Source organism: Suncus etruscus, chromosome 12 (assembly GCF_024139225.1).
Source record: "Suncus etruscus isolate mSunEtr1 chromosome 12, mSunEtr1.pri.cur, whole genome shotgun sequence".
In the NCBI taxonomy this organism is placed as follows: Eukaryota; Metazoa; Chordata; class Mammalia; order Eulipotyphla; family Soricidae; genus Suncus; species Suncus etruscus.
This window is the reverse complement of record NC_064859.1, coordinates 34,361,057-34,505,235: the sequence shown is the minus strand read 5'-3', so window position 1 is coordinate 34,505,235 and position 144,179 is coordinate 34,361,057. Positions and strand designations below refer to the sequence as shown.

Genomic DNA, 144,179 nt, shown 5'->3' with positions numbered 1-144,179 from the left:
TCACAGTATCACATCCCCAAAACACAAGCCCCCCCATAAATCATACAGAAGAGCCTGTTTTGTTTTCCGGTTCTGAAAGTGACCTGCGAAGCAAGGGTGGTAGGGAGGGGGGTCTAGGCCACAAGCGCTGCCACCCTTGAGTGACTGTGCACTTCCCCATGGCTTACTGTAGAAGTGCTGACCACAACCTCGGTGCCTCCCAAGCTTCCGCCACCCCTCTGCCTCGGAAAAGCTGGGGTCCCCCAGGCTGTCATACACTGCTAAGCTCCTGCCCTTCCCTTCCTCCTGTGCCAAACTGACCTGTGCTACTGACTCAGTTCTCCCCACCTGCCCTGGGCCAAACCACAGGAAGTCTGGGAACATGGTCTCTCCTTGATGCTCCCTCTGGGCACTGTCCCTTCCTCTAGCAGACTTCTTTCTTGCCAACATGTTTTCTCTGCCCACCACCCCCATCTGAGATGTCCTTTAGTCAACTTTCTTGAGGAGCAATTTTCCTAAATTAAGCTCACCAGTGAGTTCTAGCAAATGTACAGCAAACCCTATAATCTTGTCACTTCTTTTCAACACGGTTTCCTTATAAAGTTATGAGAGGGAAACTAATCAGGAGCAACACCAATCATCAGCATGGAATCTTTGGGAGATCTGGTTTTGTTATTGGTAGTTTCCTTCAAGTCAGAGTTTAAAAAAAACGGTGTTCACCTTGAAGAAAAGGCTTAGTGTGTAGTCATGTAAGCACCAGCACCACCATCGTGTACATAATAATTGTCTTCTCTCTCACTCCTTTACAGTCATCCGCTCACGCAGGCTCTCTGGCTCTTGGCAACCACTGACCATTGATCTCACAATTATTTGCCTTTTCTAGAATTTGAAATAAGTGAAATCATCCCTATTGGCTCTGTTTCTGGCTTCCTTCACTTAGCAAAATGTTCCTGGGCTTCATCCATATTGTTGCATGCATCCGTACTTGGGCACTTTTTATTAGTGAGTAGTATTTCACTGTGACAGATAAGACTACTTTACAATTTATTTGTCCTTTCACCTTTTTTTATGGCTATCCCAGTTGTATCCAGTTTTTCACTCTAACAAATAATGCTGCCATAAATATTTGAATGCAAGGCTTTGTGTAGACATATCTTTTCATTTCTCTCATTAACGGAGGAATTGCTGGGAGTAGTCAATGTAAATTTAACCTTAGGAGAAACTGCCAAACTCTTTTCCAAAGGGACTGTATCATCTTACATCCCTATAAATGAACATTCCTATTGCTTCCCATATTTGCCAATGCTTGTTACTGTCTGTCTTTTCTTCTAAGTAAAATGAAATTGTAATATCTTGTGGTTTTAATTTGCTTTTCTTTAAATACTATTAAGTATTGTTCTGTGTGCTTATTTGCTATTCATACATCTTCTTTGGTAAAAAGTCTGTTATTTCTCTTTTACCCACTATTTGTTTTCTTGTTGTTGGATTATAAGACTCCGTTCTTCAGAAAAAAAATTGTTTATTAGATATGGTTTTTGCAAATATTTTTTCTAAATATTATGTCTTGCTTTTTATATTTTGTTAATAGAGTTTTGGGGAAGCTAGAAACAGCACAGGAGATAAGGCAATTGCCACTGCATGTACTATGATTTCTAGCACAAATATGGTCCCCTGAGCACCACCTGAAGGCCCTCCTGAAAACAGAGCCAGGAATAGTCCTTGAACACTGCCAGGTGTGGCCCAAACTTTCAGTCCCTCAGAAAAAAAGTGTCTTTTAAAGGGCAAAAGGTTTTTTTTTTAAATTTATCTTTATTTTTATATTGTTTTTATTAATTTTTTATTTTAAATTATGAGAACAAAGATGCAAAGAAAGAGGACAAGGTAAAATTACAGTGGAAGGACAATCACCCATAAACAGAATTCTCAGTAGTCCCATTGCTGATATCTTAACTTTGAACTTTCAGCCAAAGAACATTAAGAAATATAAAACAGAACCCATGTACAATTACTTTGTCCCTCAAGCCCCCAGATTGTAGTACATAATATTTCTTAGCAGCACACAAAGCAATCTAAAGACACAAAACTTATGTAACTCCTTAAACATTGAAGGCAAAATACTTTTTTACATTTCCACGCACATGCATATTAGTTTAAGTTAACCTCAAAAGTTTAAGTGGGTTGTTTTTCTTAAGGATTAGAGTCCAAGGAGCACAGTAAAAACGGTGTTAGAGTGGCAATTATTGTTTGCATAGGCCCACTAAAATATGAGGGACATGGAAAGGAAAAGCCTTGGCCTAAATACACAGAGACCCTACCCCTGAAGTTTCCTGGCATAAGACCAACTCTAGGCTCCAGGCAAACTAGGTTGTCCAATCCAGGTCATTGTCTGTAGTGCCAATACACTTTTATTTTTCACACAGTCTTTGTTGTTGGTATCATGTTTCTGTATTAAAAGATCCTGGAATCTGCATATCCTATATTGCAGTCAGAATGCTGCAGAGTGTTCTCTCATTTCGCCTCACAATTAAAGGGCAATGCAGAGAACCCTGTCCTGTAAGCAGGTCGTTGTTGTTGTCAAGTCTTCTTAGTGTTAAGGGAAGTCTCTTTTGAGCAGGTCGGTGTCAGAGCCATGGTAGGGTCTTCCCTGGTAGAGGATTGCTTCCAGGTGTTGTTATAAAAAACCTTGAATGTTTCGTAGATAGCTTCCCTGGTTCAGGGGTGAATGGAGGATGCTAAAGGGCAAAAGTTTTAAATTTGGATAATGTCTGATTTACTTATAGTAAATGGTGATTATGTGTATTACCTATAATGGAACTTTTGTTTAAATCAAAGTCACACAGATTTTTGTCATAGTAAGTATTCTTGCATAGTTGTAGTTACTACATTTGGCCTATAGTTCATTTTTAGCTAATTTTATTATTTCATTTCATAGTATGCCTAGGGATTGAAGCTTATTTGGTTTGCTTTACATATGGATTCCAATGCTCCTATTTATTTCATAAAAGATTTACCTATTCCCCATTGGACTACGATAACACTTCATCAAAATTCAAATGAAATTCTATCTGCTCACCAGCACCATATTGTCTTGACTTTTTAACTTAGCGTTAAGTTTTGAGATCAGGTTGTTTAAGTCCTCCAATTTTGTTTATGTGTTTCAAAACTGTTTTGACTATTCTAGGTATTTTCATTTCTATATACATTTCAAAAACAATTTGTCAATTCCAAAAAATTCTAGCTAGGATTTGTAGTATGTTTGAGTCTATTGATTAGTTTCTTTCCCTGCAGAGTTTAATCCCTTGTGAGAACAAATAACCTCCCTTCCTTCCCTCTTTATTTTCCCTTAATTTCTAAATACTAACTTTATTAGGAAAATGTGGCTATGGGTAAAAGCAGATAAGGTTGAAGATAAAGTGAGAGAAGGCAAGGAATGTTGTCGTTGTATGTATAGGATAATAAATTGTAACTATTTGGTGATATTATGTATCTTTGGATATGTATCTATGATACATATCTCCTATATATCATAGGAGAGTAGTGACTAAGGAGAAGGCAGTGGCTCGCATAGTCAAGGCCACTGAGTGAACATCAGGGAATGTTCCAAAATGTTCAGTGCATGGACATTCTAGAGAAAGAAGTTAGGATTTGTGGAGGCTAAGATCTATTAATCCATTGCCAGAAAATGAAGTCTAAACTTATTTTATTTCTGCTGCCCTTAACTTCTTTCTAGAAAGTTCTTAGAGATCATCTAGTCCCTATTACAAGTGAGCAAACCAAGAATTAGAGATACTGAGGTCATGGAATTAAATAGTGAGTTAGCAAGTAGCACAATTGGGTGCAGAAAACAATATTAAGCTTCTGTCCCTCTAAGTCAATGATATTTCCTCTATATGCCAGCTTCTCTTCTTGGCAATGACTGTCCTTGCCTGACTGTCAATAGACACAAAGGCATTTACTAAATAGAACTGGAACTCTAAGAAGTTAATCAGATGGTTGTTCCAGAAAGTCAGAGCTAGTCTAATAGTCTCTCTGACTATTTCCCCATTTCCACTAGCAGAAAACATTTTCAAGAAACCTTAGTGACTTCTCCTCAAAAACTTCTATGGCTATACCTCTGCCTTGCATACTAACCAGCTCTGGCATTCCCCAATATTTACTTGAAACTATAAAGGCTCTAAACTAAAATTCAGGAAAGCTGTTCTCTACTCTCCACACCACAGATGCACACCCACTAGGCATATCACTATACTTCTCCAAATCTGCCATTTTGTCTCAGTCAAATTAAAATAATGACACAAGTCTTATTTGCTTGAGGTTTACAATAAAAAAAAATAGAACAGAATTGTCCTCAAATGCCAATAAAATTGCATAAATTGAAAAGGGTAGGTAGGGGTAGAGAAAACATATCCTTAAAACATGTTTTTGCTGAAACATTGGAGCAGATATAGGAATTCCAAAAGAAGGTTAGGGGCATAGTTTTATGTACACTGTTGTCTGTGAACCCCTTTCTTAACTATAGGAATACCTGTTTAGCTCCTTGTTTGTGTGTGTGTGTGTGTGTGTGTGTGTGTGTGTGTGTGTGTGTGTGTGTGCAAGCGCTAAATGTGCTCTGTAGAGGTGAGTACAAATCCCAGCTATCTTCCTATCTCTCCATCACACAGTATCCTTTTAGAAATAGAACCTTTTTTGAGTGATTTCCCCTCATCTTTGTTTTGGTCTTCAAAACCCCTTTGGGGAATGGAGGTAAAAAAAAAAAACCCTTTGGTACCAAGGTGTTGCTCAAATACACAACTTGCAGGATTCCTTACTCCACCATTTGAGTTGCTCATGCAACCCGGACATTATTTGAGAGACTTCTACTAGTACTTCTAATTTGCCTCTTCAACAGCTATTGACCCCCTCCCCACGCCCATACTAAAGTTTTTGTCCATTGAATATGCCTTTTTTTTTTCTTTTTTTTTTTTTTGGTTTTTGAGCCACACCGGGCGTTGCTCAGGGGTTACTCCTGGCTATCTGCTCAGAAATAGCTCCTGGCAGGCACGGGGGACCATATGGAACACTGGGATTCGAACCAACCACTTTGGCCTTGGATCGGCTGCTTGCAAGGCAAATGCCGCTGTGCTATCTCTCCGGGCCCGAATATGCCTAATTATTAAGTGGAATTTATAAGAAAGAATCCATAAGTGAGGATCATAGAAATAGTATGGCCTAAGGTATCCACTTTGAATGTAGCTAAACTGAACTGATCAGCAACACCAAACACCTTCAAGGATGACCCTAAAGCTGAAGAAAAATAAAAGGAATGCATTTGTGATAATTACCTTTATACTAAGCATGGAATCTTCTTTAAAAAATAGGTCCTTGCTAAGGGTCCAGAGCAATAGAACATCAGGTAAGGTACTTGCCATACATGTCCCTTGCCAGTTAAATCTTTGGCACCTCCAAGCCCACCAGGAGTAATCCCTGAGTGCAGAATTAGCAGGTAGCCCCAGCACATCTGCATGTGGTCAAAAGAAAAAAAAAAAGAAAAGAAAAGAAAACTACTTAAATTTAAAAATCCCAAATAGTGGGTAGTGACCCTGACTTGCTTACAGACCAACCCAAGTTCAATCTCCAACATCTCATATGCTCCCAGAGCCAATAATAAACCCTGAGTACATCTGGGTGTGGACCCCAAACCAACAAAAAAGTCCCAGATAAAACTCCATCTGGTTCCCAGAGATGCACATCTTTTGTTTGCCTCTCTCTCCCCCAAAAAGGAGGGCCTCTGCACTCATACATCTTTACTAAGACTGGCACTTCTCAGAGAGAATAAAACCTCCTTCCTGGTAATGCAAGACTTAACTCCCATTCCAGGAAAGCCTAAAGCTCTGTGCGTCTAAAGTTGACCTTAGGCTTTGCTTATCTCTCCTGTCTCCCGCTTAGAGCAATTTAATTACTAAATTAAGGTACCATCATTGTTTTCCTAATAACAAATGGCATTAAAATGATCCATGTCACTAATGGGTAGCTGGATCTTTCCCCAGCCACCTCTCCACCCACATCCACTCTTCGCTCCCCCACCCCCCAAGGAGAACCAAACCGTTTCCTCTCCTAGAGAGAGGGCTACATTTCCATGCAAATTGAGTGTCCAGAGTGAATGGGGTGGAGGCGGGGCCAGACTTTCTCCATGGCTGAGTTGCTGGAGTATTTGCATAATAAAATGCGTTAACAGCTTGGAATTAATCATCACTGTTACCCTGGATGGCCTAAAGAACTATTTTCCAGGTCCTCTTCTGTGAAATTCTGAATGGCATTCGTGGATAATGTAAGGCTCTCTATATTTTTCTAATTATCACTACATTTTTCTATCTCTCTCCAAAATGTGCCCCCATCCTAGAATATTGTAAGATGTTGTAGATTTATTAGGATTTTTTTATTGTATAAAAAACCTTTAAGCACTCAACAAATTATATCATGCACGCCTTTATGTATGCGGATTACGCTGGAATTGGATGAGTAGAGGTTCACATGGTACAACGGACTGAGTACAAGCTTTGGAAACCAAGTGATGGCAGTTTGGGTCTTCCTCCAAGAATGATTTAAGGGAAGTCATGCATCCTTGCTAAACTTTGGCTACCTCTGCTATAATAAGAAAGTGGTAGTAGGCAGCCTTCTAATATGGCCCAAATGTCCTGGCCTACTGGTTTTTATGTCCTTTTGTAACCAACTCTTCTTGATTGTGGGTTAAACCTAAGATCTTCCAATGCAAAAAATTGCACAAAAGTGATAGGATGTCAGTTCAAAGATTGGGTTATAAAATTCCTTTATTATCTCTAATTGTGTCTCCCTCTGTCCATCTTTATCTCCCTCTCTCTCTCCTCTTTTTTTCAACTAGCTCTCTCGAGTGAAGCCAGCTGTCATGTTGTGAGCTATCTTTAGAGGACCATGAACAAGGAACCTAAAATGGCATCTAGCCAATACCCAGTGTGAAAAGAGACCCTCGGTCCAAAAACCCACAAGGAACTGAATCCCACTAACAACCTCCAAGAGAGCTGGATCCAAAGAGTGAATCCTGGGGAAGTTGACCATTATTGTATGACTTATTTGACCTCTACCTTGATTGCAGCGTCTTCTCAGATCCTAACCTTGCTAAGTAGCACTTACAATTCTGACCCATAGAAACTGTGTGATAACGTGTTTGTTGAAGTAAGTGCTAAACTTGGGAGTGATCAGTTATGGAGAGATAGATAACACACAGGGTGGGTCCACAGAAGATGAGATCATAGTAGTTGAGTAATGAAGCAGCTGCCAGGAGGTGTCCAGCAGGAGTGCATCTGCCTTATAGGTACGAGACCCTGGGTTGGATGGATGGATAGATAGATAGATAGATAGATAGATAGATAGATAGATAGATAGATAGATAGATAGATAGATAGATAGAGAGAGAGAGAGAGAGAGAGAAAGAGAGAGAGATGGATGGATGGATGGATGGATGGATGGATGGATGGATGGATGGATGGATGGATGGATGGATGGATGGATAGACGGATGGATGGACAGACAGATATGAGGCAACCTATGATGCATGATCCCATTTGTTTTCCAGACAGTAAATAAGTCACTTCCCTAAGCATGCCCCTAGCTTTATTTGAGCAACCACAGGATATTCTCCTCTAAATGCCCATCCATGTTTTTTCCAGGAAATTATATACCTGCTGTAATCTTTGGGTCTAAGGTTTGTTTTTCCTGGATTGTAAAGAGATGAGAGTAGGCTGACAACTGTGGGAACTGAGTTGAGAAGAACTATCCTCGCAACATCATTCCTACTTGAGCCTTGTTACTAACAGATTCTCACTGATAGTGATATGAATCATAATAACACCTACTGCCATTGATTGAGCAATCCTTGTGAGTAGGAAAGTTTGTAAATCTTTTAGGTACTTGCAGACACCCTGAATAAAATTTCTGAGGGTTCAAATCGCTTGATCAAATCACTTGAAATATGTCAGAGCTACAGTTATTGTTTGTCTTTTATGTATGAATATGCCGAAATAAATCATCATTTAATAAAGACAGACTTGTTTTTGTTTCCCTTCTTTGCACTTATCACTTAATCATGAGCATTTTCCATTGTCCTCAACTTGTAGTCCTGCAGTCACTACTTTTTTCTCCCTTCCCTTAGTGGTTGAGAGTGCAGGAGTCATATATTAATTGGCCATGGGTGCTTGCACACTGAATTGCTCTGCTCATGAAAAGTCACACACTCAGCTGTGGGATACTGCATCCTTAGGGACCGGGGATCTCAAGGTAGTGCTGCCCCATCATGTCAAAGTGTAGAGCAATGCTGGAAATAGAACTTGGGCCCTCACATCTACCAGGCAGCTGCTCTCTCTTTGGGATGTATCCCTGAGCTCTGAAATCACTATTTTTAAAGGCAACATAATATTCTGCGAGGGATCTGATTTGCCCTCCTCTCATTATTCAGCAGGAAGACCTTTTCCAGGTGTTTGGCACCCATCAAGCATGCTGTACATACATCTGAGATCACATCATCAGGTCAATGATTATTTCCTTAGGATCAAGCCATAGAAGTAGGACTGCCAGGTCGAGTTTTTTAAAACTCCTGAGGTGCGCTGCCAAATTGCTTTCCCCGAAAGGTTGCAATTCACAGTCCCAAGAAGAGAAACACTTAACTTTGAAAGCAAAGGGAGGTTTAAAATGTGAGCTAAGCCTGCACCTTGTTTAAAGAAACAACTCCTTAAGTTCCCCACACTGGCCCTCTGAGGCCCCGTGAGGCCCTGTGAACCACAGGCTGAGGAAACATTGTTCGGCCTTCCTGACTGGCTCATTAAATTCCCAACGTCCCAGATGTCATTTTAGTCACAGTGATAGGAGGGGATAGGGTGGGGTAAGAGGGGAAATAGAAGCATTTGCATGATAATAAACCTGAAACTTAATAATCAAGCTTTTACAAAAAAACCTGTATATGGTCCTTTCTTGAGGCAGCTTTTCCAGAATTGGATGACCTTCTCCAAGGGGATAAGGATATTTTTCTCTGCCAGATCTTAAGCAGGGGCATTGAAATTATTTCTATACACATACACAAAGAGAAAGAGGGAGCCAAGGTGCAAATATTTAGTCACCCAACAAGAGGAGAAGAGATACCACAGTGGCATTAATTATCTAGATGGTACTTAAGGCCAAAGGAAGAAGCAAAAAGAATTTTTTTAATTGTTAAAATTCTCCACCCCAATTTGTTATGCATTGACATAGCCAAAGAATCATTGGCCTATTTTAACCTTTGCGCAGCTCCATTTTATTTCTATAAATTGGAAGCAAGAAAAAAAAGAGTATTTACAAAGACAATAGGAAAAGGATGGTATGGGAGGGAGAGAGAAGCAGAGGAGGGGGAAAGACTCGTTTGATTTACTGCACTTAGTTGGATTTTAAAACAATTGGCTCAGTCTTTGGAAAGTGAAGTTAATTCTGGTTAAGCCTGGTAGGATGGGGTTTGAGTGGCATGGTGTCAAGAGAAGAAAATTTTATTCTTCTGTTGTTATTTTGAATGCCCTAGAATGGTGAGGATAGGACTGCTGTAATAAGTAACTCTGTGTTAACTCAATAAATCTATTTCTTACTTATACCACAATCTGTTGCAGCGTATTGGGGAAATGGGGGCTAAAGGGATCTATTGCACATAGGAGACCACAGAAATACAAATTAAACCATGACTGGGAAAGGTGTGTGAGTGGTAAAACACAAGCCTTGCAGGCTCTGGGTTTGATTTTTAGCACCATGTGGTCCCTCTGAGCATCCCTGAATATTTCCAGCACCCCATTATATTTCTCACCAATCATACAAACCAAATTTGAATTTTCAAAAGTTATGTATATGAATTCTGTATTTAAATGCTATGACAATGTATATCTATCAATTCTTTTGTGTTGTTGTTTGTTTTGGGGCCACACCCAGCAGCGCTCAGGAGTTCTTCCTGGCTCTGCTCTCAGAAATCACTCCTGGCAGACTGAAGCAACCATATGGTATGCCAAAAATGAAACCTGGGTTGCTTCAGGGTCAGCCACGTGCAAAGCAAATGCCATACCACTGTGCTATTGTTCCAGCCCATGTGAATTCTGATTCAAGTTTATTTTAGAAATTCTAAGTTGCTGTTCTTAGAAATTTAGAAATTCTCAGAGCTGGAGAGATAGCATGGAGGTAGGGCATTTGCCTCGCATGCAGAAGGACAGTGGTTCGAATCCCGGCATCCCATATGGTCCCCATGCCTGCCAGGAGCGATTTCTGAGCATAGAGCCAGGAGGAACCTCTGAGCGCTGTCGGGTGTGACCCCACTCCCCCCAAAAAAAAGAAAAAATGAAAAAAACAAAATTTAGAAATTCTAAGTTGTTTTCTGTGACCTCAGAACATAAACAGTGGACCCTTGAAAGTAAAGTTGAGAATTAAATAAAATAAATAACAAAACTAGATGAAAGGGAAAAGACTCTTGCCTGGTTCTTCCACTCAAAAGAGGAGGAGAAAAAGGGGCAAATGAAGTTCAACCACAGAACAAAGTCCAAAGGATCCTACAAAGTACTACTAGTGACATGGAACAATCTGAGCCAACATTGGTCATTTCAGACTTTACGATCATTCTCAGAACCTCCTTCTAAGAAAGAACTACTTTAATCATGGCATCTTAGATCCTGGACATGAAGCATCCATACAAACCACTGCTCTCCTGTGGTCTCACATTTCACCCTTAGCAAACCAGCCAGAAAATTCCAAAACTTTGAAAGACAGGTTGCTCAGTCTCAAGTGCAGGAAGAGGGCCCGGAGAGATAGCACAGTGGCGTTTGCCTTGCAAGCAGCCGATCCAGGACCAAAGGTGATTGGTTCGAATCCCGGTGTCCCATATGGTCCCCTGTGCCTGCCAGGAGCTATTTCTGAGCAGACAGCCAGGAGTAATGCCTGAGCACCGCCGGGTGTGACCCAAAAACCAAAAAAACAAACAAACAAACAAACAAAAAAACAAATCAAGTGCAGGAAGAGGGATATGAACTAGCAGGGCACTATTAGACCCAACTAGACTGTTTCTCTGTTCTAATCATGTGAGGCTGCAAGAAAAGGCTAGACAGTGAAAGAAAAGGTGGTTTCATGGACATGCATTGCAAGCATGTTAGACCAGTAGTAGTAGCCTCTGAAATAGAGGTTGTCCTATTGTCATAGTCCTGGGAAAAGAGATACAGAGGGAATGAGGAAAAGTTCATCATATATATTACAATATTTGCCAACAGAGTTAAAGGGACTACTAGGAAATATACCAGAGAATGTTTAGAAAAATTGGAGTTTTCCGGGCCGGTGAGGTGGCGCTAGAGGTAAGGTGTCTGTCTACCTTGCAAGCGCTAGCCAAGGAAGGACCACGGTTCGACCCCCAGGCGTCCCATATGGTCCCCCCAAGCCAGGGGCAATTTCTGAGTGCTTAGCCAGGAGTAACCTCTGAGCATCAAACGGGTGTGGCCCAAAATACAAAAAGAAAAAAAAAAAAAGAAAAAGAAAGAAAGAAAAAAAGAAAAATTAGAGTTTTCTAGAAGTTTCTATATTTTAGTAATACCTTCTCTGGCCCATATTGAGCAATATCTTATAGTTTAATGGGCAGTCGTTGTCCTTCCTGGGGTGACCACTTCACCCTAGATTGCCAGAAGTTTGGTGATTTTAAAAACAAAAGCAAACCCCTCTGTTTCAAGCAATCTTGCACGGCAAGTTATCTTGGTCCTGCTACACAATTCTGCTACACAATCAAATGGGAGTGATTTTTACCCAATATGACAAGGGCTAAACTACTGGCTCTCTCTGCTAAAGAAGTCAACATGGGGACAGATGATGCTGGCACAAGGCACATTATTTCTTCCCCATGAAAAGACAGAATTTACAACTTTGGCCTCTAGTCACAGACTCTGGGGAGATAGGTCTGAAGGTTATCTAGTGCAATCATCTAGATGAAAAATAAGCAAACAGACCTGGAAAGATCTAAAGATAACTACATAAGACTGCCTGGCAGATGTGGCCAAGGCCAAGGCTACTACTCTTCAGGGGCCACCAGTCCACCATGGAACTTCCATCCAAGCTTTCCTAACCTGGGGCTCTTTTCACCTCCCTACATAAATCCGTCACCAAAACATCCAAGCAACCGATTTAATGGGCCCCATGAGATGAACCTGGTCATTCTTCCCAAATCCTAGGAGAAATGTTCCCAACAGTCATCAGTGGTGGTGAAAGAGGGGGAGTGAAGGCGACAGCTTGTCCTTGGGAAAGATCAGAGTGGCAGAGGTTGCACCATACCTCAAAGCCACCATGTTTTTCTGTAGAAAAACATTCCATCCTCCAGCCTTCCCCGACCCATCATCCTACATGCTTCTCTCATACCAATTCCTCATGGTTCTATGAGGCTAAAAAATAGGAAAAGGGGAGCATGGATCGCAGTATGTAAGAGTCATCATGACAGATTCTTAATAATCTCTATTATTTTTGTTTTTTAATTAATCAATTTTAAATCTTTACCCATGCATGACAAGCAGTTCACCACTGAGAAATGACCAGCCCTCCCCAAGAATTTCTTTAAGTAAACATCAGCAATTTTTGAGATATTCAATGAAATATCCTGCTCAAGCTGCTTCTACAGCAATGTCAATCTTGTTTTCAAAAACAAAAACAGCACCCCTGTAACTTATTTCTTCAATTAATGATGTGTCTACCAACATATCTTATTTCTAAGAGGAACAGAAAAGATTCACACTTCATTCGTACCCAGAATGGAGTGCTATGAAGCTAGCATATGCCTCTTGGGACCATGGGGCTTTTAAAATCATCACTGTTATGACTTCTACATTTATTATTTCAGATTTATTAAGCCTCATCAGCATAGATGTACCTGTTACAAGGTAATTCAAGTTGGGCATTGTTTTAGGAAGCAGGTGGAAATTGTCATAAAAGAGTAATTATCTTATATTCTCATCCCTTCCTTCTTTCCTTCTGGACTTAGAGACAGTCACTATTAAAGCAGATGGTGTAAGACAATGCAGGTCACTCAAACTCTTTCTAATTGTTGAAGAATGGAAAGGTCACTCATATTGGGGCCAGAGAGCCATACAGTGGATTTAGACTCAGTTCAACTCCCAAACCTTACCAGAAGTGATCCTTGGGCACAGAGCCAGGAGTAAGTACAGAATATCACCTTCATATTGGCGCCTCAAAAAAAATAAATAAATAAAAATAAAAATCATTCATAATATTTGAAACCAAAACAGACTGTTACTTTGTAAAGTTAAGCCACTTGATCTGGTTTGTCTCTGCACTTTACCCCCTTCCTTGCCCCTACCCAATTACTCCATGTTCTTCCTCAGTGCTGGTCACAAAACTGTTCTATGTTCTGACACTCAAATGGAAATCCCCTGTAAGACACCTCATCAAGCCTCTACATCCCATCTCCTTCTTCCTTCTCTTAAGGTACCACTTACTGAAGGAGAGAAATGGGGGAAGGGATATGAAGTGGCCTAGACAACAGGATTAGGGTCAGAAGACTTAGACATGTCAGTGGTGTAAAGATGAGGTATCTGCGTACATCAAACCACTAGAGCCAATACTATGTAATCATAGGATTCAAACCATAATAACTGAACTTAAAAATGCATATGTTAAAACAGGAGGCTGGGCGTTGGAAGGGAACCAGGGGACATTGGTGAAGGATGCTGACACTGATGGTAGGATCAGAAGTAGAATATTGTATACCTGAAATTTAATAATTAAAAGTTTGTAAATCATGGTAACTAAAAGTTTTTTTTTAAGTAGCACTTACTTTCAAACTATGCTGCATTGTGTTTTTCTTCATGAATATAAGCTCTGTCTTGGGAAGCCACAGAATTCCCCACATAGAGTCAGCATGTTTGATGAGCAATGCTCAATTCTTACTTGAGCAACTAATGAATGAATAAGAGTACAAGTCAGTCAGACTAACATTGCCTCTTGCTAGCAAGATGACCTTTATCAAAGCACTTAATAAGGTTAAGCCTCGGTTTAAATGGAAAATAACAATATTTCACAGCCCCAAGGAGTAAACAAAATACAGCTGCTGCTCAAGAACGCAGAGCTCATTTCCTTTGCCAAGTGCCTAGTAAGTCAACTTTCACTTATTGTCTACTCTAGTTTTTAATCCCGAATCTGCTTCTCCGCCTCCTTCCCCTCTTCCCTTTGCTGTTGCTGTGATGTGCGGTGGTAGCATATTTGGTTGTGAAGCATGCCATCAAGGATCAGACTTGTTGTGATGCCAATGATCAAACAAAAGAATGTGAAGAGATACCTTAGATCAAGCAGGTAACCTCACACATGCAAGGCATTGTGATAGCAGGGCATCTGAGTGACCACTGGGTCACATCCATGAGCCTGAGAATCTTTTTGTTTTAGTGTTCATGCTCTGACATGTCTACCCTATCTACTGTGAGAAAGTTTTCAGAAACCCAGACCAAGTTTTATAGCAACAGACACACGGGAATCACCAAGGACAAGTGTGTTGTGGAGCCTTCTTCTCTAAGAAGGAACATTCGAAATGTTCACAAGGTTGTTTTGAGTCACCTGCTGTGGCCTTAATGCCATTCATTGTTTTTCCTTCAAAATAAACTCATACTGTACCCTGGTAAGACACTGCACCATTTGTGCTTATAAACTTGAATCATAAGTGTGATTTGACCATGTTGGGGATTTCACTAGTTGGGCTGGGAGGGAAAATGTTTACAAAAGGCATTTGCTTCTTTGTGCTCTCAACTATATTTCAACAAAACGGAACTCCAAAAGCTTACCCAAAGCTGCAGCCAAAACAGCCCTGGGCCAAGAATTGTTGAATGGTGCCCTTTAAACCCTGCCTCATAAACACTCCCAGTCTAATGAGTCCGTGCCCCCAAACAGCCCCTCAACTGATCTACTAACCTCAATACATGTTAAATTTATGATTTCTAAACAAGATAAAAGACCCAGTTGGATTTATTTTCTTAAAAAAAAAAAGGCATTTCTTTCCTAACCAAGTTGAGACTTTGAGCTGATTTGTTTGCTGCTAACATAGCACCTACATCACTAGAGAAAAAAAACTTCCTTATCTAGACCCCTGATGCCCCTCTCTGATGGGTCTTTGCTTCTCTCCATTGACTGAGAATTGTTCTGCCCCTGATAACTTAGACTCCCTGATATCACCTGCAGCTGGACTGCATACCTTACTACCTAGTCACCACCAAATAGTGGTTTCCCAAGCTTTCCTCCAGGGTTCTCCCTCCCAGCATTGATGAAGAAATTGAAATCATTTGTCTCTTTTATTTTTACATTTTTCCTTTGCAGCAAAGCTCAAGCCACAGGGTGACTTGCCAGGATCATCACCTGGGCACATAGGCAGCACCAAGCACTGAACTTTTGTCTCTGGAGTGTTTGCACCAGATACCTCCTGAGTCAATAATCAACTTCTGGGTCCCCCCATTACTCTTAACAGACAGGGAAGAAAAAGAATAGAAAATGTAAAAACTAGACCCCAAGTGTGCACCAGGGCAGGTGGCTGGAATCCATTTTTAGCAGCCCCAACCAGGCAAACCTGGGAAAGCAGGGAATGTTATGAGTGTCTTAGGTTGATCTTCAACTATCTGCAGCCACCGCCCATGGCCCTGCCAACTTGATCTCATCTTAGAGAACTCCCCTGCCTCCTTGCTTTCTAGAATGGTTAAAGAAAGGAGGAAATCTAACAAAGGGATCTCTGTAAATGAAGGAAAGGGAAGACCCTATCCAGGTCAAGTGAAGCACTTAGGCAATGGCTTTCTCAAGAGGTTTGCATGCAGGTTTGCATGAAGAAGAGAGGACTCCCAGAAGGCCCAGGGCACACTGCCCTTTGGGGTAAGCCCTCCTGGCAGGCCCACTTCAGAAGTGTCTCAGAGGAAGTGGTTGAAAATTTACCTGCTTCACCAGCCTGAATGGAATCATTGAGACCTCTGATCTATATATAGCTGGAAATCACAGCCCTTCCAAACAAGGTTCTGCCATCATTCCCATCACTTCACCATGGCAGTGTGAGGACTCCTGTCCCTACAGGCCTTCAAGAGTCCCACTCGCTCCACACATTCATTCGCATTATATCTAGCACTAACTAAGCATAAGTCTGAGTCTTGAAGTGGTAGGTTCACAAAGAACAAATTTAAAATCCCAAGAGATAGCTCTTGGGGGTAAATCATTTGCCATGCACAGAGCTAACACAAGTTTGATCCCCCGCCCTGCACATTCCTTCCTCTAAGACCCAGTGCTGCCAAGAGGAATTCCCTGAGCACAGAGCCAAGCATAGCCCCTGAGCAAAGTCACCCACCCCCAAAATAAATTAATTAAACTAAGTAACATTGGTCACAGCCTGGGTCCTAGTTCCTATTTCATCCCCTAAGAAGTCTGTGGTCTCCACCATCCCTAAGTTGCCCCATGCCAGAGTTATTCATGAGTAAAAATGAGGCTAATACCTGGGTAGCATGAAGACCCAATGAAAAAATAAAAACTCTTTGAGAAAGGGCTGATTTCAAAGGTCTGATTATCTCATTATGTTATTAGTAATAATACAATCACTTCCTTGCCCTCCTCCCAGACATAGACTCACAAGGTTTCTTTGTAATCCTTTCAGGGAATTCCCAGATTTACCAGGGAGTTTGTAAGAATTAGCCTCTCCTCGTGCTTAAATTCTCTTGCAATGAAATCTAGCCCTTACTAACTGATTGTTTTTAATAGGATAGAAAAGGAAAGTTTTTGGCCAGAGTTCAGGACTCGGGAGACAAAATTATTTGGAGGAAAATAAATTGCAATCATCTTCTCCATCATCAACAAAATCTTGCTAAAATTTATCTGAAAGCAAATCAGAGATGGAAGCGATGGAGAGGGAGGCTTGCCCTGGACTCAGAATTTAATTTCAAGTCCCTCAAGCACCTTTGCTGATCTAACTCATACTTGACCTTCCAATTCATAAAGACTGTACTTTTTCCCACTTACATTTTAGTTCAGTGTGTACAATTGGCATCCAGTCACTTTCTGACAGACATGAGTCTTCAGTGTGAAAGGTGGAAAATTCTATTGAAAAAGGCTGTGATCAAACCCACCTTGTCCCTTCTGGATGAAAAAAAAAGGAAGAAAACTCTCAATAATCATGGGCTCTCCATACAAATTAAAAGACCAGCTACAATATACAATCTAACACATCAAGTATGATTTTGAATGTCAGATCTTCCACATTTCCTCTAAAAAAAATATGGACAACATGAACCTTCCAGAATGATAAAAGACCCATCACACATCAAAGACCCCACCCTGACAGAAAGCATGTTCCCTGTCTTTGAATGCACCCCACTTCTTACACTTATGTGCTTAGAAATTAATTTTTTTGTGGTTTTTGGGTCACACCCGACAGTGCTCAGGGGTTTTTCCTGGCTCCATGCTCAGAAATCGCTCCTGGCAGGCACAAGGGACCATATGGGATGCTGGGATACGAACCAATGACCTTCTGCATAAAAGGTAAACACCTTACCTCCGTGCTATCTCTCCGGCCCCAGAAATTAATTTTAAATGAAGCTATAATTAGGGGAAACACAGGATGACTTTTCCCATTTTCCTCCCCAAAAGAAAACTTCCAATAAAGGGACTAGGCTTTGGGGGTGCACTTCATCTAAAAACCTTTACAATGACCATTGGCCTTCAAATGGACCAACATATCAGGTCAGTTTCACAGTTGTTTATCCCACTCTGGAGATAAAACAGATAAATAAACTAGAAGTGGGTTTCTCTTTAGCCCTGAGCTCCAGGAATGTTTTGTAGTCAAGAGTTGGCCCTTCCTTGGGGATTTTGGGGGCATAGAGGGCCAGTTTCCCAGAAAGAAGATCAGACCCCCCCCGAAAAGAACCCCACTCCAAACAACTATGCAGACTCCTTGGCAGAGACTATTCTCTTTACCAAGTCGTTATACATATACTTCTCTCTTACCCTGTGCTTTTTCTTTCTTTGCTTCTGCTTTTACTTACTCAGCTTGTTCCGTTTTTTTTGTTTGTTTGTTTGTTTTTTGAGCCACACACGGTGATGCTCAGGGGTTACTCCTGGCTATGCGCTCAGAAATCGCTCCTGGCTTGGGGGACCACATGAGAAACCGAGGATTGAACCAAGTTCCGTCCTGGGTCAGCCGCGTGCCAGGCAACTGCGTTATCGCTCTGGTCCCTGCTTGTTTCGTTCATTTTAACTAGTGTAAGTTTACAATTTTGGATACATGAAATACTTTTTACATTGCAGTCTACCTACTGCCACCATCCATTTCCACAACTATTTTTTCCATCTCCAACACAAAGTCTGTACCCACTGAATAACTCCCCATTCCATTCTTTCTTCTAGCTCCTTATATCTCTAATCTACTTTTTTTGCCTTGTGATTTTACCTGTCCTGGGTGCCTCATATTAATAAAATGCATTATGTTCTCTGTCTGGTTTTATTTCATGAAGCTGTGTTCAAAATCCATTTATATTGTAGCATATGCCAAATTTGCATTTCTTTCTATGGCTTACACATATACCATGATGTGTTATCACTTTTTCCGGAAGGAAGTAGATGGCACACTCAACTCTACTCAGAGTTTGCTCCAGGATCTATATTCAGGGTTCACTCCTTGTGGTACTCAAGGTACCATATGAGATATTGTGGGTCAAACCAGAATAGTCCACATTCAGGGCAAATGCTGTAATCCTTGTACTTTCTCTCTGGCCCCTATCTGTTCATTGTTGATTAATACCTTTCCACTGTTATGAATATTGCTTCTAGGAGCATAGATAATCAGTTCTCAGCTTTTCAATCTTTGGGAATATACTTCAGAGCAGAATTGCTGGAATATAGAGCAGAATGGCTCTATGTTTAGCTTGTCAAGGAACTGTCACACTTTATGAAAGTTGATTCATTTTCTATTCCTATTATCATTGCATAGGGGTTCAATTTCTCCACATCCTGGACAACACTTGTTATTGGAACATTTCTTTTGATGTTCATAAATGGTTCCTTTTGGTTACACACACAGAAGAGTCAAAGGCAAATAAAGCACCACATGTGAAGGTAAGGGAGGCTCATCCATTCAAAGGAAGCTGTTGGAGATAGATCTTCTCAAAGGTCATATAGGAAGTAGAAGTTAGGACCTAGATCTGAGCTTAGAGGCCAGCAGAGACACCCTGTGGTACTGGGTGGGAAACTGAGAAATCAAACCCAAAGTATTACTCATGGGAGACCCTACATCTGTCTTTTTGGGTCTGAAGGTATAATTGTAACTTGGATAGGACAAAACTATAGTTCAGGGATGAATTCATATGCCTTGCATGTGGCCAAATCTGTAATTCCCAGCACAGTGTGGTCCCTTAAAAATCAACCAGTAGTAGTGGGCCCGGAGAGATAGCACAGCAGCCAATCCAGGACCAAAGGTGGTTGGTTCGAATCCCGGTGTCCCTTATGGTCCCCCGTGCCTGCCAGGAGCTATTTCTGAGCAGACAGCCAGGAGTAACCCTGAGCAATGCCGGGTGTGGCCCAAAAACTAAAAAAAAAAAAATCAATCAGTAGTAACCCCTCCAAACATAGAGCTGGGGTTATTCTGAGCACCACTGGGTGTGACCCAAATTCCACCTCCTCAAATGAAAAATGGAGAACCTAATGAAAAGTATTATCTTCATATTTATATGATATGTAACATGATATCATAATAGCATAATATGTTATCATAATATGATAACATACTGATCCAACACATCCTAGAAAAGTCTTTGGTTCTTTCATGAGGCTACCTAGAACCAGCATCTTATCAATTTGCCTTTCACTAAGAAATTAAGTGCAGGGACAGTCATAAAATGTGGGCAGGGAGTTGCCATGTTCAAAGAGGGCCAGCTTAATAGACTCATTCTTTTCTGAAGAGATGTAAATCAAGCCATGAAAGATCCTGGGTACAACAGCCTCCCAGCAAAAAGATAGCTATCTTGGGAAGAAAGGGCACCAAGCCCCAGCCCTGTCGAAGCTATGTCTACTGCCTCCATCACCCAGAATCACTGTTTTCTCAATGGCCCACTTCATCACCTCTCTATGGGACACCAGTCTGACCAAATTTCAGGTACTTGGGCTAATATAACCAGGGCTTTTTTGGAGCAAGTAGTGCCACTCTCCCCTCATATCTTTCTTCCTCTAGGATGTATGGCAGCTGAGAACACACCTCTAAAATCCATAGTATCTGTAATAGTGCTTTGAATTTCTGGAAAACTTCATTTGTGTGATGCTGGCATCCCTATAGGAACACACCAACTTAACAGAATGGACAGCTAACAAGAGCTTACTAAACCTTTGCCATTGTACTAATTAATGACTTCATTGGAGATACAATAATTTTTGCAAATGTGTTTGCTACTGTACTTTTCTTTTTTTTCTAAAATCCTTTTTTCCATTTTATTTTTTTCTTTCTATATTTTTGATAACTTTGTTTTCACTTATCTGGAAATAAACATTGACTATATGATGCATTTTCTTTACATATATTTTTGCAAAATGCTTCAATCAATAAAGCCCAAAAAGACAAGTTCCTGCATATGAAATAACCTGGGCTCTAAAACAGAAAACCACCTTCACTGAATAAAGCAAACTTGAACTTAAGCTTTTGCTGCTGCATAATAGAAATATTTCTAGATGATTCCACACCTTTTGCTCAGTGTAAAGAAAGCTAGACCCTACTCCTAGAAAAGAGTAGTCTTCAAAATTTGTACTCTGCAACTAAACCCTCCTCCAGTATTGGCAAAATTTACTAGCCCTGAAAAATAGGAGAGCGACAACTCTGTAGCCCATTCAGAAGAAGTGCTAACTTCATCAAGCCTACCCAGTTTGTGTTTATATTCATTTCCTGCCTATGCTCAAAGAGTTTTGCATCGTTGTAGGAATTTCAGACATTGGTTAAGTTAGTCCAAATAGCTCATGAAGTCACTGCAGGCATTCCAAATCTGCCTCAGGTCAGCCAAGTTTTGACCAAGGAAGTCTCTCCCTCTGCCCCTTTCCTCTCTTCCCTGTCTTCCTTAGGACATGACTGAAGTGACTTTGAGGGAGAATCGAGGGGGGTCAATGATAGTTATGTATGTCACTGCTCCTGGGACTTCAGCCAATGCAGTTGGGCAAACATATGCCCTCAGCTGATCCTCTGTGCTCCTAAGGTTCAGATACCCTTTTCCTGTAGAGTTAGCATAAAGGTGACCCCCGTGACACCCCAGATAACATATATAGTACCTATGTGGTGCTTGTGCCCTGAGAACCCCAATGCATTGGTACTTTCTATGATAGTTTCCCCCTCATCACAAAGATGTGACTTCTCCTTCCCCTATAATAATAAATGCATGGAGAGTCCTCTCCTCATGCCACACATGCTATAATAAATACCATATTAGAGACTCGGGCACTAGGCCAGAGGGTGGGGTTGGACATACTTCTCAAAAAGTGCTGTGGGTAATAAGTTTCTAGCAGGCTCTCAGGTGGTGCCCTCACTCTGTAGCCCACTGGTGGCACATGGGGTCTTGCAGGGAGAAATTTCTGTCCTAGATATGACCAATCAGGAACATGAGAAGAGTTTGGAGCTGGGAAATGCCATCCACCCATTTCCCTCCCCCTCCCCTAGATAGACAGACACCTGGAGTTTTGTGGGGTACAACCTCTGGTGTCAGCCAGAGGGGAAACATAATTCACTGCTGGGGATGGAAGTGGTGACAGGAAGTCCAAGGACATGGGCAAGCTGTTCGTGCCAGCCAAGAAAAGAGGAACTGACCATATTCTCATGGGGAACTGCATCTTCTTTGAACCACAGGCTCAAAGTCATGTTAGCTTGGTGAAGTTCCTGCAGTGACCATTGGTCCTGGATACCTTCTCAACACCAGGAAGACTCCTCCCAATTCCCCTTCTACCTCCACCCCAACCCCAGTCCTGGACCAGACAATCAGGCAGGGATTCCTTCACCCTGCCAGTCTCCCCTTGTCTCCAGGAGCAAAGCTCTGCTGGCCTTCCCACCCCAATGCAGGGCCTCTAAGCCGAAGCCAGGAAAGAAAGCAGTGTACACTGACACTTAAATTAGATCCTTGCAATTATCTCTCAATCCTGACTTGCCCTGTGCTGCTTTATCACTTTTTTTTTTATAGCTAAAGTTACTCACCCTCGTTTTAAGTACATTGTGCAAAAGTCATAGGCCAACTTCTGATATATTCCCAAAAGCAAAATTAAATACCAGTAACATGTGTTTTAGTGAATTGGGTCCCTCAATTTGCATCTTATAATAAGGATGTTATCATACTGGTTTATGGCGCAGCTCTTTAGTTTTTATCTCTCTAGGGCTAGATTCCCTCTCATGAGTTCAATATAAGTCTGTGGACTAATGCAATTTTTTTTAAATGCTCTCCTTCTATGTTAGCATTAGCACCCTTATGAGTAAAAAAGCTTTAGTCACAAAGTGTACAGTATGTTTGCATTCATTGGAGGATGGGATGGATATTAGCCCTTAGTGATAGCCAAAGCTGCTTTTAAGTGAGAGCAATTGAGGCAAGAATCTGGTCTGTCCCCGTGAAGAAAACGCCTTTCACCTTTTTGCACTGAGACATGATCTCTGGTGTGTTCATTCTCTTACATTTAGATTAATTATAAAACACAGTCACCAGAATATTAAAGTAATGTTTAATACACAGAAGGGAATAAGGTATTCTGGAAAATGCATAATTTCCCTATGATGATTTTGCCAGTTGCATGCAATATGATCTTTTGATTGCCAGCTATAGAAATATTGTGACTAAGCTTTCACTAGCTTTTTATTTTTGCAACCATCCTGTCATAGCACTTTGAAAACTGTAAGCTTTGCCCATCAAAAAAAAAAAAAAAAAACAATACAACCCCTCAGGGTGCCCATGCTGGAGCGTGTTCTTGCTTGGTTCCCAAGAGGGGGTGCAGGGTACAGCAGCCCCTTCCACTTCATCTGTTCTCTCACACAGCTGAGGGGTACGGGGGAGAGAGACTGACCACACACACACACACACACACACACACACACACACACACACACACAGAAATTCTCTCTGCCTTTCTCTGTGTCTTTGTCTCTGTCTCTCTGCCTCTGTCTCTCTCTGTCTTTCTGTCTAGCTGTCTGTCTGTGTGTCTCTCTCTGTCTGTCTGTCTCTGTCTGTCTCTGTCTCTCTCTGTCTCTCCTCTCTCTCTCTCTCTCTGTCCCTTGAATAGGGGAAGGTGTCAACATTCCTCAATGGAAATCTCAAATTCTCCCCCATGCTTTAGATTTTCCAGACTCTGCTGCAGCCACACACCCAAGAGGGATGGTCTAACTCTAAACCAACACACAGCCACTGCAAGTAGAATGTTCCTTGCCGGTGATGGCTGAAGTGGGACCAACACTCCTCGGGGGACTGCTCCTGGGGATTGGTTACCTCAGCCATCTCCCTCTAGGTCACTGGGCTCGGGCCTTGGCTGTGTTGGTTAACAACCAAGTGTCGTTACCAGCATCCTGTCCTTCGAGGTCTCACTCCAGGTCTCTGCAGCTGAAACTTTTCCACTTCAATAGTCATTTTCTTAAATAATAATATGGATCCCAGAAGGCACTTTTCAGTCCATATGCCCTCTTCATAGGGCAACTTGCTCTGTCCCAACACTCACAATGCTGGCAGAATTTTTAACATTGTTGAAAACTAGAAGGAATTGTTCAGTATACTCTATTCCTGCCTGCCCCAGCATGGCAGTGTACCCAGCACTTGCCATCTTGCTTCTGTTCTCTTCAAGATCTTTCTTCTACGCCTGTCTGATTCCAACTATGCTCTAAAAAAATACAAAAACAAAAGAAAATACACTGAATATATGAAAACCAAACCTTCTCATCCCAAAAGGCTCAGAGTCTGGGGCCTTAATTACCTCTCCATTTGCGACATAGAGGTCCCATGGGTCAGAGTTAAAATGTAATTTCCAGTAGGTTTACTTGGCTGCTACCTATCCTTCATCTGCTTTATAGACACAATGGCTCCTTAGGCCAGATACCATGAACTTCCTCTTACCTTGCTTCTGGCCTTGTCCTTAACACCTTGAGAAGAATGGGGGTTCAGAACCCAATGAGTTTTTGAAAAGAGGTCTCTAGAAACTAGGGCATGAGGAGCCTCAAAGGTCCAACTCTGTTAGGCTGGCATCATCCAGTCATGACCAAGGAGATGAATTTCCTTGCTGGATTCTTCAAGAGCATTCATGAAATATTAACAGGTAGGTGCTTTAAGGAATATACCTACAAGGAAATGGAAGTATAACTGTATAGAAGGCCTTACAATGCAGACAGGTTCTCCCCACTATTTGAAAACAGATCTTGCCTGTGCTACCTTTCATAAGACAGATCAATTGAAGACAAAATTATCTCAAATTTATATGAGGCCGGAGAGGTAGCACAGCAGTGTTTGCCTTGCAAGCAGCCGATCCAGGACCTAAGGTGGTTGGTTCGAATCCCAGCGTCCCATATGGTCCTCCATGCCTGCCAGGAGCGATTTCTGATAGCAGGTAGCCAGGAGTAACCCTTGAGCACTGCTGGGTGTGGCCCCAAAACCAAAAAAAAAAAAAAAAACAACAAACAAACAAACAAAAAAAACACAAACAAAAAAAACCAAATTTATATGAAAAGATTTTGAAAATGTTCAGACCCTAAGAATAAATAACCTATCAGATTTTTATCAAACACCAAGTTACACCAATCTATAGTCAAAGCAGGGATTATCTTCACACCCAGGCCTGTGTACAAAGTAGAATAATGTCAATATGTTGTGTTTTTCTTACAGACTCAGGAAGCTGAGAGGTAGTGGTGGAGTGGTGGATGAATTGTAGAGGATGGAATAGTAGGAGATACAGGCCACATACAAGGAGGTGTGAAGAAAAGGGTCATCTATAATGACTCATGACCATCTGAACCCAACAGGGCAGGCAGGTCACTCACAATCAATCCCCATCTTCCTTTCTGCCTACCTCAATGTTGAAAATCAAAGCTCATTGTTTACTGTGACTGATGTGAAAGTCTTGAAATATGAAAGCAGGCTTGACTATTTAGCCACATGCAATTTTCTATCATACAATTCTTGGCAGACACTCAAAATATCCTGCAAACCTGACCTAAACCTGCATGCCCTTTCAAAATTAAAGTCATTCTTTTCTGCGATCGCTGCAATCTTGTCCATTGTGACAAAATTCTCAGGCAAGTGTTCTAGTTATTCTCCTATATGACTTTACTTTTCTAACCCATAGCTCTTGACTGGTTTCCTTTCTTATTGCCATTGCATACACGAGTTCTTCATCTGAAAGTTCTTGATCAGGGTGTGCCAAGATCTCTTCAGCATCATCCTTGCCAACTTCCAACTACTGCAGACATGCTGAGTAGGGTTCTGGAGATGGAGCACATTGGTCGGAAATGGGAAGGCGTTTCTGAGAAACTCAGGATGAAATGCTATTTACAATCCAGTGTCAAGCAAGAATTCTGGATGCACTTGAATGTCCTGACTATAGAACTGATATGGGATAAGTCACCTTGATTCTGAAGGAAGAGGGTAGGAGGCAGTGGGAAGGAGTGAGAAAAGGAGTGATATAATAAGGCTATGATTAAGAAATATGAAGATCTATGCCCTTCAACAGACGAATGGCTAAAGAAACTGTGGTACACATACACAATGGGATATTATGCAGCAGTCAGGAGAGATGAAGTCATGAAATTTTCTTATACATGGTTGTACATGGAATCTATTATGCTGAGTGAAATAAGTCAGAGGGAGAGAGATAGATGCAGAATAGCCTCACTCATCTATGGGTTTTAAGAAAAATAAAAGACATTTTTGTAATATTCTCAGAGACAAAAGAGAGGAAGGCTGGAAGGTCCAGTTCACGACATGAAGTTTACCACAGAGAGTGATGAGTGAAGTTAGAGAAATAACTACATTGAGAACTATCTTAACAATGTGAATAAATGAAGTAGAAAATAAATAAAGGAACTAGAAAGTCTGTCTAGAGCACAGGCAGGGTGGGGTGGGGAGGAGGGAGATTTGAGATATTGCTGATGGGAATATTCTACTGATGAGGGGGGGTGTTCTTTACATGACTGAAACCCAACCACAATCATGTTTGTAATCAAGGTGTTTAAATAAAGATATTGAAAATTATATACAATTACAAAAAATATGAAGATCTCTATTTTTGAAATCCAAATTTCAAGAGAATAAAGCCACAACCTGCTCAGCCTTACTTTGTGAAGAGAATCTTTTTTTCTGATTCCCCCAAAATACGCTTGCTTATTTTTAATCCATGTCTTCAGTAGGAAATTTATTTAGTACTATAATCAAATAAAAAACATATAAATACATGTGGAAACAAGCATATGGTAATGAAAAATCAACATATAAACCAGAGAGATAGCAGAAAGAGTAAGGTGCATGTCTTAAATGAGTCTGACTCTAGTTTAACCCTCAGTAGGATAGGCAGTAATCTCTGAACAGAGTTGAGTAACTTCCAACAACCACAGAGTGTGGCTTAAAAGACCCCCAAATAGAAAGGGAAAAAAATCAATATAATATGACTATTACATATAACCTGGAAAATAAAAATATTCTTCTCTAAATCTTCTCTACCCTCCACTCAGTCCCCCACTAAAATCCTTAAAAATATCAACCTACTATGATTTTCCTATTCATATCCTAGTTAAAATCTCATTTTGCTTCAGACTTGATGCTAAGGTCTTCAATATTTTCTGTTAAAAAATTTTTTTAATTATCTCTAGGAAAAATAATGACAAGTTTCGGATTCCAGGTCTTTATCTTTATTTATATTCTTCATTATATGGCTGCCTAACAACTATACCCTATAAGAAAATCTCTCGTTGACTTCTCTAGACAGACTGAGATGAATCAAAACCAGAACAGATGGGGAATTTGTATGTACCACTGAACAATGGAGTCATTGTTTGAGTGACTATGGTGAGGATTGTTATGACAAAGCTTGACCCAATGCACACCCATAGCCAAGTCTTTTCTCTAGGAAATTCCAACACCTTCTAACATCAGCCTCCTACTTATCTCTTGACCTTCTTTGACTTTCCTTTCCATTTATTCCAGAGCCTGCTATAATCTGCCTAAAACTTTGCTTTAGACATGATTTTGAAAAACTACTGATATCTACTTAGCCTATCATTTTCAGGCTCCTGCAATACAGCTGCAAATTAATTCCAATTTTGTCTTTCCATTATTTTTATAGACAAACCACTTTTTTTCTGGCCACACTGGTCTAATTATGGCCCTCTAAACACCATAACACTGCATTGTGCTGAGTTACTCTTACCTTTTTTCTTTTTATCTAAATTTTCAGTGTTTTTTGGTGACCAACTAAAAACCCAACATCTCTTTGTGCCCCAGAAAAATTATCTTTACTAAACTGACACTTCTCACTTATGAATTAATCATATTGGGTCATTGCATCTTTAGTTGTCTGATTTTATGTCCACTATATTATTCTCTCCCCGACTGATGACAAGCTTTTATTCTTTTGAGGAGAAGGGTTGGGCTTTTTTTTCTGCTTTACAGTCATTTGTGGTGCTTGGATTACCACTTTGCACACTGTAAGTGTGAGAAAACTAACTTGGCTTATGCAGATATTCTAGGAGACCTCATAGGAATTATACAAAGGAGAAATGAAGAAGCAAAGATTTCTTGGTCAGGTTCCATTTAGAATGAATTAGCAGCAGGTAATCAGTTCCAGGTCAGCTCAGGTGATTGGAATACATAAGTTTACCCTCAATAGATCATTTAACTTGATTAGGACAAAAAACAGCACAACAAAACTAGTTTCTATTACGTCTCTCCTAATTCATCTAGTGTTCATTTTTTAATGAGAAGCCAGATACATGAAGAATTGTTCAATTTATATACTTCTTTCCACTATTTGTGAAGCTATATATAATAATATGTATTATATATTATGTATATATGTATATATAAAGTATTTAAGGTATATATTATGCTGATAGAGTACAAAGAATAAGGGTATAAGAGTATTCCAGGAGTTACATTACTTGCCTTACATCTCACTGGTCCTAATTTGAATCCTCAGCACCGCAGATGATCCTCAATGCACAGCCAGTAGTCATGCCTGATCATAGAGCAGGCACTAGTCGCTGAGCATCCCTGGTGTGGGGCACTTCCCCCCCAAATGAAAAGAAAAAATATCCCTATTCAGTAAAGGCTGCTATCACTTTTTGCCTGGTTCTGCTATCTACACTGAATTATATATTAGCATTTGTAAAGCCCATTCTTCTCACCACATCAGCTTAACTGAGGCTAGTTATTTAGTAGGCTTGTAATTAATTTAATTCTCCACTGGTGGTAACTTCTGATGGGAAATGACTATGCTTCTTACCTCTTTACATCCCTTTCCTAGCACTTCACTCAGTGGGTTGCATAGAGCAAGACATAATAAATATTTGTTGATTGAACAGATGACTATGCCTTACTGTAGTCAGAGAATATTTACTAGAGAATTCCCCAAACATGTTTCTTAGAATTAAGCTGGTCTCCCAGCACTAGAGACAGACAGTAATGCAAGCCCCATAAGAAATCCTTACACTAGCCTGGCTCAGTTGTCAAGATCTGAAAGCAAAGTTACTCTGAGTATACTATTCAGATGAATTAGTACCATTATCTCTTTTTTCCTATGGTGTTTCAAACTTGCATACATAAGGTGCCAATCTACTTCAGAAAGTGATAGATCCTGGAGGTCAGTATGTAGAGGTTAGGAATAAGGACCCTGAAAACTCTATAATTGTGAAATATCAATTGTACCACCTTGGACATGCCACCTATTTTCTCTAAGTGTCCATTCAATGGGAAAAATAATATCTATCCTGCAAGATTTTACTGAAGATATCAGAACATAAATATAAAACTCTTGTCTGTGCTTAAAGCCTAGTAAATTATCAGTAAATATAAGTTGCTATTTATATTAAAACTTTTACTTATATGTTGCTCTTTCCTAGGTTTCAGGCAGTCTAGAGCTGAGGATAAAAAGTGTGGGATAGAGAGACACTACAGGTGATAGGGCACATGCCTTGCATGTGGCAGATCCATATTCATCGCCAGCAGCACCACCTGATCTCCTACGCATTGCAGAGTGCAGCTCTGTATTCTTCAGGGCTATTTCTTATCCTTCATCCTGGGGTGGCTTTATATTCATCCAGACATCATATTTCAGACAAGTTCTACACCACCTTCTCCAGGTAGCAAAAGCTATGTGATGCTTAGGAACCCTAGTGACATGCCCCAATAAGAAAAGTGTTTGGTCCTCAGTCCTTCCCTCCAGCAAAGAGAGGCAGAAAGGGAGACCTCCAACATGAGATCCAAGCTTGAGAGAAATTAACTGTAGCCTGATCACTGCAAATAAAGCCTTTCAAAAAATGAGAGCCTCTTTTAAATATGACAGTTTAAAGACCAAACAAAAATTACTATAGATTTTTCTTTCTGTGCCACGAATGTATAAATAAAGTTGGTTAATTTGATAGAAAGCAAAAAGAAAACCCATGTTCAAAATAAAGCACAGCCCATATCTCCATCATTTTTACTGTTTTATGTTAACACCACCTCTCCTAGGCCAAGTCCAGAGAGGCTGAAGGGTTCACACTGTGAATAAATAGGGTATTTTCTTCCATTTGGGTGGTTGTGGTATGGGGAACTCTGGAATGAGTCTTGGATGAGGTCAATTATATAGACAGGAAGGCTGAGTGATAGTACAGCAGATAGGGCATTTGCCTTGCACATAGAATCACATAAGGTCCCCTGAGCCCACTGAGTAATTTTGGAGTGCAGAGCCAGGAATGACTTCTGAGCAATGCCAAGTGTGATCCAAAAGAAAAATGAAACGGTATATAGAGACGTGGTCAAACAAAGGCAAGAGAACACCCTGGTTACAGCTCCCAGCAAATAACACCATCTCCAGTTTGACCTAAAAGAGCCTAGAAATGAATTTAGGCAAATCCATACCAAGTAGATCATATTAAAGGGAAATATCTCTTGCTACTGAGTTCTGAGATTTGGGTGAGTTTCTGAAAACAGCATACTTACATTAGGGGTGTTTTCCCATTGTGATTTTTTCCCCCTTCTGTGGATAAAAGAAAAAGGTAGCATTGTTGCTCAGGAAAGGAAGTACAGTAACAACATTGCAAACAACTATGTCTAAAAAGAAAAAAGGAAGAGAAGTTGAGAGAGAAGAAAAATGTCTGCCACAGAGGCAGGCAAGAGGTCAAGGGGAGAGGTGGGCAGGAGTGAAACTGAGGTGAGATAAGAACACTGGTGAAGGGAGTTCTACACTTATGACTGAAACTCATCATGAACAACTTTGTAACTGTGAAAAAAAACTGTATTATAAACAAGCTTGTAAATCATGGTGTTTAAATAAAGTAGTTTTAAAAAAAAAAAAAAAAAACAGGGGAAAAATGGGGGGAGACAAATGTAGTCACCATGTTTGCACCCTACCAGATCCATTGACTCACTTTGTTCTCCAAAGAGATGCAAACCAAACAGTGAAAATTATGGGCACACTGGACATGCAGCTGAAAGCTGGCAATTTCAAGAGGAGAAGGCAGGCCAAGCCTGTGCCCTGCAGAAGCCATATCTGCTGCACCCTTCGCTGCTTCCCCAATGACCCAGTTACACCACGGTTTTACTGGTCCTCGCAGTTCTCTGCAAGAACACCAATCTAACCAAAACTCCAAGCATACCAGTATTTGGGCTAATATTATCAGGATTTTTTTCAGTTATTGCAGTCACCCACTCTCCCCCACCCACCTTCTTAGACTTCCAAGAAGCCCTACCAGCCAAAAACACACCCCACAAAAGCCTCATTATAAGCAATAATGCAAATGTGGCCACGCAACTCCATTTTTGTTTAATGATGCCATCCCAATAGAAACACACCAATCTAGATGCCAAAGTGTATCTGAAACAAAAATAAAGTAACAGATGAATAATTAGTAACCAAAGCTTACTAAGCCTTTCTGACAATAACTTAAAGACCTTATTGTGAGATGCAATAATTTTCACAAATCTCCTTGTTCACCATACTCTCTATTTTCTTTTTTTTATCTTTCTTTTTCTTTTCTTTTTTGTTTGTTTGTTTGTTTGGCTCTGGGGACATATGCGACTCTGTGTATCAAACTGAGGTTCATCTTGGGTTAGCCTCATGCAAGGCAAATGCCCCACCACTGCACATCTTTCTTCTTTTTAAATAATTTTCTTGGGGCTAGCGAGGTGGTGCTAAAGGTAAGGTGTCTGCCTTGCAAGCGCTAGCCAAGGAAGGACCGCAGTTCTATCCCCCCGCATCCCATATGGTCCCCACATGCCAGGGGCAATTTCTGAGCACTTAGCCAGGAGTAACCCCTGAGCATCAAACAGGTGTAGCCCGAAAAACCAAAAAAATTTTTTTCTTTATTTATTTAAATTGTTTAATAATTTTTCTCTCACCTGGAAGCGAATGTATTATTATTAAAAATTTCAACTATGTGATACATGGTCTATAAATAAAGTAAATCATAAAAAAATAAAAAGGAAAAGGGGTGATTGTGCAAATCTTGGAGAAGAAAGGAAAGGGGGCTTACTGTGCCTTTCCCCTGGCTTTCTGTGTAGCTAAGAGAGAGTCAGTCAGAAGGTATTCAGAGTAGTATGGCCAGTGAGAGCAGATAACGGGGCCTGATTGCCTACAGTCTCAAAAAATTCAGCAATAGAAGGTGGGGGCGAGGCCACCATAGATCAGACAAATGATTTCTTCTCAAAGCATCTTTAAGAGGGACATTTGACTCGACAGTTCTTTATTTGACTTCCCCTGTCCTGGTCCTCTTTCAGGGATGATTTGGCCCATGAAGGCTCCAAGCAGCTGCCATAATAGCTGCTGCAGTCTTTCTACACCCCCAAGACACTCAGTGTCAAACCAAGATCATTTAGACAAGTAAATGTGAATATAGTTTGGCTGGGAAGAGAAGCAATGGCTGCAGAATTGCTGAATGCAGCAGATCTAATAAAGGGTAAGGCAGAATTTGTACATCTCTAAATAGAGCCAGGAATCCTTGATCATAACGAAAAATTAAAAAGACTTCATTTTGCTCAGAAATAGAATGTGCAGCATAAACAGCATATTAAGTGGAATACTCCTCATAGCCCAAAATTGTATCAAGTTTCAGTCCTTGCTCCCTTTCCTGCAATGTTTTTTCTCCACCTTTGAACTCAAAATTCAAAGAGCCCAGTAACAAGATTCAGGTCATGCTGTTGGCTATCTGGGTTCTCTAATGGAATGGGATGTGGCCTCAAAATTCAAATGATGTGGGTGTTTCTCTTAACTCCTGTCTAGAGAATGGAACAGATTGTGGGTTCTATTTAAATCATTTAAGATGAATTTGATTTGATAAGTAGCTCTTTTTTATGCCCTTTTAACTTTAAAAGCTGCCTCCTAGCCATTCTGGTCTCTGCATATTATTTCTACCATCACAGAGGGGTGACGTAAAGGAAGAATCCTTCCAGGTAGTGACCTAAATGTTCTCTGTCATCGGGATGCTGCTTAGAAACCCTTGAAATATAGGACATGCTTACATGTTCCCACTAGGACTGGCACCAAAGCAAGCTTTGATTTCATTCTCAAATCCTTCTGCCATGCACACTTTTCTGCTATCCCGCTTCTGAATTTAGTAGATCACAAAGGAGTGATTTACTGTTTGAATTCCTGTGCTTGGGACCTGGAGGAGTGGATTCCAATTCAGTGTTAACCCCTAATTAGGCGATTGCAGGCCTGCTTCTCACTTTCTTCTCCAACTATGTTATCCTTGGTCTTTCATTTACTCTTTGGGCATCTGTTGCCTTGAGTAAAACAAATGAGTACTACAGTTCCTTTTAGCATTTTCATTGTTTTGTTTTTGGGGCCACACCTGGCAGCACTCTCAGGTCCTATCTCTGTGTTCAGGGATCACTCCTGGAAGGACTCAAGGGACCGTATGTGGTGCATAGGATTAAATATGATCAGCCTCATGTAGTAGCAAGTGTTCTTCTCAAACTCAGCATTCATTTATCTTTTCCTACCTCATTTCTAGAATCTCTAGGGAGACTGACTCTATCATGAGTTTTTAAATGTCATATAAACTTTAAGCATTCACTGAGAGCATTTTTTAAAGCATAAAACCAGAAGAATAGTAATGTCATGGGCCATAAGGTAACTTAATTTATGCTGAGATAGGAAGAAAAGCTACTCATTTCTGTGTTTTGCTAGAGCTGGAAGTCCGGAGGAGTGAGCGCTCTCTCTGAAGGTTGGTGTTTCTTCTGGTGTCAGAGCTAAGAAAACACACACACTCTGCCCCTGCTATGAGTAAGAATTCAGCAGGCCGTGTCCTCCACATTGCAATCTGTCCTTGCAACACTCATTGTTTCCCAAGTTCCAACAGATTGAAATTTCCTCAGATCCCTTCTCTCACACTCTAGCCTAAAGGAGTCCAAGTTTTGTGGTATGTATGAGAGTCAACAGCTGACAAAATGCTTTAGTTCTGGTTTCTCCCTACTGTTACTGTCTGGAGACAGATTAATAAAATCAGAATTCTAGATAGGCAAAAACACTAATATGAAGAAAAACATTGGTAAATATTAACTATCTCCTTCAACTTTAACTCTCCAGTCCTCAAAATGAGAAAATAATATCACATATGAAATCTGAAAGATGCGATTCTGCTGTTGAGAAGCTTGACTCCAATATAAATACCCTGGAACATGCCAAGCAAAATTTCTGAGGAAACGTTCTACCTAGCTTTGAAGCACTCAATTAGGTCTCATCAGGATCCAAGTTTGTTCTCTCTCCCTGAGGTTTTCCTTTAGGGGTCTGGCATATGACTCGGTGATAGAGGACTTGCTTTGCATGTGGAAATCCCTGGGTTTGATTCTTGGAACTGTACATTTTAATTTGCTTTGTTTTTTTTTTTCTTTGGAGGCCGCACTCAGTGGTGCTCAGGTGTTACCCTTGGCTCTGCACTTAGGAATTATATCTGGTGTGCTTGCAGAACTATATGGGATACCGGAGATCAAACCCAAGTAAGCCAGGTTGGCCACGTACAAGGAAAATGCCCTTACCTGCTTTACTATCTCTCTCCCACCCCTAAAATTTATTTTTTAATTTATTTTTTGGGGGGTTGGGTAACACCTGGAGGTAACACCTGGGTAACACTCAGAGGTTACTCCTGACTCTGTGCTCAGAAACCACTCCTGGCAGGCTCAGAGAACCGTGTGGGATGCTAAGAATTGAACAGGGGTCTGTCCTGGGTTGGCTGCATGCAAGGCAGACACCCTAACTGTTGTGCTACTACTACTCCAGCCCCCAAACTTTATTTTCTTTTATACTCTCACAATCTTCCAAAAGGCTGGGTGCTAGGTCTTGCAAGAATAACTGCTTCTCTGCATTTGGACTCTGGAGTCTAACATCTTTATTGTTGAATGTGACAATTCGAACAACAACAAAATTAATATGCACAAACCAGGCATGGGAGGGTAAGAACAATGTTCCCTCCTCAGCACCAGGACTTTGTCTTCTAATCCATGCTCAGTGCATGCTGGGCAACCCATTAATCTCTCTGCAGTTTGAAGTGCCACTCTCAGGAGAGGGCACAGTGAGGACCCTGGTCCGATTTGTCAGTCCCTTCTGCTGCTTTCACCATTCATGAGTAACTGTGACCTTGACATATCACACAGGGAAACATCTTCCCAAATCATCAATCTTCTGTGGATTTTCCAAAGTCCTAGCCCTGGCATAAAGCCATCATTTCATAATGGATTTCATAAATTGATTTTTATTCTCTTCCATCTATAAAAAGTATATGGGAAGAGGTTGGTTTGGGGAGTTGTGTATGTAGTAGAGTATTGCCTCAGGGGCAAAAAGAACCCAAGGACCATTTCTAAACCCAATACTTCAATGCTTGGGCCACACAATGGCTACTATAGGAGCCAGCAGTACTGGGGGAGTGGGTCACCAGGGCTTTATTATTTGTTTTTAACAATTATTTACAATCTCCAAATGTGGCATAACAAGATAATTTTTACCCACTTCCTCTAACAAAACTTCCACCCTCAAAAGAATCCCAGTTCTAGAAAAGTTCCTATCTGTGCAAACGGACTTCTAAAAGAAATTAAAGGTGGAGGTGGCAACTGACTAGAAATTGGAGTTAGTGAATGCCAAATGCAGTTGCCAAGGCTGCTGCTGGCTCCCAAACTGTGCGTTTTCTCTTTCAGCCAGTTCTCCCTTTTGAAATGATGTCACTCCTTCAGGTATCAGCAAGGAACTAGGCTTGTTCGATATCCTAGAATCCCAGTCACAGGCTTCCACAATACAGAAGCACAGCACAAGGCAAAGAGTGTTTTGCAGGGAACATCTCAGTCTGGAAAGTCCATCTCACGTCAGTGAAAGGAACTCACAAGAACTCAGCAAGGCTACCATTTCAACCAGTGGCTGCCATGGAAAACCACTTGCAATACATGTAGTATTTAGTAGGAAGGGACCTCATCTCAGTTTTTTTCCACAGACATCCTTGATCTGTGATGCATGTATGGTTTCATGATTATTGATATGCTAAATAGGGTAGACATCCCTTCACTCAGCTCTAGATTGCAGTGGCATTAACTGTGAAAGACACACCAGAAAGCCTGGAATATCTGCTTCTCTCTCATTGTTGTGGCCTTGGGCAAGTCCTTAAACGTCAGCCTCAGTTTCCTCATCCATAAAGTGGATGTTGTGAGCTGTTCCAGAGAGGGTCCAATGAAACAATGTCTGTGAAAGCCCCGTGTAAAACAGAATGCAGTGTACTCCTGTAAAGAGTCATTATATATGATGAATAAGAAGGAAAGAATTTAGAAGCCAATTATTTAGCTATCTTTTCACTGGGCTAGGTAATCTAGCCAGAGGGTGAGTGGATAAAATTTTCCCCACTTATGTTCTCAGTCCGTATGTTAATCTATAATACACAGGTGTCTGAGTTGTTTTATTTATAAACCTATTTTAATATGCTATATTGTTTCCAGTGCTCTTCTGGATCTCCAGGCAATAGAAAATACCAAACTGAGAAAAGTTCTTTGCAAAGTAAGTGAGCTAGGAAAATTTTTGTCACCTGTTTTTAAACCTAACCTACTTGTGCCACTAACTTCTAAGGAGCATTGCTGAAATTATCAGAACCCCTTCTATAATCAAGCTTTATTCTGGTGCTTTCTATAATGTTTGCCCAGATAAAGTCTATCCCAAATTTTCCTATGTAAGTAATAAAGAGATTTTATGTTTGTTGGTTTGTTGTTGTTATTTGTTTGTTTGCATTAAGTTGTATCTGCTGGTTAGGTCACCTAAAATTAATAAGCAACTACTGACATGTATCACCTTCTTTGAAAGTTACCACTGGCCCTTCTTTGGAAGGGTTTATTCTTTGGAAGATACCTCTGATGCTATCTTTCTTCAGCTAAATTAAAAAAACAAAATCCAATCCTGCATGGTAGCCACCAAAAGCATATATTTGAAAAACAGAATTCAGTGTGCCATATTATGCATTATTTAATGGTATGCAAATTATAAGTCAGACAGTTAGGAAAACCACACTTCAGCATTAATAAACAGCAACACTACTATTGCATTAATTATGATATTGCTAAGATTTATTCCCAAGTTTTGCATTTTGATTCTCCTTGAAAATTTATGCCATCTGATAAGCAGTAACCTATTTCTCCCCCTCCTAAACCTCCTACCTATTCCTCAAATCTGTTCCTCCCACCCACCCGATGGATGTCTGCAGGAAATGGATACAGAAATACAAAGTCATACGCAGCTGCATTGGCTTATAAGCATTAATAATTAAAGAACAAGCAAACACCACCTAAAGCTCCAACATTTATTGTGTCAATGTTAAGCACACTTTTTAAAAGACAACATAGAATGTATAGAAACAAGGGGTGGGGGACTCATGCTCTTTTCCACAATACGGGGAATTAGGTTGGCTGGTTTCAAAAGGGCCAGGACGCCGCTCGAGACAGCGAAGTGGGGTGTCGGGGAGGGGGGGCTCTCTATGGGACTTATTCACTGTTCCAATGTAGGTTTGTTTTTTTGTTTTTACTTTTTATTAAAAAATATAAATAAAATGGCACTGCAGGCCCAGGCAGGAAGGACTCTGCAGGACTCTTGTCTTCGCACAACGGCTTCTTGGAGGCTACTGTCAGAAAACACCACAAACTAGCAGGATGACAGACCACGGTGACGGCGGCTGGGGGGCATGTGTCCACCCCGCCCCAGAGGGCTTCAAATTTTCTCAGAACTTAAGGGCTCTCGAGCTTCCATCCGAAAACTGCCACACATCTTGAGCTCTCTGGGTGCTACGCCGAATGGGGGTGTGTGAAGAACCTAGAAAGAGATTGGAGACAGAGGAGGGAGGGGGGAAAAAAAAGTACAGGTGTGACTTGGCCCAGTGATTTTCTGTTCTCTAACTAGGTCTTTAAAATTTTCACTTAAGTCAACCACAGTTTATGCCACTGGCATCTGAGACAGGATGGCCAATGCCATCTCCATCCCTCCTCCCCCTCCAAGTTCTGAACCCTGAGCCCCTTCCCACTACCACCTCCCTCCCTTCCCCAAAAGGCCCAGAACCCCTGCCCCAGCCTATGAGAGTCCTAATATGCTGGGGACACACCTGGAAGGAAACACTTTCCCTTAGAACTGAGCAGACTGAGTTGGAAACAGTCCTTTAGTTGAGGAGAACAGGGAAGGGGAGGAGGGCATGGGACATTTCCTTAAAATAATAATAAAATTATAAAGAAACAAAAAATCAAAATTGATGTAGAAGCAGCACAACAAAAACATGAAATGTCATCAAGTTCAACGGTCAAAGCAGCCAACGATTTACAAGAGGCGAACAAATCTCTGAAGAGAAAACCAGAATCCAAAATAGTTGCTCCCAAATGACACCCAAAGCTGCCTACGGTTTCTTTCAAACATGCAGTTTTCTTTTCTTTCCTTTTATTAATTTTTGTTTTTAGAAAGAGGTAAAGGCAACGGTGAAGGGAAGAAGGGAGTGGTTATTTTCCTCTGGGGCTCCTCCCTGGCTGTGCACATTCACTTGAAGCAGCAGATGGGGGGAGTCCGGATATGCAGAGGAAGAGGGCTACACTGTGGCATTCCAGGCCTCGTTGCCACGGCGACCTAAAGCAGGGGCCAGGGGCCCTCTCTCCTCTGACTTGAAGAAACAGGAGGCCCAGGGTCTGGAGCTCAGCTGCTCTCCATCATACCCCCAGTACTGGAAATCAAGGCTGAAGGCCCCTTAGGGTGCAGGTGGGCTCTGGGGAATCCCATTCCCCATCTAGCCTTCACTGTTGATGAGTTCCCTTTGGCAGATACCCCAATTAATTCCCTTTGTGAGATCTATGACCAATATGTAAAGCCCTAACTGTCAAAAGAGAGTATGGGCATGTACTGAGTTCATGGTTATTGAAAAACATGATCCCAACCCCAAGAATGAGGGGATTCTGCTTTAGATTATAAGACCTTGGTGGGGAATTTCCTAATTTTCCTTTACTACTGTCTTATAAAAGACCCGATTAACCTGTGCTCCCTTTAAGTAGTCTTTGCCACTTTACAGAACAGAAAAAAAGACATCATTTGGATCAGTAATTGAGTTCTGTCCAGCCAAGTTGAGGTACTTGAGTTTAATGACCCATGAGAATTGTTTGGGTCTCTTTTCCCATTTGAAAAGGAAAAATTAATCACATCCCAAGACCATATAAGATGATGGGAGGGAGGTAGGAGAGAGACAGAGAGAGAGAGAGTGAGAGAGAGAGAGAGAGAGAGAGAGAGAGAGAGAGAGAGAGAGAGAGAGAGAGAGAGAGAGAGAAACAGGGCTATCTTCCTAGGCTGATCCATGGACTATGTGCTTTAGTAGATGAAACAGGAACTAATGGGATAACAAAACGATAGCAAGCAAACGTGCATTTCCAACAAACCCTGTCTATGATATTTAGCTAGAGTCATCCTGGAATAAGTGTACATGATCCCAAATCTGTCTAAATATGCTGATCCCATTTCTCTAAAGCTGGCTTCATTTATTCTTGATTGGAAACCTACAGACCTTAAGAGATACTTAGGAAAACTTTCTACATGGCTCATACTTTTGAAAGGCAGACTTTTTCAGTCATTTCCTTGTAGGTTCCAAGAACACTAACGATCTTATCTCATATTGACAAAATTCTCACAATTTTTCAATGGGAAAGAGAATGGAATGGGCACATTCTTGAATCCACCACGCTCAGGGACAGACAGCAGAGTGATGGAATCCTCATAAAGAACACAACATTACAACAAACTATCAGCATATTTGTGTGTGTGTGTTTGTGTGTGTGCGTGTGTAGGGGGAAGATTTTTTAAAAAGCAAACCATATTTCCTCCCTCATTCTGAGAGTCAAGTTCTTGCAGCAGGACAGGATGAGGCCTGCAGCTTCTTATCTCCTTTGCAGGAAGGAAGCCTGAAGTATTCCAGAACCTTCCAACAAACTTTTAGTATCTGTGCACAAAACACCTCTTTCCTTATTTCCTCAAGTGAAATTATACCTAACCCCCATCGCTACTTTCTTTCAATCTCACTTCAAGCGTTATGCATATATATATAGGAGGTACTTATTAAGTTAAAAAAAAAAAAGTGGTATTTAAATAAATCATTCTATCACAGAATACCCTGGGGAAAACTCAACTACTTCACACTTCCCGAAAATGCTGGTACAAATGAAGAGCCAAGTGTCCACCTCACTTCTTAGCAACCTCTAAAATGTGTTCATTTCATTTGTGGATCCTAAACAAAAGTGAGGACTATAACATGCTAGAGGGGTAGCATACAGACAAGGGGAGAGTTTCTGGATTAAAATCCAAGAGAAATAAAATCTGCTATATTCCTATGTATTAAGTTGTCCTCAAAAGAAAAAGGAATGATTAAAGCATCAAAAGTTGGAATACATGGCAAGCACTCAATCAATTTATGAGGGATGTCACACAAACTTACTTGAGAATTTTGAAAACTGTTAAATGTCCTTAGTAACTCTTAATTTAAAAAATCACAAACTCATCCTGTGGTTGGAATTGGGTTTTGTATTTTACATTCACTTTTTTTTTTCATTTTAGGGATCTGGAGACAAGCTGTTAGATGTAAGTTACACCTAAGTTTTCATTGTTTATTTCATTTCAGAGTAATATTTTCTAAGAGGGCTTCAGAAAAAAATCAAAAGTTCCCCTGAAGAAGCTGTGTCCCAATCCAAGAATTTAACACTGGAATCATGGAAAGCAAATGTGATCTGTGATGGATTCCCAGAGGTCCAAACCCCTCCCTGCTCTCCTTTTGATTTAAGAAATTTGAACAGAGAAGCATACAGTATCCACCATTAATCCTTCCTGTCAGGATGCAAAACCCAATTACACTAAGAGCATCCTATATTGAGAAATGAAAATGAATGTTGTATATAGTCTGTACAGCTGTACTCAGAGTGCCCAATGAAAGAGTTTTAGGGATACACTGCGGTTGTATAGACATTCAATACGGTGAAGCAGAAGTCACCATGTCTAAACCTGGCATAGCACTGGGGAGTATTTCTGTCTTGAACAACATTCTGGATTCAGCTGTGAAGTAACCTAATCCTAAACCCATCTATCTTCTCCTCTCAGGTTCTTTGAGAATTTGAGAACCTGCCCCTTCAATCTATCTCAGTGTTCTCCTACTGAATTTTTCTCTGCTTCTACTCTGCTCCCCACCCAAACAGGCTTTTAAAAAACAACAAACAAACAAACAAACAAACAAAAAGAAAAGAAAACACAAACACCTCCTTACTCTTTGAAAAAGATCTCATTATTCCTGCCTCAGGTAAAAGGTTTTATGTGCAAAGACATCTCACAGGCAGGAAAGCATCAAACTGAGCAACAGAAAAATACTACCACAAGATGACAACAAAATGACTTTTGTTTTGTTTTACACAAAAATATGAACAATGTTGTCACTATTAGTTTGCACTGGAAACGGAGACAGTATCTCAGAGCTATGTGTCTTAGTAAAGCAAATAAATTCTGCATTTGTAAAACCAACAACATAAGATTCTAATACTTTTTTTTAATGGCCTTCTCTTGCTTTCCAAAATGTTTCATTTCATAAACAGGTTGTTTGGTCAATAGATCACTGAATGGTATTCCCAGATTTTTTTCCAATGAACCAGGAAGACTCAATAAGAACACTGACATATGTCCTATCTAGGGTCCCTTGGATCCCAGAACCACAAGGCAACTGCCACCACACATCAAGAAATCAATCGCTGATTCCACAGATTTGACCAAATCATGACCAAATCATGACCACTCTCTTTCTTCCTCTCTTTCTCTCTCTCTCACCACACACACTCACGCGCGCGTGCACACAAACACACACACACACGCACGCACGCATGCACGCACACATGCTCACACTTTTTCTCTCATTTTTATTTGATGATTTCATTTCTGAATTTTTAGATGGGGGTGGGAATTATTTTTAATATGTGGAAATGAGAGCTAATTTTTAAATCATTTTTACATTATGTCTAAGAAAGGGCAAGGGTGGGAGAATAGAAAAGAACAAGAACAGCAAAAAAAATCCAAAGGAAATAAAAGTTTAAGATGCTATTTATTGCCGGTAATTTTTTCATTTATATCTGAATGGATTATAGCTAAGAGATGAAGGGGAAGTTTAACTTCAGACTGAAAACACCTTGCGTTTCTTGAAAATGATTCTAGAACTATAAAATCTAAATTTACGATTTCCATGATTTGAGATGTTTATTTTAGTATAGAATACTTTATCTTCCTTTAGGATATAATACACGCATCAAAATGCCCATAGAAATAATCCTGAAAAAGACTGACTGGCCTTCTCTTAAAACCTGTTATTTACTTGAAAGTAATTTACAGAGTGTGTCAAATGAGGACACAAGAAGCTTACATTGTGTACTTTAATTTTTTTTATTTTTTTCAATAAAGGGACAAAATGGGTGTATGAACAGGTTAATGCAGACAACTGCCAAAAAAACACAGACAGTGGTTTTTCCAATAGAACTTAACAAAGACCAGAAACAAATACAATAAAAAGCCAGGTTGTAATGACCTTTGGTCATCCAAATAAAAAAAATAAAAACAAAGAAAAATAAAAGATCAAATTAAGTGCCTCTGTTTTGAACAGGGCACAGAAGCAATAATAAATAGTGACTCCCATAGTAAAAGATAAAATTTCAAGTTACGACAAACAGCTTTCATTACAGGAATAGAAAAGGCCAATAACAAAATATTCTGCATTGCCATTTACAAAAAAGTATTGACTAAAGCGGGCTTTCTCTTTAATATGCTTTGCATATGAAATTCTTTCCAATCTAAATATAAAGCACCATTTAGTTTTTGGCAATGAAAAAAACTGCAAAACATTGGTTGTTGTTTTTTTTTTTTCTTTTACTTTTTCTTTCTTTCTTTTACTGCATATGAAGGTAAGATACTGGAATGTAGGGTGGGAGAAGGAAAGGGACAAAAAGCACACTACATAACAAACCAACGTTATTCGCTTGCAGTACTGCATACAGTATGGCAGCAGGAAAAGGAACAAAAAAGGATATGTACAACCCCTATGACAGCCATCATGTGACATTCTAGCAGGCTCCCCCAAACCGCCATTATATGGCTTCTCATCTGTACAATGTCACACTTTTTTGTTTCTTTTTTTTTTTTGAAGCATACAAATAATTTGCACTATATTATCCTGCCAAATTAAAAAAATATACTGTGGCAGCCTGTCTTTTTTTTTCCACTACCAAAAAAGGTACATTGATACCTTTTAAGAGAACAAGCAACAGTTAAAAATACAAGCTTCAATATAAATACTATAGTGCCTAACACTAGATGAACATTTAATTCAAATACCATTCTAGAAATACAGAAAAAAGACCATAAATGTGTTTTAGCATAGGAATCAACATGAGTGTGCATTTTCCTATATTTAAGTACTATATATTCTTAAACCTTTCCCCAATGTATGTTTTTTTTTTTACAACCTGAAGAGCGGTGTGTATCCAAGGCATAAAATTTCCACTACCATTTTTAAATGGATAACAAGTCTTGTAACACCACCAAGACAATGGAACCCTAAAATGCAGTTCCCCCCTAAACATAATGAAGTGTTTTTTTTTTAAAAAATTCTTCGTAACATTTATATTTTAAAAAGTTTTGTACAAAAAAAATTCCTTGCACTGTAGAAGCAAAAGCAATCATTCGTTTCTATGTTAAGTATATTCTGTTTTCCATTCACAGCGCTTGCAATGTTGAGTCCAAGTAAGCTTATTAGTCAAGTAAATGGCTGGCAAAGTTTTTTTTTTTTTTTAAGGTTTTTTTTTTTAATGCTCATCATTGAGATTGTGTTCAATTTTTTTTTTCAGCATTCTTGCAACTTTTCCCTTAAGTATAGACCTGTAAACTGGGAAAATTGTACAGTGCACTTAATTGTCCTATCTGAGTAGGTTTATTTTATACTCAACCTCTGTATCTCTGATTAGAGGAAAGATACAGACATTACAGGCAGAGTCAAGTGCTATTTGAACACCAACTGGGGCAGATGCTAGCTTAATCAAAGTAAAGAAGAAAAACAAATAAAAAATAAAACAAAAACAATGAATCCTCTTCCATGTTAACACAAATAGCACACAAGTGTATGGAAAAGAAATGAAGTACAACTTTTAGGGAGCACAGAAATATATATACTGCTACTCTTAAAATTCTTTCTCTTCTTTTTTTTTTTAAAGAATGTCACATTTAAATGCAAGTTTTAAGAATTCATAGTTAATCATCATTGTATCAATATTAGCTTATACACCTGTTCTAGTTTAAAATGGCAAATAGTACCACATTGTGCTGATAAATCACATATTTTATTCCTCTGTTGCCCTCTGTCACACCTTATGGTCAGCCTCTTAAAGTTTATCGTTTGATTGTCCATTTGACAACCAAGTGGACACGGATCTATTTCGTCTGGTGCCAGAATTTTTTAAAGACATTATTTAAGACAAGTATTTTCATAAAATGAATTCCTTTCTAATATACTTAATCATGTTCCAGGGCTTTTGCTCATTACACATTCAATTTAATCATCATTTAAAAAATAAAAATAAAACTTTGGGCCAAATAGCCCATTTCTTTTAAGCTCTCATCAGGAGCAAAATAGCTTTTATACTGGTATAATCAGTTTTGTTTACAAGATTAAACTAAAGGGGAAATGATGATTAACTAGGACATAATGGGTTGTATTTTTAGGTAGCCATTGTTGTGAGAAATACAATATAGAATTATATGCTAGGTCCTAAGGTTTATCACCTCACCCAATGCTGAATTAAGCTACAAGTTTATAACAAGTAGAAAGAACCATCGATGTGGTTTTAATAGATCCAAGGCACTCATTTCAAAACCAAATGATAGAATAAACTTTTGTTTTTCTATGAATTTGTCGATTCAAGGCCTTTTCTTCCTCTCCAATTGATTCACGTAACCCTTTAGAGACAGATATATAGCCCATAGAGGTTTTTTTTTTTTTAGTGCTATCTTTTCTGTCTATAGAGGGTTAATCCGAACTGTTTTTCCTCCTCACATTATAAAATAAAACTGTACATGATATGTATTACAGAATGTATGCAGCATGGTCTTTCTCTCTCTCGCTCGCTCTCTCTCTCTCTTTCTCTCAGAACGGAACTGGAAATAGCAACATGTTTGCTCAGCAACGAATCAGGGACAATTTAAAATAGCCATAACATACCATACATGCTGTCTAAGTTTAAAAAAAAAACATAAACAACATGTAAATTATTGCACAAGAGAAAGGCTCAAAGTTTGTGTAAAATGCAATCGTATTGCCCCATACAGATCATGCATTCAAACGGTGAGAACATAAAGAAATAAAATTAAAAAAAAAAGAAAGAAAGAAAAGGAAAAGAAAAAGAAAAAAAAGAAAAGAAAAAAAATAGGTGTGCTGGTGACAAGCACTCTCATATTCTTAGCTTCCATTACTTGTTTGTTTTGTTTGTTTGTTTAAATCACATGGGACTAGAAAAAAATCCTATGGGGGAGTAGGGCCGGGGTGGGGGGCAACGGGGAAGGGGGGGTGAGGATGGAGAAAAAAAAGGACGTGTCGGGTGGGAGTGAGGGCGGGGTAGATGAAGTATACCTCTATTCCGTTTTTATATCATTATTCAACACTCGATCACTGTGCCATTTTTTCATGTGTTTCTCCAGGGTACTGTACACGCTAAAAGGCATCTTACAAATTTCACATTTGTAAACGTCCTTCCCCACCTGGCCATGCGTTTTCATGTGCCTGGTGAGCTTGCTACTCTGGGCACAGGCATAGTTGCACAGCTCGCATTTATAAGGCCTTTCGCCCGTGTGGCTTCTCCTGTGGACAGTGAGATTGCTACAGTTCTTGAAGACTTTCCCACAGTACTCACAAGTGTCGCTGCGTCTGCCCTCTTTTGAGCTGGGCCTGCCCGGGCCCGGACCACTAATATGGGGCGTGCTCCCGCCACTTCCCGTGCCGCTGCGCCCCGAGATCCCTCCGTCCAGCTCCCCGGGCGGCGTGGAGAAGCGCAAGCTCCCGTTCTCCGAGGAGTGCTCCGACGAGGAGGCGAAAGGCGATTGTCTGGAGTCTCCGAACGTGAGGAAGGGATCTTTGAGCTGCCTGGAGGCCGCGTAGCCGGCGAGCCACTGCGAGTACACGTTCTCCGTGTTGGGCAGAGCGGCCGGGGGCAGGTCGAACTCCTTCTCCAGCTTGATGCGCTTGGAAAAGGGGCTCAGCGCGCTGGGGCTGCCCAGCAGCAGCTTCTTGGACAGGCCCCCCGAGGCCGACTCGCCCGGGGAGCAGCCGCGACCGTTCACAGTGCCATCGTCCATGCGGTCCATGCGGTCCGACTCGCCGGCCACCGAGTCTTCGTCGCCCGTGTCGCGGTGCGCTTCGGCCTCGGCCAGGTGGCCGCCGCGCTTGTGGTGCTTCTCGCCCAGGACCTGGTGGAAGGCGTCGCTGAAGTGCTGCATGGAGCCGAGCACCATGCCCTGCATGACGTCGGGCAGCGCGCCCCGGGCCTCGTCGCCCACGCCCACCACCACGGCGCCCCGCGAGCTGTTCTCGTGGTGGCGCGCCGCCTCCAGGCTCAGCCCAAAGCCGTAGTCCACGCGCTCGCTCTCCTCCGCCAGCTCCTCCTCCTCCTCCTCCTCCTCGTCCTCCTCGTCCTCCTCGTCCTCCTCGTCCTCCTCGTCCCCGTTCTCCGGGAGCAGGCCGGAGGCGTCGTGGTGCTCGCTCTTGAACTTGGCCACCACCGACTTGAGCGCGCTGCTGGCGCTGCCCACCAGGTCGCTGGTGCCGGGCTCCGGGGAGCTGGCGGTGGAGAGCCCGTCGTCCGACTTGACCGTCATGGGCGACGCCTTGTGCATGTGCGTCTTCATGTGGCGCTTGAGCTTGCTGGCCTGCGTGCACGCGTGGTCGCACAGGTTGCACTTGTAGGGCTTCTCGCCCGTGTGGCTGCGCCGGTGCACCACCAGGTTGCTCTGGAACTTGAACGTCTTGCCGCAGAACTCGCACGACTTGGACTTGACGGGGGGCTGCGCGGGCGGAGGGGCGGACTGCAGCGGAGGGAGTGGGGGCGTCGCCAGGAAGGGCGGCTTGCTACCTGGCTGGAAGGGCTGCAGTAACCTCTGCATGGGGCTGGGCCGGCCTGGGGACAGCGGTGGGCTAGCCGTGTTCCCTGCCAGCTCTCTAAGTCTCCTAGAGAAATCCATGGCGGGGGGCTCCATAGCCATTGGATTCAACCGCAGCACCCGGTCAAAGGCACTCGGGTGATGGGTGGCCAGGGCCATCTCTTCCGCCCCCAGGCGCTCTATGCGGTGGGGGTCCAAGTGATGTCTCGGTGGTGGGCTAAACAAAGGGGGAGTGGGTGGAAAGCGCCCTTCGGCCAGGCCGGAAGCCTCTCTCGATACTGATCCCGGTATTCTGAGCAGGTTAAAGGGGTTATTGTCTGCAATATGAATCCCATGGAGAGGTGGCTGGGAAGGACATTCTGCACCTAGTCCTGAAGGGATACCAACCCGCGGGGTCAGGGGACTTCCGTGTTCGCTTTCTAAGTAGATTCTTAATCCATGTGTGTTCTGTGCGTGTTGCAAGAGAAACCATGCACTGGTGAATGGCTGTTTGCAAGTTGTACATGTGTAGCTGCTGGGCTCATCTTTACCTGCAAAATAACACAACACCAACATCAATGCTTCGTCGCCCAGGAGGGAGGGCATTCAGTTGCTTACTTCTCTTCCACCTCCAGCCTTCCCTTCCCTTCCCTCTCCTTCGCTTGCCAGGCCCCGGCCCTCGCCCTCCAGGCCTGATGTCTCGCTCTGCCCCGTGAGAGAGATCCCTGGGAGAGGATGGTTCGCTCCCCTGTGTGGAGATGGTACTTGGCAACATGAGGCTCCATGAAGGGGGGTGGAGGGGGAGAGGAGACTGGTAGGACATGTATTCAATCAATCTTCCTGCCATTTCTCTCTTCTAAGAGTTTAACCAAAAGACAAAACCTAGACTTGTTCAAGCTTGCGGGTGAGGAGCCCTCTCTTCTCTTCTAGCAAATCTCACTCATACCTTCGGAACCTTCCCTGCCTTTTTTTTTCCAGCTGTGGTTGTGGGGGCAAACTGTTTTCCCTCTGGGCTTCCGTCTCTTCATCTGCTAGCTATGTGAGGGACTTGGACAAGGTGACCTAGGAGAATCTTTTCTACTTCCTAAAACCCATCATTCTCGTAACCCCCTGGGTGGCAGGTGAACTTTCTAAACAGGCAATCATTTCATAGAGATATCAAAAGTGAGAAGGTCAACTCATTACAATTCTCTATGGCTATAGAGATGCTTTTCATCTTAACCTGAAGTACACTAATTGTTGATGTGTTAAAAATGAGAAGGCACTAGTGAAATAATTCTGCAGGCAGGGCAATAGCGGAGAATCTCAGTCTCAAACTGCCCGGGGGTCAGAGAATTCCAGGGCCGTTTCCATAACACCCCTGGGTATTCCCATTTGCATCTCCAGGAATGTTGCAAGCATCTCCAAAGGGAAACTTGATTCGGAAAGAACCGATGGGCCTGCATCAAGGCTTTTCCCAGTCAAACAAATGCGAGTCTAGAGAAGTTAGGAGTGACTGCTGCCAACTTCAGCAGACTCTGCATCCTCGTTTAAGAACAGTTAAAGCCGCCAGCATCATGACCGGCAGCAGGCTGAGAAATGCTACACTCTCCTCCTCCTCATTATTTTGAGAGGCTAACAACGGTGAACCAAATTATACAACATCCTGCGCCCTCGTCTGAGCCTCAGCTCCAGTTGAGAAAGAAACAGAAAGATACAGTTCAGCTAGTCAACTCTTTGGCCAGTAGCCAAGCAGTCTGGAGAAGGGCCCTGCTTAAGTCATATTATTTCTCTCTCGCTGAAAAGAAGCCAGAGTGGTAAATGCCACTTTGGCAAAGAGGGGCCAGCTTGACTTCATAATCATTCATTTTGGGAGATAGCTACATTAAAAAACATATATACTCTCGAAGAGAGAAATGAACAGTTAACCAGGCAACTATGGCATTAAAAAGGGTACAGATGTTGCTGATCAGAGGACAAGGATGAGAAAAACGGGGAGATCCCCAGGGATCCCAAAAATGACTATAAAATACAAATGTAAACTAATAAATTTTAACTCATCTTTTAGAAGAGGGGCCAAGGGGTTCTTTAAGACCTGTTCCTATTTGTCAGTATTAAAAACGGGATTATTTTAAAAAATCTTCATGGAGCTAAATGGACAAAGAGAATTAATCAGCTATGATTTCTCCATTTAGCAACAGAAATGAAAAGCTAACATGATCTGATCAGCTCAGGAATCCCAAATATTTTTATTCCGAAGTCCACCAGTATCACTTAAACACTTGCCTGAGTAATGGACTCCAGCCCTGACCTTGTAATTTATTTTACAATGCTTTTATAATCTCAATGTATCCAACCCATGGTTAAATCTCTTTAACAAGATTAGATGATAAGATACAAAATTTAGGTTTCAAACATTTGCCTAATAATGGTGGGGAGGGGGAGAAAGTGGAAAAAGGCAGAAAAAATTTGAAAGAAAATGCTGACATTAGTCTCACATTATCTGCTTATTTGTGTTTGCATCCTCTCATCAAAGGGAAATAAAGCATCATTGATAGTATTTCACAAAATTTTTGTTGCTGTTGAACAATGACTTGGGTGCTAAATAGGGGATAAAGTGATTTGGTTCACATTTTGGTGACCCTCTGTGGCTTTCTCCTCTCCTTTCTAGGACTTTGTTATTATTGAATATTTAGACTGACAATCTGAAGTGGGTAAGTAGGAAGGAGATTTGCCAGTTGCAATAAATCTTTAATACTTTCATCACTCCAAGTGTCTTTTAATATTCTATTGGAACCCTGGTCTGGATGCATTATTAGTGATATGGGCTTTGCAAGGCATAACTATGAAGGAGGTCATTGATCCATGCTCAAATCTACAACGCTGTCAAGGCTCTCCTCTTGTCTTTTTTCCCAAAGACTTACATTAGAAAATTCTATTAAAAAAAAAGAAAGAAAAAAATCCCATTTTATTTTGCTGCCCTGAACATTCACAAATTGTGTTTGCAGAGGCCAGAACAATAGTACTACAGGTAGGATGTTGCCTTGCATTCTGCTGACTGGGTTCCATTCCTGATCCCTGAGTACCAGCAGGACTGATTCCAGAGCACAGAGCCCGAAGTAAGGCCTGAGTGCCATTGGGTGCAGCCACAAAACAAAACAAAATAAAAATTTTTTCTTTGCAGAGCTAATTGTATGATTGGGCTATAATATGGTAACACTCTGCTGTCTCCTTCCTCTCTTGTACATCAGGTCAGGGAAAATCACATTCTATCTTCTAATGAGCATACAACATACAGTTTTCACTATCACATTTTAGTATTCCCATCAACTAGATATTCTAGATCATGAGGGCAGCTAGTGTAATCATAATGTCAATGAGAAGGGCTGTTACGATTGAGACGAAAGATTACATGGAAAGAGCTGCTTTGAAACTGGTAATTATTACCAGTCCACTAATAGCAAATGATGCATTACAGTTTCACCATATAATCTGTATTTCACTCAGCTCATGCCAGTGTACCATATTATATTAGAGAGCTCACAGATTCTAAATTTCTAAACTGCAGTCATCAATAAATGTGTTACTTGCAATAATTTGTGAAATTACTTTGTTCATAACATCTTTGATGGTTTAGAAAGACCAAAATTGATTCCCTGCGTGGCAAAATGGGGCTACATTGATTTATTGACATGTAAAATATAATAATATTCTTCATTTACTCTGATGAAAATCAACTTCTCAATTTGAGAGCCTCATTGGGCATTCACAGGGATTGCTTTGATTTAGAGCATAAACTGCGATCTGGCCCCAAGCATGGGAATGTTTTGATATGGTATCAAAAAGGTTAAAAAATCAGCTGTGAACTCCCTACCAGTATTTGTTTTATTCCATTTTACTTTCTGGAAAGGAATGACTTCCTCCTTCTAATTGGCCACATGATCATAAATCCTCATATGACTTCAAAATTGTAAAGAAAAAGGAAACCTAACCTGGATCCTGGCTGCTATTAGTTTCTGGAACACACTTCTGGTTACTCCTATACTAGTCCTGTCAGAATGAGCACCTGCAAACTATGGACCCTCCCTTTCTTAGAGGTAGGGAAGATGACAGGCCACATCAGTGCCTGTTTCCCCATCCCTCAGATGTAACAGATAAAACACCCTGTGGCAACACAGACAGCTACACTGTTTCCCAGGCCAGAGACTTAAGCCTGTCAACCTCATCACCCCTCTAACATTCCACTAGCATCCTTTCCTTTCCCTCTCAAGCTGTATGTCTCTATTTCCACAGTTAAACACGGGCCCTAGGCCTGCCCCTCAAAATGAGGAAGGAGAATTCTCCCCACCCAGCTAGAAAAGACTTGAAATCATGAGTCTAACCCCCTAAACTCTCTCAATCTGTGACTTAACACAGGTGTAAACCCAGATGCTGTTAAGGACTCTGGGGGACGGGGGGGTTGAATGGGTATGATGTGGTCTGTCTAAGTGTGCTATGTGTGTCTGTGGTGTGTTTATGTGGCTTATATGGTATGGCTATAATACAGAGGAGGGAACTCTTAACCTTTGTATCACCCAGTCCTTAGGCTCTGAGGGCTTGTGAGAGTCAAACAATAATTTTCTTTTACCTAAAATCACTTAGGAGTTAACAAAAAATAAAACACTGTCCTTGAATTTGGTCTGGGGTGCTTTCCTGGCCCAGCCAACACTGCTCATAGATGACTAGTCGGCTTAATCTTCCCTCTGAAAACCAAGCCCCACTTATAGCTCCAAGTTTTAAGCCCAAGCTAGGCTTTTTGCTCTTTATTATTTTATTTCTGTAACACATTCTATTATTATTTTATTGCATAAGTTATCATTTACTTTCAAAATAAATATATTTCCCATAAATAAAAATTAAATGTCACACTTATTTCTTTGCTCTCTCCTCTTGAACCTGTGGGTTCACCTTCTCTTAAACCTCTGTGTGTGTGTATGTGTGTGTGTGTGTGTGTGTGTGTGTGTGTGTGTGTGTGTGGTTAAAATCAATCCTCTTTTTTTCTCCAATTTTTAGCTGGCTTGACTCAAGCCATTTATTTTTACCTGGGGACGCAAACTACATTACCTTCTAAATCAACATCTTTCAAAAACATTTTTATAAACACAGATTTAAATTTCATAAAAAGGTTCTCTTTATAAAAGTTGGAATGGAAGTGGTGGCATGGTAACTAGTAATTTTACAAAAAAAAATATTGATTTTCCCTAAAGGTAGACAAAAAAACAAGTACTATACATATAATGTAACATGTTTATATATGTATAGTACAGATAAAAATATACCGTGCTCTAATGCATATGTAAATGCACTTAAATGTGCATGTAGAATAGCTCTGAGGGGCCGGAGAGATAGCATGGAGGTAAGGCGTTTGCCTTTCATGCAGGAGGTCATCGGTTCGAATCCCGGCGTCCCATATGGTCCCTCGTGTCTGCCAGGAGCAATTTCTGAGCCTGGAGCCAGGAATAACCCCTGAGCACTGCCGGGTATGACCCAAAAATCACAAAAAAAAAAAAAAAAAAAAGAATAGCTCTGGAGTAATTCTAGACTTACTCCTTTGGTTCTGGCCTCTACTAATATGTCATGATCTGAGCGAAGATGTGCCATGAATTCTCTTCAAAGTTGTAAATTAGGCTGTAAAAGTGAATGATGGCAATAAAATGGGTCCTGGACGCTCAGACCAATGTGGTCACCCTGGTAGAGCCAGACAAATCCCTGAGGAGGAGACCCGCAGGGACAGTTACTGTCAGCTCCCAGCCTTCAGTGAGGAAAGGGAAAAAAGGTGTGAGGGGGAAAAAGTCACTAGGGGCTGTGGATAGAGGGAGCAGGTGCCAAGTGAGTAATGGAATAATACATATGCATATGCCCGTCTATTTTAGAAGTAACTCACTCCCTTAGTACTTAAAAATAAGGGCAATTTCCAGACATTCATCTCTATACACACAAAAGGACATTTGTAGAAGAAATAATGCTCAACTTACAAATACCCTGCGGGGCATATTCTGCACTCATCCCAGGCGTAGGGATTAGAGCTCCGTGTGCAGAACGAGGGGATGAGAGGCCCCTCCAGTGCAGAAGTTTATCTGTGAAAGAAACCCAAAAATCAAGCACTAGAGCTATAAATAATGTGCATCAGTAAACCACAGGATATCACATTTCAATTCCATTAAAATAGATTAACATCATTACAACAGCCTTGCAGATAGTTAACAGGCCCAATATCAAAAGTACAATAAAGAGTTCATTCCCATAGTTTTAGGATTTTTTTTAATTGTTCTTTTGTGGGGGCCACCCATTGACACTCAGAAATCACTTCTGGCTTGGGGGACCAAATGGGATGCCGGAGAATGGAACCATGGTCCATCCTAGGCTAGCTAGCGCTTGCAAGGCAGACACTTTACCTCTAGCACCATCATGCCGCCCCATAAATTGTTCTTTTTTGACAAAGGGGGAAAGGTTTGTTTTAGGCATCAAAGTCTTTGGCTAATTGCTTGTTTGTTAGCTTATTTTCTTATAAAAAGAAATGTGTAAATAGCAAGGAATAGATATAAATAACAAAGATATTGAGAACTGGAAAAATGGATTAATTTACCTGCAAGGCTGGTTTAGATGCATACATTTATTTGACTTTATAGGTAAGCTCAAGCAGCAAACAATAGGCTAATAGGAAATGAGTGGATTTCTGAACCATTTCTTCTAGAACAGTGAATGCCACACTGCCTTCTCCACACTACTGCCCACCTCTTCCCACACTTTCAATGTCAGGAAAACAGCTGGCAATTCTAGACTTGGTTGGGCTACACTTTAGAATTCTACCAATGGAAGAGCCTGCATACATAGGGCTTTTTTGAGCTGTAAAGAGTAGAGATTAAACTTCTGGGATTAAAATATCATTGGTCTAGGTTCCTCCTTGTAGGTGAGAAATTCTACTGTTGAATAGAAATTCTATTGCAAGATATTAAAAAAAATTCTACATTTTAACCATAGCAAGGCCCAGGAAAATGTAGCCCACTTTCTCCATTTTATGGTACTTTGTAACACTCTGGTAAGGAAAAAAATCATGGCTTCCCACACTAATAAGCATAAATTTAACAGTAAACCTAGCATTTTTAACACAGATTTTTGTGAGGAAGGAAATATTTGGTTTGTACAACATGGGAATTATATGGTTTGTGATAAGTTACTAGCTTCTTCAAGTCCATGTTGAACTGACCAAGCACGTAAAAGTCAACTCTGAGATAGAGTGGAGGATAGATGGCACAGAAGAGGCTTGGGTAGTATTCAAGGCTCAGAGCCTGTGTTAATTGGGAAAAGAGGGAGAAAAGAAAAAAGGACTTTGATTGTGAGTAAACAAAGTGTTTTCTTTAGCTTAATATTAAGAGCATTTAAAAGTATTGTAGGTATACTTTAGGATAGCAGGTCTCAAGTGGAAAATACTTCCTGTTCTCTTTCTATAGATCCTATTGCAAGAACAGCCAGCACAGTGAGCAGATATAAGATTCCCTTTCATGGAGACCTGGTACAAAATAAGGGCAAAGTATTGACACACTGACAGCAGAAATCTGTTGGTACTAGGCCTGCACACAGAAGCTGCTTTGATGACTCCATCTAGCCTGAGACCTTCTGACCCAACAAAAAATCAAAATCAAAAAGCAAATCAATGTGGGCTGCAGAGACTGTACAGGTTCCATCCCTGGCCCTAGATGGGCTTCCAAGCACAGAGCCTCTGAGTACAACCAGATGTGGCCCAAGCCCCTGCTCCCAAAAAACAGTGAATCAACTAATGCAAAAACGTTTTTTTAAACAGGTAGATTTCCATTTCATTGTTTATGCCAAATGTTAATGTAGAGGATAAAATTAACTATAAATCCAATCATCGCATCTTTTTAACAAGAAGTTTTAGATTCCATTTTTGCACTTGTCCTTTTGTTTCCACTCTTTAATAAGTCTGTTTGTTGCCAAGATTGAAATTGTTTTCTCAGGAGAGCCACAAAACCCGAGTATCTCAGTGACCCCAGCATACAAATAAAAGGTACTTGCACCCTTGTACGTAGTCTGATTTAAAATTCCCTGAAACTTCCCCACAGTATGCCGCCAGCAAAGGGACTAATAGAAACCAGCCCTGACCACTGGCAAAGATCTCTGGCAGGCAGAGCTGCCAACAAATATGTGGGCACTGAGCAAGGGTTCTCCCCAGTGCTGGCCTCATGGCAAAGCCAGGTTTCATTTTTCCAGGCTGCTATCTGTGTCTGGCATCATGATTTAGTTGTATTTATGCGATGCTGTTAAGTTTGAGGGGTTTTGTTCTTATAAGGTTTTTTTTTTTTTTTTTCATTTGAGTTGCAAAAATCCTTAAGGCTATCACATCCATTTTGTCATTGGACAGGCAAGGAAATGTATGTCTTAAGCAAATGGAGTGACTGGCTTATGGAAATATTGACTGCTGACCACACAGTGAACAGAAGTTTTGTCCCAATCTGTACAATGTTCTCTCATTTTGCTCCTCCCTATTACCATCTGATCTCAACTATACTAGAAGCAGGATGCAAAAGGGAAAGGGTTTTTCTTCTTCCTGGCCCATTAAGAGAATCATCTTTTAGTACCTGCTTTGCAGAGGGATTTCCAGTCCAAAGGTATAGAGTAGATCATTCTGGTGATCCAAATGAACTGACCGGTTTCCACCTTGTAAATAAAGCCATACTTGATCTGCTTCCTGTGGTTTTTTTTGTTTGTTTGTTTGTTTGTTTGTTTTTTGTCTTGTTCCCAGTATTTTACCTTCTACCTCTAATTCCCTGCAACATCAGCCAGCTGAAGAGAAACAATTTATTCTATCAGCATAACAAGCTATTTTCTTAGGGGTGAAAGAGTGTGGGGAGAGTTGTCATTGTGAGAGAGACTCACTTTCCTTTCTCTTCTTTTGGAAAGGGAGTCAGAGCCAAGCCAATTGGGAACCCCGGATGATTTTGCTGCTTCTCCCACTGAACATGGGCACAACATTCTCGGTGGTAAGTAGAATCATCATTCCCACAGGAACTGGAAATGTTAAATTGTTAATAGCCTCCCTAGAGTTTAACTTCTTGCTATGATGCTTTCAATTATTTCATCACGGTTTAGGCAAAGTAAAGTCTCCCAATTAATGCTTCTAAGTATCACCCCAGCCAGCAAGGAGTTCAGCCTTCTAGGTTAAGGGGGCACAAAGCTGTTTCTGGTTGAGATCTCAAAACCTCCACCTACATTTTCATTCTCCCAAGGAGAGAAAGGTTCAGGTGACTTGGTGACAAGTGGGGAACCTTCTTGAGGTCTCCCTTCTTCAGGTGGAGTTTTCTAAGAACAGATCCAAATCAGCACCAGCATCATTTGCAATGTTGGAAATGCAAGTTCTCAGCACTTCCAACACTGACATACTGAATCAGAAACAAGAAGTAAAGGGGACCAATCTTTATTGAATAGGTCTTCCAGAATATTAAGATACACAAACTAATTTATCAGTGCTGCCTGGGGAAGGAGAACATGAACAATGGAAGGTTTGTTGAGTCCATCTGACATGAGGCTTTCACTTCTGTCCAGAATTCACCATTTTAGAATGGAAATAATCTATAGCAGAGACAGCCTGGGGAATCCCTCCTCATAACCCAATGCTCTATCCTACACCTCATTGGCTAGGGCAAGAAATTGGCTCCTCATCAAGGACAGAACCACTTAATATAAGACAACAGCCTCAGTAGCATGTGTTGGACAGATGGAGTATTCATGGCTTGCAAGAGAACTGCTGAGCTGCACTATCTGAGGGTGCAGTTCTGACATGTACAATCTCACTCCTGATGCCTCTCTGTTCTCACCTGGGAAAAGTGGCCTTCTTCTGAACCAATCATTTGTCAAATGCTTTGCACTCTTCTCTGGTGAGAAGTTTTAACCCACATGGACCATGTAGACTTTATGCATGATGAGACTGCAGTTTCCTTATATCTGAATAAAGAAAAACAAATCTTCGTTTTTAGGTCATGTTCAAAAACCTGCAGTCAATTGGTAATGGCTTTTGTTTCATGTTCTACACTAAACACTTTGAACTGGCATTTATTCATACATTGGGAATGAAATTTGGGGGCTGTCCATGCCCACAGTACTCAGGGGTACCTTCTGGCCTGGGTTCAGAAATGACTGCCTAGTCCAAACATGAAGAAGTCAAGGGATTAAGGAGTGCCAGAAATTAAACAATAGGAAACATGTCCTCCAGATTTTTTAGCTATCTCTGTAGATACCAACTTTTGATGCAGACCTTGAGAAGCCTTGTAGGTAGGGTGTCCCTATGTTAGGTCAAGTGTTAACTTTCTTTCAGACAGCTCAAAGATTCCTTTAATACAGCCATGCTATTTTTTTCCGGTTATATAAAAAAGAGCCACATTGCTGTCCACTAATTCCCAAATTATTATTGTTAATCTATAAATATGCCAGAATAGGTACCAAAGAGATAATACAATGACCTTTTATAATGTCCTCTTACACACAGCTGAATTGAGTTAGATCCCTGGTCCATATGGTCCAAAGCACTGCCAAGAATGATTCTTGAGTATAGCTAGGTGTGAGACAAGCCCTCTTCAAAAAAAAAAAAGTGCCAGACAACTCAGCATCACTTCCAACACACTTCATATCATAACCTCTTTAAATAAATAATTTTATCAGGTATTAAAACCCCTGGTCGCAGAGCTAAAGCAATAGTACAGTAGGTAGGACGCTTGTCTTGCACACAACAACTTAGGTTTGATCTCTGGCATCCCACATGATCCCCAAATCCTCCAAGAGTGATTCCTGAGCTCAGAGCTAAGAGTATGTCTTGACCACTGGGTATGACGCATAAACAAATAAGCTATACGTACATATATATGTATGTGTATATATATATATATACACACACACGTGTGTATCTGTGTATATATACAATAAAACCTCTGGCCTCTCTAGAGTACATAGGGGAACAGATTTTTTAATAGATTTTGATAGTTTTCCTGTTTTCAAGCAAAACAAGATATGAGTGGATGAGGAGATAACTTTAAATGAAGTTAAATACACGTGTAGTTGCATTTTGCATCTTGGAGTTTAATTACTGGTACTGCAAGCATATAAACTAATTCTTTTTAAAAAAAACTAAAAAAATATCACAAAAGTTAAGGTACTCCTGCTTTGTAAAGTCATGATGCACCTTTCACCTAGGCCTTCAAGAAAAAATAGGATAACTACCCACCATTCTGGGGAAGGGTCTTAATAGGGATGACTAACTAGCCAACTTAAAGGCACTTCCAGAATTTCATAATAAAGAACTAGAATCTAGTCAGCAGCCATTTTCTAGATATGCTTAAGCTTCATCCCAAAAGTTTGTAAGGCTACCTGAACAAATAAATTCCAGCCTATTAGTATTACTGAATCCAAATTACAAAATTAACAGGGGGCCAGTTTGAGCTAAAGGCTTCTTGATTAACATGAAAGTAAAGCTACTCAATAGCCTAAATCTAGGCCCTCCATTTAGACAGATATTAGCTCTTCTCTCAAATTCTAAGACTTACCAAAATAAGAACAAACATAACCCATGCCTTTGCCTTGAAGTATGTTTATTGGATCTGAAAAGTCACCCTTATCTTTGCTAACAGATTTCTTAACTGGCATTTCGATACTGTCAAAATTACATTCTCTTTTGTTCTCGAAATGAGTTTACATAAAAAATTTTCTATCACATTTTTTTAAACTAACTAAGGTTTAGGGGCCAGAGAAGTGGCACAAATGGTAGGGAATTTGCCTTGCTACACGCTAACCTAAGACAGACTGCAGTTCAATACCCTGACGTTCCATATGGTCCCCCAAGCCAGGAGCTATTTCTAAACAAATAGCCAGGAGTAACTCCTGAGTATCAATGGGTGTGGCCTAAAAACAAAAACAAACAAACAAACAAAAAAACTAAGGTTTGATTGAGTCATGGTGCCCTTTAAATAAAGGTGCATTGTGGGAACCATAGAGGAAGAAAAGTGAATAGGGCAGTTGTCTTGCATGTGGCTGACCAGGGTTTGCTCCTTGGCAACCCACATGTACTTGAATCTGCTAGGAGTGTTCTATGAGCTCAGGAGTAAGTTCTAAGCACAGCCCATTTTGGTCTCAAAACAAAACAAACCAAAAAAGTTTGTTTTGGAAGCAGGAGACCAGAGAGGTAGAACAGAAGTTAGAAGCATTCCTTGTACAAGAGCTAGGAGTAACCTGGAGCCACATAATCTCCCAAGCATCATCACGTGTCGTCTTGAAGGCACCTCTGAAAACCATCAGGGCAATTCAAATAATCTCCATATCACAAGGCCCAAGCATCTTCAGGTCCTCACCTTGAACTACAGGCCCAAGTGTCACTCGAAGTAGATTCTGGTTCTCTTGAGCATGCTTGAAAATTCTAAATATCATACCATAGAATTTATTTGCTAAAACCTGCAATATCCTTATATTCTTTGATCCCCTGTCAATAAATTGAATTTATAAATTACTCATTTTCACACATTGAAGACATTTATTTGGGGAATGGGGGGGGGGTGCTCTTTCATGCTATTCTCTCAGAACTAGATGATTTAAACTCACCAATTTCACCTTTTTAGGAGTTCTTCTCACCTAGGCAGTTGTCCCATTTAAAGGGCTGGGAAAGATGACATCAATAAAAATGCAAAAACTGAAAACCACCAATCTGTCAGGTCTAAACAAAATTTTCTGCAATCTGTGTCTTTAACATAAGCAAAGCACAAAATTCAAAAATAAAGAGAGAGAGAGCCTGTGTGCTTGCTTTTCTAAAGAATAACTAAGCCAAAGACATTGTGTTCCATCTTTGTGTTGAAATGCAGATTTCCCACTAAAAGGCAAATCCTTCATTTCAAAAGGTTGAATAGGATGGTACTTAAAAAAGAATTCCAGCTGGTTAAATTTAGGGTGTTGAAAAAAGTTCACTCCAATAATATTCTTTGGCTCTGAGCCCAAAGTATTTTCACTTGATCGTGAATTAGATAAATTTTTATTACGCTTTAAGCATTTGCCTTGAATGGTGGAACTTCTGGAGGAGACTGGAAGGGCAGCTGCACAAAAGATAAATTGTCTTCAGACCGTTTTTATCCCCTTTATTTAAATGTGTACCTCCCTATACAAAACATGTATACCCAGAATCAGTTCCAAGTACTCATTCTTTTATACATTGATTCAGCAGCTATGCATTGATTGCCAATAAAGCCCAAAGCAGCAGGCTGGCCTCAGAAGGGTGTGCAGAGAGCACTTCTAGACAGACTATTTTGCAGAAGTCTTCAGCTAGTTGAGAAGTTCACACCCAGAAAGAAAGCACTCTACTCTAAGAGAAAGTGGTCTATGAAGGTGTACCCTGAGGAAGGGATAAACTATTACATGAATTTCAATGAAGGGCAATAACCTCCATTTCAGGCACTTTTAGGAGAGCATAGCATAGAGTGTGCACAGAGCAACATTCCAACAAGAATACTGTCCATCAATGCTAACGGCAAACGTGAGAGGGCCATCTTATCCAGGGGTCTCAAACTCGCGGCCCGCGGGCCGTTTGCGGCCCTCGTACAACATTTTGAGGCCCTGCACTAGAGGAATCTTCTTTTGTTTTGTTTTGTTTTAGTTGTTTGGGTCACACCCCCCAATGTTCAAGGCTTACTACTGACTTTGCACTCAAGTATCACCCCGACTTTGCCTCCTGTGGCCCCCAGGTAAATTGAGTTTGAGATCCCTGAATTAAACCATCTGAAGATTTAGGGAAAGTTTTTAGCTTCTCAAATCCATCTTTTACAGAATTATGTTTTATTATAAGAAGGGGCATCATCTGTAGGCAATTGTGTGACTCTATAATGGTGGGTGGTCTACTAAGACAGAACTCACTGTTTTGTTCGTCTGAACCACACAGATGAGTGCTGATAGACTTGCTCTTTACAATACTGCCTCCCTGGCGTCAATAATCTTTTTCAGATGTTTCATTGCCAGTTGAAGATGGGCTTGTACTTGCTGACACATTTTCAACAAATGACTGGCAAGAAGTGTGGAGGTCTGCCTACACAGCTCTGTCTTTTCTATCATCAACCTGACCTTCCCTCCAAATCTACTTTCTTCTCTTCAAAAGCATGGGTGGGAGTGGGTTAAGTTTACTGCTACTCTGAGCCCTTATTTGAAGTTATGTGAGGAGTTAGCTGGTATGTGCTTGGGGGGTGGGGGGTGTGAGTGTTACGTGTGCACAGTTCTCTTTCTATTTGAGCTACTTAAAGAGTTTTGGGGGAAAATTTAGAAGAGTAATTTTAAATATGACCGTGCCCACTACATTTTCCCATAAGTTCCATTAAATCTCACTCCACAGCCTCTCTTCCACTGACATCAGTAACTCATTTCATTGGAAGTAGTTTTGTAACAGCATTAGAAATCTAAGTTCTCAGTCCCAACTCTGCCACTCCACTCTTCCATTGGGCATGATCTTGTCTAAGTTTTTCTTCTTGGAGGCCCTAAGTTATTTTGACTTTATACAGAGAAAACTGGGTTAAATAATGACTTCATTCTCCTTTTGTTCTTGACACCAGATCTATTTGTTCCTTTGTTTGTTTTTGGGTCACGCCCCATGGCACTCAGGCTCTACACTCAGAAATCACTCCTGGCAGGCTCAGGGTCAAATCCTGGTCGACTATATGCAAGGCAAATGCCCTACCTGTTGTGCCATCATTCCAGCCCCAACACCAGGCCTATTTTAAGGACATATCTATATCAGCCACCCTTGAAGCTATTCAGAACAGGTCATGTCCTTTGTGACCTTGCCAGGACTGGCCACCAGACTAATTCTTCCACCTCAAGGATAAACCTGATGGTGGATTTCTACCTCCTGGGCAGTCTTGCAAAATCTCACCTGTCTGAGCTTCAAAAAGGAACTCTAAGTTAGCTTAGAGCCAAAGTGACTGAAGGTCGAAGAGAACCAGGAAGAAACTTCCCATAAACTCAAAGCTAAATGTCAGGGGAAAAGGTCTCTGCAGCTCATGCCAGAAGGTCAGTGGCAAAGCTGGGCTTGCAGCCAGAGCATGGCACCCACTGTCCATGAGGGCATACACAGGGCTCTCAGAAAAACGACAGTCCTATCCAAGCCCTCTCACACTGGTACAGTAAGGCTCCTGCCCTCTACCTGCCTGAAGGGTTCCTGGAAAGCCTTGTGTAAAATGAATTTCTGTAAAACGAATCATGTTGGCTCCCCGACATCATTTCAGAGATGTTTCATCACCCTTCCAGGTTCATTGAAAATTGGCAGGGCTTCTAACATTTTACCTTTTAAGTGCTTCTTCTCCCCACACCCCCAAAACCCCCAACCTCTCTGTCAAGTAGTTAATGATCTGTAAACAAACACTTTAAATTCAGTGGGAGAGCTCACTATTTAAAGGAACCCTGTGGTGAAACCTTTTGAAAAGTTAACAATCTTTGAGTAATGTGAAAAATCACCCTCTAATTTATCAGTTTCCATTGATGAGATGTTGTGTGTATTGGTATCTTAAAAAGTGGGTTCAAGAGAAAATACCTAGTGGGGACAAGAAAGAATGAGCAGGGGAAGAAGCAACCTTGAATGTGCTTCTTTCACCCAGGTAGTATGGCCTCAACAAGCACGGCTGCAGACACCACTCATGCTTCCCAACCCAAGAAATGAAGAACAAGATGGAAAATCATGGAATGAGACACTTTGAGAGCCTTGAAAACCACAATTGAAATTCTGAGGGGAAGATGCCCAAGGAGAATGGAGCAAGGTGGGGTGATGATGGTAAAAAAAAAAAAAATGACATTGGGGCTGCAATGGCAGGTCCAAGGAGACTGGTCATTTGCTTAGCAAACATTTTGTTCTGATACTAATTAATAGTAGCCAGGGCACAGAGGACTTGACTATCCAAACAGCAGGGCATGCGCCTCACCCATTACTCTGAAAAGGACACCCTGGACCTTATTATCTGTGTCAAGTCACAACAAATGTTATCTATGCTTCTCAATCGCCATTTTCATCAGTCTCCAAAAACACCAGAAGAGGCTTCAGAAAGCTAAACTTCATGTTAAGAAAATGAGCCTTGGGGCCGGGCGTGGCGCTGGAGGTAAGGTGCCTGCCTTGCCTGCGCTAGCCTAGGACGGACCGCGGTTCGATCCCCCGGTGTCCCATATGGCCCCCCAAGAAGCCAGGAGCAACTTCTGAGCGCATAGCCAGGAGTAACCCCTGAGCGTCACAGGGTGTGGCCCAAAAACAAAAACAAAAACAAAAAAAAGAAAATGAGCCTTGATGTTTCCAGATATTCTTTGGCACAGAAGAAAAGTTGGAAGGGTGGGAGCTATAGTGCTAGAGAGACCAGGCAGGGGAACAGTAATGAGAGTATACCTGAGCAGGCTCAGACAGCACAACCCTACAAGTTGGTGGCTTTTCTGGTCTCTGCTACCCTGTCTGGTCTATGCAACCTTGCAAGGGTAAAGGGGTCAGTAGCCTGAGCAGCTCTGGGAAGGCTCTGCCAGGGCCTCAAGTTTGGCCTTCTTATGGCAGTTTGAAACTTATGTAGCACTTTACTTTACTTCCAAATTGTTTTCCCCACCCTTTCCCATCCCAAAACTCTATGGAATGAGGAAAAGTCTTACCATGACATTCCCATTAAGGAAAAGTAAGATCGCAGAAGTATCTTCATATAGGTAGTGAGAACAAGGTTGGCACTCAGAATCCTGCCCACCTACTTAATAACAAAGCTTTGCCCCTTGTCACTACCAAAATTGCAGGACCAAAGCAGACTATGGGCCACAGACATGAATCTTATAGCCACCTATGGACATCCCTGAACTGCCTGATAACACTTTGGGCTTAAGGCTCTGTGACAGCTTAGGCCAAGAGACTCTTAAAACCAGAATTGGTCATCCTCATTCAGTAAAAAAAAAAAAAAAAAAAAAAAAGCCAGAAGATACTTATTAAATCTTACAGTTAATACAGAACTGCTCAGAAATTTTAAGAACTAATTTAAGATTTTAAAGTTCTACAAGCTAAGAAAAAATGGTCTAGCAGGTCAGGCTCTGACATTTCTTCAGGAATAAAACTAGGTTGCCCTCTTGCCGGAGGTGAGATTGAATCGAGGAGGGCCCTGGTGCTGTGAGGCCAGGCCTTGTCCCAGGGCGGTGAGTCCTTTTCCCTCAGAAACAGGCCTCTGCCCGCCTACCACCTCCTCCAACCTGTGCTCTTTTCTCCTCAGTCCCTCAGCACATTCTTTCTCTAGGCACAAGTTTCTCAGAAGAATCTCACAGAACAAAGACGCAGCAGACGTAGCCTATTTATTTGAGACCTGTGTTCTTGGCTTCCTCATGAGTTTCCTGGCGTTTTACCCAATCCCTAATCCTTCATTTAGGCTACTGACCAACCTGGAAAGAATTCTTGAGTAATAAAAAAAAAAGGTACATGTGCGTAATCTGACATCAAATGAGCAGTTTTAATTCAGCCATAGGGCAGGGGCTGCCAGTTCTTGGGGGATGTGGGGTATCCTGCTAACTTTGATGATTCAAGGTAACTGGGAGCATCCAAGATTACCAAACTTCTCTGAGCTCACTGAACTAAAAATGCACTATTTTATGAGTCTGTTTCTATGTACCATTTCTCAGTGTCTACTTGGGAACTCAGTTTATGCTGATTGTACTCTCTGGATCAAGGGATCCTAACTCACTTTTCTATCTAAACAGGTGGCTGGGGAGTGTAAAGCTAAAGAGACTTTACTCCAGAGGAGATTCAGAATGGTTTCCACTTGGGTTTTTTTTTTTTTCTTTCTGGGCCACACCTGATATGTTCAGTACTTACTACTGATTTGATTCTATTCTCAGGGATCACTCCTGGTAGTTTTGAGGGAACCATATGGTATGCCGAGGGATCGAGCCGGAGTCAGCTGCATGCTAGGCTAGTGCTATTTCTCTCCAGACTCTGTGTGTGTGTGTGTGTGTGTGTGTGTGTGTGTGTGTGTGTGTGTGTGTGTGTGTGTGTGTGTGTGTGTGTTTTGGTTGTTTTTCACTATGAAACCCTCGGAGACTACCTAGGAAGTGAGATGTTGAGGAACCAGCATTCTATTTCCCTCCAGTCTGTATTGGGAAATTGAACTGGGCCATCAGTGTCAGACCTCCTGTGGCTTGTGGACTCTCGGAGAAACTCCACTATCCCTAACAATCCCCTCAGGCTGAAAACCTTTTGCTTCCAGAGTCTCAACTTGGCGACTACTGGGTAAAAAGCCCTCTCTGTCACCAGCCCACAGATCTCTGCAGACACTGGGCTCAAACCTTGTCAGGTGGTGAGGAGTGGGGACAGCAGGACTGACACAGCTTCAATGAAGCCGACCAGGCAAGAACCGTCCTGTACTCCTGCCCAAGCTCTAACACAATAAAATGTCTTTTATCAATGTAATTCAAGGCAAAGAGTCAAGGGTCTGTCACCATTTTAAAGAGGCTTATTACATGGCCACAAAAATTTGCCTCAGGCTCAAACCTGGCATGTAAGGTATCAGCGTGGGACAGGTTCTTTTGATTTGATTTTATTTTCTTACAAAATCTAAAAATGAAATGTTTCTGTCCCTCCCTTCCACCAACCGTTTTTTCATTTATGAAGAGGAGGAAAGAAATTTGAAGTTGACAGGTTGGGACAACTCCACTCCACTTTCTTATTCAAAAGCTGCTTTTGTTAAACCATACTTTGCATTTATGACCCGCGGCTCTTGGCTGAATCTGCTGGCTCCTCAGGGTGGAACAGCCCTCAGACTTTCCCAGGAGCCGACTGCTGCGCCACAAGCAGGAAAAGGCTGGGCCCTGCAGCTCAGGGGACTGCGGTCAGTCCCTTCTTAGAGGATGAAAGGACAACCTCTGCACTCTAAGTCTCTAAGGTTTAGCACTACAGGGAACCTAGCATGATATGCCCACTAGGGTGAATCCCCCACTAAAGTTAGATGAAAGCTCTCCATCAAAATCCTTCTGAGAGCCAAGACTGTGCTGTTCACCACTCATAGCCTAGCCCAGCACCATGGGCATGAAGAAAGAGAGTCCAGAAAAGTGGACTTTCCTTCCTGTTGGAGAAGTTACCAAAACCACTAAGCTAGAAGGAGCTGACATGGAGCCAGCAAGTACCTTCCTGCAGGCATAAGCATCCTTACATAAATGATTCACTAACCAAGGAGCCTCAGGACCAGCTTTGACCCAGGAGATGAGTACCCCCTTGAAAGTGACCACTGGCTCATCAGTTCACTGTTCAACTGTGGCGATCTGTAAATTTACATTTACTCAATGGTTGTTATGGACAATCAGGTAAAACATTCACTTTTCAAATGCAGTATAGTTGCACAGTTAGAAGAGATAGAAGAAATGTGTCCTTTTTCTTTAAGTCTTCTGATGAATGAATAATCAGTCTCAATTACCTAGTCTATCCCTTTCCTCTCCCCTTTTTGTTGTTAGCAATCTCCCCCATTTTCCTTTCTTCCCACCTTCAAGCTACACCTTCTTCTTTCTGGTCCCAGAAAAAGCAGAGTATAAAGTGTTTTCTTTGAAATAATCCTACTTCAAACGCATAGTTTTGCTCCACTCCAGGGGCTTAGGCAAGGCCAGGGTAGGAATCATAGTGGTTTGCTAAGGCTGACTCATTGGACTGCCCATCTTCCATGTAGGAAAAGCCCCTGCCACACCCACATATCAACAAACTGGACCAGACTTTGGCCCAGCCCAGGAGAAACCCAGGGAAGGAAGGACACAAATTCTTCCTATGCTTGCTGAGACAGGGCTTCCCAGATGAATGCCTGGCAAGGGCCCTGGCTTTCAGGCAACCCTGGCAGAGTTCCTCCCAGCTGGAGTCCGTAAGCAACCCCCCCGGAAACCCCCATCAAATCTACTTAGGATATGTGGCTGGAGAAGGGCTATGCAAAGAGAAGCACATAAACCTTAGAAACAAAACTGGGGCAGAAAAGTTAAAAACAGGGATGAAGAGATGGTGTAGCAAGTAGAGTGCTTGCCTTACATGTAAGTGACTCAGGTTTGATCCCTGATATTCCATGTGTTCCCAAGCACCATCAGGAGTGATTCCTGAGCAACGGGAAAGGAAGGGAAGTTAGAAAGGAAGTAAGTTAGAAAGGGAGGGAGGGAGGGAGGAAAGGAGGAAGGGAGGGAGGGAGGGAGGGAAGGGGGAGGAAGGGAGGAAGGGAGGAAGGGAGGGAGGAAGGAAGGGAGGGAGGAAGGAAGGAAGGAAGGAAGGAAGGAAGGAAGGAAGGAAGGAAGGAAGGAAGGAAGGAAGGAAGGAAGGAAGGAAGGAAGGAAGCATTACTAGGGTTTCCTAGTCTCCCAGGAAAGAAACCAGATCCTTCATACCTCTGCTTGTGTTTTTATCATTGTGTGCCTTACACATCACAAGCCTGTAACATGCTTTCAAGAGGCAGAACAACTTGTCTCCCTATTAGGGCATAATGGTCAGCTGACCCATGTCACCTCAGACACATCAGGCTTTGAACTGCAGATCTGACAGGAAAACCATGCAAGATGAGGATACTGGACCTGGCTGGTAATGACTGAGTGAGGACCATAGAGACAGGGCCTTTACCACCCTTAAGATGGCAGAGGCAGTATTTCTGGGCTGTGCTTTGTTTTTATTTGTTCCACCCCTTACATTTCTCTCTCCCACACACCTACAGCTTTAAAGGGTACTTTTTTCTTTCACTGGTGTCAAGTTACTAATTGACTTCTAATATTTTATGTTATGATGGAACAAATTTTTGAAACCATGGTGATGTTCAGGGATTACAAGAGCTTAATATGCAATCTGGGAAGTAAATTGGGAAAATAACTTAACAAAAAGTCCTCACAAAAAATTCTAGAATCCACAAATCCCAGCCCTATCCATCCCACTCACCATGCAGAAAAAGAAAACAGTTCTCTTCTTGATGTCAAAGGCATGTTATTGCCATCACTTTCATTGAATTACCTCATCAATGTGCCTCTAATTCTTGGGGTGTGGAGCAAACCTCTTTGGGGGCAATTTCTATATGTTTGGGCCATTTGGGATCATTCTATCTAGAGATTTTAGTTTGGCTGGAGTTTTTTTTTTTATTGTTTGTTCAAGTTGTGATTTCTTTTTCTTCATTAAAAAAAAGTTGGATCTGTTTTTGTTTCCTGTTCAGAACGGACAGAAGGAGGGTATGCTGGGAGGAGGTGCGTGGGGAGCAGGCGGATAGAGGGAACAGGGCCGAGAAGATCCGGAATTGAAGAAAAGTGAGAAATGCAGCTTTTTCTTGGCTTCCAAACAGTTGTAATTTCTACTGCCACTGCTTAGATCCTGGGCACAAGGCACAGAGAGTGGGAAAAGGGGCATGTGACAACTTTGCCACAAATCAGGATTTGGCATTTAAATCCACTGGAAGCAAGAAGAATGGAGGGACTTCTTATTTATAGATTTGCAGATGAATTGAATGAGATAGCCAAAATGCACTTCTCATGTATCTGAAGAAGCAATTCCATTTTCAGACTTGGAAAGCTTCCCATAATTGAGTCTTACCAGTACCTCAGTACACAACCTCCCGGTGTTAAGATCAGCTTCCTGAAACCCAGGTAGCTGCTGCGAGGAATTTTAGTAGAATTCCCAGGAATTCTACTTTGAAAGATAGTATGGTACCACACTACATTTAACTAGATTCAGTTCATCTGATTATACAGTGCTTTGCTTTCTGGAATATGTAATCAACTCTCTCTGATGACATTTTATATATCCAACTAGACAAATAATTGCAGCAATAATTGATAGCAGAGTCATGCTGGAGGAGCGCTGATTGGCAGAATCCCTACTGCAACAAATCTTCCTTTAAAACATTACAGGAATGATACTTACATCTAACTTTTGCTGATAAATACTCAAAACCTGATTTATGGATAAAGGCAAGGCAAGAAAGCTTGCACTTCAGACTGTGATTACTTTGTGAGCGGCTATTGAAGACTCAGATTTTATGATTTAGATTTGTTCCCAGGAATAATTGCAAGACTAGTATGAGGAGATTGGAGAGAGTCAACTTGGGCAAGAGAAGTACCACTCCTAAACATACATTTTCTGAACAATGCCACCTACCAACAAGGTTTCCCAAGTCTCATCTGCACCCCTCTTGTGTTAGAGAAGCAAGCAAGGAGAGCACCCAGAATCAGGAAGGAACACAGGCCTTTGCAAAGTAGCTTAAATGCTTGCCTCAGATTGGAACTCAGATTCCCCAGCTAAGTGCAAGCAGCCCAGGATAGAGTCCAGAGGCTTGAGCTCCAGCAAGTTCCAAGTAATCTCAGACAAGTCCCTAAGGTCCCTTTCAGTCAAGGCCCATTTGTCCATTTGCTAGTTCCAAGAGAGAACCCAAGTCTATCTCATCTGCATCTCACACTTGGATTATCACGGTCATGTTGTCAAGGTTGGGGAGCACTGCTTTCAGCAATTCAGACCCCACAGAAGGCTGTGGCAGTCAGAAATAACTCAAAGAGGATGCTTGTCTCCAGAAAACATCAAATGAACGAGCTGGCATATTAACTAGACACAGATCCTGGTAAAGAAAATCTAAAACAGAAGATGGATCTAAATGCCTCCACAAGCTACAAAGGCAGGCGCTCAGGGACGGAGGCCTCACTAAAGTGAGGATTTCCTTTCATTTCCCCCCCCCCCACTTTTTCTTATAATTCTTTTTCCCTTCCTCCTTTCTTCTTCTTCTTCAGAGAAAAGATTCTTGCTTCCCCCACCCTTCTAAAATGAGCCATTACCAACGAGCTTGCCTCATAGCTTCAGTTAAAAATCAGAAGCTTGTTAGATATAATGATTATCTACGCCGTGACACTTACCTCGGACGAGGGGGCTTGTCGAACAGCTTTCCTCTAATTTAGAGCTCCTCCATTAATTAGAAAGCCCTTAGATTTTCTGCAAATGCAGGTGACTATTGACAGCTCCTGCTTTTGATACTTTGCCTGTGACAGTTGTCAGACTGCCCTTCCAGGAGCTGGCAGGGTTGTCCAAAATATGACAGTGTCAAAAAAACACCAGTGTCACCACAGCTGCTTCACAGGAAATTACAGGGAGGGTGACCAGCGCACAGGCAGTTTTCACCACAGTCAGCAACTCAGGTGAAATCTGCATTTCCAACCATTAAAAGCATCCCAAAGTTAAACCTCCTTCCCAAGTCCCCCACCTTTCCTTTTATCTTCCTTCCTTTCCATTCCCTTCCAAAACCTTCCTTTTCACTACCCATCCCATACAGGTCCTCTTATGTGGCAAACAGTCACAGGCATCAGATAAGGAAGTAGATTTAACAAGTAAACCAAGTAGCTTTTTATTGAAGCAGTAGTGATCAAAGAACAAAAACTACCCTCTTCTCTAAGGAAAATTCCCTGGCCCTTTCTATCTTTTGCACAGGTCAACAGCTGCACCTAGTGAGCTGGAGGTTCCACTGCCAGCATTCCAGCAAGGCTCATGTTCTTATTCATGCTTCAGGAAGGGGGACTTAGTGGGGGTGGGGTAGCACAGAGAGAAGTACAGATAGGTCAACAATTCAAATAAAAATGAGTATAGAACCGTGCTCTTCTATCCCTCTCACTTTTTCAGGGTAAGACTTCGAAAGAACAGGGATAGAATTACACCAGGAGTGATCCCTGAGTACAGAGCCAGGTGTAAACACTGAGCATCACTGGGTGTGGCCAAAAAAACAACCCCCCAAAGGGGGGGGGGGGGAAACAAGCAACAGGAACTCCCACCTCAGAACAACTCCTTATGGCTAGGTGACAAGGTAGAGCAAACAGATGCTTTGCCCATGACCACATGTATGTATAACTTGCTTTCTATTAAATTCATCTAAATTTCAAGTTCAAGATATCCTCTTGATATATGCTTGAGACCAGTATTTAATTCAAAAGAGGAAATGGAAAGACTGGTTCCTCAGTCCATCACCACCAAGGCACACCCTGGGAGAGTAAGCTCTCCCTGCCACCAGCATTTCCAAGGTCACAGCTTAAAGTCTAAGAATTCTGATTCAGCCTTGTGTTTCCTGAACACAGGAGCAGGAGACTGAGGGTAACAGGAGCCCAGGAGTTGCTGGTATAGGAAGGCTATGGGGGGTGAGGTGGGATGGGGTGAGATGACACAGCATGATTGCTGCATTCACACAAAAGCAAGGTTGTAGTGACTCAGCAGGAGGAGCAAGGAGACCCCCAAAGAATTCCAAGGACAACTGGAGGCAGAGGACAGCTAAGCTCCATGGGGACCCTATGTTCCATTGACATCCTGCTGCTATCATCATGGATACTGACCCTCAGTGCCTTCTGGTCACCTGAAAACCAGGATGGTATGTACCAGGGCACACTGCCGCATCACTCAGATGCTGCCTGCAAGGGAAAAAAAATCAGAGAAAGCCTAGACTTGGAAAAGAATGTGAAAAGTAGCTAAAGCCAATTGATTCATTTGAAAAAGAAAAACTCTTCAACGTCACACAACTTCCGAAGATGAAGTTCCTCGGAAGCTGGTTCAGCAACCTAGATATGAGGACACTTGCTATTCTAGGGTGAGAAGTGAAGTTGCCTTTCACTGGGGACTATCAAACATGGGCTATAAATACCAGCACTGCCCCTTATGAACAATGGACTGAGCTCAGACTAGAGAAGGTAAGTGTTTCCCTAAGGTCACACAGCCATTCCAGTGCTCCCTCTACCCCCACCCCAACAAACCCCTTCACCAAAAAAATAAAAAAGATTGTCTTCTGGAAACACATAATGCTACATCTAATCCTCATTCTCAATAGAAAAATGCCCACCTTTATGTTTTACTTTATTTTTTCCAAACTTCTATTCCAATTCTTCCTTCTCTCTTTTCCTCTCTCTTCCTCTCTCTCACACACACACATATACAATCTCACACACATGGACAGAGAGAGAGAGAGAGAGAGAGAGAGAGAGAGAGAGAGAGGAGATTTGTTGAATACTTTTAGGGATCTATTTTCATATCTGCCCAAAGCTTTTAAGCTATTTTGTGAGCAGGTTAAGAGTATAAGATAGTTGTAAACTCTTCTCTCTGAAAGAATTTGGCTGCTTCAGGTCAGGATACCATTTCAGGGTCATGGTTCTAAGGTAGACAATGGCTCCTTTCTAGATAATGACTTGTGATTTGTTCTCTCCCACACACATCAAATCAGAACATCAGCTACAACCCTCCTCATCCACATGTCCTACCACCAATTTGGCAACCCTCACTGCTTCTCACATAGTGTGAAAGAAGTGGGTGGCCAAATGCTGAGTGGTCACTGAATGCATATAGATGAAATTCTGTATTGAAGCAAGAGATACGTTCAAGAAACCTGCGTGCGTGCACACAATACACACAAGTCTACTTCTAAAGATCGATCAATATACAATATTGAAAGAAAAAGACATCTCAAAAAAGCCTTGAAATTGTTCCTTTCTGCCATCCATAAACCCTGTGGTAAACACAAGGTCACCAGGCTTTAAAATAAATAAGGCACAGAAATGGGTGGCCTGCTGGGTCAGTCAGCAGGTCATGATCAGATACACGAAAATGCCAGCTCCACGTGAGGGTTGGGCTCTGAGACACAGGAAGACCGTTACAGCACTCAATGGTGGCCTGTGGTGTGACAGAGAAGCAGGCTGTCATCTAAGAATGAGCGCATCCCCTCGCTGAAGCACCTTTCACCCAGTGCCTGTGCCCATCACTGCAGGCAGCCTGAGCCCAGTACCCTTATCTCTCTCCCCAGCCATCTCACTGCCAGCTGCACATAACTCCTGCCATGGATTCCCCCCTTCCCTGCTAACAGAACAAATTAATATTTAATTTTAAGATGACTCTTCTTTTCAAATCAAAAAGACTCCGGTCTTCAAAGCCAAGGCAATGCCTACTCCGAGTAGAACTCAGCCAAGCTGACATGGCCCTGCTCTGTAAACAGTAAGTTTCCTGCCTTCCGTCTGTTATTTGCCGCAAGCTCCTGCCACAAGCAGGAGGGGAGAGTCGACTACACCTCCATTTCGAGTATGTGGAAATCTAACCTTTACCCGTGTAATGATCTACTTAATACAATATTTTGTCTTTAATCAGAGAAAGAGTAAGATAATTTGATATCCCATAAAACACCATAACCTATATTTTGCAAGTCAATTAGCCAGTCCTTTCGAGTTAATGTCAGCACATCCCACATTGCACGTCCAGTGAGGCTTCTGGGTGTCTGTGACTCCAACACCACGCACAGAGGGTAGAAGAACATTCAGGGAGAAGGGAAGGCTGGGGTAGTGGCTGAGGGGGGTGGGAAATGCAGTGGGCAGTTACTGTTTCTCCATCTGTATGGAAATTGGGAAATCATCTTCTCAAATGGAGATTATCTTCCCTTGAGATCCTTCTGGAGGGTTATAAATAATAGAACATACTCATCAACATTATATATTAAAAAACTAATACAGAATCAGATAAGGAAAAACTCAATTATACTGTTAAGAATCCAAAGCAATAAAATACATATACATGAAAAAGAAGTCTTCACCAATCCTCTAAGTTTAGCCCTATTTTCTGACAGCCTCAACAGTCTTACTAAGGACATTCAACATAACCTTTTTTCACTCCCTCATTCATAAACAATGGAATGCAAAACACAAGAGATGTATTTCATACAGTTCTTAACTAAAAAAAATTGCAGTAAGGGGTAGAGTGGAAATTTATGAGTCTTTTATATAAAATTTGGATAGGAATTTTATCTAGTGTATATAAAAAGAAGCCTGGACAAGTGGTACAGGCCAAAAATAAATAAATAAACATTTCCAACTCTAGGTATTTGATGACCACTGACTCTGCTGTCTATGACTCTCTCTCCTTTCAAAACTCCAACACTGCATTTGACTCCCTGAGCACTTCCAGGGCCACTCTTGAGCACAGAGCCAGAAATACCCTCTGAGCACTACAGGGTGAAACCCCAGAACAAAATAAATAAGTAAATAAAATGGAGTTTTCTAACCACATCTGGAGAAACATAAAAGGTGCTTAACTTTCAGGTAGAAGCCTCAGGTTGCCATTACCTTTGTTCAACATGGTTTTAAAAACCCAGTAATGTGCATAACATGCATTTTCAGACTGGGCAGGCAGCTCAAGTGATGTAAAGCACAAGTGGAAAGCCCTCAATTCAGATCATCAGCAGGCATGGTCACCCAAGTCCTTCTAGGTATGGTCTGTGACCATCAAGGACAGCAATGCTGTGTGCTGAAATGGCTTTGGTGAATCTCAAGCACCAGGGGTCCACCAGCCAGGTGGACTGAACTCTTTATTTTAAATAAAATTGAATTTTTCAATATATGCAAATATATTCAATATGTGAATATATATTCAATAAATTCAATATATTTTCTAAGCAACACATTCTCATCATGCAGAAACTTTAATATCTTGGAAAAGTCATTAGCAGTTAAAAGAGAGATTGTCTCTATCTAGGAACATGGGGGAATGAATCCAGCTAATTCAGCAAAGCTGGTAAAGGATACCTGACTCATCGTTTTAATGAAACAGTTGCTTTAAGATTTCCACCTGTGAACCAGGCAAGGTGCCTGGCACTGAGATGTGGTAAAAAACACCAGTGAGTTCTCCCTGATTTCTTCTTCTGTCCTTGACAATCCAGTTATAATGTGACAGCATTTAAAGATGACAGTACTTGAGATAATAGGACAATGCCATAACAGGATTACAGCAAATGTGAAAGAAAGGACACACGTCGGCACTGTCATTTAAGTAATGTCAGCTATGATCAGTTTTTGTTTTGGGTTATTTTTTTTGTGCTGACACAGAAGTCAGTATCATTTAAAACAATTCATCATTAACCCTCTTATGACTATGTATCTTTTGCTTCCCAGAAAAAGAAAGCATTTGTTAGACAACAAGGGAAATTCAGTGACACTTTGTAATTTTGATCAATGTAAAAATTATAAGTAAAAGTAAATTGTGTAATCCAAGCCAATAACCAAAGATTCAAGATACAAAAATAGCTTAACGATCCTATCACCTAAAATGAATGTATCTTCATACATTCATATGGAAAGAAAAGGGCAGGGGTGGAGGTGGGGTGTGCTATTGGTCGTGGTCAAGAAGTTTCTGAAAGTCATCTTGGATTCCAGTAAAATTGCTGCATTAGAGAGTTGAGAAAGTGAAGTAGAAACACCTCATTCACCCCAGGGGTGCATCTGCTCCAGTCTCCAGGCCAACACATCCCCTCAGTCACATTTATTTCTCATTTGCCACTAGCACAATCCAAATCCATATACCAGTCCAGAGAAGTCAGTTCTATTCAACTTTCTGACTAATTCCTGCCAGAGTTCCTCCCCCAAATCACCATGTCTCCAAGAAGCTATTTATTCTTCCTTTGCAACGCACAATAATATGAACACACAGCCACTCTGCCCACCACTAAAAGAGTTTCCTCATTGTCTGAGACAAGTTGATCTGCCATATGCCAAGTGACCAACCATAAACAAAAGCTTACTTGACCATTTGTCTCAAAACAAAAAATAAGGAAATTTTGGCTAGAGGAGAAATTGCCATGTCAGAGGCTATAAAGACTCCAACTACTGCTTAACAGCCTAACAGGAGTTCTCCCTCACCCATGGCAGGCTCATGGCAGGCTCTGCTAGCTTTGGATTTTGTTTCCCTGTTTAGTCTCCTGAACTTTCCTTTCCAAATGCCTACGCTTTACATCAATATCTCTTTTAAGCCATACTGAAGTTTGTTCAAATTCAGGCTAATTTATTAAGCCCCAATGTAGGTAGGTGTTATTAAAGGAAGTTATTGGGAAATGAATTTTGGAGACAGTTTTGCTTCATCCTATTTAAGATGATAAATGTCATCATAAAGAACTGGCCTTGTCCTAGACAATGTTTGTGGTCTGAAGCAGAGGGACAAGGGAACAAAGTGGAACCTGAGGAGCTATTACTGCCAGTTCCACTTCTGTCAAATCCCCATCTGTAATATTTATTTGTTTGTTTGTTTGTTTTGGGAGTCACACCTAGTGGTGCTCAGAGGTTTCTCCTGGCTCTGTGATCAGAAGTCGCTCCTGGCAGGCTCTGGGGACTATATGAGTGCTGGGATTCGAACCAGGGTCTGTCCTGGTTGTCTGCGTGCAAGGCAAATACCTTACTGTTGTGCTATCACTCCACTCCCCCATCTGTAATATTGTCAACAATAAACCTCCTGCAATTTATCATTTCTTCTGCATTAATAACAGATACATTTGCTAGTCTCCTACCATACTTGGTTCTCTATTGCCTGTAAAAGACAGCCCTACAGTCAACCAACTCTATGATAGAGAATATTATGTATCAACATGGGAGAACTCAGCATGAAGGAGAATTCTACACTTGATCTTAGCCAAAATGCCGAGAAGGAGAAGTCTAACAACTCTCCCACCTCATCATTACTGGATAGAGCCCTCGGTTTTGATACTAGATCTACTGCCTTCATCTTCTGCACAAAGCATTTCGAAAACTACCCATAAACTATAGGATTGGATATAATTCCTTCAGCTGCCATTCCAGGCCTCCATCATCCAGTCTCAAATTTCTATTTCAGGACTAGTTAGCTCCTTCTCTGCACTAACAAAGATAACTGCTCAAATAAAAATCCCTGGCTGATTTTTTCCTCTCTAACTTTCTGGAATCCTCTCCATACTATAAGATTCAATATATAGTCAACCATTATCTATGCATGTCTATACCTCCTCCAACCCTGCAGCACACTATTTCTTTACTGTCCTGAACTCTTACCCAATCCTGACATCAATAGTTACCCCTTTATACCTCTAACTAATTCCATGGCTCCCCATTTGTGATTGTTCAATACTGAGACTCTTCAACTTACAGGTATTATATTTCAAAGTTTCCAGCATAGCACATATATTCTAGAAATTTAGCAAATGTAACCCATTATTATATATTTATATATATATATGTATATATATCCTAGAAATTCAACAAACTGTGAATTTACCTTTAAATTTACTTTCTAAAAGATAAGTTATTTTTGCAGTATCATTTACTGTTCATAATTGTAATATCAACTACCTCTGGACCCACAAACAGTTCCTTTCTGATAGCCACTTGGACCTCCAGATAATAAATGCAAGTGGCAGTAACATGTTATGCTGCATAGAGATTAGAATAATATCCACCCTCTTTAAACAGCCATCCCACACCCTAGAAGAGCGGACGTGAAGAGCATGTGCCAACTGAGCTGGGTCCAATGAGTCTGGATGTCAGAATTACCAAAAAATAACAACATCTGTTGAAGAGACCCAATTTGAAAATAGTGCAACTCTTTTGCAGTTTTTCAGCCACTATCATGGGCCAAGAAGTTAGGTTCAGTGGGGGCACATCCCCTGCTCAAAATCTGAGTTCTAAAAAATGTTTAAAGTATTATTTTATATATTGAACCTACTGAAAGGAATGTGTACTGATGTCGAAGAAGTTTTTGATGTCAAAAATAGCACAAATATACTTTAGCCCTCTTTACTGGTTACAATATAGGGAAGACCTGGCATTATTAGAAAGTTGTCCTCCAGTTTCAGGACTGGGTTGACTGTGGATATTAAAGTACCTGGGCATCCTCACTCCTTCTTAAAAGTCAAGATCTGAGATCAGGCCTCATGATCAAAAGGATCCCATCCTACCATACAGGGGGATTTTCTATATAGTATAGGACCCAACTTTACATGGTTTCTCTACAAGCTAATTCAGAATAGGTCCCCCCCAGATGAGCCTGCCAAATGTAAGGAAATTTCAGAAACAGCATTTATGCTAACTGCCTCAAGTACTACTTGACAGACAACTTAGGATGAATGTTTAAAACAAAACAAACAAAAAAAAAACATTCACTTCCTCAAGAATTCACCAAAAACTTAGTCAAGTTCTCCCCACAAGAGAAGAGTTAAGATTGACTTAGATATTCTCTCCTTTTCTTACTTCTTGAAGTCTACTGCGATGCTATGCACTCCATTCCTTGCCTTAACTCTGTTTCCCTCATAAATGCACAGAAGCACCCAGGCATTTCCCAATTTCCCACACAGTGCACAGTCTCTGTTGGTGGTGGATGATACCTCTTATGCTTCCTCTGCCTCTCACCGAGTCATTACCAATTTTTATAAATTCATTTTGGTGGTACAATGATGGACATAGCTGCCTTCCAATTTCTGTGAATTTTGTGGAACTCAAAGAGCATTAGTGTTTCCCTTGAAATGTGCTTTCTTTCTCCCCCCCCCAAAATAAACTTAAGTCTTGAAAAGATACAAACAGTGGCAGACTAGAGATGAGATAGACAGTCTTTCATGATGGTCCAACTCAAGAAATTGGCTTTTATTTTTTAGCTTTATTGAGTCATTATTTACATACAGCAAAAGTCGCTCATTTTAGTTTTACAATTTGGTGGATTTTGTTAATTGTATATGGTTTATCTCCACCCAAAATTAAGAGAAATTTTCTTTACTTTCTTTACATTTCTTTACTTTCTTTTACATTTTCTTTACTTTCCTCATGCCCAACTATACCCAATTCCCTCCCCAGATCTCTCTTCTTTCAATCATTGATCTTCTTTCCACCACTAATTTCAAGAGAATTTCTAGCATTTTATATAAATAGAGGTATATAATATATTACCTTTTGTGTTTAATTTTTTTACTAAGAACAATGATTTTGAGATTTGTTTACATTGCTGAGTACGTTACTATTTCATTATCAGACAGAGTTGTCCGAGGTATGACTGTCCTTCAATTTTCTAACCTATTCCTCTATTGATGGGTATTTACATGTTATTTTGGGGGGGAATCATATCTGGCAGCACTCAGGAGTTACTCCTGGCTCTGCACTCAGAAGTCACTCCTGGCAGGCTCACGGAACCATATAGGATGCCAGGATTCAAACTGGGGTTTGTCCTGTGTTGCCCACTTGCAAGGCAAACACCTTATCGCTCTGCTATATGCTATTGCTTTCAACTGTTGTGCAGTAAACACAACTACGTGTGTTTGTAGATGACTTGCTTTTATGTCTCTTAGGTACATACCTACTGCAATTCAAATTCTGATAATATAAAAAGTTTAAAAGCACAGCAGGCCCCCATTTCTTCACCCTGCAGTCATGCCCTACTCCCTAAAATTCAACACCAAGACCTATATTTTATTGGGGTCAATTACCAATTACTTTGATTCCTAACAGAAATTTCTCCATTTCTCTAAGTGGAGAAATGATGGGAAGAAGCCCCTCAAAACATTTCTATAAGGAGCAATAATTTGGACAGAGCCAGGGGTCATGATTCAATATGTTATAGATAACAGTAAGATCCCCCAAGTATGTTGAAGGGGCATGTTTGACCTTTCCTCAGTAGTGGCATTGTTGAACAACAGCCAATGGTCCTGGAGAGAATTTCTAGTTGGCCAAAATGCCTTGGAACAAAAGATAACGTTGAGGCCTCTGACACACAACACCCCAGGAGGACAGCTGCAGTTCTGTGCTATGGACAGCAGAAAATCAGAAGGGTGTGGAGTCGCAATGCACCCTGCTCCTCTGCACTCTCCACCTATATCAAATAAGGCTGGGGAGAGCATGTGTATGGGTAGCAGAAGCTTCACACAGACCTCTAGTATAGTGGCCACAGAGTTGTGGCAGAAGTGAAGGGGAAGGAAAGAAAAAGGGGGCCAATATCTTAAATAGAAAGTCAAAAACTCTATGGAGAAGACACTGGAAAAAAAGAGGAATAGAGATTGTTCCTTGCCATAAGAGCAGAAAAAGAAAACAAAAGCCCAGGAGCAAGGATACCTGCATTACTTAGGCACCTGAGTAATTCTGACTCTTGTGGCAAGAGGCACTTTGATAAACTGAAACCTTATTAGTCTACACAATAGGATGGTGCTGGTGGGGATGGGGCATGTGGAGTTGACGCCAAAAGTCCGGCATCTCCATGGCACACTGCCACTCACTGACCAGGTGAACTATGGCCAGATCATGCCACTTCTCTAAGCTTCAGTAGTTCCACTCTACATAAAGGAAGTTGAAATCAATGAACTCTAACATCTTCATGTCTTACAGATCTTGGAGAATATTTGCTGAGGTTGAAGTAGGGAGAGATGAGAGTAGAAACAGCCCAGCACTGGCTGAGACACTATGGGGGTGCGGGGCTAGGAGAAGACTCACTCAACCACCTCGTCCATCTCTGATTGGCAAAGCCAGACTAGAGCGACACAGAACACAAATCCTCATTTGTTTCTAATGCTTTACTACCAGATGTTACTTCTTCAGCTAGAATTTAAAAAGAAAAAAAAGAAAAGAAGGGACTCTGTAAAAAGAGTTCTGTAAAATGGGAACAGATGTAGAGTTGTTAAAAAAAATGAGTTGGTATTTGTTTTTTTATTTGTCATTTTGGTTTTTTTGTTTGCTGGTTGGTTGGTTGGTTGGTTGGTTGGTTGGTTGGTTGGTTGGTTTTTGGGTCATGCCCGGCGGCATTCAGGTGCTATTCCTGGCTCTGCACTCAGAACTCACTCCTGGCAGGCTCGGGGGACCATCTGGGATGTCAGGATTCAAACCAGGGTTTGTCCTGTGTTGGCCATGTGCAAGGCAAACGCCTTTCCGCTGTGCTACCACTGCGGCCCATGAGTTGGTATTTGTAAAGTACTCTGAGGAAGTGCTCTGTGAAACAAAGCACATTTACCTGGTGCTTATTAATTACACCTCAGCAGAATTGAGGTCACTCGCCTCTTTCCCCAGGGGAAGTTTGATCCATAGAGAAGCAAAGAGGGAGGAGGGAAGGGGGGGAGACAGACAGAGAGACAGAGACAGAGACAGATGCCTCCAGGTTGGACAGAGTGGAAAATTAAATGGTCAGTAGTGAGGTAGGAGAATGCCCAGAGTAGCCATCACCTCTTTTTATTATCTGAAGGGAATAATCTATCCTAGCTGGCCTGGAAAGAAAATTGAATTCTCTCCCCACTAGAGGACCTTGAGACAGAGGCCACTAGCCAAATGACCACAGCCCCACAGACTCATCACTCCTCTACACCTTTGATCTCACTTCTACCCCAATCAGATGGAGCCGACCCCGTCCATGGAGCCAAAACCTTCAATGGCGCCAGTAAAAAAAAAAAATGTTTATTTGCACCAGACCAAGTTCTAAAGTTGCACTGATCCTTTATATCTGATAGCTGAGACCCTCTCTGCAAGGTAATCAGCTACCTGCTCAGTGACCCCCACACACACACCTCACTTCAGCCATAACATCACAGATACCTTCCGGATGCCTAAGTTATTTCTCTCCTCGGGCTGCACAAGGAACTCAGCAGGAAAGCTTCAGAAGACCTCTAGGAGGGACCCCATAGAACAGAGTGCAGAGCCCCATTTAACCAATTTAGCTTTCTAATTCTTAAATTCTAAATTTCTAAATTCTAAATATAGCAATCTGCTTTCTAGGAAAGGATTCAAAAGGATCTTCCTGTCTGATTCCTGAGAGTCTGGGACATTCTGGGAAGTCAGAATGTTTTAAAACACCTTCTCTCTGCAGAGAAAATGTATTTGGTAAAGTCCAATTTCCTGCCTGCTTAAAGACAAGCAGTTCCATCCACCTAAACCTTGAGTATGAAAAGTCAGGGTAGGAGCAGTCTTCTAGTACCAAAAATGCTCCCATTGTTCTAAGGACTTTTGTTTGCCTTTTTTTTTTTTTTTTGGTGCCACACCTGGCAGTGCTCATGGGTTACTCCTGGCTCTGGCCTCAGAAATCTCTCCTGGAAGGCTCGGGGGACCATATGGGATATATGGGGATTAAACCTAAATTAATCCCAGGTTGGCCACATGCAAGGCAAATGCCCTACCACTTTACTATAGCTCCAGCCCCTGAACCTTTTTAACTATTTTTGGGGGCCAGGACCATTTTGCTGAAAAACACTATGATTTAGAACACTGTTAAATAAGTTTTGTGCATGCAGTGTTCGACCACCGAATGGTCTCCCTCAACCTATTATCAACCCCTTAAAAAAATAACAAAAAACTAAAAAACATACTAGAGAACTGGGGGAAAAGTGTCATAAAAAAGGGATGCAAACTACAGAAAGGGGCCTCAGACCACCATCATTCCATGACAATGCAACTGATAAAGTGGTATCTCCTTCAAGTGAAGCCTTGTAGGAGAATAATAGGGGAGATGAGAGACATCATCACTGCAATGCACAGAATCAGAACTTACTGATGGGCTTACACATAAAACCCTCCAACACTCACTGTCCACTGGAGGAAAATACAACACCTGCTCAATGACATCAACTAAGCAAAGGAAAACCAGCCTGGCTGGCAAGGTGATTCAGGCTGACACACCCGATGAAATGGGGGAGTTTATAAAGGAACAAGCAGATGCTCCTCTGAGGCAGGAATCCAGACCATAGCTCAAAGTCTATTGAATTCTTTCCACAGAGATGAAGACAGAGCTGGTGCTGACAGTCTCAAGAGGAATCATACCTGTTCCCTAGGTCAGCTTTCTGGACATAGCAGAAATGCTCAGAGCAGCAGGTCAGCAGGTGGCAAGGAGTAGGCAGAGAGAAAGAAGTGTCCATCTTCCATTTTACCATTAGTTCCAGGAACCCGCAGGGTAAGAATCCGATGAGTCCCTCTCCTCCAGCTTGTACCATCTCTTCTCATCCATCTCTCTCCCTGCAGCCTACAAGGTCTATTTCTGGAGTACTTGTCCTCATCACAGACCTGAGTCCCAGAATCACCCCTCAGCAGCTCCTCCACATGACATCATAAGTTCTCTTCTTGTCCCAAAAGGACTCTTAGCCAACTCATTCCTAAGGCCTCCTTGGCTGTAAATCTGAAAAGCAGGTTGGAGGCTGAGGTTTATAAACCATGACCTCTCTCCTACCCACAGTCAGAAGAGACTGAGCTAATGTGGCTCAGCACTGAATTTCCTGCTTTGCAATAGTCCTTTACACTGTGTTTTTCAGCCTTTTTTCTTACCATTTCTTACCCTGTCCACCTTGTTTCCTTAATACAGCCTCCCATTCTACTTATTGCTACCTTATTATTGCTGTCTTGTGCTATGACCCCATTTCCACTATTTTCACCTGAAATATCCTCAAAGCCCAGATGGGGTATATGACCCCCCACCCCCAGATGAGAACCCTAGTCTACTAACCTACTTCATGAGAAGTTTGTTTTGGAAGGGTCTCTAACTCTTTAGGGAAGGACACCTGTGCTGAGTGCAGGTCATGGTCAGCAGGTACCTGTTGGCCAACAGATTCTAAATGTCTTGAACCATTATCCTTTGAACTGGAATCTTTGCTCTTTATTATTGGTGTTTATTTGTTTGTTTGTTTGTTTGTTTGGTTGGTTGGTTGGTTGGTTGGTTTGGTTTGGGTTTGGGGGGCCATTACCCAGTAATGCACAGGGATTATTTCTGGCTCTGCATTCAGGAATCACTCCTAGTGGACTCAAATATTGGGATGTCCAGGATTGAAGCCAGTCAGCAATATGCAAGCAAGGCAAATGACCTACCTGCTTCACTATCACTCTGGATCCTCAATGAAATCTTTCCTTGCAGCCTTTCTCTCTCTACTGAAGTCCTCCCATAAAGCAGTCTGTGACTTAAAATCACTTTCAGAGTTAGAGCAACACTCCATGGGAAAGGAAACCATTGTCACTGCATGTTCTTTCACAATGATTCATTTAGAAAAATAAAATAAAGCCTTTTGAAAATTCAGTTCTCGGGCCCAGAGAGATAGTACAGCGGTGTTTGCCTTGCAAGCAGCCGATCCAGGACCAAAGGTGGTTGGTTCGAATCCCGATGTCCCACATGGTCCCCCGTGCCTGCCAGGAGCTATTTCTGATCAGACAGCCAGGAGTAACCCCTGAGCACTGCCGGGTGTGACCCAAAAACCAAAAAAAAAAAAGGAAAAAAAAAAAAGAAAATTCAGTTCTCACAATCTCAGTGAAGCATATTCATGTTGTTCAACTCAAAACCTAAAATCTAGCCCTCAACTGAACAAGTCAGTTAATATCAGAGAGCTCTGACATTTAGATTCAAACCTCAGCCCCTGAACTAGAATATTCCAGGTAGTGACAAATGCATGGCCCCTAAACTCAGTCATTAGCTGGAAACTCAATCAGTTCTTACCAGTTACCTCCTACCTTATTGCTATATCCTATAATGGTGATGATAATGACTATTATGATGATGATAATAATAATAGCTTCCACTGAACGGCACTTTGCAGCTTACATAGCAATTTTATATAGCTGACTTCCTTTGAAGGTCTTCAAGACCCAGTCTTCTACTCTCCTCTTTCTCAGCACTGGCATCTTATCAACACATATTACCCTCCAAAAAAAAAAAACACTTTAATAATTTCTGTGTACCATTTGTCCCTTTACAAATGACAGAACAATACTGAGTGGAGAAAGGCAAAGTCCTACCCCCCAAAAGATAAACACTCCACCAGTCAAGACTCCAGAGGTTTTGGAATTAGAGAGATTGGTTTCCATCATATCTATCCAAAGTGTTCCAAGGAGATGAGGAACTTGGGGGTTCATAGAAAGCCCCCAGGAAACCAGGTTTGATCCTTTGAGGATGGACACTACTCTGAGTAGCGTGGGTGGAGTCAAAAACTTGTGCAGTAGGGAAGAAACCAATGTAGGGCTTTCCAAAAGGACACCCCAGGCCTGGGCACAGTAGTGGTGAGTTGAGATAATGCCCACAGTGATAACCAGCAGGGCCCTGACAGAAGAGGCCCTGGACATCATGGGCAAACACAATGTCAGGGACAGATTTCAAGGGACATGTGGCAGCATGTTCTGAGGACTCCTCCCCATGGGGACCCCTATCAGTGCCAACCAAGCATACAAGATGCATGCCAGACCTGGAATGGAGAGGTCTCTGCAAGGTTACAAGAACATGCACAAGAGAGAAAAGACAGTACTCTGGCACTGCTTCACCGCAGCACTACCAAGTGCTACAGTCCTAACCTGCCCACATCTACTCCCCTTCCTAAAAGTGACCCAGGAAACTCAGAACACCACCACCCCCAGCAAACTGCACTTCAAACTATAATCACAAAACAGATGAGAGGTGAAGACAAGAAAGCAGGGGGTAGCTGACTATCCACTCCCAACACATGATGAAAGGGAAGCAGAAGCCAGATGGGGGTGCTGAGGTCTACGGATCCAAGAACCGTTCCCCCCAAGTACCTCTTGTCGGTAAGACTGCCAATTCTCCAAGAAGTCCAAAACCCTTTGCTCAGAAAAGACTCTTGGATTTATGTATGAGTGAAGATGTGTTATGTTATTTCAATCACCCAGAAACCTGGCTCAAGATCATTTGATTCTCTAGGACAGTAGAGAGCAGTTACTGCCCATTATGCTTTCTGCCATTTCTGGGAGATTACTCACTATATCTCCTTTGGAACTCAGAAGACCCAAAGGCTCTTTCTAGTGATTTGACAGAAAAGCCACTGTCTTTTTTTGATGCAGGATCTTTAGGATATAGTGCTGGTTGGCCCCTGTGTTAGTGGGATTACACAGATCACCACTGATGGTGCTCAGGAGACAGAAAGGGTTTGACAAGCAAGGAAGTGCCATATCCACAGTTCTCTCCAGCCCTGGGTTCAGGTCCTGTCCTCAGGGCCACCACTGTGGTTCTCCAGAGCCCAGTTGCTTTGGAAAAGAGTATCTGGGAATCCAGAAATCTCTGGTCAGAATACATGTGAATGCAGTCAGCAAACAACACCCTTCAGTGGGTTCACTTTACCCCAGCCGCATACTTCAAACCCACACTGAGGCTCAAACCAAGGGACTACTGAGTCTTTCTCCTTTCTGAGATGGCACACCTGGGGAAGGCTCTCTCTCTCCTCTCTCTCCTCTCTCTCCTTCTCTCCCTCTCTCTCTCTCCTGTCTCTCCTCTCTCTCCTCTGTCTCTCCTCTGTCTCTCTCTTCTGTCTCTGTCTCTCTCTCTTTCTCTGTCTCTCTCTTCTGTCTCTGTCTCTCTCTCTTTCTCTGTCTCTCTGTCTCTCTCTGTCTCTCTCTCTCTGTCTCTCTCTCTCTCTCTCTCTCTCTGTAATCTCTGAGTGAGAGCTGAGAGCATTTCTTCCCAGTGGACAAGAAAAATAATTAGCCCCATTTTGCAGATAAAGAGCCAGAGGCTTAATGGAGTGGATCAACTTATTTCAGGCCACCCAGGCAGCCTGTGAAGGAACCCAGCATGTGAAGCTTTCAAGACAGTGCCCCTTCCAAGTCCTGCTTCCCCAAGACACTGTTGCCTTCCAACAGGAAGACGTGTCAGGTGTTGGTGGGCTCCAATACCAGGAACTGTCCTGCCATCATAGTGTGGCTGCTATAAAGAAAACATACCACTGCTGTTCCCAGGATCTGGGGGTATAGACACATACTGACCAAAGTATATGGTAAGGACGGGGACATGGACTCATGTACATCAGTTCCCTCTTCTGCTCACAGCTCATAATCTGTGGCCTCTCAGATTCCAAGCACTGACCCTCACAAAGCCCTGGCCAGCCTCCAGCAAGACTAAAGCGAGCCACTGGGGCCAACACACACACACACACACACACACACACACACACACACACACACCCCACCCAGTGCCCTGTCAGGCTGTTTGCTCCAGAGCTGCTTTGTCTCCCAGCTGATCTGTGGCAGCTCCTGTCTCCGTCTTTCCATTCTCTGCCCAGACATGCCTGAAGTTGCTTGCCAGGAAGACTGCATGTCAGGGCTCTGCCCTGGGATGTGAGAGCAGCATAGTCCTGCAGCTCTGCCTGGGGACAGAAAATGCACAAAGAGCCTGAAAAGGGTTGTGTGTGTAACTTGGGAAGCAAGCAGGTAAACTATGGGTGAGCCTGAGAGTAAGGGCCCCCTGAACTCTAGCTGGGACTCCTGGGACCCTAGAGATAGATGAGGCTCTCTGGGACCAATTCCTCAGCCTAAGCAGCCTCTGACTTCCCAAGTTCATGAGCCACACCCCAGCAGACTGAATGACATGCCTTCACAGAGGGGTGGAAAACGGATGGCCTGACCTGGCTAGCGCATAATCCTGGAAGGAATTCACCAAGAAAATGGCCTTCCCTGGAGCCAGCAGATAGTCTCCCAGGTAGGACAGTAAGGAGAGGCCCTGAGAAAGACAAGGAAGTATAACAGCATATGAAGGATCACACACACACACACACACACACACACACACACACACACACACACACACACACACACACACACAGTCTCTCTGTCTCTGTCTGTCTGTCTCTGTCTCTCTCATTCACTGATCACAACCCTCTGGGACCAAGTCTAGAGCCAGGTTAGCAGCTCTCTCCACCTCTAGCTGTACCTGCAAACAGGGTGAGGTAGGCCAGCCCCGCAAACATCAAATCCAGAGCTCAGAGCAGGTCTACCAACAAAAACACCAATGGGTCAGCCTGAATTAGGCAAATAAAGATTCTAGGATCTTCTGGACAGTATAACACTGAACAAGCCCTTTTACCTCCCATAGTCTCTGTTTCTTTCTGTGCTTGAATCCATGATGTGCCTGCCTTGCCCAGATGACAGTATGAGCTGATTAAAAGTGTCTGAAGCACTCATCTTAGCACCTCTGGAACCCAGACACCCTGCTTGGCAGATGCAGGAACCCATCTGTGGCTCACCATGGGGAATTCTTTATGACTTGGTGCCACTCCCAGTTGATTAAATCAAATCAAGGTTTCCAACCACCACCCACCCTTCCCACAGAAGATGGTTTCTGTACATTTTCCCCACTAAGCCAACTCTACAAAGTTGTCAGTGACGAGCTTTGCACTTATTTGCATCATTGTCTAGAAATGCTTCCTTTAATCTGCTAGATCTTCAGTGGTAGTCAATTTCATTCATTTGTTGCAAATATTTATTGTTATAACTGGGAGAACAAAATGAAACACAACTTCTTCCTTGGCCTCAAGGAGCCCAAAGTCTAGTTTCAGGAAACTTTGATCATCAGAAAATAAACAAGTGTCCCAGGAAGCCAGGGATCCCTCCAAGAAACAAACATTTCTGTAATCTGATGAGTCATTTCCAAGTGGTTTAGAAATTCTCTTTCAGGAGCTCACCTGAGTTGCAAGAGAGAAAGGTTCTTCTAAATTATTATGCTGTTCCTTTAATTACAGAAATACACTCATCTCTCCTAAGAAACAGAAGACAGGTAGACAAGAAGACCAATCTGTAGATGTGGCATTAGCCCTATCATTCCAGCCTCGCCTCTTCTAGTTATTTGACTAGTGAATTGTAGAAGGAGGGAAGTCTGAGGTTCCTTTCTTTCTACACAACTTATATTGCACTAGGTGAAATCTCAGGCTACATGGATTGCAAGGATGAAAGACCAGTTCGCAAATAATTCTTTGCCACCAGAAGTCCTGGAAACCTGACAACTCTGCATGTTGTAACAACACAACTCAAGACTATCCGAATCATATAAATATTTGTACAGATACTTATCAAAGCAACAATCAAATATCAGGTCCCTCAAAGTGAGCTGATGTGCTTATAGTTTATTGTCTTGATTTGTTGAAGTAGGCAAAACAAAGCCATGCATGCTGCTCTGCTGAGTTCCAAAGTCAAAGAGTAGGTAAATAGTACAAACATTTGGCTTCCCTCCCTGGCTTCCTTCTATGGGCTGTGAGCAAATGGAAAAATAAACCATTGGAAAAAGTCTCAGCCTAATAAAATTATACAGAGACAAACCCCCCGGTGGAATTCAGAAGGCCTGCACAGTGCTCCTGCCTTGTTCTCTGCCATCCATCCCCGCAGTGCTGAGCCATTCACAGACTTTGGGGCCTGCTCCCCACCATTGTTCCTAAGCACTTCCTCCCTCAGCTTCCTTTTCCACTAAAAAGTATTCTTTACTTTCAGTTCCTTGCTTGCTTGCTTGCTTGCTTGCTTGCTTGCTTGCTTGCTTGCTTGCTTGCTTGCTTGCTTGCTTGCTTGCTTGCTCAGGTGAAATATGCCTTTAAGATATTCCAACAGAGAAGTAAAATGAACTCTGATCCTTGAAATGGAGCACGAAGAGAGCACTGGGTTGGTAGCAAAAATCCCTCACATCCTAACCTGTCACTAAAGACTCCATGATCAAGAGAAGGCAGGTTCCTAGTCTTAAAGATGTCCAGTTTCTCCTGAATAAAATGATAAGAGGATGGAAAGGGTGTGTGTGGGGGTGGAGGGGTGAGAGACAGAGACAGAGAGACAAAGAAGAGACAGAGAGCAAGAAGAAAGAGGGTAGAACAGGATGAAGTAGAGAAAGAGAGGGAAAGGAAGGGGATTGAGAACAGGTCACCTGGGGCTTCCAGAGGAAAAAGCAAAGAAAGCTCTGCTTACTTTCTCCATATGCCAACCTATGACCAATCTACAATCAGGCCCAGCTAGCGTGTATGGGCACTTCCCAAACCAGTATGTGTCTCATCAAATAAGGAGCATAGCCCATTAGGAAGTTCTCTATTGTAATGGGAGCAGCCTCAGATCTTAGTTCCAGGGGAGGAAGACACATCTCCTTGTGCTGGTGCCTTCTGAACACTGGAGGTTCTTCACAGTTGTAATGATCAGCTGAAAGTCTAGCTAGAGATCCCAAAAAAAATTCTGCAAAAATGCTTCATGTCTCCAGGAGTTCTGGTTTCTTATTGAAATCCTTCCCACTGCTGCTTCCCCGGGCCAGGCCACCCAGATTAGACCTCTCCTAGGACCACACTTAATGCCCAAGACAATTTCCCTTTTCCCAGGTATGCACATTAAGCCCCATCTCCCTGGTCAGACATCCCCCTCCTCTGCCCAAGGCCCAGAAGGATCTTGGGTCTGAGTGCTGTCCAGGCCTACAAGGTCACAACCTGAGTAAAGAGCCATCAGCAAATGCCCTTTGGCCCCACTGGGAAAGGGGAATTTCCTGAGTACTATTGAAAGCAGTTTTGAGGATTTAGGGGACAAGATAGGCAGTGAGTCACCATCAAGAGGTATTCTAGATCTTTGGTCATTGTCATTCCTTTATTAAGATTTTTCATTAATAATTTGCATAAATAGAACCCACTGCTTTATTGATCAAAGAAGAAGAGCACAGTGTGTGAGAGAGGAAAGAAAAGGAAGAGGGTGTAAGAGAAAAAAAGACAATGAATTTCTGGCACAGACAAGATAAATCTGTGCTCACAGTATACTGAGGTATAGGTGTGTGTGTGTGTGTGTGTGTGTGTGTGTGTGTGTGTGTGTGTGTGTGTGAGCACGCATGGGAGTCAATCGAGAGCTTACAGGAATCACCACCCTTGTTCCAGGTACCTTCAGCTCCTTTTTCACTTAGACTTGCTTGTCAGGACAAAAGAACAAACCCACTGCCCACTAGGCCTTCACAGAGACAGGCTCCTGACAGCCCGAGGAAGATGTTCAGTTCCCAGAGGTAAGGTTAGTCCTGACCTTTCAAAGTCCCTCTAGGCTTCACCAAGCCCACCTCCCACTACAGAGTTGAGAGGCCACCAATCCGAATGCCAGAACATTCCCCACACTTGAACTTTCCCCCACTGCCAGCCCACTCTCCCAAAGAGGAAGGGATAAGAAAACAAAACAAGCTAACCTCTGACCACCTGTGGGTTTTGTGTCTACACTAATGTTCTTGAGATGGGAGGTCAGCATCCCACAACCCAGAGAGTCAAGTCTCAAGTCAGAAGAAGGCATGCTTAGTGTGGGAAATGGCCTCATCCTATCATTTCCCAGAATCCTCCTCTCCTGAGTCCCCCTCAGCATTGCAGCCAGCCAGGAATAGACCCATGGAACAGGTCACTGCTGGCCAAGAAACATACCTCAGGTCATGCCTGAGAAGCTTCATCAAGCTAACGTTTGCTATGCTGCTTAGGGACACTGACAAGAAATCCTTGGAATTGTCTAGCAAAGCTAAATGTCGTGTACATGTCTGTCCCAACAAATCCTACAAAAAAGCAAATTCATTCCTACCATCTCCACCCCAGCATCTTCCAAAGCATTCAAACAGATCTTCTACCCCAGTCCAGTCTTCTGCAGTCTGGCAGGCTGCCCCATATGAAAGAGGTACAGAAGGACAGCATGAGGAGTCCTGCCTGGTCTGAAGCCCAAGTCAGCACCCCAAGAGCTGGGCAAACCCTACCATCCTCCCCTACACCTTCCACAGGGTTACTCCTGAGGTAAGGCTCAAATATGACAAATGATCATGAGAAGGCTTATTCCAGCACCATAAAACATGCTGTGAATTTTATTTCCAAATTCATAACCATGAGTTAGGGTTAGGGTTAGGGTTAGAGATCGAACTCATCTCAAAGGAATGAGTTCAATTTCTATAAAACCCCTCTCACCCAAAATAGTGGAAGATGGGTAAGAAGAGAAGGAACAGATATTCAGACATGACTTCAAGGTTATTCTCCTTTACACAGATCCTTCTACAAGTCTGTGGCAAAAATAACAGCCCCCAAAGAACACACCACTTTGTCAGGACATGTAGTTGAAATGTGTTGGAGCAGCTGTCAACTTGGAGAAAATCACTGTCAGGGAGTCAGTGGAGTGGGTCTGTGTTCAGCTGGACAAACAGGGGTTCACACAGGAGCCTGAGCTTTTCTGTCCTTCTAGTGGATCCCTTTCCTCAAAGGCACTCCTTCCGCCCTGCTTTCCAGGCCCCTCTTCAGCCTTTCAAGGAACAGAAAACTTCAGGTCACTGGAAGGGGTGTGTGGCGAATGGAAACCTCCTCCTTTAACTGCCATCCCCAAAAGGCAAAGAACACAGGGGGTCCCCTGCCCTCATCCCCTCTGTCCACTTCAGATAAGTCACTCAAGGTAGAGTCCTAATAGACTCATTAAGATTCAACTCCACCTGAGGGAGGACAGTATCCCTCCCTAAATAACGGTAGGGACAGAAAATTCACAACCAACAGCCAGCCAGCCGTGAAACCTGATTTCCCTGCCAGACGCTGTGGGGGAGGTGTGGTGGCATTTGGCAAGGAACTCACAGAGGGTTTTGCAGGGGACGGGACACCACACTAGACTTTACAGCCTGGGTGAAAGCAGATGGTGTCAAAGACAAAGAATTACTCATAGGCAATGGATCTGTTGTTAGCACACCCAAAAAATCCCTTGTTTTCTAGCCATCATCTGACACCTCCATCAGAGAGAGGTAGCAAAGAACACCTGGGCCCAGAATAGTTTGTCTTATTCCACAGAATCTTAGCGCAAGGGGGTCCATCCTATTCAAATGCCAGTGCTTCCTGTCTGGCCTCAGGGCATGGAGAACAGGAGGCTGACCAGGGGCTGAGGCTCCAACTCCCTCTTCCAGCATCCTCCATATATCCCAGGGAAAGTCACCTTCCCTGGGTAAGAGCTACAGTCTGTCAGGCCAAGCTAGGCCTCGGGTTTCCATCCTGGCCTGCAAAATCCCTTGGAGCCCCAAGACAGTCCTCCTCCCACTCCAGACGTAGCTGGCATGGAGTAGCAGGGAGATAAAGCCAAGTGTGCTAAGCCTCGACCCTCCAAGGTGACAAAGATCTCACCAGACTGTGTCTCGCCTTTTCTGGCTCAGTGAGCCAGCCCAACTGGCATGCTGCCTCCCAGGAAATCCCTGGCTGTACAAAACACACCCAAGTGCTTTTGTGTGTCTCTGCTCAAAGCACAAATGATAAAGGGAACTCACGAAGGAAAGGGACATGCCCAGCGGCCTCCAAAATTGCGAAGGCAGCATTTACCTCTGATGAGAGCCTCCTCACTCCCTCCTGATATATATCCATTTTTCTGTCAGCCACCTCCAATAATGTCTATGATGCCAAGATTTATACAAGTATGCTTATAAATGTGATTTCATTATAGCCTCTGAAAAACCACCTTTCTGCCTAAACATTCAATTAATGTAATTAAATTGCTACCTGACGGCATTATCTAATTTAACTTGGGATCCAAACTATTGAAAAGCATGTGCCTTTTAACACCCCGACTGGTAACGCATGTGATGAACAGAGCTATAAACATGTTGGCATAACTGAGCTGTTTAAAAATAAATTAGCAAACTATAAAAATAAACAGTTACATACATATGTACTCAATTATGAACTAACTCTAATTTTTGTTCTGAAATACTGTCTTTGACCTTAGTCATAAACAAGCACCATTAAAAAAACATAATATCTCAACAGACAGGAGGCCAAGGATTAAACGCTCTTCCAGTTCAGCAGAATGCAAAACAAGGCTCCAAAAAAAATTTTTTTTTGTTTTTTGAAAGAAGGAAAAGAATGGCAGGAAGGGGGAGAGAGAAAAGAAAAACACTCATATTTCTTGAAAAGCAGGGAAACGTGTATAAAATGTACAAAGGCTACTGTGCTCTTGTTGATTTGAAGCTGCTTCTGTTCAAGTCAGAAAAGTTAAAACCCAGTGAAGTGCTTTTGCATTTTAGATGTTTGGGAGTCTCTCAAGAAAAGAGGACAGGCCAGGAGAAGTGCTATTTCCAAATGCAGCTGTTTCAACAGCTCAGCGGCTGCATAACAGTCACTGCTACCCAGGGCTGTCTCCCCACCTGAACTAAGCTCCCTGTCCTAAGTCTGCGACTGCCTCTAAGTCTTGAGCTTTCCTAAGACATATGGCAGAAATGTGGAAATTGTCTTCCAAATAGCACAAGACAGAAAGGGGCTGGGGGTGGCGGCGGGAAGAGAAGAGAGAAGCAAAATCAAGCTGCTGAAACCGTATACAGGACACGTTTTCACACTAATCCAGTGCTCCTGTAACAAAGGATAGTGTAGTACAGGGTAATTACTATGGATTATTATTAGTTTCTGAAGCAAATGTACAAAAAATATTATTTTTAGATTGACACACACACATTTTACACATGCCTCTTTCTAAAGCCTCACATTAAATGGTCTTGGATGCAGGCTCCTCCAGGGTTATAGGGAATGCACTCACAGAGCAGGACAGATGCAGACACAAAGAGATCACAATAGACCTAAAATTCTTTCATATTATGGTACTTATTGCCTTTTCTTTCGCAAACAAAAGTAGGGAAGCAACAGTACATTAGTTATTCATCTCCTAGAACCTGACCTAAAATACTGACCACTCCAAAAAAAAGACACATCCCCAATTATGTAAAAATAATCTAGAAGGAAAGGCAATTGAGAATCACACTCATAGGTACTCAGGACTTACTCCTGGCTCTGTGCTCAAGGATCACTCCTGGCAGGCTCAGAGGATAATATGGGATGCCAAAGATTGAATCTGGGTCATCCACATGCAAGGTAAATTGCCCTAACGCTATACTGTTCCTCAGGTCCTAGAAATGCAAACTTGACTATGGCAGCAAAGGTTTGAGAGGAAAGAAGGGGAAAGATTTGAGGACAGATGGTACTTCAAGCCAGATAGTACTAGGATAAGTCACTGGGTATAACATTTATAAAACCAAGTAGTCCTTGCCTTCTTGTTCTTGCCACCACACCATCACCCCCATTGCAAAAGGCAGGAAGCTTATAGGAAGCTATAGGTGTGCATAGCAGCACCACATGGAATTGCATCAAACTTCTCCCCTTGGGAGGAGGGTAGCATGGACTTTGCCTTCTGGGAGTGAACAAGGAGATGACTGACAGGTGAAGAAAATTGATTTGGGAAAACTTTAGAGACTTCCTGGAGACTCCTCCGCCTCGTTTCTGGCAGGTCAGATTGTTCTAGGGTTCTCACCTGGGTCAACTATGATTCCAGATAATTCATTTGCAGTGTGACCAAGCAGGAGCATGGAAAGATAAATATATAAAAAGCAACTCTGATGCTGAGCAAGACATTAGTTCTAAAAGCAGCTGTCTGGGGTCATTTTTGAGGACCAAGAGGCGAAGGAGTTTTCTCTCTTGACCAGTTTGTCTCAGATGCAGGTCAAAGATTATTCACCAGTGTCCTCCAAAGCCCAGAGTGTTTGCCCAAACAAAGTAACTCCCACAGATTTGCTGGCTCCACTTTCTCACCAGGCTCCTAAAAAATCACAGACTTGTGGTGCAGAGATTCAATCTTTAGGGCAAGAAAGTTGTCAGTGTGATTCTGGCACTGGCCAATTTTCCCCAGGTAACTCACTTGTTCTCAGTTTTTGCCTAGCTTAGGTGTGAGCAGGATTCCAAGAATTATTTAACTTTTCCATTAGAGGGCTCTCCACTCTCCTTTCAAGGAAAAATCCTCTATCTGCCAGCCAGCTTCTTTCCAGGAATGGGGAAAGAGAAGAGAGCGCTAAAAAGGACAGTGATTTCCATAAGAAATTCTAAACCCAGAGGACTGGAAAGTCAAAGCTCCCAGGACCTCCCCAGGAAAGCTCTCTTCAGAGCTGCAAGGCACCATGGCTGCAGATCCCAGAGAACCTGAAGTCCAGATAAGGACATATTCCCTGCTTCAAAAAGAAATGCAAGTAACAAGCACACATTTCCTAGTTTATAAGATTAAATTGTCCTGTGGTGCAAAAGAACATGGAGAAGAAAAACTATGTACAATGAATAATAATAATAAGGCACTTTTTCTAAAGAAAGTTAGACTGTCATGGTAGTCTTGAGCAGTCCGTTTAACAGCCCATCTAGTACCTCCCCTATTCTTCCCAATCCTTCAAACCAGGCCTAATCCAACACCCATCTATGGCCCTATGGAGTGCAGGCAGCAGGTGCAGAAAAGAAGGAGATAGGGAGGAAGAGCCTCTTAGCTCGAACAGAACATCCCTTGGAACACCTCTATGCCTTCCCCAGAACACAGCCAATCATCCTTGCAGTCACCAAGCCAAACACCCCAACCATAGATTGAACCTAAAGTATCTTGCTTGAATATGGCAACAGCCTCTGACTGAAGCCACCACCTACCCACCTCCAGTCACATAAAGGAGTCACTGGAACCTTCTAGAATCCCAAGTCACTTGAGTTACTCCACTAGTGGTTCCGGCCTCCTTTAGAGTTAGTCAAAATTCTCTTAGTGGCCCAAAAGGCTGGTCCCCTGGATTGTGACCTCAGTTCCCCCACTCCCTCACTTGCTCTCCAACCCGGACCCCTCTCACTCCTCCTCCAACAGTAAGCCAGATGGTACATGTGACCCATGGTCACAGTGACTGGGTCCAGAACCCTCTTTCCACAGAATTCACCTGCCCACTGTCTGGCTTCCTTGGAGCCTCGAAGGGACCATTCTTAACTTAACTGTCCTACTTAAAATTTACCACACCTTCCTTCTCCAGCCCTCAGTCTTTCATTTTTCTTGTTCTTGTTTTGTTTGGGGGGCCATACCCAGCAGTGCTCAGAGGTTTCTCCAGGCTCTGCACTCAGAAATCACTCCTGGAAAGCTCAGGGTACCATATTGGATGCTGGGATCGAACCCGGGTTGGCTGGATTCAAGGTAAATATCCCACCTAAAGTGCTATCACTCTAGCCCTTCAGTCCCAAATTTTTATTCCCATAGTATCTGGATCATCTCTGACATGCAGTGCAAGTCAAGTGTTTATTTTTTGTCCATCTTCCCACCTAGAAATGAACATTTCATCCTAAGCCCAACACTGAGTATGCTTCCTGGCACATTTGGCAGGTATTCAAAAGAAATGTATGACCTTCCCAATCTAAGTTGCCAGGGCATCACTCCTGCTGTCTCTATCAAAATACCAGGCTGACTGACTTAAGAATCCTTTTGCTTTTTGTCTGAGTTTTGGCTAAATTTCATTTCTCCAGAGGCCTAACAGAACTCCATCATGCATTATACTATAGAGGGATGAATTGAGCTAATTTGGGAGAAAGGAAAGGAGTGTGGGGCTCTTAAAAGGGGTTAATCAAGACCAAATTTGTGTCTCTTCTTTAAAATTTATGAGGAGCCTCTGAAAGAGAAGGGGCTCAGAGCTCCTCTGTCCTAGCAGACCCCACCTAAACCTTCACACACCCAGCACAAAGCCAGGAGTCCAGGCTCACTGAGGTCATAAAGTTCATGCCCCCAGGTCTCATGAGAAGGGAAAAGAGAGGCAGTCCCTGACCCACCAGCTTCCTCTGGGCATAGTCTTCCTCCCTGACACCAAATGTTCTTTGGATTCTCCCTCCTCATTCATGAGGAGGGATGGGGAGGGAGGATGATGAGGGGACAAATACCTTATACCTAAGAGCCCAGGATCAATCAGAAAAGCTAAAGTGCCTTTTCCCACCCCAGTGAACATTTTGACAGGTGAATAAATGCTCCCCAGTAGGCAATAACAAGGAGAAGTCTGAATTAAAAGAACTTGCCAATTTGAAAAGTAATGCCATTCTATGTGACTCCACTCTATTCTGTTACCAATAAAACACTTAAAGATGCTATTCATGCAGACATAAAGTGCTAATGGCCACTTGTTAACATGTTTCATAATGCTAATATTTCCTTCTGATTTCCGACAGTTCTTTTTTTTTTCCTTTCTTCTTTTTTGGGGCTATTTTAAGTTAACAGAGCGCTAATCTGATTTGAAACTGAAGGCTTAAAGAGCTACACTCTCCATAACTGCACTATTAATGACAGCCACTGCTTTACATGTTGCACTGCTTCGTGAAAACAATCATCACTCAGTCACGGTATTTTCTAAGGCATAGAAAAGCTATAATACATTGAAAATGTAGTGGGTATAGAAGAAGCTCAAAATGTGAGACTTTTGGTGGGGGTGTTGGAAGGAAAATCATACCATGAATTCCTCTCCAAGCTTTGTACATTGTTTCTATGAAGACAAGAAGCAGAATAGCAAAGTAAATTGGAATATTTTTTCTTCCATAGCAAAGAATTGGAGGTCTTTCCTCTGTTTTCCTTATGTACCCAGGTGTCCTAGTATCTGGGTGGGGGTTTTGAAGGATCAAAGAAAGGTGATGGCTCAGTGCTTAGTGCTGACTAAGCCAGATAGATGGCCACTCTACCCAGGACTCAGAAGATTTTAAGACAACAAGATGAGTCTATGTGCAGCTCCAGAGCCTGCAACCCAACAATATGCCAGCCTAAGAGCCTTTGGAGAAAGACTCATAAAGACTGTGTTCGTCTTCCCTGGAGGATTGTCAAGAAGGGAAGACTGGGCCACTTATAGTACAGAGAGAGGCTCTTGCCTTGCACATGGCTGCATGGGGTTTGATCTGGCACCCCACTGAGCACCGCCAGGAGTGATCCCTGTGTGCTGAGCCAAGAGTAAGTCCTAAGCACACCTGGGTCCCCTCCAAACAGAAAGAGAGAAAGCGTGCTTACTTAGGAGGTTTAAAAGAGGAGGCTCTGAGTTCAATTCCTACCCTGCAAAATTAATTAACTTGCTAAAGTAAAAGAGGGGAATGAGAAGGAGTCTGAGAGCCCCACCCATAGTACAGAGCTACTTAAAGTGGCCACCTGGCTTGCTGGAGACTCACTGAGACTCAAGAAATATTGACTTGGCTTGTGCCTGAGCTTAATAGGAAACCAGGTGCCTGATCTGAGAGCTGCAATTCTCCTGACTCTAGACAGAAGGAATCCTATACCCAAACTCCCTCTGTGGTACCGCAAGCCCCACCATGAACAACATCCTCCTCCTAAATAAGAAAGCGGGCCTCTTCAAAAGGACACTTGCCTAATCTTGCTCAGCTCTACAGTTCCAGCAGTGAGGACAATTGCAGGGTGTGGAGTATGTCCTCAATAAACATAGGCTGGTCAGAAGTCATCTCTGAGCACAGAGCAGGTGTAAACCCACAGCAACTCCTAGTGGATTAAATAGATAAATGAACGGATGGATGGATGGATAGATGGTTATGGATGAAAAGAAAGAAAAGAAGAATACAGGCTGGCCACAGAGATCAGATTAAATGGCATAGCCTCTTCTTTCAGCTCAGAATTCTTGTTCCTGGGAGATCTGTAGATCTGTAGATCCCAGATCTGTACACTGCTATCTCACCTAAAAGGCCCCTATGCTGTGGGCAACAAGACATCCTCAGGTTACTTGGAATTAGTTTAAGAGCCTGGAGCAATGACAGTGTAGAGAAGATGGTTTATTTTCTTTCAGTCTTTCAAATGTGAGTCACTGTTAATGAGGGGTAGGAGAACAGGCAGGTCTCACCGCAATTCACTTCTGAGAGAAGAATACCTGGCCCACAGCCCACCCACCTGGCCTCTGCGCCATGACACAGGAGCCATAAGTTTTCCCACTCAGTGCACTCAGGACTGCCTCTCATCCACAGAAGAACGTCACATTCCACCAAAAGCCACTTCTGGATCCCCCTGTGAAAGGCAGAGAAAGGATGACCCCCCCCCCAGAAGAGTCACCCTTTTATCAAGGTCTTGACCATCAATGACTAGCCTCTCTACCCAAATATCTCTCTCTTAGACCCCTCCCCTTTCCCTCTGTCTGTCTCTCTCTCTATCTCTCTCTCTCTCTGTCTCTCAGAAGTTAGCCAAAGTTGGGACCTACAAGCTGATGAGATCTGAAGTGATCTCTTTGTAGTCTCATCCCTAATCTCTGCTCCATGGTGAAAGCTGGGGCGAGGAGGCAAGAAGGTACTTGGTCCTTAAAGTGGCCTTGGTGAGGCTCTTGCTCCCAGGAGTCCATTTCTCAGAGGCATCCATGTTCCCTTGAGCTTCTCCGTGGCAGAACTGGCTAACCAGCAGCCCCACAAAGCCAACTTCCCCCTTCCCAGACTTGTTTCTTTAAGTGTGACACCAGGTCAGCCTCCTGCAAGAACTCTTCTTCAAGTCTGTACCTCCCTGGTCCTGCTCGTTTCCTTCTGGATTCCTCTTCTCCAAGGGGTCACTCATTCACCCCCTCAAAAGAATCTATTCCCTCTGTCTAAGAGGCATATGAAAATCTCCCAGCATAACTCATACTCTACCATGATACTGTTATAAATATGGACATTAGACCCAGCTTGAGAAAGGAGCAGCTTTAGGTCAGCCTCTGCAAAAGAGAGTGTGCTACAAATCACTCAGAGTCCAATGAGTAGGTGGCTCTACTTCTCAATAAGCCAGAGCTGGGCTGCCATCTACAGACAGGCACCACCAGGGAGGAGAAGCTGCCTCTGTGTCTGCATCAGGAAACTTTATAGACAGAGTCAGACCTAGGTTCTAGACTGACTCTGGTGAGTTCTTAAGTCCACAGTCTTAAATTCCCACAGGAGTTGGGGAAAAACAGGGGAGAGAAGGAAAGGGAAGGGGAGCAGAGGTGGTAAGAGGGAAAGAAGGGGAGAAATGAAAAATGAGGAATCATCAGGGAGGCAGGAGGATGACCTGGGCTGGGCTTAGATGTTGCACAGGACACCTAACCCCACAAGCCATTTCCTCTAGGATTTGCCCCAGAGCTCTGCCCATAGGCTCAGTTCCCTGAGGCCTTCCTGTTGGACCACCTCCAGTGGGGCAGGTAGGAGAGGCAGCAAGTCACACAGAGACATTCACAGCACAACTAGAAGGCCCGCACTGCCTTGGCCATGGATTCTGGGCAGCTCTGGGACCTGGGAAATCAACCATTTAAAATAGAGAACTCAGTTAGAAATTCTTTTTCCTTGAAAGAAATCAGAGCTGTGCAAATAAGTCTCATACGTCTGAATGACTCTCTACAACACACTGAAAAGGGTATCACCCTGCCAGAGTCGGTGAATTCCATTGACATGAAAGGACTTCCTGACTCGAATATCAGAGGTTTTATATACACATACTCCAAACAAAAAAGGAAAGCAGGTTTACTACTGAGACCCAACCAGCACCAGTCAAAAGGAAAGTAGGACTCAAGTCTTCCTGAATATATACTTTCCTAGTATATTCTGGGGCACTGCACTGAGATTCCCACACCCCCAGGAATCCCCTATCCTCCTTGCTGTCTTCCCAGCCCTAATGAGCCTCCCCCACACCAACTTCCAAGTGGGAAGGGGCAGAAACTGTAAGCTGATGATTGGCCAAGAGTGAACAAGCCAGGGAGTACAGGTTGCAAAGATGCCATCCCTGAACCTCACTCCAGTCCTTTCCCATAATCTTCACAAGAAGATCAAAGGAAGTAAAATCACACTAACTTTTGCACCTTTCTCTCACAGCACTGCCAAATTTTATTTTGGGGGGTGTCACACCTGGCGGTGCTCAGGGGTTACTCCTGACTCTGTGCTCAGAAATCACACTTGGTAGGCTTGGGGGACTATATGTGATGCTGGGTTTCAAATTATCATCAGTCCTGGGTCAGCTGCATGCAAGACAAATGTCCTACCATTGCAGCACTGCCATTTTTAATCTATTTGAGCCAAGTAGGAATTCAATCCTATACATAAACCAGAATCCTGGGGAGCATGAAAATACAAGAATAAAACAAATCCTTGGATTCAGAATGTCAAGAGTTGGGGGAGAATGATAGGCCAAAGCCCTGAACAGTAAGGATAACTAATGCATTCTCTGTCCTAGAGCCTTCAAGGGGAGCTGAGACCTTAGAGCCACTCTGCTTAATGGGGCCAGCTACTATGCTCCTTTGAAGAAAGCCTGTGCACTCTGGCCTGGCATGGAAGGTGGTACAGATGAGTTCAATGCCTATATGTGGGGCCAATCACCCTCTTTCTATCTTGAAACAGAGCCCAGAACTTTCAGGCAAGGAGAAAGTAGGGGTGATCAGAGGGCAGATAGGAACAGGGTGTGACACTGATACCTTCATCACCCCCACTTCCCAGCTTCCCCACTTCTGCTCCTGACTTGAAACTGGCAGCAGAAGTTCCCAGGCCACTGAGCCCACAGTGAGGTCATGCCATGGGGATTACCGAATCACCTCTGGGCTGGGCAGAACAGGAAGTGAGCAAGTCAATCCAAGAAAGGTCCAGTCAGAGAAATGTTCTCTGGGTTTTACTAGGCCAATATCTATAAGAAGGTCTTGAGCTCAATGGGAGTCTGAAAGGCAGGCACCCCTCTTCTCTGACTATATTTATTTCTGAAATAATTAGACAAGGGTACCAGACAGGGGAGGCAGGATTAAAATACTAACCTGTGGCTGCTTGCCTGCAATTACTCATGCCATGTTTGTGTGTGCTTTAAAATGCCTCCCCAGGTCTGTCATACTTTTGCTATCATCCTACATACTCTGGTCACCTCTCCTCACCCCAGGACCCAAGAAGGATGTTCTTATTCTGTACACAGGAGTTTTGTTGTATTTTTAAACACATAAACCAAAGAGACCATACAGTAGGCAAGGTGCTTGCTTGCCTTCCATGTGGCCTACCTGGGTTCAATTCCTGGCACTTCACCTCAAGTACTATCAGAGATCAGCTGTGGCAATCAATCAATAAATAAAAGCACTGATGCATGGAAAAACAAACAAACACAAAGTACCCAAGTGCCATGATTACAACCTGGTTGTGCTGGAAACTCACAAGACTTGACTCTTTGGCTCCTTCAAAACCTGTATTCTCCAGATGTCGCAGAAAGCTATGAACAATGCTTTATCAAGAGTAAGTGAGGCAAGGAAGGCCACTCACTCCAGCCCCTATGAAGTTCTCATCCAGAGAGAAGCCAAGAGGAACAAAGCAGCACCAGAAACAGGAGTGTAAATTTCCACCATCAGGTGAAGTAAAGAGGTTGTCAGGAACTTAGGAGATAGGTAGAAAGAATGATGCTAAATGTAGACAAAGGCAGAGAAAATTGGGAAGCAGGGGTGAGTAGCATGGCCTCAAAGCTATTAAGAGTAAGAATTTAACTGTATTTAAAGACAGCAAAGGAACATCTAGGGCTCCTTCTCTTCCTCAAGCTGAGCCTGAGGCAGCAGTGAAGTGCTGATTTTGATAAAGCAAGCAGGACACTTGAGCACAGGCCTAGGAGTAAGGACGGTGAGAAACACATAAGGACCAAAGCTGGTGAATAGTCTTTTCTGAAATGAGAAAGGAAAGGGTGAAACTGGAGCCTTGGGAATTTAAGACAGAAGGATTGGCTCCCTGCAATTAAAATATGTCTCTTAAAAAGTAGAACCCCAGGGGCCGGAGAGATGGCATGGAGGTAAGGCGTTTGCCTTTCATGCAGGAGGTCATTGGTTCGAATCCCGGCATCCCATATGGTCCCCCGTGCCTGCCAGAAGCAATTTCTGAGCCTGGAGCCAGGAATAACCCCTGAGCACTGCCGGGTGTGACCCAAAAACCAAAAAAAAAATAGAACCCCATGAAAAGGGAACCCTCTTTCATCGTTGGTGGGAAAATCAGCTAGTTCAGCTTGGGTGGAAAACAGTAATAAGAACTTCTTTTTAAAAACTAAGACGAGGGGCTGGAGTCATAGCACAGCAGGTAGGGCACTTGCCTTGCATGTGGCCAAACCAGGTTCAATCTTTGGTGTTCCATATGGTCCGCTGAGCTCACCAGGTGTAATTGCTGAGTGCAGAGCCAGGTATGGCTCAAAAACAAAACAAAACAAAATAAACAAACAAAAAATAAGACTAGAGCTTCCCATATGACACAGTGATTCCACTTCTTGGCATCAATCCCAAGATTACAAAAACATTAATTCAAAAAACTATGCATACCTGTGTTCATTGGACTGCTTATATAAAAGCTAGAATATAGAGATAATCCAAATATCCAACAACAGATGAATGGATAAGTTAGTTGCACAACTGAAGTAGATATAGAAACTACTATGCAGCTCTAAGAAAAGATGAAATTTTGCAGTCTACTGCCAATTGGCTAGAACTGGAGTTAACTAAAATTAATAAGAGATTTATTTTATCACCAGATTATTTTGTCACCAAACACTTTGTAATACCACTCATCTGTGATATATAGAGAAACAAAACAGCAGAATAGATAGTTGAATAAGGTCAAACCCTTGGCCCTTGATTGCAAAACTGAGCGGGAAATAGAGAAAGAGGTGAATTAGTAATGGCACAAGGACCGTGAAAGGTGGAAGGGTTTGTGGACTTCAGTAGTAGTGAAGGTTCAACAAAATCATGAAAAGTAATGCCACTGTAACCATGTTACCTAAGTTCCAACAAAATAAATGCTAAAAATAATTTAAAACAATACCTGTGTGGTCAGGCAGAGATAGCACACCAGAGAGGAGTATAAACTACATGTGAATGAGGCCCAGAGTTTGGCTCCCGTCACCAAATTTCTTTTAATTGGAAAAATAGAATCCATGTGAAGGAGAAAGAGATCAGGCTTGCCAACTCTGAAACCTGCCTGTCTCCAAGAAGATGGAGGTCCAATCATCTAGCCCATATTTCCCAATGTTCAGGACCAAAATACCAAATTGGTTCACGGCACAAGTCATCAATCATGGATGTGCCACACCTTGGAAGCCCTGTCAGAAAACATGGCAAAAGGGAAGGAGGAGGACTAAAAAGGCAAAACAGGAGAATTATTCAAAAAGTGTGGTGTATATACGTATGCATGCATGTTCTGTGTAATGTGGCATGGTATGTGTTATGGGTGTGATGTGTGCTGTGTGTTGTTAGGGGTGTGGGAGAAGTATATGGTGTGTTTATGTGTGGTGGGGATAAGGATGATAGTGTTTGGGTTTTTTGTAGTCAAGTCTATAGGTTAGACCTGCCCAGGGAGCTCTGGGGTTTCCCACAGTGGTGCCCCAGTTCTGAAAAGGATTCTTGCCTTCACACTGAAGAGCAACAGCAGCAGCACAGGCTTCTCAGCAGCACCCCTGGGTCATGCTGGGCAGGGTGGGGCGAGGCTGCACCAGCCGTCTCATGAGCCAGGAATGAAAGTGTGAGGCCCAGGCTCCTAGCCAGCTCTGCCACTGCCTACTGTGTGGCTGCAAGCCCACAGCTGCCACCTCTGCCTCAATCTACCTACCCCACCTGCAAAGTGAAGTGACAAACAGCAGGACTTTACTATTCTGGGCCTGCTGAAGGATGCTAAAAACATGGACCACCTCTCCCATAAATTAAAGGCTTGGCTCAAAGAACTGTCTTTTCTTCTGCAATTCCTCAGACATTCTACTACATGAAGAACAAAAGCCTGGTTTTAAAAGTCAATTTTAAGGATGAGAGAAATTCTTTTAAAAACATTTGAAAACAATGACCAGAAATTAATTGACCCAAAATTAGGCCCTGGTTTTCTGGACTCATACTCCCTCTGAGCAGACTGGGACTGAAATCACTTTGTGGGTTTGCTCTTTTTTTTTTTTTTCAGCACCCACCACTTCAGGCAGAAAGGAAGTCCAAAGACTCACGTTATTATTATCTGGCACTAATAAACATTATTTACTTTGTTAGTATCTGTGCTAGAGCAGACTCTGAATTGTGCTCATAAAATGACATCAACTTACCAGAATTTCAATATGCTTATGGGGAAACAGAAACAATACACCTAAGAACATCAATTTCTCAAGGCAGACCCTCAATCTGGTTGGGAATCACCACAACTAGGAGCAGGGATGGCATGACACAGAAAAATATCCTCAAACACTTAGCCAACCCCAAGCATTATAGTGCTGCCTGAATAGTCCATACACAACCAAAAAGTAACAAGGTCTGCCTCTGCACATCCTGGACACCAGCAGCTACCACACAAGCTGACTCCAGGAAAGCCAGAGGACCTTAGCTTCAGCCCAGCCTGGGCATAAGAAGCTGCAAAGCAGAAGTCCCTCTGCAAGAAATCCCAGGACTCCATGTTCCTCACCTGGCCATCCCTAGGAAGCCACACAACACCCAGCTCATTGGGCCTTCCTACAATTCATGTTTACAGGAGGGATCACTCTTCTTTCATTCTTCCAGAGGGGTCACACAGGATGCTGTGGGGACCTGGGACCACTCTAGGGATGCATATTCTGAAGGTTTACAGTGTGGCCTGGCAGGGAGACACTGGAGACCCAGTACTCAGGAGTGTTTAGAGGTCCCTGTGAGGCTAAAGATTCAACTTAGGGACCTGTACACTTAAGGCACATGATCTACCCTGGAACAAACTCCCAGTCCTGAGAGTCCCTCCTCTCAAAGAGCAATGGTGCCCCTCTCTCAGTCCCAAGAGAGGTGAAGAGAAGTGGGATTCCTTGCAGCTGACATTCGAGGAGTAGTACCTTGCCAAGAAATTTCTTGTCGCCCAACTATACCAAGGGCCCCTTTCCAATGCAGGCGTGAATGTCAGTATGAAAGAGGAACTTGACGATGGTATGTGCTTGGTATGTGGATATCTATATCTTTAAGGCATTTTGTGTCCATTTTGATTCTGTATTTCCACACAGAGATATAAAGCACAAAACATTACACCTATCAGGTGCTATGCCCTGAACTATCTCAATGCAGCTGAAAGTCAATCCATCAGACATTTAATAATGTGAAAGTTTAAAGATTAAAAAACAAGTTGGAACCCAATTTCATGCCTTGCCAAAAATATGTCTATAACCTGTGAGAACAGCTGGGTGTGGAACCTCCTCCAGGAAAGATGACAGCTCACGACGCAGAGAAAAGACAAGGTCCTGGCTTTTGCTCTCATCCCTTCCTTCTGCCCTTATGTTTTAGGAGGGAGATTCCTCCTGAAATCAAATATGCCACACAGTGGCAGTAAGTTAACTGTCCTAGAGTAAGGTTGGGCCTCAGTCTTCTTTGAGGAGGCTAGTTCTGTCTGGACAAAAAGCAAAACCACACTGGTTTACAGCCTATTGTGGGCATGGGAATAGACAGCTTCAGACACGGGCTCCCAGTGCCCAGGTATAGGCTCCCCAATATTCCAAAAACAATAAAAATTCACAAAAAGCAAATGGTACTTTCTTTAAATCATCCCTTGTGTCAATGAAGAGCTGCAGCACTCATAGTTAGTTACACATCAGTCTCTTCATAAAAAGTTTTGAAAAGGTTCTGACTTTTCCCCTCTCTCTGGCAGAAAAATTATGTCACTTAACAGTAGCTCTTGTAGCACCTTCAGATAACTCAGTTCAATGTTCATTGAAGGCTGTATGTATAAATGTACAAATGTGGATCTGCTATCATGCAAAGGTAAAAATTTTTTTAAAATCCAAAAACAAATAACATACCTTGAATGGCATGTCCTAGAGATAGAAGACTCCTAAAGTAAAAATAAACCTTGCAGAATTATTTATACAGGAGCATTAAATATGTCTTCAAAAGTACCCAGGAAAGCGGGTGGCTCTTTAATTTTCACCCTTACAATACACTCTCCTGCAGGTTTTGTTTATTTTGAGGAAACATTTCACTTTTTTTTTTCAAGACATGAGGTGTGAATGATGCAAAACAGTATTTGGATATGTAAACTGAATTATTTGCATAATGTAATACTAATCACTGAGTATAAATTTTGAAGTCTGAGGAACTGAAATCAGTGCCACAGAATTTTTTTTAAATCGAGATTATAAAAGTAAAGAACCTCGCCCTTTTGTAGAATAATGTATACATTTGCATTCCATTTGTGATGAGAAATTGTCTGCATGAACTTCTGGGGAATTTTAAATAAGTGATGGAGATGTAAGCTGCTCTGCTCTGATTCCAAAGAAAGATGAAAAGGTCAGGGGCAGAGTCAAGCCAAGCTCTGCAGGCCCACCAAAGGGAGCCCAGAGCTTTGCAGCTCAAAGAGCAGAACTGCCCACCCGCACCCCAGTGTGCTCACTGCTCTTTGGGGGTCCAAGACATAAAGCAGGACAGAGAGGCAGCCACACACTCTGCCTCCACCAAATCCACTGGCTCACCAGGTGGCAACGAGCCCAAAGTCATCTATCACCTGGGAGAAGGAGGACCAGGAATTCCTCAAGGGTCAGCCACTTCTTTGCAGAACAACTTTAGAAAGAAGAGATCTTTCCAAGTTTCTACACATTATCACCCAAGCAGAATAAAAACAAGTTGGAGAAACTATTAGTCTGTACCAATACTTTATGAGGAAAGGATGAAGTAGGGAGAGAAAAGAAGTGTTGCCAGCAGCTAGTTCCACCAAAGCATCTCTGCCATTTCCACTGAGGTAGCCAGTCAAGTCCCTAATCACCAGTCACCTGCATGTTCAGAAGTCCCAAAGGCACACAGCACACATACATATATGTATGCACACAGCCACAGACACTTATGCCCTTACACACACACACACACACACACACACACACACACACACACACACACAGCCTTGAGAGTACCCGGTTACACTACTGCAACAGCTGCTCCTATTGTCTACTGCAAGTGAACTCAAACCAGCCTAAAATTTAATTTAATCTGTTGTAAACCCAAGTGTCAGGCACTTAGATGGCAGCTAAAAGCACCACTCTCCGATAACTGAATGACACTGGCTAATAATAGCCTCTGCATGAGGCGAGGTGAGCGGACATTTTGTAAACCAGAGGGCCCTGCACCTGGGAACTAAGGAAGCTGGGTCTGGCCAAGACAGCAGACACAGCAGAGACCAGACCCACTCTGACTGTGCCTTTAATGGCTGCAGAAGATTACCCTGAACTGGCGCTGAAGCTCTGCAGAGACTGTCCTGGCTTTGGCTAATGTGTAGAATGAAACTGTCCTGCTCTGGCTATACCACTCCCTTCATCTTTTGGGGTTACATATGCCTCCCCTCCTTCTATAACTGGATTTTGTGCCCTTCTTCCCCAGCCTGTAGTCAGTCTCCTCTCAGGAAACCATACTCCAATGTGACCATAGGAAGCCCAAAAGCTTTCTCTACAACACCCCCTGTAAAGCACTTTCTAATAGCTTCTTACCAACAAATAGCATAGCAAAAAGAGGTTCAAATTCAGATTATTCTTAGCTCTTCTCTCACTGAAAGGACCAGAAAACACCATGCCCTGAGCAAATTCAAGGATATCTCCCTCAATAATGAACTTTCCAAACATGAGATCTGAGCTCTACCACAGGAACATCCTTCCCCACAGGACTTTTCCCTCAAGCATCAGCCCCCACTAGCCCTGGGCCAAACCCTGGACCAAGAACTGCTCCTGTTGAACAAGGCCACTTTGCTCTTTACCGGTCAGGTAGCCCCTTTGTTTTCAGGAGAACCTCATCTTATCGACAAAACCAGAGAAATTGTAGCAATCAACCTTCAAGTACGAACTACTCCACCGCAACCACAGAAGGGCTTAGAAGCAGCCTTGTTTCATCTAGACTCCTATTGTCAGCCTTGCTGACAACCTGATTCCAGATGCCAATCATTTCATCAGTCAGTGCTTCTATATGTATTCTCAAGAGATTTAAAAAAAAAAGATGCTTTATTTTTTCTAACCACAAAATCATTATCACACCAAGAAAAAAAAAGATGACAACAATTCCTTACCATTGACTAGGGAGAGACTTGAAATTCAGAATACATCTTCCCAGTCAGCCCAGGCATCGTGGGATCCTTTGCACCAAGGCTCAAGACTGAAAACTGCCAACAAAAGCACTTGAAGGGCCACATTTCCTAACTGGGGTCACAGACCTTCCTAAAAGCTACCTTACCCTTGGGCCCAAGTTTCAGCTCTCCTGGGGACAGAAAGCACCCTGCAGGAGTCCTCCAGGAGGGTCCTTACCTCCCCTCCCAGACAGGAAGCCTTCCTCACTCGCACCCCAGCTTCATCCACACATCGAGCAAGCAGGGGCACTCCCAGCGTTCAGAACTGTAGCTGCTGTTCTTCAAAGCTACTGTTCTCCTGGGCGGTTCTGTACAGAATTCATTCACAGAGCATGTCTTGGATATACAGCTGACTAGATATGTCAGTTATGTTCCAAATGGGTTTTCGCAGGTCAAGGTTCTGCAGGCAAGAGCAAATACTATTTTTAGACAGGATAAGGTCACAATGCTTTTAGAGACAGTGAGGTCTACAATAAAACCTATTGATCAGTCTCTGGAACTAGTACTCCAGAGAGACACGGAGATTGAAACAAAAATTGCCTCACCGTTTTCTCAGAAGACTCCATGGGTAAAAAGCTTGTTGGCTTTAATATCTTTCAGGATAGAAAATAAGGAAGGAGTTACTGTGTATTGAAGTCCGTTTAGCCAGATGCAGAAGCAGTCCCAGGAAATACACTTATGGCAGAAACTCTAAAGAAGGGAAACTTCAAGGCAACAGGTGTTTGAGCCACCAAGTGAGAGAAAGGGGGGCTTCCCGACTTTGTGTAGGCAAAGGACAGGCTCCGATTTAGCATTTTGACTTGACACTATTGTGCCCAAATTCCAACTGTGCCCCTCCATCCACGGTTGCATGACTCTCATTTCCTCAGTGACAAATAGAATAAAGACAAATTTGCTTAAGACAGAATTTGATGAGAAGAGGTGTCCAAATAGTCATTTTCCTTTTATTTCCCTACCAATGTAACAGCATCCTAATAAATTCTAAAGATCTTCCTGCCCTGTCACACACTATCTTATACATGTGTATGTTAATGATTATATATAACATATATGTATATATACAGGTAAGACTGTCTTGATGTCTTTGGAAACTGTTTTTTTTTTTTTCAAAAGCAGTAAATCTTTTTACAGGTAAACCACATAAAACTCCAGTAAGAAAAATCATTCACTGCCAATGAAACTTGAGAATACATTTAGAAACCATACGAACACAGGAGCCAGGGCCAATGAATCATCAAGGCACTGAAAGCCACTAGAAAGTTATTTAGCTGGAAAGTTTGTGAATTTACTGAGGTTTTAGCAACAAACTCAAAAATAATTTACTTAGATAGGAGCTTTAAGGAAAGGCATTAATGTAATGGACTATCACATCTTAAACTTCAGCCAGAGAGCTAAAACTTGGAAGTCAATTATGTTCCCATAAATACCTCTCTAGTATTAAGTGTGCTTGTTTGTCAGGGAAAGTCGGGTCCACAGGAACTAGTGTGAAAGCAGTAGAATCTTCTTATTTATCATCTGCTCCCATCTCAAAGCCCAGCTTGCAAACAAAATATGCCATGGTAAACATAATCCATATTTCACATTGTGACATGCTGACCCCATTAGTGAGCCAAGACTGGACTAACGAGCGGCAGCCTCTCCTACATTCACAACACAACAGCTGACACATTTACACACTCCAGCCAGGGGTGCAGGGAAGAGACAGATAGAGGACCATGAAATTCTAAACTTCGCAACCAACGCGTACTCTGTCACCACTCTCTTTGGCAAGAATATTATTGTGTTTTATCTTCAAGCGATAACCGAATAGGAAAGTAATGCCTCTGGGTGGCTGCATCTATTCAGACAGTCTCTTATCTTTCTCTGGGTGAACTCCCAATTTTTAACTCTCCCTATTTTTCTATGGGGTATTTTTTTTTGTTTGCCAGAGACAGAGGACATACAAAATCTGAAGTAGCTCATTATCATTGCCCTAATAGAGCATTTCCAATAAAAATTCCCAAAACACTATAAATGAAAGAGACAGTAATTTAAATAAATTACCCTTTTTATTAAAACAATGGATCTCAAGAGTGCCTATGTCCTACAAGGAACATGTATTTCACAACTGGTTCGTTTCTCCCTTATTCTCAGTGCATGGAATAATAAAACAAAGTTTTAGTCATTATCCAGAGAATAACTTTGAATGCTCTTTTTCAGCATACTTCTGAAAATATCATTTTATACCTAATCTAATGCCATGTATAAATGATATTTGCTGGACAGTGCAGAAAATAGAAACATCTGTAGTAAAAGCAATGGTGAAACCCGAGTTTCAAAAACAAATTGCAAAGATCATATTCCCAGAACAAGCCATATGCTTTTACCTACATGATGAATAAAAAAAGAACATTTTTTTCTCAATTTATGCTGCCTTCAATACTAACAGAGGGAGAGTTCTTCTAAACATGTTGCATTAGTGCCTTTAACAAGCAAGAATTCTTAACTCCAAAATCTCAGCATATGTAGACTATGTCCGTACCGAGAAACCAGCTTTGGGGAAGAAGAGGAAAATATCACTGAATTCAGTCAGTTAATTGAATTTAAAATACCTGGTTGTTTAAATTCAACTGATTTCTTTGTCAAACATATTTCTATTTTGACATAGTTACAATGGCCCAAAAAAAGCAAGCTTAAAGAAATATGTTATGCTCCTTTAAATTTATTTTAAAAAAAATGTCTTGCGACAATTAAAAAAGATGTAGGTATCTTACAAGACTGGAAATTTCTGTTAAATTTCACCATTGCATTTTACAGCACTTTCATTTTGCTTCCAGGGATTTGAAAATTGTTTTTAAGCCTTCTGCTAAGGGATCCTTCCATTTCTATATTAGCTTCTGTCTTTTCAGGCAAACGAAAAAAATTCTGCCCATTTTGCAGGTAGGCCCTTTTCAGCAACTAGATTGCAACTAGAAAGGGAGGAAAGAAAGTGCGGAATAAGTCTTTGGGGTGAGATTCAAAGTGTGCTAGTACAAGGCAGGAATTAACAGACTCAGGAGGTCCAAATTACCCATTTGAAAGATGAGGAAACTAAAATGCCAAGAGGGTAAAGGGAGCCCAAAATCTTATAGCTTAAGAAAAGGAATCGGGGGGCCGGAGAGATAGCACAGCAGTAGGGCATTTGTTTTGCAAGCAGCCAATCCAGGATAGATGGTGGTTCGAATCCCAGCATTCCATATGTTCCCCTGTGCCTGCCAGGATCGATTTCTGAGCACAGAGCCAGGAGTAACCTCTGAGCATGGCCGGGTGTGACCCCCCCCCCCCCGCCCCAAAGAAAAAGAAAGAAAAAAAAGAAAAAAAAAGGAATCCAGAATCCCAGATCAGTGCCTCTCTGTAAGCGTTGAAACACACACACACACACACACACACACACACACACACAAATACACACCCCTAACGCTCAAATATACAAAGATATCATCTTGACACATGCACTAACACTCAAACATACAGAGCCAACAAGTCTAACTTTTTCTATTGCATTCATGGAAGAATAAATATATAGTTGTAAAACTTTAGAAATGTTTATTCCTTTTTACTTTCTTGTTTTGTAATCAGAAGTAGTTTCTGATAAGATTCTCAATTGCTCTATCTTCTTAGACACTTCCTAGATGAGAATGGCAACAGTCTGGAAACAAGGGTACCTACGGTTCTGGTCAACGCTTGAGTTTCTTTAAACAATGATTTCACCTTCTAGATACCAAACAAGTAGAATTTCTCTTCCCCTTGTATGAAATCAAGACTTGGTAAAATTTAGAATTTAGTGTAAAATCTCAGGAGGTTGGGTTCTAGCAAAAAAACTCCTGACTGGTTATATCTTGATTTTTTTTTCTCAAGATATTTTAAATAGTTTTCATTCTTCAAAAGATTTCAACTTTGGGTTGTGCTAATGCCAAAATCTCTTTCTGTCTCTCTAATCAATCAATAAGTAAGAGAAACAAAGCAGCATATGTTTATCCTTTACCATTTGGGAAGTGTACATTAATTACTGCAGATCGTCTCCTATGCGACTCCCCCTGCTGCAGACAGCAGTGCTCAAAGGGGTCTGCAAAATAAAAATGTATGGGGTAATTAAATGGATATTTATAATTAGAACTTAATAATTTGCATCAGGGACAAATGAGCTCTGATTTTAATCTGCTGCACATTTAGACCAGCCCAAAGATAGCGTAATTTGATGGTTTATAGACCTCCTCTCGGATTATGAAATAATACCAGGCCTTCCAAGACGGCGCGTCTGTGTCAGGAGTGTGTTAAAGAAGAAGATACAATGAAAATGTTTGACAATGTGAAAGCAGCCATAAATTACATGACAACTGTGTAAAAGTCATGAGGAAACAAATAAAGGGTTGACCTATAATGCGTCTGATTCATTGTGACACACACAACTCCCGGCACTAATCTCTGCCTGGCCAACACATTCTTAAGCGGGGAACTACTTAGCGCAGGGAACGTTGTAAATTATCACTAGTCAACAGCATTGATTTTTAGTCGACATTTCAATCAGGTTGAAGTAGAAATACTACCCAGCTTATCCAAGAGCCTCTTAACCAGTCTGCTGTCCCTCTGCGGTCTCCTTGGTTATGGCTTTGTTAAATTTCCATTGCTCTCACCATTCAATATTTATTACAGTGTTGTCACATTCAGGCACTTGGCCTGAAGGGTCACCAGTCTGCCTCTTGGGACATTAAATTTGTGCTTACCTTAATGAAGGCAGCACCAAAAAGGGATAAGAAACAAAAGACTGCCAGATGAGAAATGGCTTGATAGTCAAGAGAATGGAGAGAAAACTAGGAGGGCCAGAAAGCCATGGTCTTTCTTGGATCAATACAGCTGTCAATCTAGGAGCACCCACCTGAAACACCACTTAAATACTGTCCTAGGGGAAAGTAAGAAATAAATCCCAATGTGGTCCTAAACCCCGGGCCTGCAGAAATGGTGTCAAGAGAAAAGATAGAAGGAAACAAGGTCCATCAGAGACAAACCAAACAGTCCTGGGGCAGAGGAAGAACTGAACTGCGGAGTTCTTTACCTACAGCTATTCTCAGCAGCAGCCTCCACACCACCCTGAATTCAAAATACCGCTTGGCTCTATGCCAGTGACAATGCCTTATTGGCAACAGAACTGAGCAACCTCACTAGGCTCAGTGCAAGAGAGCAACCAAGGATGTACCCATCTGGTGCTCACTGGGTAGAGCGGAGGTCAGTGGGAGCCAGGGCACACTATAGGTGCCCGGATACCTCCTGACTCGGATAGTAGATGAAGGTTCATAGTGGCCCAGCCAATTGTAAACGATGGGCAGCAACAGGAAAACACTGAGATTCGATTTTGGAATACTTTCTGATGCCTTCCAGCCCTGCCTTACCACATCACTTGTCCCACCAGACATGAAAACCTCCATGAAGCCCCGGTTTATCCTAACACCCGTGATCCTCAGGCAACCTACACACATTTCCTCTTTATCTTTCTATCTCTTTCTTCCTTCACCCAACTCCAGTAAAATTCTAATTCACCTCACCTTTCGAATACCATAAAGACAATAAAAGTGATGAACTGAAAATCAAATTCACCGGCTCTTCAAAATCTTTGCTAAATTGCTTGGTAAGCCTACTTGCTGTCACAACCAAGTCACACACAAACAGCAAACCTCCTCTCTCTTTTTCACAGGCTCTCACCCATTTCTGGCTGAGCCTGGACAGAGGATAAAGTGATTCCTTGCAAAATAGGGTCCTTTACAGTTAGAATCTCTCAAAACTTGCAAGGCACCTCCAGCATGCCCAGGCCAGACACCTAGAGAAAAGATGGGAACATTTCATTTTTGCTCAGAGTCCCAAATACAGAATAGATCCAGAAGGCCCAGCACCCAGTACCGAACATCCCACTCAAATAAGGTCCAGTCAATGTCCCTAAACTCCACCACACACACACACACACACACACACACACACACACACACACACACAAACACACACATACACACAACTGGCACCAAGTCGTGAACCTTTGAAGGATGTAGCAGAGGAAAGATTCAAATTACTGGACAGCAAAAGTTTTAAATCCTTAAGAGCACCCTCAGGGAATGAAATGTTTTAACCCTCCAGGAGCCCCAATTTCCTCTTCTACCAAATAGAATATCCTTTCTGGAGGTACTACAGGAGAGAGAAGCAATGTCTGGGACACACAGTAATGTGGCATTCATCCACTCTCAGAGAGCATCCTGGGTGACAAACCCTCTCTGGGAATGGACTCTGGTTTGTCCTCCACAACAGAGCTGCTACTTCCTCAAACTCTCTGGAAACCAAATCAGAACAACTGTTCCACACTGGGCACACATCTCTCTCTAGTGATGCACGGGGAGAGAAGAACCCCAAGAACTGAGAGGGGCTGCCAATGGAAAATAAGCTTTTTTGCCTCATCAACCCACCTCACTTGCAGGGATTACAGGACTGTTTCCACCCCAATGACCGCACATGCACACATGCATACAACTTCACCCTCAAACAGAATGAGGGTCTATGGGCTTTCAAGTCCTCCCTGCCCGTCTCTCCCTTTATCCCAACCTGCTCACCCCACACACTGAGGAACTTTCTTGGGATCCCAATCCTTAAAGGAAAAGTCAATGGCACACTAGGAACTGGCATTTTTCTAGTGCTTACGGCCTCAGCGGCCAGCTGAGGGGTTTCTGTGTCGCCCCATTCGTCAGATGAGGAAACTGGAGCTGAGAGACATGAAGACACCTGCCTGGCTCCCACAGCTTCATACGGCAGCACTGCTGGGCCATTTTATTTCCTGGAATGATGAGGCTGAAAAGGGAGGAAGAGATCAGAAACAGAACTTCAGGGCTCACTCACTTCCTCTCTTGAAAGCCAGCATATCTTTCTGACCAGGGCACTGAGTAGCAGAGAGGATATTGTCTCAGAATTTGGCTGAGTTTTTGGGTTTTCTGTGGGATGAACCCAGAGATGTCCAAATTTTCTGTTTCTATTTGCTACTAGATAACTAGGGAAGAAGCTTTCAATCTAGAGAAGCAAACATGATCTTATCAAGTTTCATATGGATGGTCACAAAGGGGCTTTTCAAGTCTTTCTTTAGTGGGAAGGAACTTTTTTTTATTGTGTGAACCACATTTCAGACAGGCCTTCAAAACAACTAGAGACCCCAGCTGTCCTCTAGGTGGAATTCTAGGAACCCCTGTTTAGCCCCCACAGTCCCTCTGGTGGGAGCCAGAACCTGCCTCCTGCCAGTCACAGGGAAATCCAATGGTCTTGCTTCATGGCAGGAGGGCAAAGACAGAACAGTAAAAGAACTTAAACTGTCAGGAAGTTATTGGGCTGACAACTCTCGCTTGCCAACACTCCTAAGTAAATGCATAATGTCATAATAAAGTAAAAAACACGGCAACATACCAGCAAAGAAAACATAATTGAGAACAACACAAGCCCAGACACAAGGACTGCCCTCCACCCTGAGTGGGAGAAGCTCCCTTCCAAAGGTGCTCCCCTCCCTGCCCTGCCTTTCCTCTGCTTGGCAGGTGTGTAACTTCTTTCTCACTCACAGAGAGATTTGTTCATGGGTCTTTTCCAACAAGGAGTTTAAATTTAGTCATAAAAAATGATTGATTGACTGATAAATAATTTTAAAAAAAACCAACTCAGTGGACTCAGTACACAATTTGCATAATGTGGGCTCTCTATTCAGTATCAATACGACATGGTTCCCTATACCCTACCTGAAGCAACACAAAACTGGAAGGACCCTGAGCATTACTGGGTGTGGCCCCAAATAACTTAAAAACAATTTTTAAATTTTAAACAATATGTGTACTTATTTCTGACCAACACACTTGGGCTGCTGGGCTGCTCTGCCCCAGCTTTGCACACCTATGTTAGTTAGTACATGCATTCACATATCTGGTCGTCTGAACAAATCGATCCCCTCTCATGCCAGCCCCTCAGGTTACTGGCGTTATCACAACACGTATTTTTTCCCAGTGGCAAGCCAGCAAAGATGATAGAAACAAAGTGTGAGGCCAAAAGACTGGCCTCAACTGGTTCAGAGAATAAAAAAATGGAACTGTGTGTGGTTTGCTTTTTGTTTGTTTTTTATTTTTTTTATTTTTTGAAATTGCCTTTAGCCAAAGTCCTGAGAGCATTTGATGTTCAGTCAGCAGGTATTTTAGAAAAGAAAGAAGGAAGAGAAGGAATGAAAAGAAAGAGAAAAAAAGAGGGGGCAATAACACCACACACACACACACACACACACACACACACACACACACACACACACACAGAAAAGGCTTGGCTGCACCGAGCGCTGACACACTCTCATCTAAAGCTTGGCCCTCGGCCAAGTTCATCTGTTAATGGACAGCCACAACCAGGCCCCGCACCTCCCCCACCGCCTGACTCTCCTCTGTTCTCCTACCTCTTGGAGCTCCTAAAAACTAGACATCGATTATGTCTGCGCTTTTCCCTTTCTATTCAAGATAAACAAAGTGCTCCAAGTTCAGGGCACACCCTGGGACCCTTGACAAAACAATCTATCATTCTGTCTGCTAAACCAGTCTGGCTACACCGTGGCCAGTGAGAGCAAATCTCCCAATGTACAATTTTCCCTTTGTGCTCCCTCTTGCCACTAACCTCTTTTCTTTCCCACCTTCTCCGGAGCAGATGGACTTGACCACTTAGTTTAAGCCCCTCCTGGCAACCTTAGAAATTAAAGAAAAGGAGACCCAGCTGCCCCTCCTCCTGACCAGGTTTCCCTCCTCCTCCTTCTTCACTGGGTCCTGTGCCCCCAGACTGCTGCAGGACTCCTGGAAGACCCCAAGAATCCTTTCGACCCTCTCACCACAGATACCCACCCAGAAAATAAATTATGTGCAGGGACTGCCCCCTCTTTTGCTCCCTGCAAGGGTATTTGAAGTTGGTTTTGTTTTAAATCATATCCATTAATTTATCCTGACTTGCAATTAAATGCAAGTACACTTTTTACAACCAGTACGGAATGTATTAATTATAACTACAAATGGTCAAATGAGAGCACAGTCCTCCTAAAAATATTAATAAAATACATAATAAATAATATTAATGAAACAAAAATAGATTCATAAGCCTTGGCCTGGGCTTTTATTATTTCACACAAGAAGAAAGGCAGCCAGTGGAAGTCATTGCACACACACACACTACTACCATCCACCACTGCTAACTATTATAGGGTGGATAGTGGCGAGGAAACAGCGGTGTCCTGGTGCTAGGGATTTTGTGCAGATGTCCCCTTGAAAGGCCCATGAGCAGAGTTCAAGGCAGAGTCCACAATGTCTCATTCACAACACAGCTTCAAAAAGTTACCCACAGACCTTCCCAAGGTAGCCCAGGCAGTGGCCATACCTTCCCGCCCCCCCCCCCCGCCGCCCCTCTCTCAAATAAAGATCTCCCTCCCCACATAAAACCCCCAAGCCCAGAAGGAAATGAACCTGAACAATGGAGGACTCAGGTTTGGCCTCTCAGCCCTGATCTTGGAAGGCACCTTTCTTCCCACCCACCCCCAAACCCCAGCTAACCTGTCTCCACATCCCAATAGTCCCTCACTTCACCCCCATTTCTCCATGATCCCCCCCACATCCAACACACCCACCACACAATCGAATCTAATTAAGATCAGGAAATTTGCATTTCCTTTTCACTGTACCCCCAGTAATCACAGAAGTTCTTCAAATTTTGAGAATTTTGTTGCTTTGCTAATTATTTCCCTCGTTTTGCATTTCAAGGCACAAAGACAGTTTATCTCGCTGGTGGTCTATTAATAGTTTGAAGTTTAGTGCATCAGAAGGTGGGATGGATTTTTCCCCCTCCTTTAAAACTATTCTGTCGTTTCCAGTTTTGTAAAAATATTTTATCATTATTGTTTTTGTGGGTAGTGCTAGCGTTAACTTTCTTCCCCCAAGCCAGCCAAGCTGTGCCATTCTATATACTATGATTTAGCCTCCCCCTTTCCATTAGTTACCCTGGGCCTGGTTTACTGATTTACAGAAACTTGGTATGTGAAAAGGGGGGGGGGGGAATTCCTTGGCATAAGTATATGTTTGCTGATCAAATTTCAGATCATGTGTTGTTCATTATTATGACTTTACTTGAAAAACAGTTTGCCACAGTGAGATGGATCTGCTTTATATGCTCCCTACCCCTCCACTCCCTTGAAGGATTTTGAAAAACAGAACCATTTTTTTTTAAGTTCCATTTAAAGCATGAACTGGTTTGGATTAAAACAATGTAATGTTTCAACATTCAGTCAATTCCCTCGAAATACATTTTTAAGACGGATGCAAAGCCACACATGATTTTGAGGGAACTAATGATATTGTCCCACCAACAAAATTTAATGGTGATTTAAGAAACTAATACTTTTCATTTACTTCCTGTGGAATTATTTGTGGACTTGACACTTACACAATTTCTCCATTCTATAACAATCTACTCTGAGTCCTCAAGATTGTGCCTATCTATTAGAATGAAATCTGTACCCCATATAAGCAGAAGTTCCCAGTCAGTCTTGACTTACCATGATGCTTGAATGTAAAGTATTACTATAGCTGTGTTAAAGCACAAGCTGCTCCATGCTCATGGTTTTTTAACTCTAATACTGTAATCTTTCTTGCTGCTTCTAGGGCTGTGTCAGTGTTTACATTCCTGGAAGTTAAATAAACCGACATGGCAAAACTCCTGGATAGACTGAATAATAAGGCTTGTGATGACTAAATTGTTTACTTTTTACCTTGTATGGGAACCTTTTCTTGTAAAGTTTGGGGGAGAAATAGAGAGGGAAGGAATGAAGGGAGAGAATGTGTACTATGAGAGAGAGAAAGAGAGATTTACACATGGGCTTCCACTTACAAAGACTTCTTTCCTCACATCCCACACGATTGAAACAGGGTGCAGAAGTTCATTTTGTCTTTTTCATTTTGTCTCATTTTCTTAAATACCAGGTCATCTGAATACCCCTTTTCTCTACCACCCTGCCCCCCAAATAAAAAGTATGAACTTTTTTTTGCCTATTTTCAAATGGCAAATTATCCATTAGATTTCATCATATCTTAGTAAAGCAATTACATCAAGAAAATGATAGTGCGTGTGGAATCAATTATGCATGCAGTTGGCCGAAGACCAAAGGCTGTGAAGTCGGAGAGGGCAGAATCGCTCGACACACACAAATAAAAAGCCCCTGGATCTCACAGATGGACCCCATCAGTTCATCTTACTGCCTAAAAAGTTCATGCACTTAATAATTTATTTGTGTTCTGGATACTGTTTCCCAGCTGAATATTAACAACTTTGAACTGAGGCATGCTTTTAGTATGGTATGGCTGGAAGTCACCGAGGGGCAGTCCTGGGGTCCCTGAGAGGCTAAAATTATAGTTCTGTTTCTTACACACTGTTCGTTTTCCAGCACAACTTATTTCCTTTCATTAAACATTCCTTTTCATCAGAATATCAGTTTCAGGGTTCTGATTCTGCTTGTTAGACAGCAGTAAACTCATAGACACAAGATGAACATCAATAACACAGTGCAGGTATTTCCCAGCAAAAGCATCCCCACCCCAAATCACAGGCTCTCTCTCAAACATCATAACCCATTGGTGGGCACCTGGCTTTCCCAGCCAGGGCACTTTATGTGCCTTGAGGGAGGCACCCAGTGCCCAGAGACCAAGGCTTCCTTTAGTGACTAAAGGAGTTACAGAGCAGCTGAAAGCAGACACTCACCACCGAGGCCACAGGGCAAGCATCCTGAGCAAAAAGCTAAAGAAGCCAGCCCAGCCCAGCCCAGCCCAGCAAAGGCCCTAGTCAATTAGGGCCTGTCATGGGTCTAGAGAAGAAACCCTGTGCATTGTTAGGAAGGTCTGTCGTTTGCAGCCGTCTCTCTTCCAAGGAGTCTGATGTCTTAATCCACTGTTAAACTCAAGTCTTCCTGCCACCGCATTGCTAACAATGAAAGTGGCAGCAACTTTCATGGGCGAACAGGGACGAGCGATGTTTCTGCATGCATTTCTGTGCATATCTGGTTGGGCCTCAATCAAACACTTAAATTGTACAATCTTCCCCCAAATGAGAACGACTTCCAGCCAACACTTCCACAAACTGTACTTAATGTTAAAAGAAAACGGATAAAACATATGTAATTACTCTAGGTTAGACTTCTAATTCCTCAATTCACTAAAGGAAACTTGGCAAGAAGATGCATCATTTTGCTCCTTTCTACTGGGGCATCTGAGGAGGAGAGCCACTGAGGCAGCTAATACACAAAACATGATCAAAAGTGATTAACAACAGCTTCATATGCAAATTGCATTAATGAAGGAGTGCAAAGTCATCATGTAAATTAAATATGTCAAATCTCTTGGTGAACTTTCAATCTTGAGAAGAAAAAACACTGCTTTAATTTTTTTACATCATCAATTTTGCAAGATTGAAAAATCTAAGAATCTTGGTGCTACAAACAATTTTCACCTTTTTTTTCTCCTTCAGCAGGCTGACAGGCCAGCCTGATGTGCACCGAATGTACATGTTAATAGGCCAATCAAAAATGCAAAACAATTCGCAATTACTGGAAGGACCTAATGGTCATTAGAATTTACAACTAGGTAATGAACTGAAGTCTGCCCACACCATGCATATTCATAAAGCAATTTAGCCTTTGAAGATTAAAGAAGTGCTTAAAATTCAAATGAGCTTTAGCAAATTATCAGTAAGATTCATCCAAAAAAGCAAAGGGTTTTTCTTCCTATGATTTCCTCATTTTTTTAATGCAAAATTGTTATATCTTCCAGACTGAGCTTAAACTAAACATTGAGCTTCTAGTGAAGCCAAAGGGGCTAAGAGACAAACAGAGGCTGCAAACATCGTTACGGACTTTGTTCATAAAACTAAGCCCTTAAGAGCCAAACATATCTCTAAACATGGTAATTTATCAAAAACAGCGCAGAGTTGCTCATAGGCAATACTGCACAGGCCTCCAACAAAACAGATTAACACAAGTCCCGCCACCCTCCCAAAAAGCCTTTTTCCCCTCAAGTTGAGTCTCCTGTGTAAACATGGTATAAAAACAGCTTTTTCATCGACTGGCATTCATTTTGGAAGTTTCTGCTTCCAAAGGGAAAAAGAACAGGAACAGAGAAGATATGAGTGAGGCAGGAGTACAAGATCTGGTTTACTTCCGAGGAGTGAAAATCCTGTCGTTTAGTATTTCTCCTCCTGATGTCCCCGCTCCTACGCTGGCTGTACTGCATCCAAAAGCAACTAAGATCCAGAAAGCCATGGGGTCCAGTCAGCACCCCCACCAGTCACACCTCTTAGTAGAGCATTTTCTAGCTTTCCAATGACCCATCTAGAGAAGAATCAAACTCCCACCTTGAATCTTGAAACTCCCACCAATCCACACCTTCCTGAACTAAAGACACTGAAGAAATTCAATGGCTAGCATTGCCAGAGCAGCCCTCCTTTTCAGGCAATCCAAAACCCTAACCCAGGTGAAGACACAACAGCTCGCTCCCTCTCAGCTAGACTGTAAATTAAACTGAAGAGAAGGTCTTTGAAAGGACCAGCGTGCCCACACCCACTGGTCTACTCCTGGACCAAACAGATTTTGTCTGGTGGCCACATTTGAATTCTTATTAAAAATATACCAGTGGGGGCCCGGAGAGATAGCACAGCGGCATTTGCCTTGCAAGCAGCCGATACAGGACCAAAGGTGGTTGGTTCGAATCCCGGTGTCCCATATGGTCCCCTGAGCCTGCCAGGAGCTATTTCTGAGCAGACAGCCAGGAGTAACCCCTGAGCACTGCCGGGTGTGACCCAAAAACCAAAAAAAAAATAAATAAATAAAAAATATATACCAGTGACTTTCCCCATCATCCTGCTCCTGCTCTACATTTCCTATCCACCATACTACCTCTTACCCTGGGCTCATAGAACTTAACAGTTGATCTTACCTAAAAATGAAGAGGGAAATGAGACAGGGATGGGAGAACAGTTCAGGCCTGAGCCTCCTGATTACATACCTTTCTTATCCCTAGACCCTGCTCAGAAACATCCTGATTTTCAAGGTTTCTTTGAAATGCCAGAATGCAGGGCTGCATCCACCACCATCTGTATGAGCCACAGGTCCGCAGTCCTGACCAATTCCATTTGACACTAATGTTACTCTACATGAGTAGAGTTCAATGAGGGTTGATATGGGATGTGACAGAGTAAATCAGAATTAGATTAAAAACAAAAGTTTAGAAACCGATGCTACACTGAAGAGCAAATGGGACTTGAAAGCCAAATTTCCCCTAACTGCCTTCAAGTCATTTTCCCTATTAGAGTGTTTGCCTGCCATCCCACTGCTGGCATAGGCACAATCCCACCAGAAAGAAGGGTGGAAGATCTATAGAAAGCTTGGAGATGCTCCTCTATAGATAGATAGAATACCTGTATACTTAATATACTGCAATTAACTTCTGGTCAGGTGTCTGCAGGCAACAAGCTGCCCCAAGCAGATACGAGAGGAGGGGGCGTGGAGCTGGGACAAGCACAAAAGACAGGTCCGGCAACAATGCCTGCTGTCAGCAGTTGAATTATTTTTATACAGGAATTTTTATCTCTATTGTACAAACAAGTACGTGTCTGTGCAGACTTGTTAAGCAATCCACTTGTATGTAGAATAAGATTTTTTTTCCTTTCTTGCTACCAGTCACACAGCTCCAAGATCAGAAGAAATACATAGTCTTTGAAGCTGCTCAAATGTTTTAGTTAAAAGGACAGCAGTTGTTTTCAAAGATCCAAGAGTATCTTTATCAGAATTAAATTTTCCCTTATTGATTTTTCTCCTTAACATAACAAAAACATTACATGAGAAGGTTACGATTTATTATTAAAATTTTTTCCAGCCTTTAAATCTGTCTTCACTCGCCAATGTTCACCTTTAAATGTAAAAGAATAATTTCTCTTTTTTTTTAATCTTAGGTTGGAATGGAGTAGGAGAGTTCAACTCATGAGATTTAAATTTTAGCATGGGTTAATATATTGTTTTAACTGAGAACTCGAAGACTGGGGAGGGGGTACTAAAATGAGTAGTAAAAGACCCATTGTGAGCTTCCCTAAAATGTAAATATGTCACAAAATCATGAGATCCCTTGAGTAAAGAGAAATGTTTCCGGTTGTTTGGAGGCTCAAAGAAAAATTCCACATTTAACATGTGAAAGATGAGACATGGCATTGTGTGCCAACTCAGGTAAGAACCCAAGGTACACCTGATTTCCCTGAAAATTAACTGCAGTGATTCTTATGCGGCTTTTCATGCATCATTACATATGAAGAAAATGAACCATTGTTGAACATCAGTGTAAATATCCTGATGCTTAGTAGGAGGCTTGTTTTAAGAAAGTTCAAAGAGAAAAAAAGCAGGGGGTACATAATGAGCCCCACCTTTTTGAAAAGGCACATTTGCAGGTTTCACAATAATTCCATTCTTCATTTTATTAGGATTTTTTTTAAAACAGTGGGCTTACCCCTAACTAAAACCAAGACCGAAGTGTAGGTGGAACTATTCATCACTGATGCTAACCACAGTGAAGACACAAACAGGACTCACTGTGAGTGACCAAAGGTCCCCAGGTATCCCCTTCATCAACATGCTGGCTCCCTCTGGGAATTCCCTGGCAGGGCCTTTTCCATTCTGAATAACATGCTACCTACCCGATCTGGTAAAGGGTATGCCAGGCGCCTTCTCACCTCTTTTACAGGAAGTTTAAATCTGATCCTCTCACCTTTGGCGGATCTAATTTTTTGTTTAGCACTCTAAGAATGTGGTATTCCATTTATTTCTAAGGAGATCAAAAAGCAGAAAGGAGGGCAGAAGAGAAAGCAAGACCCAGCCTCGCGTGGGAGCCACCTGTCCAGGTAAGCTTTCCAGAGGCATTGCATCAGATCCCTCACATCTGTCTCCAGGGTGAGCAGAGATTAAACACTCCCGTGCCCCGTCTGCAAACTTCCCATTTGCCAGTTCTTGGCAGCTTATTTTTCCAAGTGTTTGGTTTCAGGAAGCGTGTGTATTTTTCTTTGTATGGTTTGTAGTTCTGACAGCTGTTGATTCTGTTAAGTGAACACATTATTAAAAAAAAAAACTCTTTAAAACCTTAAGCAACAGTGGACTCAAAAATAATGATAAAATACTTTTAATGGAGTTCCAGTTGAGATTTGTTTAAAAAATAAACAGTACAAGTGAAGAATACGGGCATCCTTTAAGTCAGCGTGAGACTGAAACTAAACGGCCATGTGTGTCTGCATGTGTATGTATGTGTGTGTTTAATGGGGAAAGAGGGGTGTTGCAAATCACAGCAAATATTTACACTGTACTTTCTTTGTTCAAATCACATACTTTTAACAGGAAAAGCTGAAACTCTGGCTATTTAAGATTTTAAATATTCAAACGCCTGTAATTAGCCATATGAAACAAATTATGGCACATTTCTTCATACCGGCACATGTAAAAAATTATGGCGGTAGATTGGGGGGTGGCAGAGTTAGGAAGACAAATCCAAGAGAAAAGGATGATGTGTTCATTTTGCTATAGATCAAAGACAAACACGAGTAGAAACTCTGGCATATAGAGCATGTCTCACACACTGGGCTATCTAAGTTTATACAATTCCCTAGACTAAGCTGCATGTTAAGCTTGCTGTGTACAGCTTTATTATGGTGCGATGGTAGAAGCAGCATTAATATTCCAGCTCCGCATCTGACAGGGCATTTACATGCGCCCATCTGAGCGGCACCTGAGAGCTCTGCCAAGGTGCAGTAAGTGTGCACCTATTGTAAAGGCAAATGAAGCTCACCTATTCCCTACTGGGGTCAGAAGTGACCTCAGCACCCCCCACGCCTCAAATCCCTCCCTTGCCAACCTAACTCAATGCCATCACAGAATGACGAATGAGCTCAGAAATAGACCCCAAGTTACTAACCCTGCTAAGAACAGCAAAAGCCTTTGCTGAAATGTTTTAAAAATGCATAGGGAGTGCAGCTGGCCAGTAAAAAAGCAGGGAGACAAATTCCAGCAAACCCAATATGGAATACGTTACACTCTCAAACTGATTAGAGATACAGCCTGATGTTTACTGGCTTCAAATTGAGTTTGGCATCAAGCATACTGGCTTTAATAATGCTGGCATTTTCTTTATTATTATTTTAAATCTGCCTTTGGTTTCTAGGAGCACATGTGGAGAACTAATGCATTCTTATTCATCAGGTTACATTTCCTGGAAATGAAGTTTGTGACAGAAAATGACTCTAGTAGCAATAATATGATTCGTGCTCAAATTAATTAGGTCATTGTTGTAAAAACTACACAGCAAATTACAAAGGTAAATTTACTGATATTAGCCAGTGCTCTAGACCCTGGATGCAAAGGAGGAGATGAAGTATTTACCTGGGGAGGAAAAAGGAACAGAGGAAAGACAGCTACTCTAACCAATTTCCTATTTGTCATACAAATAAAAACACTAGTTATCCAATAAATTATATAGTCTGAACATACTTTATGAACTTTATTAAGGTCTTCCAAATTGACACATAAAATTAAAACCTGTTTCATTTGAGATAATGTTAAAAGTGGGCACTAAGTTAAAAATCTTTTTTTTTTAATCCTTGTAATAACAACACTGCTGACATAACCATGACCCAAATGAAATCTGAACAAGCAGAAAGGTACTAAAGATCCTTGGTGATTAAATCTCTTGCTAAAAAAGTGGCAAGGTGCCAGGCTGGGTCCAGCTTGATGCTAAGTGCTTTTTATTGCACAAAGCTGGTACTGCTATATGTAAAAACAGACTTGGGCTTGGGATAAATTTTGTCAAATGATTTCTTTGTGCAATAAAGGGTGTGAACAGACCAACCAAAGTAGATTAAATTAACATCGAATGATGCAACTTCTGTGCATCTCCCTAGCTGCACTGCTTCGCTTCAATTTCATATTTTCTCCCAAAGGGAAGTCCAACTTTCTTTTTTTCACACTGGTCAGGGCATGAAGCCACTATTCACCTAGGCCTCCTGATTAAACAGTTTCATTAAGAAATCACAAAATTCTGGGGTGGGGGGATAATGCTTAAGATGATTTGCACATTTGTTATATTCTCTGATTTAATCCTTCCACATTAACCAAACTACATTGAGGCTGCAGTGTGAAATTAATGATTTTCCAGGACTCTAAAATGTGCCATTAATATGCATCCAACTCGTTTCTTCCTCAAGCTTGAGGTTCCTTGTCCTGACATTGCCTGCTCGTTTCTACACCCAATTGCATTTTCCAGCCCATGGGCAGCTCCACAATTAAATGCCATATTCACTAAAAGAAAGGTGTGCAAAACAGATTCCAGATCCTTTAGAGTAAAAGGCACAACTTGCAACACAACAAGGAATGGGGTGACTTAAGAAATTATAGTACAGTGCTTTGGTGGCTTTTTCCCCCTCAGCTTTCATGGAATAAACAGAGAGAATGGGAGGGAAACTTTCCCCCTGCTCCTGTTCTTGAAATGAATACATATTTGTGTTTCCAATGAAAGGCCATTTTTACATTAACTGTCCGTAACAGCAGGAGACAGAAAAACTAACACAATCTCCACATCACACACAGGATGATCTTCATATCACGTGGACCTATTCTCGAAACTATGATTTATAAAAGACAACTAGGAAAATGCACAATGGATCTTTTCCCTGGCACTGAATGGGTAATGTCTGAAAATTTTGGGGATTTGGAGAACCTTCCACATTTTAGATCTCTTTTTTTCATTTTGGCCTCCTGAAGTAAATTTAGCAGCCATGAGGGCCACTGTGTTTAATTAAGCTTTCAAAAGTCCTCTGACAATGCCAACAATTGTAAGACACTTCTGCGGCTCAATCATGCAATCACTGTGACAGTTCTATTTACAATTTGTCTTAGAAAGAGTTTCTCTGACATTGTACTTTGACAAAACATCCAAGCTGCCAGTTCACAACCTTTCTGTGTCTTATTTACAAATACAGCTTGTATATAGGACTCCCAGTCTCCTAAACATGAATTTCTGGGTAGTGGCCTCACAAATACATAGGCAACCAAAGAAAATTTATTTATTAGGAAACATTATTCCCTATTCTCTGGATTCTGAAAGTACAATATTCATCAGTATACGGGCTGGTGGGGGTGGGAACTACAGGGGATGTTGGTAGGTGTTCCTTTGGACTGTCAGGCTAAAAATTCACTTCACCGAAGCCGATTAGCTTTTATTCAGAATCATACAAATAAAGAGAAATAAAAAATAAGTAGTCATAATAGCATACTATAATTTGTAGTCTCATTTACAATTACACTATTAAGCATACAAACACATCCTCCAGTTCAACCTGAGCTAGGAAAGAATTAGGGTACAAAAAAGAAAAAACAAGTTGATTTTCTAAATTCTATAAAGCATAACTATCTTAGACTTGGTTACCTTTAAATAAAATGCAAATGTATTTGTTTTAAATTGGTATTTGTCTCACCACTATGTAATTGTCTTACATACCTTACACGTTATTATTTAGCTATGAGGCATACTGTCTAGGCAAAAATATTTTAATATTCTAATATGTCTATGTTCATGATTTTTTTAAAGAAAACACTGCTGTAAAAAAAACTGTAAAGATTTTACTATAGTTAAAGGACTTGTCATATTTACTCTAATTCTGTCAAAAAGCAAGTAACTTTATGACAGCCAACCCTAAGTTAAATATTTCAATGTACAAGAAATTAAAACTGTAAAACTGACATTGTGGACTAATTTTTAAATATTTTCCAAAAGCAAGCAGCAGTTGCACATTCATTGATCTTCCATGATTATTTTTCCCATTATAAAATGTGAACCAAAAAAATCCTTATTTAAAATCCTGAACTGCCCGCCAAAGGCCACTGATCTCTCATGGTGGATATCTGACATACAAAGCGATTAAATGGGCTCCAGACAGTATTACCTGCCATTTTCAGTCAAAATATTTCAAAGGTTTCATTGAATGAATCACATGGTACTTTGAATATATAAATAAAGATTTTAAAAACACCCTCATCCAGATAAATGTGATATGAACACTTGTACATGGGTGAAGAGATGGAGCAGTTATCTATTGCCCAGGTAAAAATCAGCCTTTCTAAAAAATACTCAGCTTAGAGAAGCATCTGTAGAGTCAAGATGCATAACATTTTACTGACCATTTAAATAACTCTTCCTCATTCTCCTATTTGAAAACCTCAAATTTTAGACCTTATTTATCTCAGGAAGAAAATGTGTTACTGTTTCCTTCTTGCTCCCTGACTATAAAATGCACAGAACACACAAGACAACCCAAGTCCAACTTACATCACTTTAATAAAGACTTCTGCTCATGGTGCATTTCAATAGCTACCTTTTATGTGGTTGCCAAACATATTCTTCTAGAGATTCATCAATGTATCCCCTTCCTAATACAGAGCATGATTTCTCCTTTCTGTGACACAATTCAAGTATCTACTGAAGGATAACTCATATTATTTCCTTCCTCATCATAAAAAGAAAAGTGAACTTGGAATTGTGATGACATGCTTGTGAGCTACAGGCTGGGAGAACAGTGCTGACTTTTAGAACTTCATTCCAGAAGCACTGAATAGGTCAAAGCCTCTTTATGTGCATGGGTAGAATGTAAATTTCACCATAGGAAACTCTTATATTGGTGTGAATTATGAAAAAAGTGTAACTCAAAGCGAGTTACTGACATCTCTCTTTGAGATGTGACCAGGCTACTTAGGTTCCACCAATTCCAGAGTGGGAACAGGTGATTACACCCAATGAGAGGAATCAAGATTTTTCAAAATTTTTTGTGCATGAGAGGCTTGCCTCATCTGATCACAGCACCTGTGTATCCATTGAGTATTTTCAATACCTCAGATAGCTTTCATCTCAAAGAAATTATTTGGTTACCACCTATAAAACATTTTAAAGTTGCTATTGTGTTTCGCTTTGTTTTTCCTGGGTCCTGATACTGTGCTAGTTTAAAAAAAAAAACAACTGGAGTTGGGGAAAATATCTTTTCTTTCCCAACATAAATTTGCAACATAGCAGTAAAAAGCCCTAACTATATATAGGGCCTTCTCCCAGCTTTTACATTCTTCCACTAAGTACAGAGGCACAGAATTTTTGAGCCGGTTAATCTAAGACCGAATACCTATTTGGGACCTCAGTAAGAAGTGTGGTTTTAATTCTTTCTTGACAGACACTGTGTTTTGTCTTTTAAACGAGCTGCTCGATATGTAAATACGATGTTACATCACGCAAGTGTTACTCCATATTTGGTGATTTAGAAAGGCTTTGGATCTCCGAAGACGACAAATCCCCCTTCCGCTTGCTCTTGCTTCATTAATCATGCCTTACACTTCTGTTCATTTTCCTTCCAGTCACAAGACAGCACATAGAAATGGTCACTGCCATCTCCTACTGGGAGGTGGGGGGGGGGGGGAGGGACAAGATAAAATCTTAACCTACATGTCATAGAAGCTAAAGGTGGTAGATTCAAGGAAAAATATTTTGTAAATGCATCTTCCCTAGGAGCAGGTTTCTCCCTTCACTAAAGCAAAAATATTTGAGTGCTATTGTAGGAAGCATTTTTAAAAAGAAAGAAGACGTCATGTTTGATTTTAATGATCAAATTCTGGAGGGAGAGAGCAGAAATAATATGATATTTAATCCCCTCCGGACCACCAGCCTTCTGCAGTTAAACTCTGTGGTCAAACTAGGTCTAAGAGACAAGTTTCCAAGAGTCCAGTGATCAGAGGTCCTGTCCTTCTGAGAAGTGAACAAGCCTGTCTTTAGGGCAGGGGCAAGAGAAAAGAAATGTAGGAACAGGCCTGCCAGTTTCTGTCATCACAGAAGCTACACTCCTTCTGTGCAATGTGTTAAATTGCTGTTGTTTTCCTAAAAAAAAAAAAAAAAAAAAAAAAAAAAAAAAAAAAAGATGTTCTAAGGGCCCCAATCTATGCTGCTGTTTATCATTGAGAGAAAAGACTTAAGTCTCTCAGTTAGCCTTTAATTCCTTCTCCCCTGGGAAGCTAAGAAACCCACACACCTAGCTATTACCTCTCTGCTAAAATTAACAAAGGAAGGAGAGCTGTGGAAGAAGAGTGTAATTTTTTTTCCAAGAGAATTTTTACATTGTGTTAGAGCAGAAACAGGGAAAGACTGGACTGGACATTTGTAAGGGTGACATGTGGTTGTGTAAACCACAAACAAAATCAAGATACATCTGTCAAAACCACATCAGAGACAAGGGAGAGCACAGAGGAGCATTTATCATTTAGCCGAGGAGGCAGACTGCAGGGAGCAGCCGTTCCTGTCAAACCAACCTTTTGAAATTTCCAACATGCCCTTAAACTTTTCGAGTAAGCATGTCTGTGCGCTTCAGCAACTGCCCTCTCTACTCTGGCCTGGCCAGTCGAAAATGGCATCTTAAAGTCAAGGTCACGGTGTCATCCCACCACGGGCTGTGTTTAATTACAGCCCCATAAGGGCTGACAGCCAATATGGATCCAAGGCTAGCCCTGAAGCTCAGTTAACTCTTTCCACCCCTCCCAAATGCCCTGCCAGCCCAGCCCACCTCACAAAAGCCTTGGCAACTAACTCTATCACTCTGGAGGCCAGAGCAGGTATTCTGATTCAAACAAGTCACTAGTCCAACTACAATGGCCTCTGCATGGCCGCTTTGCCTCTGACTTGTCACCAAGACTAGGAATGGGCAAAGAAAACTGGGTGAGCTGTGGTGAGTGTCAAGACTCAAAAAATGAGAAGAGAAGGAAAAGGACAGGAATACAAAATCAGCAGATGAGAGAGAGGGTTATCTGGTGTGTGTACCTAGTCCACCCACATCGGACTCAGTGAAGTGGAAAATATTTATTTATGTGTGTATTCTGGATCTTAGGTAAAAAGGGATGGTTATTTTAACATTACAGCACTGTCACAGACAGTCACGGGGAGAAATACAGAATCACTCCACCACTCCTTAGTGCTTGGCTACAGCGCCTCTAAAAATGAAAAGAAAACATGCAAACAGCTTTTCTCCTTGCTTCTCATTTACCTGCTATGTGTTCCTGTTTGGGGCAAATTCCTCTAGATGACGTTGATAAACAATCGTCATCCTCTGGCGTGACCTGGATGCCAACCTCCACGGGATTGGATGCTTTTTTCATCTCGATTGGTGAAGGGGAAGGTGGCTTATCCACAGCTTTTTCTAAGCAGAGGCTGCCATTGCATTGTTTCCGTTTGTGCTCGATAAAAATAAGAATGTCCCCCAATGGGAAGTTCATCTGGCACTGCCCACACGTGAGGAGGTCATGGTCCCCTTCTGGTGCTCCCAAAGGGCCGTGGTCTGGTTCATCATCTGTAAGAATGGCTTCAAGAGGTTCGGCTGTGGTTGGAGAAACAAAAGCACAATTATTAGAGTGCCAGACAGGAGAGAAAAAAGGGATATACATACTCAACCCCAACCCAACCCAACCCACATTATGCAGAAGTCTTAGGCTCTTCCACCTAACAGCCAAAAAAAATGTAAGCACCCACGATGTACAAAAATGTGAAGGCTATCAACAAGAAAGCAATTTTATCCATGCAACAAATCAGCATGTATTTCCAGAAACTGTCTGATTTGCTCAACTCTAGAAAAAATACACACACATACACAAACACAACACATACACACACAGGTGTCTGCCTTGATACAGAGACTGTGACTGTCAAATAGTTAGCATGGCTAACATAAAGAATGCTTAAATAATAACCTTCCAAAATGCCAAAAATATTAATTGAAACCGAATTTGTTTATTTTTTCCCTTAGAGATTAAGTAGTCTATTGTGCCAAAGAATAAAAGGGTGAATAAACACACAGCCTTTGTATGTGAATGCATATACTCCTAAGTATACAATACAGAGATCCAGCTTCATAAATTAAAAAGCTACTAAACACAGAAAATTTGCCACATTTTCACTACTGTTAATAAGAAAACGAATGCATTCACCTGTGAAACGGATCTAAATAATAATCATAAGGCAGTATAATTCACACTGCCAAAAACCTTTCTGATCTCACTCTCAGCAGTGCCACAAAAATCAAAGAAATACCAAATTCATTGGCAATTCTTCTCAGACACATTAGCTAAATGGGATACTTTTGAGTACTTAAGAAAATAAGCCAATTAGTCATTTTTTCATTCTGAAGAAAGGAATGCCTAAAATATTCTAAACATGTTTGCACTTGGTGGCCCCCATCACATAAAAATCAGAATGGTCAAGCAAACGCCATATTTCAGAACAAGGCTGAGAAGTCCTTTCTTTAGACTTGAAATACTTCTCTTAATGTTGTCAAAGTTGACTAATTTTCTGAATGAGCTCCAAAATGCTTCATTATGGGACTATTTCTGCACACATAATCACTAGCGGATGGTAGAACAAGGTAGATAGGTCTTTCATTCCTGTTTCCCTTTCCTTTTTTTTTTTTTAAAAAGCCTTGAACCAAAATACTCCACCATCAATTTGACTAGCAACTATCATTTTTAACCTTCCAAAGGAGAAAGAGAGAGTTCGTCTCTGACTTCTGAAACCTTATGCTTTAAAAAAAAAAATCACAAAACACAAAACACATCCAGGATGCTGCCAGTTAATAAAACTGAAGCAGAAAATGTACAAGTCTTAAACAGTTAATCAGTCTGACCTTCTTTAGCAAGCTGCCAATTTCACATTTAATGAACTTAAAGCCACAGAGAATCAAAAAATAGATTTTAATTTGAGTGTAGAATATTGGAACAGATTTTGATAAAGTGCAAAAATCCAGTGAACTCAGGTTAAATTTATTTCAACCCTACCCAGGCTGCATATTGAGGGGGAAGATCTGGAGTAACTCCCAGATGTGCTGGGTGAAATAATATTGAGAGGGCCCAGCCTCGCTGCACCTGTGCTCAAGTAGGACATGTCATGATTTCTAGCCTCTGGTACTCCTCCCAATTTAATGTAAGGTCACTATAGGAATATGAAGGTTATAGTCTTACTAATCAAGGCAGAAAGGTAAGCACTTTGCCCAACATACTGACCGAAAATAAATACAAAATACACAGGCAGACTTTTCAAATATGGAGATAAACGGAAGTGCTTTGCATTGTATCTGTCATTTTTTTTTCTCCTGCATTTGCTTTCATTTTGACCAACTAAGGAACTAAATAGAAGTCATTCTCCATAATAATCATACTCAGGATTTTATACACTCTGACACACGTATCTCTTTATTGTCCAGCATTCACTACAAGTTGTGAGATTTCTAGCTTGTGGACTCAGGAAAATTTAATTTTACTAATGTTAGTACTACATTGAACCTTTGTGGGGGAAATACATTTTTAATGTCACTGTTAAGATTGGTTTCTTATACCCAAGGCCTAACACCTTCGTTAAAATGGAATTATTTAGGAGCAAAAGGAAATATTCTCCTAGGTATCAAACAGTTAGAGATAATGCAGTGCAAACCAGACTTGGTTAAAGTCTTCTAAATGTAGTGACTGAACTGACTTACAATCAAAACCAGGAAATGAAGTGGTAATTCAGAGGTTGCTGATTACAGCTCCACATTTCACCTAATTAATTTTATAGGAGGCAAAGTTCTTGAAAATAACAAGATGATCAAATGTACAGATATAAAACCTGTAACCTCAACATTTTCTATGCTCTTAACGTAAATTATTGCTAATTAACAAGAATTATATCCTAATGTATGAAATACGTTGAACATCGGGCTCCTTGCAAAACATTTGGCTAGAGATGTTCAGAGAAATACCAAAGTGTTCTTATTATTGCTGCTGTATTATTAAAAATCAGAGGAAATGGGGCACAAAGAAAATATGAAAATACAATTCTCTTGGTGTAGTCTAATTTGCATTGACATCTTTTCTCAGTGGCAATCAACATTTCCTTTCTGGGCATCTGATAATTTCTCTGTATTTTAATGCAAATTCCTCTTTCCCTAAAAACATTCCTAACCTCAGCCATTTTACGCCCCCCCCTCCCTCATTTCAACTCTCTCCTCCTTCACCCCCACAATGCCATCGTTTCTAAACTCCAGCCTAAGCTCCAGCTACAAAGCTGGGAGTTCAGAATTGAAGTGGAAGGGAGTAGGCAAATAACTGTAATAATTAGCCGCGCATTTTCTGTAAGGGGAGAAAGAAATGGAAATAAAATGGCCCAGAGGCAGGCTAAGGTCCCTTTCCTCTCTCTGCCAATTGCAGAGAAATATATTTAAGAAAAGGAAAGAAGGGAGGGAGGAAAGACGGAAGGGAGGAAAGACGGAAGGGAGGAAGGAAGGAGGAAGAAGGAAGGAAGGAAGGAAGGAAGGAAGGAAGGAAGGAAGGAAGGAAGGAAGGAAGGAAGGAAGGAAGGAAGGAAGGAAGGAAGGAAGGAAGGAAGGAAGGAAGAAAAACAGAGAGCCCTAAGAAGAAATGTAGAGAAGGAGCTAGGCAAAGGAGGGCTGCTTAGGGGAGAGGGGAGAGGGGGCCTAGTCTTCAAGTTTGCTTTCCAAGTCCTTCCCTTCGCTGTTGAAACGCAGGAAGGGAAAGTCAAGCAACAAAAGAGAAAGCAGGGGCGACAGGCCCGGGCAGGGGGCCCGGCGGGAGCAGAAGTGAAGTTGGGCGCAGGGACTGGGAGGCACAAAGCGAGCAGCAGGCTGACCGCGGGCTCCGGCCGTGCTCGCGCTGGCGGCCAACGAACACGTGCAGAGGCGGCGGCTGGGCCAGGGGAGCCCCGGGAGCCGGCGGGGAGCGTGGGGTTCGACTGTCACTCCCGCGCACTTCCAGCCAGACCCCGGGTGACCACGGTTTCTGGGGCCCACCAGTAGGAGAAAAAGACGAGAGGTTTGGGGAACGCTGCCAGGCAAGGCACCTCAAACGTGTGCCCCGAAATGCATTCTGCGTCCAAAGGCTCCCACTTTCTACTCGGGACGGGGCGCGGGGGGTTCAGGGGTTCCTTTCTATAAATGCCTTTTTCCTGCGATTCTCGGCACCGGGGAGCGCAGCAGCAGCAGCAGCAGCAGCGGCGGCGGTGGCGGCGGCGACTGCGGCGATTCATTATTAATGACGCTTGCTGGCCCGCATCATTATGATGATGACTATTACTATTGTGATTTTGAGGAGAAGAGAGAGCTCCAGGAGGGGGTGGGGTTGGGGCAGGGGTCGGACTGCAGAACCCGCAAGCCAACCCGCCCGCCGCAGGAGCCCACTTGACGCAGCGGGAAGGAGAAGGTGGCAGAAGTGACCCCTCGACACCAAGTGCCAACTAGCCGCCTCCTGCCCTTTGGCCTGATCCTCAAGCTCGCTCCCCTTTCCTTACCAAAACTAAACTAAAATAAAAAAAAAAAATACCCTCCCTGCAAAAAAAAAAGAGAGAGAAAACTGCATGGGGGGTTTGCAGGGGTGGAGGCCGTGCGCGGGGGGTTTGCCTCCAAAGCCCCCGGCCAGAAGCATTTGCAAAGTCCAAAAGGAAGAACAAAGACTTAAGGGGTGATGGGGGTGTGGGGAGAAAAGGAATTCTGCCTAACCGTCCGTCTCCCCCACCCCCAACCCTCGCCAGCTCGTCCCTCACCGGCTGAGCAACGTCGAAAGGGGGGTTGGGGAGGCGCTGGGCCAGGTTCAAGTTCGCCCAGCTTTTTTTTTTTTTTTTTTTTTTTGATCTTGTTCTGCCTCCTAGCGACCAAATGGCTCCTCCAGCCTGAGAAGCGGAGGATTAGGGGGTCTAAGGGGTCCAGAAGTCCGGGAAGGCTTCCTCCCTCCGCTCCGCAAGCCCAGGAAAGCAGCAGCACCCCGACCCAAGCGGGTCTGTGGTGACCCCAAACTTCTCCTTGGGGTTGGGAGAGATGCAACCACCCACCCAGCCCGCACTTGTTTCCCCGACCGACACGGGCCGGGATGGGGAATCCGGGGGAGCGCCCACAGCCTGCCCCCCAAGTCCGGTCGTTGGCGGAGCCCCCAGAGCGTCCTTGGGAGGAAGGGCCGGGCCGGCCCCAGGGCTGCGATCGCGGGCCCGGCCTGCCCGCCTGCCTTCCCGCCGGTACCTGGCCGGACTGTAACTTCACACCGCCGCGCGCCGAGTCTGCACCGTATCCGGCTCTGCCGGGGGAGTGGGGGGCGGGGGAGAGCGGCGAGGGAGGGATGCGCGGGGGTGGGGAGAGGGAGGGCCCCGCAACGTACGGGGCGGGGGAGCCTCCAAAGTGTGTGACTAGTTCCAGGGCCCAGAGTGGGGGGGGGGGGGGGAATGCAATACCTGTCCGCCACCCACCCCACACCTAGAAAGTACCTTAACTGGATAGAATATAGGTGGGCCTCTTAAAAAACAAAAACAAAAAGTCACCCCCCATTAAAATGAGAGTCCTGGAAGAGCAAGGGGGGATGATAATGGGGCCTTCTCACGCCTTTCTTTCCTGCGACTAAACTTTATCAAGTACCCACTGCCCTCTCTTTCCAGGCGTGTGGTTAAAACCTGAGACTGTCATCCATATGTGATCTCAACAGGACCGTTGTATTCCCCCCCCCCACTATCCACATCCCCACACATGCACCCTCAAAACCCAGGCCCAAGATCAAGGGTCCAATTCAAGCTTAAGGTGAGAGAAGCCCCCAGGGTCAGCGCTCTAAAGTGCACACAGGAACTTGCACCACTCTCACGTTCACCCCCGAGGCCCCCCGACATCGTGCCCCCCTCCACCTGGCTAGGCCACATCGAGGCGTCAGGAATGAGTAGCTAGCCAGGCCCCAAGGTGAGGCGGGTGGGGTGAATGGGGGGGGAGGGCACTTGGGAAAGCACGTGGTGACCTCCCCTCTGTGGACCAGAAATGGGGGAGGAGGTGGAGAAGGGGCTAGAAAAAGCTTTGCTTTACCCGCTGCTTTGCAAAAAAAATGTATTTTTTTTTAATGCTTTGGAAAGTCAAGTTTCTCCTGGCTCCAATCTGCTGCCGGCATGGCCCGGCCGTGCGGTGCGGTGCTGTGCAATGCGGTGCGCATTGTGCAGGGGGCCAGAGCAGACCTGGGGACCCGGCTGGCGCGGAGTGGCGGGCACGGCCTGCTCGCGGGGCCGGCGGCCGGTGGGCGATCGCGGGCGGGGCGGGGGGCGCGGAGAGGCCGGGCGAGGCCCAAGCCGCCGCCGCCACCCGCTCCCGGGGCTGCCGCGCCGCTCTCGGTCCTCTGTCTGTTTGTTGGCAGGAGGCTCCCGCACACGCGGTGCTTGTAAACATTCAGACACGAGATTTTTCCCAATCAAAATCCACTTCCACTTTTTTTGAAAATCTTCCAAAAAATAGTAAGAGGAGGGAGTTCCTCGCTCCCTCTCCGTGCCGCTGGGCGCTCTAAGTTTGCAGCTTGAAAGGATTTGGGGGGGATAGGCGATCAATTTTGGTCCTCCTTCTATTAATACTGTAAAAATTTTTGTGGGGGGGGGAGGCGGGGAGTCCAAAGAGAAGACCGTTGCACACACACACACACACACATATACAGCACCCCCAAAAAAATTGCCAGAAGAAACGTTTACCTTCTTTCTGCTGGGAGCAAGAGGGTTTTTTTTTTTAATCTTTTTCTTGGCTCGTTTATTTTATTTATTTTTTTTTATTGCATTTCATTTTGCGTCTTCTGGCCGCCAAGGAGCTTCGGCCGGGAGGGGAACCCCAAGACCGTGGTCCGAGCGCCCGCCCTCCCTTCTTCCCTCTCCCGCCGGCCCCCCGGCCGTTGCTCGTGCCCTTCGGCGGCGGCGCGGGAGGGCAAACGCGGGGAGCAGGCACAAAAGGCCACGGGACAAATACCCACCTCGGGCCGGAACAAAAGGCGGCAGCTCCGGCCGCGCCTCCCGTCCTTCCCCGCCGCCTGGGCTCTCCAGACTCGGCGGACTCTGGACCGGACCGCCGGGGGCCCCCTCCCCTCCCACGGTCCCCCACTTTCTCACTATTATGAAGATGACTACTTTCTTCCCCCAGGCACACCACACTGGACCGCGAGCGCACGGTGGTGGGGTCCGAGGGCCAGTCTCACTTTTCTCCCCAGGAATTTTTTTATTTTTCTAGGTTTGGACTCCCTCCCCCCACGCCACTCCATTTTCCTCCGGTGAGTGGAAACAACCCCCTTTTCGCCCCCTCCGGCTTCTTCTTCTAGGTTTGCAAGAGTTGTAACGCATCCTTAGCATTGTTCCTTATTTTGCAAAACTGAAGGGGAAAGCCTAGCATTCCTTTTTCTAAAGGCGAAAGAAGACAGCGGAAAGCAGGAAAAGAGGAGGAGACACGTTTTGAGGGTATTTTTTTGGGGTGGAGGTGTGGGGGGAACATGGTAAAATGAAATGGAAAGGTCTGTGTTATCTCCAAAAGTGTATGGTTAGAGATGGTAGGTGGGCTTTTTTTTTTTCTTAATTTTTTCTCTTCCCCCCCTTTAATTTCTTTCATCCCAACTATCGGAGGTTTTTCTCATGGAACAAAAAATTAGATGCATGCACACACCCCTCTCTCTCCCTCCCCTCGCTCTTGCTTCTTGTCCTGCGCGCTCTCGTGATTATTAATAATTATTATTACTATTATTGGGTTACTTACGCGAGAATTCCCGTTTGCTTAAGTGCTGGGGTTTGCCTTGCTTGCGGCGAGACATGGTGGGGCTGCGGGGCGGGCGGCGGCGGCGGCGGCGGCGGCGGGCGGACGACGGCTCGGTTCACATCGGGAGAGCCGGGTTAGAAAGAAGGAGACTCCAGAGAAAATATCTTCATCAGTGCCTTTTGACATCCAAAATAAATTAGAAATAATACAAAGATGGCGCAGGGAAGATGAATTGTGGGAGAGCCGTCATGGCTTTTTTTTTAGCAAAAAAAAAAAAAGAGAGAGAGAGAGAGAGAGCAGAGAGATAGAGGGAGAGAGAGAGAGATGAAAAAAATGGCAAAAGCCCCCCTGAGCTGCAAGTTCAAGTGCGGACGTGACGTCCCTGCGAACTTGAACGTCAGGAGTCTGGATGGACAGAGACACACAAAACATGGGCAGGGCGAAGCAGGAGAGAAGGGGAGGAGGGAAGGGGAAGCTCACACCAATGGACACACATCAGGGGCTGGACATGAAAAAGAGACCAGGACAAGCCAATGGCCAGTGCGGGGCGGGGGAGGTGCGGGCGGGGGGCTCCGCAGACGCGAGACGCGGCCCCCGGGGGAGGGGCGGCGAGGGGAGGGGAGAGGAGAGGAGAGGAGAAGAGGGGAGACGAGAGGAGAGGAGGGGGCGCCGGGGCCGCCGCTCACCAGTGGCCGCAGCGAGCGCCGAGGCGGCGGCGGCGGGGCTGGCCGAGAAGAAAGGGGTGGAGGGGGAGAAGGGGTGGGGGTCGGTGGGACGTGCGCCCCGCTGCCCGCTTGCACCCCCTCCCACGCACGCGGACTCTCCCAAATGAAAGGTGCTTTTCCGAGCCGCTGCAGCAGAGGCGGCCGGCCGCCTGGGGTGGGTGGGTGGGTGGGTGGCCGGGGAAGGAGGATGCCACCCCAGGGCCGGGAAGCGCGGGAGGAGGGAGGCCAGGTAGAATGAGTTGCTCCTGGCCGCGCACACCCTCCTGCTTGCGCACACCCCACTTTTTCTCCCTCTCTTCCCACGTGCGGAGGTCCCGGGGCCTGAGCGAGCGAGCGAAAAAGAGAACCCCGATCTCTCCGGCAGGGAAGGAAACTTTGCCAGACGGGCGAACGGCAGAGTAAAAAAAAAATCCCCTCCGAAGTTGCGCGCTGAGCCCGAGCCTTTCCCTCTCCAAGTTCCAGCGGGCACCGTGGGGCGGGAGGAAGCCAAGCGTGCGGGGAAGAAGCGGCCCAAGTTGGCGAGGTGGTTAGGGTCCCCGAAACTGGCGCCCTTTTGGGGAGGGGACGAGAGCGCGAGGAAGTGAAGACCTGCAGTGGGCGATGGGGCTCGGAGGCGACCCTAGGGACGAACCGGGGGAGCCCCGCCAAGCAGTGGAGTCTGAGAGCGATCGGAAGGCGGAGACGGTGGTCTCCGGGGTCAAGGAAAGAGAAGCCGAGGGGGATTAAAAAAAAAAAGCCAGGAGCCGGGTTCTGAGTACATTCCGCCCCCCGATGGGGAGCCCCGGCCCGGGGCGAGGGAGGCGCCGAGGCGCCCGTTCACCTCTGCGGCGGCCGCGGGCCAGAGGACAAAGCCTGGGCAGTCCCTGGAGTTGCAGCCCCTGGGAACTTGCTGCAGGCGCCGCGGGAGGTCCCCGAGCCGAGTCCCGGGAAGACACACCCACTCCCACTCGGGAGCCACTGCTAGAGCCCCGGGGAAGAAAATGATCATGTTGGGTTTTTTGTTTGTTTGTTTGTTTGTTTTTACGGGCAGAGCACAACTGCCCTTGTCCTGGGGAGCGAGTGAGCGAGCGGCTGGGAGGCCACCGTTGATGGGCTGACCTCCCCGGCTTTAGTGCCGAGCTCCCCCGGCGCCCCGAGCGCAGGCGCACGCCTGGGAATGAATGCACGGTCCCCCTCTGCTCTCCCTGCGGACAATCCCGGACTGTTAGGGATGGATGACCTGTTGGCCAGAAACCCCTGTCACTTTATTGCACACACGCGTGCGCGCGCGCACACACACACACACACACACACACACACACACACACACTCACGCATACATTCAACACACGCGCTGTCAAAAAAAGAAAAAAAAAGCGGGCTTCACTCTGGCGTGGGATACTTTCAGTTTTACGTAAAATGTACAGCAACAGCACCCCCTGCGATTGGAAAGTTTATTCAGAAACGAGCCTGTAAAGTCCCCCAGCGTCTCACGCCTCCCTGCCTGCCTGCGCCAACCCGCAGGCTCCGTAGCCGCCGCCGCCGCCACCGCCGAGAGCGCGCGGCTCCACGCGAGGCAGAAGGGCCGGGGGCCAGAGGAGCGGGGCCTCGAGTCCACCCCCCCCCAGGAGGCGTGGAGGGGCCGGGGTTGGGGGCGTCGGGACGCAGGCCCCCCCGCGACACACCGACCTGCAGGTGGACGCGTGTGAGTGAATCAGCAGAGCCTCCCCGCTCTTTGCTCCGAGCTGCTCCACATCCCTGCACGCCTTCGCCCACCCCTGTGCCTAGATGGGGAGTTTGGGGGACAGTTCTCACTCAGTGAGGGTGGAGGGGTGCTGTAGTGTCAGGGAGCGCCCCAGGCAGGCCCCGGGGAAAGGCTCGTCCCCACCTTGCAGCCGCACGGAAGGCGGCTCTAGTCCAGTGCAGTCTGCGTAAAGTTTCGAACCTGTTAAAAAAAAATGACTGGTTTGCCTAGCGGGGCTACCCGGCGGGGCCCGCAAAAAGGAGAGAGAGCTTTGATGCTCAGCAGTGGGAGAGACTTGGGCGGGTCTGGATTTGGGTGAAAGAGGTTTATCATTATTGTTTCTCTCCAGGTTGGTTTGTTTTGTTTTTGTAGGGGTTGGTTTTTTTTCTTTGGGGGGGGTGGAGACTTCAAATCCTGTTTATAAAGCAATAATATTCCCAGGTTAGTGGAACTCTGCAGGGCGTGCGTTGCACCATTTTCCCCTTCACCGGAGTTCTTCAGAACAGGTCGGTGTCTGTCTGTCTGTCTGTCTGTCTGTCTGTCTCTCTCTCTCTCTCTCTCTCTCTCTCTCTCTCTCTCTCTCTCTCTCTCTCTCTCTCTCTCAGTTTACCTTGTTACGTAGCCTTGGAGTCACCAGCCCTTGATGGGTGCAGCAGGCATGGAGGAGGATATTAGAGGGAAGGTGAGGAGTGGCGAGCAGTGTGACTGGGAGGGTTTGGGAAAATAAAGAAATAAGCTAAAAGTCCCTTGGAGTCATGGTGCGAATCTTTCAGAACCGAGCTTTTGGAATTTAAATATTTTCCCATCCAACTCTAAAAGTCCACCTAGAGATAGAAGTTTACGTGGGAGAATGTGTGTTGTGAAAATAAATATGTCTGATTTATAGAAAATGGTGAGTATGGAGCTTTTGCAGGCTGGGCTCTAGTGTAAAAAGTAATGACTTTATTACCTCTGAAAGGTTCTGTGGCTCAAGTTTAACAGTCTTCTGAATTACAATTCATTACACAATTGTGTGCTCTCTCCAACCGGCTACCTAGCAGGGCCCGCTATCTGTGGTTCTTTTCAATAAATAACTGGCAACATTTTATCGATTTTCTTTTTTTAAAAAATCATAGGAAATTAAGCACTTAGTTACAAATAGGTCTGCTTTGCTATTGCACTTGTCTCAGACGTGGGTGCGGGTGGATGGGGTGGGTCCATTCGAAACCACATCTTCAAACATACATTAAAAACCCAGTTTTGCAGCTGCTTCCCTGGGTGCCGATGGAGAGGTAAGCAGCGACGTTTCCACCATTAACATAGATTTCCCTTCACCATTATAAAATGCCCAGAGTGAAATAGGAACTACCCTCCCGCCGCCCCTCCCCCAGCCCCATCTCACCCCGTCTGCAAAAGCTGAGCTGAGTTCGGGCATTTGATCTTAGTCTCGGACCCCAACTCCCTCGATCGCCCCCCAACACACACGCGCGCGCGCGCGCGCCCGCCTCCCGGGTGCTTGCCCCTACCGGTGGCACACACTCCCCCCCCCCATCGTCTGCTGCAGGAGGTTCCACAAAGCGCCCCAAAGTGGGGGAGGGGAGAGTTTGTACGTGGATTCAAAGAAATAAAAATGTGTTGCATTAAGAGGTTTTATTTTTTTTAAATATTACATAACTATTGTTGAATGATGCAGGTGGTTTTTGCAAAAAAAGATCACTGTAAACATGCACACTGGATACACAATAAGTAGATTTACCGTTCCCAAAGTGGCCTGTAGAAAGTCATAAATTATGACAACCTTAACATTCTTTTCTGACCATTCAGTCAACTTTATTTGGGGCGGCAGAATCCTGGCTGCTGCCATGGAGGGGACCCTTGCGGACAGTGGGCTTGTTTCTACCCCTTGGGCGAGAACCTACTGCAGTCCAGCAGACC

At 42.9% G+C, this 144,179-nt stretch overlaps 1 protein-coding gene across 4 annotated transcripts; it reads right to left on the bottom strand.

Annotated features, from left to right (window-relative positions):
- Positions 1-36,971: 36,971 nt before the first annotated feature.
- Positions 36,972-140,297, bottom strand: BCL11A (BCL11 transcription factor A). Of its 4 annotated transcripts, none has more exons than XM_049784732.1 (5): positions 139,818-140,297; positions 132,303-132,632; positions 52,836-52,937; positions 45,469-47,393; positions 36,972-37,491 (listed from the first exon to the last, which is right to left on the bottom strand). In XM_049784732.1, the coding sequence occupies exons 1-5, from the start codon at positions 139,870-139,872 to the stop codon at positions 37,390-37,392; spliced, it is 2,514 nt and encodes an 837-aa protein (XP_049640689.1). In that variant the 5' UTR covers positions 139,873-140,297; the 3' UTR covers positions 36,972-37,389. The 4 variants fall into 4 exon arrangements, with proteins under 4 accessions (XP_049640689.1, XP_049640687.1, XP_049640688.1 ...); XM_049784730.1 differs by having other exon boundaries at positions 45,621-47,393; XM_049784731.1 differs by having other exon boundaries at positions 47,251-47,393.
- Positions 140,298-144,179: the final 3,882 nt, after the last annotated feature.

What these genes read in the sequence shown, in the direction of transcription:
- BCL11A (XM_049784729.1), bottom strand. Translation starts at nt 139,872, where the DNA reads ATGTCTCGCCGCAAGCAAGGCAAACCCCAGCACTTAAGCAAACGGGAA. An exon ending in AAGCAAACGGGAATTCTCGC is followed by an intron (nt 132,633 to 139,817) that starts GTAAGTAACCCA and finishes CTCCAACCACAG; the next exon opens with CCGAACCTCTTGAAGCCATT. An exon ending in CAAACAGGAACACATAGCAG is followed by an intron (nt 52,938 to 132,302) that starts GTAAATGAGAAG and finishes TTTCTTTCACAG; the next exon opens with ATAAACTTCTGCACTGGAGG.